This window comes from Lactuca serriola, chromosome 8 (genome assembly GCF_051521515.1).
Source record: "Lactuca serriola cultivar US96UC23 chromosome 8, Lser_US96UC23_V15, whole genome shotgun sequence".
NCBI classification, from domain to species: Eukaryota; Viridiplantae; Streptophyta; class Magnoliopsida; order Asterales; family Asteraceae; genus Lactuca; species Lactuca serriola.
The window spans coordinates 70,932,091-71,076,269 of record NC_136415.1 but is presented as its reverse complement, the minus strand read 5'-3'; the positions used below and the strand labels follow the sequence as shown (position 1 = coordinate 71,076,269).

Sequence of the window (144,179 nt, the reverse complement as noted above, 5' to 3'; positions counted from 1 at the left end):
AAATGTTTCAAAGTTAAGATTTTTCAATCTGTGTAAGATTAAGGAAACTTAATGCAAGAAGGATGTTTCCAAGGAACTGATCTCCTTTGGAATGCTCTGTAATGTTTGTTGTCAAGTCTTTATGACTTTGTGCATAATCATTACAAGAGGACCAATGCATATAAGTTTAGAATCTAACAGATTTCAGTAAATGGCATGAATTTGGAATTCTTGCAATTGCGGTAAGGATTTGGGAGTGTGAAAAGAGAATCATTGAAGTAATGTTCAATTGATCTAGTTCACAAAGTAAAGATCATAGACAAACATAGTATGCATACTTGGTGTATGGCATGACTAGTGTTTAAGAAAACATAGTGTACATGCTTGGAGCATGGAACAACTATTGTTTTAAATTCAAGAATAAAGTTGATAGCTGAAACAGTATACAATGAATAATGTGTAATCATATGGTGATAAATAAAAGGTGTTTTATTTATGTTCAAAGAGTTGATACCATATTGGATTCAATTATTATTGTGTTTCATTTTGCATGTTTTGACTTCCCGAATAAACTGGGTTATTCTTCCGGAATGACTAAGTTATTCAAACCATCCACAGTCGGTCATATGTTGGAAGTAGATATGAATTAAGACTGTCATGGGTTGGCTTGTAGAGGTCTAAGGTGTTGGACAAAGGGCTACAACACTCATGAGTGCTCATAAGTTCTGAGTATTGGATTCAACCCGCGCTCATTGGAATCACTTCATGGATTTTATCACGAGTGATCATGAGACGATAATATCTTATATTCTTCAAACCTAGAGATATGAGTTGTTACTATGAGTTGATAGAACATTGATTGCACGTAAACGCATACGGTAACTCGGTGTTATAAAACGTGCCTTTGTGTATGATTCAACAAGTAGTAGAACAAGCCATATGAGTCGAAGTTTATCCGTTCCTTTTACCTTCGGGATAAAAGCGATATCTGTGGGCCCCTCGATGATTTGATGATGACAAATGGAAGTGCTCGGCCGGGCCAGGACTGATTTGATTTGTTCAATTAGTTGGTCGTCATAAATCGGAAATCGGGAAACAACAAATGGACAGAGAGAATGATGATAATCCATGTCTCAGTCCATATGATATCTAGAATGGAGGAATATATGATCCCTTATCTAATGGACAAGTCACTGACAAAGGTCAGAGCTCATCTACAAGGTCAGAGTTCGACAGAAGCTTTTGAGAGCTACGATTGCCAGTTGGTTCCTGAAGTCATACGCAATAATAGTTTTAGACTTATCCAAGTGGGAGACTGTTGGATTAATGTCTAAGTCCATAACTATATTTTGTAAGACTTGACCCGACCCGGCATGGTCCATTTGGGTTGCATACCATCATGCACTTGGATAGACTATAATGAGAGAAATAAGACACTTATGGTTATTAATATATTATAAGTTCTAGTATATTAATAATAAGAATAATAAGATTATTTAATTAGTATTGATCAAGAATTAATCTAGGATTAATTAAGTGATCAAAAGAAGACTAATTAAATATATGGGTTGATTGTGTAAATCATCCATACTTGTATAGTGGGCTAATGCTCCATGGATAATCAAGTTGGGCTAAAACCCATAGGATGGTCCATGGATGCTCCATGGTGTATTTGTACCCATGGATCATGGAAATGAAAGGCCATTAGGGTTTACATGGTGTAACCCTAACTATATAAGCATCTTATTCTTGACCAAAATCGGTCACTAGAGTATGAAGTGAAAGGGCTAGCCGATTTCATGAGTTGTAGAATTCTCTCAAGCTATTCTAAGTGTTTTGGTGATTGTGATTCCATTTGAGGCTTCCATACTATTGGGGCTAGGCACTCAAGCTTCATGAAGACTTTCTACATCAGAGGTATGTATTTTATCTTGTTATACTCATTGTTTTGTATACTAGATTAGGATTATACCTTGGAAGTTCTTATTTGCATGTATAATAGAGAAAACATAGATCCAAGGTATTTAGGGTTGCATGTACACTTAGGAGTGTTAGAATGCTCAAAACCCAACACTACCAACTCTCCCCCACTTAGAGTCCTGATCCGTACCAGCTGATGTGCACAATCTATCACTGCCCCATTGGGGCTCATCCAATCCATGCCTATAATAACCTTGTTCCCCCGCAACGGTATGGGAACCAGTTCTACCAGGTACTGTTCCTCGAACAGCCTCAAAACACAATCTCGGTAGACCTCCAATGCTCGCACTGATCGGTCGTCTGCAATCTCGACCTCTAGAGGGCAGTCCAACATGCCTGAAGACTCAGGAAACATCTTGCTAAGCGCAAGAGAGACAAATGATCGGGTAGCACCCGAATCAAACAATACCTGAACTGGGATACCGTTCACATGGAACGATCCTAAACACATATACATAGGGCACATATCAATATCATAACATCATACAAATAAACCAGAGGGAAAGAATCATACCCGTCACCACATCAGGTGCAGCGCGTGCCTCCTCGGCTGTTAGCTGAAAAGCTCGGCTCCGAACCACTGGAGCCTCCGACTTGACCTTCCGGCCATCCATAACTCGTGTTGTCACTGACACTAGGGCCACTGCCGGCGCTGCTGCTGCTGGTGCTGTCTGTTGGGTTTTCAGCATTCTAACACTCTTATGGTGTACATGCAACCCTATAAACCTTGGATCTATGTATTCTCTATTATACATGCAAATAAGAACTTTCCAAGGCTTTAATCCTAACTAGCATATTATGAAGTTCTTATACTACAAAGTAATAGTTAGATGACATACCTTTTGATGTAGCTTGATATCTTCAAGCTTTAAGAGCTTAGCCCCAATAGTGTGGAAGCCTCAAATGGAATCACAAATCACCATAACACCTTGGAAGACTTTAGAGAATATGGATACTTGGTTCTCTTTAGTGAAATCAGCTAGCCCTTCTTAGTGTACCACACTAGTACCAATTTCACCAACCAAGGACATCTTTATATAGTATGGAGACTAGGGTTAAACCCATGCCCTTTCATTTCATATGATCCATGGGTTAAACACTCCATGGACTATCCATGAAAGCTTAGCCCAACCTAAATGAACTTGGCCCATTCCATATATATAAGAGTCCATATTTAATTAGTTCATTTTGATCACTTAATTAATTCTAAATTAAGTCTTGATCAATACTAATTAAATAATATGATTCCATATTAATATATTAGAACTTATAATATATTAATATAAATCATAAATATACTATTCTCAAAAGACTATCCATATAAATTGTGTCGGTGAAGTGCAACCCAAATGGACCATGCCGGGTCAGGTCAAGTACATACCAAATATAGTTATGGACTTAGACATTACTCCAACAGTCTCCCACTTGGATAAGTCTAAAACTATTATTGAGTATGACTTCAAAACCTAACTGGCAATCGTAGCTCTTAAAGCCGCTGTCAAACTCTGATCTTGTCAACGAACTTGTCCATTAGATAAGGGATCATATATTCCTCCATTCTAGATATCATATGGACTGAGACATGGATTATAATCATTCTCTCTGTCCATTTGTTGTTTCCCGATTTCCGATTCATGACGACTGACTGATTGAACAAATCAAATCAGTCATGGCTTCGCCAAGCACTCACATGTATCATCATTAAATCATCGAGGGGCCCACAGATATTGCTTTTATCCCGAAGGTAAAAGAAATGGATAAACTTTGACTCATATGGCTTGTTCTACTACTTGTTGAATCATACACAAAGGCACGTTTTGTAACACCCAGTTACCGAATGTGTTTTCGTGCAATCAATGTACAACCAACTCATAGTAACAACTCATATCTCTAGGTTTGAAGAATATAAGATATTATCGTCTCATGATCACTCGTGATAAAATCCATGAAGTGATTCCAATGAGCGCGGGTTGAATCCAATACTCAGAACTTATGAGCACTCATGAGTGTTTGTAGCCCTTTGTCCAACATCTTAGACCTCTACAATCCAACCCATGACAGTCTTGATTCATATCTACTTCCAACATATGACCGACTGTGGATGGTTTGAATAACTTAGTCATTCCGGAAGAATAACCTAGTTTATTCTGGAAGTCAAAACATGCAAAGTGAAACACAAGAATAAATGAATCAGATATGGTATCAAACCCTATGAATATAAATAAACACTTTTATTTATCACCATATTGATTACTCATTATTCATTGTTTCGGTTTTATCAACTTTATACTTGAATTAAAACACTAGTTGTACCATGCTTCAAGCATGTACACTATGTTTTATAAATATTAGCCATGCCACACACCAAGTATGCATACTATGTTTGTCTATGATCTTTACTTTGCGAAATAGACCAGTTGAACATAACTTCAATGATTCTCATTTCACAGTCCCAATTCCTTACTGCAAATGCAAGAATTCCAAATTCATACCATTTACTAAAATCTGTTAGATTCTAAACTTACATGCATTGATCCTCTTGTAATGATTATGCACAAATTCACAAAGACTTGGCAACAATCATTACAGAGTATTCCAACGGAGATCAACTCCTTGGAAACATCCTTCTTGCATTAAGTTTCCTAATCTTACAGATTGAATACTTTCTAACTTTGAACCATTTCCATATTCCATTTTGACTATCACTTCCGAACAAGAGTTGCCTCTTTTCAGACTATGTCAATATGGTCCTTCCAGAATTAACAATATACTTCCAGCTGTCCTTGAGCAACCAATCTTTGGTAAACCTTATATTGTCCTCGACAATTGCTTAATCATTTTAGTCATATCCAATTCTAGACCTTTTCCCTTCTTAATGCCCTAGGCATTTGGAAAATTTTAGAAAGGATAAGTATAGCACATGTAATCGATCCTATATCCGAAGCATATGGGACACGATCCATGATGTCTCACATAAAGACTAAACCAGTCTTTTGCTATAATATTTCCATTTCTATTTGCCAAGTTCTCATAATTCAGATTATGAAAAGGGATGTCGTAATCATAATCGAATTTTAGAACGCAAATAATGAACCCATATATAGAATTTCCTTATGTTGATCCATTCTAACATGAAATTCATATATATCCTTGACTAAATTTGATTAAAACCTCAATCTAAGCTTTTAGAATTGAAATGAAGTATAATTTCCTCTCCCTTAATTATAGCAAAACAACTTTTTCAACCCTTGCAGCCTCACGGATTGAAACTTTTGTTTTCTATAATTAACATTGCTAACTTGCAATACTTTCATAATTATCATGCTCCCACTAACATGATGATTATTAGCATAACACTTATGCTCCCACTAGCTTTGACATGTACCCAGAAATCTACTGGACTTCTAGAAATCAATACTTTATTGACTTTCTTACCAAAGTTCAGATTTCTGATACTAGATTGCCTTGATAAGACTTTATCAAAATCATACACCTCTCTTAGATAGCTCACAAGTGTGTCTAAACAATTTCAGAACTATGAAAAGGGATGCCATAATCATAGTCTAAATTGTTTTGACCTTTTTCCATTTCTCATAAGTTAATGTTAGTGTGCCGGTTAACCACGCACGCTCCACTAACGACTTTGAGAACTGCAAATATCACAATTGCTATCTACTTAAAATCTACTTAGTGAAAGAGTTTCCGTACCATCATTTTCATGAATCGAAGAGAAACCTTATGACACTTAGATTTTATGGTGTAAGTGTTCCTATCCATGTGAATTTGTCAAAACCATAATCACAGGACTAGGTTGGTGACAAATCCTAACTCATATGGATTGAACTTGTGCAATCTTAACTTCTTGCCACCTGGCAGCTTAAGGGCCTGCCATTGCTTCCAAGTTGTTTTGAAACCAATTGAGAACTCTAAGAACTCATATGCAAAGCCAACTTTAACTGGAATGGGCACTGAAATGTCAACACGATAGGTTATAAACCTCTAGTTGTGTGCTAGTGATGAAATACAGGTTTTTTTTTGTTCTTGATTACTTCTTGAAACCCTTTCAGGATCTTTTAGACTCCCACTGTCTCCTTGACCTATAAGACTTTCTTGTCAAATATTCAAGAGATAGTGTGGATTCTAATCAAGACAGACACTTCACATAATTTGCCTTAGTTGGTCTTCGTTTTATCCAAAACATTGCAACTTACCAATTTCAAATGTACAAGAGTAGAAAACTTTTACTCTTACATTTGACAAGTGTTTTAAACCTTCTTTAAGACATGTCACTCAAGTTACAATCTTGGAGTATGACTCTAAGAATTATTTTTTTGGAACGAAGTATGAATCATCTTCTTGATTTAACCACTTCAACATTTCATATCTCCTCTTCTTAGCTATAAGTAGGCACTCAGAGGATGAATTGTGATAAGGTCTCTAAATCAGTAAGATGATCATAAAAACTGATACTAAAGTACTCTCCCATCTTTTTAGATTTGAGAAAATTTTATCCTTCTGCCTAATTTGATTCTTCTTATTCGCTCCGCCTTACATTGGAACCTTTTCCAATGTCTCAGAATTACACTTAAGCTTGTAAGTATAACCATATTTACTGAGCTTTAGTAAATTATGACGAATAATCTTATCGATCTTTTGTGGTGGACTTGACCAGTGCACCAGAATGTGTACTCGATCCCTTAGTCCTTCACTTGACTCACACATCCATGTGAACAAGTAATTAGTCTTAATTTTCCAATACTTGAAAGTTCTCATTCATCATGCTATACAACTTGCATGATTCCAAGTTCCGGTCTAATTGAAACTTGGGTGATGAGAATCTTTCCTTATTTGGTAAATTTAGACATTACCATAAATGAAAGAATCAATTTCATATTTCCACACTTGCTATTAATGGAATCATATAAGCAACAATTTTTTCCTCAAATGCCATTGTAAGGATATTTTTAAAATAAATAAAATCATCATTTTTCCTTTTATTTTAAAAACTTTGCGGAAAAACTATCCTTACAATCCATATGAAAACTTGTTGTTATCTATTCCTAAGCAATATCTCATAACTCCTAAGAAGTAGCTCAAGAATCCAATCTTCAAACTATGCGATAGAAATCCATCTACGCGATCAGATTCAACATATTCTTTCTTTAAGTTTCTTTACTTTTCTTTGATTCTTAAAACATCACCATGTGACCCAGTCACATCATGTATCAAGAATTTCAGAATAGAAACTTAGCAGAGTTAGATAGTGGACTTTACCTAAAGTAGAGTCAAACTTATTGACTTTAACACCCTTAAGTAAATTGGCAGATTCACAACCAATGCCCCTTCCTTTGGCAATATAACCATATGGACCCTTTGGTAATGGTACACGTGACTATCACAGACTTAGCTTTTCTCTTTACCATTTGGTCAACCCAGTTGACTATGGCCGATCCTTTTCCACTGGGAAGAGAGAGCTTTACTGGATATCCAATGTCATCATTGTCAATGTCCATAAAGTTTTAGGAAGATGATCTTAGCAAATAGATAAGATCATTAAGGGTCTTGTCATAGTCTGTTTCATAGGAGTTCCAAAGAAACTCACTATGTGACTTAGAAAGTGATTGAACCACTAACATTCTTAAGACTTTGACACCCAACTCTCCCGGCATGTCAGTATGTGACTTCATCTCCAAGATGTGATCACACCTAGACTTTGCCTTTCCAATAGGGCTTGAGTGACCTTGAACTTGTGGGTTAGGGAGAATAATTGGAGGAGGTGTAGGAAGTGAAGTTCCAAGATATTTGGGAAGATCATAGATGTCTAAACTTGACATCTCTTGGGAGATATTCAAGATAGTTGATTTAAAGTCCTTAATATAACACCCAATATGAAATATTAAGGCTAGGACCCAACAAACTATTTTATAACTTGGAAGAGGGATGCCATAATCCAAGCTATAGAATATTTGAAGGTAGGTGAATGACGATTCACCGATTTCCACCATGAAAAACGAAATAATTAATTAGGTTTTAATTGGATTTGAAATTCCTAGATCTTTGAGATTCATTGAACTGTTCAATGACATGTTTCAATCTCGAGTGTGCCCTTTAGGTTTTGTGACTGGGATGCCGAGGATCACAAAACAAGGTGTGAAGTAACCATGCAAATTACTTGGTACCCTTAAGTGTTTACCCCTCAATCGATGTGCCGGTTAACCACACACGCTCCATCGATACTATGATAAACATTAAGTTACCCTTTACCTACCTTGTTAAATACGAGTTAGTGTGCCGGTTAACCACACACGCTCCACTAACCGACTTAAACAAAGTGCAAAGTGTAATTTCATGGATTAGCACCTTATTCACATTTTCCTAAGTAACTAAGATTGGGTATTTATAAATGGTTTAGTTACTTAGTATTTATCATTAATACTTTTAATGAAGGGAGAATTATAGTCCTGTCAAACCCGTTCGGCTAACGACCCTCCACCAGTCAAGCAAGCGGTGGGTGAGAGTGGACACCCATTAAGTTGCCATTTTATAGGCAACAACCTTATACCCACCTTATAGACCGACTTCGTGAATGAGACGTACTAGCGGTAAGACTGACTTTACTCTTATACATACATATATATATATATATATATATATATATATATATATATATATATATATATATTATTAACTTATAATATTATAAAGTATAAATGTTGAATTTTAACTTTTAAAATTCTAAGGGCTAACTTGGAATTAAAGTATTCATAAGTGAAAACTTTTCAAATTCCAAAACTTGAGGGCAAGTTTTGTAACTTTCAAAACTTTTCTATTCCATAACTTATGTGTTTAAAGTAGTTTTAATTAAAAAACTCTTCAAGTTCCATAACTTGAGGACAAGTTATGGAAGACTTTAAACTAATAAAAGAATTAAATTTTCTTTATTTTATAACTTATGGAATTAATTAAGGTTATACTTTTTTTTTATTTATTATTTAATGAAGAGACTCTTGGTTCTCCATAACTTGAGGACAAGTTATGGAGTCATAAAACCATTTAATAAGGAAAGACTCTTCATTTTTTTTGTAACCTAAGGCATTTTTTATTAGTTTTTAAGATTCATAAATGTGACTTTTCATATAACTTGAGGACAAGTTACAAAAACACATTTTATGAACAACTTTTAGATTAATTTGGATTAAAAACTATTAACACATATTTTTCATTAATCTAAAAAATAACTCATAAAACAAGGTAACATAAAAAAAACTTTTGGATTCCATAACTTATGGAGTTTAATGTTTCTTTTATGATGAAACTTTTCATGTTCCATAACTTAAGAACAAGTTATGGAATTCTTTAAAACATTAAGACCAAGTTTTGTAACTCCATAAAAAACTTTGAATCAATTTTTTTTTTAAAACCTTTTCATATCCATAACTTATGGAGGTTCCAAAAAACTCTTTAGATCAAACTTTTAAAACTAATAAAATAATCATATAATTTTATCTTTTACTAAATTTGACATAATCCAACTCACATAGAAAATGATTCAAGTTTTACAAATAATTAGTTTTTCATAAAAACAAGTAATTATCTTAAAATTTGACAAACGTCATGTTTTTTTTCCTTTTTTTTCAACTTTGAAAATAAAACATTTGCATTAATATAACAAAAAACAACCCATGGCTCTGATACCACTGTTGGGTTTTGAGCATTCTAACACTCCTATGGTGTACATGCAACCCTATAAACCTTGGATCTATGTTTTCTCTATTATACATGCAAATAAGAACTTTCCAAGGCTTTAATCCTAACTAGCATATTATGAAGTTCTTATACTACAAAGTACTAGTTAGATGACATACCTTTTGATGTAGCTTGATATCTTCAAGCTTTAAGAGCTTAGCCCCAATAGTGTGGAAGCCTCAAATGGAATCACAAATCACCGTAACACCTTGGAAGACTTTAGAGAATATGGATACTTGGTTCTCTCTAGTGAAATCAGCTAGCCCTTCTTAGTGTACCACACTAGTACCAATTTCACCAACCAAGGACATCTTTATATAGTATGGAGACTAGGGTTAAACCCATGACCTTTCATTTCATATGATCCATGGGTTAAACACTCCATGGACTATCCATGAAAGGTTAACCCAACCTAAATGAACTTGGCCCATTCCATATATATAAGAGTCCATATTTAATTAGTTCATTTTGATCACTTAATTAATTCTAAATTAAGTCTTGATCAATACTAATTAAATAATATGATTCCAGATTAATATATTAGAACTTATAATATATTAATATTAATCATAAATATACTATTCTCAAAAGACTATCCATATAAATTGTGTCGGTGAAGTGCAACCCAAATGGACCATGCCGGGTCGGGTCAAGTACATACCAAATATAGTTATGGACTTAGACATTAATCCAACACTGTCAACCTAGGACAATTGGCCTTTTTATGGCCCCTCTGATTGCAATGGAAGCAAATCAGGTCTGATGTCTGAATTGCAGAAGCAGGGGCAGTACAATCTCGGCCAAAATGCCCAACCATGTCGCACTTATAGCAGCCTAAACCCGTCCCAGTGTGACAAACTCCCTCATGTGCTCGACCGCATTTCCCACAGCGGTCCCGCCCCGTCTGGCCTTTCGGCCTACCATCGGGTCCCTTGGGCTTCTTCCCTAAAGCCCCCATCGTCTGCCCCTCAGCGGCCTTCCTCTTCCGTATGTCCTCAAAATCAATCTCTCTCTAGCCCTGACAATCATGGACTCCAGGGTAGGGCAAGCAGAGAAACTAAGATGCTCCCGAATATCAGCCCATAGCATGTCATGGTATCGGGTCCTCTTCATATCCTCATCCCCCCATACTGGGGTACCAACAAGGCCCTCTCCCGGAACTTGGCGGTGATCTCCGCCATAGTCTCCGTAGTCTGTCTCATATCCAAAAACTCTTTGGCCAACTGCTGAAGCTCCATAGCTGGTGCAAACTCAGCCCTGAATCGGGTCACGAAATCTGACCATGTCATAGCATCAATGGCTTGGGCTCCCAACTTATCGCCAATCAACTCCCACCAATCCCTGGCTCTATCCCTCAAACAACCTGCAGCGAAACGGACCTTCGACCCTTCCGGGCAGAAGCTCGTCAGCTGCACAAACTTGATGTCTGTGATCCATCTCCTAGCAGCAATGGGGTCCTTCACCCCATGAAAATCCGGTGCACCACTCCCACGGAAGTCCTTAAAGGACAGCGTACGGGTACCCACCTGGCTAGACGCCAGATCACTCCTGAATGCCCGGAGGCGATCCTCCATCAACTCGATAATCCCTTCCTTGATCGACCCGAAAATGACCGGGGTCGCCTCAAGGATACCTCTCGTAATCTCAGACGCGATGAACTCGCGCAACCCATCATCAACATGCTCGGGTCCCGGTCCCGAACTCGATCCCGAACCAGGTCCTGATCCCCCTGCTCCATGATGTGTGACCACCATTCTGAAAAATAATAATGCAATTGTCAGGGTCATATATACCCCCGAAGGGTCTCACACACTTTCCAAGTTTCCCGGTTCCATCTCAGCCCTCCTTGAATCGAGTACGGATCCTCTGCTTTCGGTAGTACGAGCCCATACTACCTTCCACATCTATCCATACTTTCTCCAAGGATTGCCTCGACTTCACCAGGTCCCTTTCACCGATGCTCTTTCCACTAATCACATCCTAGGCTTCCCTAGGTCACTCCCAGACCTACTCCCCGCCATCAGCTGCATTAGGAGTCCTTACCACGTCCCCCTAACTAGCTTGCGGATACCATTACATATTCGTTCACTAGTTAGTCGAAATTGGCCAGAACCCCTATAGCACAAAGGAAGCAGCATTCGTGCATTGAGTAACCAAACCAGGCATAACCTACACGGGCCATCCTACTGACTAAACAATCCTAGCATACAGCTCATACAACAGGCATATAAGGCATCCTTCCTAGATCCTTAGCCCTAGCTAGCATGCAATTCTCAAGATCATATATCAGGCGCACAAGGCATCCTCCTAGATCCTTAGTCCTATTCTAGCATGCAATTTTCTGAATCAAAACCATACAACATAACATAACAAGTATCGGTATCTTGGGGAAAACTTACTTGAGTCCGGCCGGTCGCACGCATCACACACTTCGTCTTTCTTAAAACTTCCCATTTTAGATTCTAGAAAACCATTTTCCTAAAAAAAATCTTTTAGTCCCTCGTTTTGAGTCCAGACACCCCCAAGGGTGTGTCTGAATCCCTCAAATCAGGGCTATGATACCAACTTGTAACATCCCAAATTTCGAGGCCAAATTTTTTTTCATTTTTAGAATTTAGCATGTAATAAAGCGTGTTACTAAAACATCGTCAAGTTACATTAATTATAAAACATAAGATCATGTCTCAAAAAGATATCATCGGAAACAAAAAAATCAGAGTACGATCCCAGAAAATCCAGTGCGGAAATCATGTGTGTGATGCGCCGCTACGCCGCCGACTCTTTCCCCTTTGACGAAGTGGTACCTGAAACCACAATTAAAACTGTAAGCACGAAGCTTAGTGAGTTCCCCCATCATACCACATACCATACAATGTCATCGGTATCTTTCAACCGGTAATCATCATCGGTATCTTTCAATCGGTAATCATCATCGGTATCTTACAACCGGTATTCATCATCGGTGTCTTTCAACCGGTAATCATCATCGGTATCTTTCAACCGGTAACTAGGGTCTATTCCACCCCCTACTACTACTAGCATACAACAACAAGGTATAAGCATACAATCAGACATATCCGAGTATTGACCTACTCTTCCGTCCTAAAGACCACTGTCAGGGGAAAACTATCCCTATCATACACATATCATATCATACAGATATATCTCATAACCAAACACGTATCCATACCAAGATAATTATCACAAAGACAATCATCTTTTAAAATACTCCTACTTGGTGGTCGGCATTGTGGCCTTAGACCCACCCTTACTAGAAGGTAACTCACCTCAGAAGGTTGACTGCTGAAAAGCTGATTCGCAAATGTCTGATAGCTGCTCCGGTGATCCCCCGGCTATATTCCCATAAAACACTTAATCAGACATTGATACTAATCCCAGGGTAAAATGACTATTTTACCCCTGACCGATTCCAAACCAAATTCAACTCAAAGTCAACTTCCAGTTGACCCGACTCGCCGAGTTGGATTGCCAACTCGTCGAGTCCATATCCAGTCGATTGACCTTACTCCCGTCTCTACTTGTCGAGTTAGGCATTGACTCGACGAGTTCTCTTCCTAACTGAATACACAATGGTCCTTCATCCAACTCGCCGAGTTGTATGAACAACTCGTCGAGTCAATCTTCATCCGATGAACACATTCTGTCCTTGACTCGCCAAGTTGATGAACAACTCGTCGAGTTCTATGAAGATTGCCTTGGACCCGCTGAGTCAGGGCATTGACTCGCCGAGTCCCTCCATTGATGAGTCTGGCTTCTGACTCACTGAGTCCACCTATGGCTCACTGCTCTACTCGCCCACTCGAAAAGAGGAAAAATCGGGGACTCGTGAATCGACTCGCCGAGTTCAAAGAACAACTCGCCGAGTCGCATTCATGCAATCTCTCTACACTCGATTCTGCTTGAATCCAGTGCATTCCATTCATAGATCTGGGTTCCTAGGACTCGGTTAACACGTAAAGTTTCCAACTTTACGTGTATATAATCATCCATGGGGATTCTGAGGCTCGAAACACACAAAAATAGGTAGATCTAGGGCTTTCATGCAATATGGCCCCATAAAGGTAGTAGATCTAGGCTTCTAGAACTCGAACATAGCCAGATCTAGCGGTTATTCAGCCCATTATGATCCCTATACCACTAACAAGCTTGGAAATGGATCAAAGATAGCTTAATGGTGTTCTAATGGGGATTTGAGCAAAAAAACAGAATAGATCCGAATTGTACCTCAATGAACTCTAGATTAAGTCCTAGAGTCTTGCTCTTCACCTTCTCTTTTGGTCTTTCCTTCCTTCTCTTCTTCAAACTTCAAGGAACAAGCACAAGAACACTTCAAATCACAAGGAGAGGGTTAGGGTTCGATATATGATGCTCTGAGGGTGAAGGAGGCTAACTTGGGGCGGATAAAAGGGGTTTAAATAGGGTGCAAACCCTTGAAATTAGGGTTTCTTCCAGACTGATGGACTCGCCGAGTCGCCAACTTAAACATGCTCAAAATCCTGTCCCTACTCGATGAGTCTAGCCTACGACTCACTGAGTCCAAGGCTAAAAGGGTAAAATACTCAGATAAATCATACATACCAGGAACCAGGTGCTACAATTATTAATTAAAATATTTATCAGAGTTCATCCCAAAATCATTCAATGCGGAAAACATGGGTGTGTACACTACGATTAATCCAAACTATTCTTTTCTAAATCGATGATACATGAAACCAATAAACAAACTGTAAGCATGAAGCTTAGTGAGTTCCCCAGAGCATACCCCACACACTCCTCATAATCACATAATCCATATTAGCTATAAAAGCTAAATAAACCATATCAATCACGTATCCATATCAATCACATAGCCACGCATATCAACATATATGGATGTTGTGGGCTCGTACCTAGGGTCTTACTCCAGGATGCCATGGGCTCCCCACATGGTCTTACACCTAAGTGCCATGGGCTCTCTCATGGTCTTTGATAGGAAAGTCATGGGCTCTCCCATAGTCTTCAATGCAAATATCACAAAGACAAATAACATACCACATAATCACTAGCATACCATATATATATATATATATATATATATATATATATATATATATATATATATATATATATCAGTAGTGAATCTACAATAAACACTACAACATAGTAGGAAAGCCATGGGCTCTCCACATGGTCTTACATCCAGGTGTCATGGGCTCTCCCATGGTTTTCCATACAAGCATAACACATATACGACTAACATACTTCCTAGCACATAACCAACTAACATACCACATAATACAACTTCAGCTAGTGCCCCGCATATCATAAAATGGGCCAGCCTTGGTGCCTTAGACCCATTGGTATGGTGAGGAGACTCACCTGACACTGTTGAAGTCCCGCGGATAAAACTCTAGCTGTTGGATGACAAATTCCCAAACTGTCAATATCAAACAATACCCAATTAATAATTGGGTTCCAAGACCAAGGTCCAAATCACACTCCAAAGGCCCAATAGACAGGTAATGGGCCAAAGCCCAACATATGGCTCAATTTTCCAAATTGGGCCCAAACCTCTTCATGGACTTACTTTAAGGCCCAACCAATTATTCTAGTCCAAACAATTAGCATTCAGATGGCCCAATAGCTAATAATCCTCAAGGCCCAATTATGGCCCACTTATGACCCAATTTTCCAAATTGGGCCCAAGCCTCTCTAATAGGTCTTATCCTAAAGCCCAATAATTTCCTTAGTCCATACATATGTTCCCAATTGGCCCACAAAGGCCCACAACAGCATAGTCCAATAAATGGCCCTATAAGAATCCCAACCCAATTAGGGTTTTTCACATAAAATGACGATTAGGGTTAAGTGTTTCTTACTTAATCCATTAAGGACTTAATCCATTAAGTCCATAAATCTACTAGGCCAATCATATAGTGTGGTCGGGATTAATTCATAATCCCAAATCCAATGGTCCAAACGCGGGTCCCGACGAATCCAAAATACACGTTTCCAAAATCCAAAATCCAAAATACAAAGGGTTGGAAACCCTAATTAGGGTTTCCAACCCATCACAACTCTATTAGGTCCAAAAGCTAAGTCCTTAGGCCCATTAGGGTTTCAATAGGACAATTAGGGTTTTCTTAAGTCAGGCACCCACTACCACCTCAGGTAGTGGTGGTCAACGACGACACATGGCGGTTCACGGTGGTGGTTAGGGTTCTAGTCCCATCGAGTCCAAGCATCCCAAAAGTAATCTAAACACATGCAAAGCACACCGCCACCCAACACGCCGGCCGGTGGCGGCAGCCACCATCCTATGGTGGTGGTCTTGAGTTTTCTTTTCCTTATTACATTTCCAATTACAATATACAATGCTTTAACCCAAAAATAAAAACACACACTAATAGACAAACACACACAGCCACCCTTGTGGTGGCCGGCGGTGGTAGATGGTGGCAGCCACCACCTCACGATGGTGGTGGTGGTGGTGGCTTTTCTGGCCAAATAAACCCCACACACAACACATACTCGTAACAAAAATACACCCACGGAGATTAGAACCATACAACAACATCAAACACACACCCCCGATGGTGAGAATCGAATCTAATCGTTCTTCACGGCGGCCAGCGGTGGTATATGATAGGTATAACCAAAAACGGAGATAGAGGGTTGTTTACGGCGGGGAGCGGTGGCAATCCATCACCAAAAACAACAATCACAATAGCAGAAGAAGGAGAAGAATACAGCAGTTCACAGCTTCGTTGGCAATGGGGCAGTAGCGGCACAAGACGACGACATTGTCTGATCGGAAAATGAACGGAGAAGAGGTGGTGACATGGCAGGTTGAAATGTGGTGGTCGGCTTGGGCTCGCAACTCTTGGCTTCGACAACAAGGAGATCGACAGCGGCTGGAAGATCCCTTCATGGTGACGGCTAGTGAAGAATTAGGGTTAGGGTTTTCATAATACAACATATATGTGGGTTAAGTGAGGGTGACGGCTTATCCCGTGACCATATTCAAACTTTACACATTTAACAGGTCTAGCCCTTCCCTATAGGATCTTTCTCTTATTAAGCCCATAAGTTATAAAACAGTCCCCAACTTTCACGATTCATAACAATTCAAGTCCGGGAATTTACCAATCAGCCCCTAGGATTCGAACATCTATTCAATTTAAGTCCTATATTTTACCAAACACCCCCTAACTTCTGAAAATCTTTACAAAATAAATCCCGGAGTTAAACTTTAACCTTCGAAAGTTCAAAATATATTATGTGGCTCCCCGAAACCAACACCCCGCTAAATATTATTAATTTTAGGGTCGCTATAAAATAATATAAATTATAAATTTACATCTTGGGCTCCGGGTTTATTATTTATTTTAATTAATTTAAATGGAATGTTACAAGTGGTCTCACATTGGTGCATTCGACCCATAACTACAATGAGAAGACTCAGCTCTCAAACGATGATCAACTGCTACTGCTCTCTCTACTAATATACAATTTGTAACGACCGTAAAATTCATGCCATATTTAAACTTTTAAAACATTTCAAATGATTAAAGTTATTACAAAAAGGTTTCCAAAATAGTTTATATCAGAGTATCCCAGAAAGGCAAATCAAAATATGAGTAAGTGTACGGTCACACCTTCGCCTTCCCATGGCCATTCGTTGAACCTGAAACAATAAACTGAAATTGTAAGCCCGAAAGCTTAGTGAGTGTCACACCCCGAAAACCAAAGGCGGAAACATTTCTGGGGTTGACTCCACGTTGAGTATCAAATCCAATGCACATAGTAAGTAAAGTAAACAACCACTACATTACATACATAAAAGTTTACATTTGTTTCAAAAGTAAAGTTGTACAAGTGATACATAGTATATATGAACAAAATGAGACGAGTCTTCTACGCACTCTGTCTTCACCGAAAGGGATCATCGGGTACCTGTCTAATGCGGACCTGAGAATACAAGCGGTTTGAAAATCAGCATAACGCTGGTGATTTCATAAGCGGTTTTGTTTTGTGAAAATGTACAGGTTACTTTCCGTTTCTGAAAATGTTACACACCAAGAAAATCCCATATTTTCTTAAAAGTTGGTTATTGAATCCCAAAATGTAATGTAAAGATGTACACTGAAAACATGTTTACCCTTGTGAAATGTAAAGTTTAGTTATCTGGTTTGTTACACTTTTCTGATTATGTACAAATGTTCCCCAGGAAAATCCCATATTTTCCTAAATGTTGGTTATCAATTGTGAAAATTTTAGTTATTTGAAATGTTAAACGATTCTGATTATGTACAAGTGTTTCCCCAGGAAAATCCCATATTTTCCTAAATGTTGGTTATCAACTGTGAAAGATGTATTAGTTTTAACACATATATAAAACTAATATTTACAAAGTAAATTAATTACTTTATTCATTATTACTATTAAGTAAATCTCTGTTATCCTTATTGCGAGTTCCATAACCATACAATAGACTAGATATGGCAATAAGTAGTCCACATCACCTTATGACTTTCGTCACCCTTGAACCATTTCGGTTCGGCTGTAGCTAGCAGCCAGGTGTGGGGTAGTCAGCCACGTATAGATCTATACACTCAAGTCACGCTCCCTATCTAAGAGATTCTGGTTACAGATGCGGTCCTCCACTCGCGTATCTCTGTGGAGTGTTCACCGAGGACATGTCTCCAATTATATAGGATTAACAAATTTACTAGTAATAATACAATAATCCTCCACTCGCGTATCTCTGTGGAGTGTTACCGAGGATAAAACAGTGTACTAAACTTTATGTTAAAGGTTCAAATGTCATGCTTTTAACTGATATAATGTGAAAAACCATTTGTGAAAATATAAAATATAACATTTTATAACGTATTTCACAAATAATATGTTTACGTGTTCTACATGTTCAAACGGTTATCTGTTATGACTATCAGTGTTAAAAGCATATGTAATATGAAACACAACACATGTAAAACAAGTTTTGAGTACAAGTATCCCTTGTACTTTTCTTGTATTCCCCCCTGAAAACAGTGAAAAACAGTGAAAAAGGGTAGGGGTATGAACTCACCAGACGAGAAAACGCGACGATTTGAATGCTAAGCGTTGGTTCGGGGCTTGATTACACGTGAGGTTCCTATGTAATATGAAATGGTATACAAATGTATCTAATTAGACTTTAAAACACTAATTAGATATGATAATACACTCCAATGAGCGAAAACACTTCAAATCAAGTGTTTGGAGTGACCCGGGTGGCATTTATGGACATGTATGGCTTAGGAATGGAGTTTACTCTTCAAGAGTAAACTCTTAGAAGAGTTTACGGCCCTAAGACCATAATCACATGATTTCACGGCCGTGAACTCATGGTTGGTTGGTTTTATGGTGCCAAAAGGTCAAATAACACTTGGGAAATGTTGGGATGAATTTATCTAAGGCTTAGGAATGAATTAAATCATCAATAACACCATCAAAGGGAGTTTATGGCCCTAAACATGGAGTTTACGGCTGTAAGCTCCTATACCTCTCTTGAATTGATGATTTAATTACCTTAGACCAATCACATGTGATTCAAACAATTTTTACAAGCCTTAGGATGAATTTTGGGCACCATTTGACCTAGCTTTATGAGTTTATGGCCTTGGAACCTATTCTTGGGGGGTTATGGCCATAAACTCTCAAATGAGGGGATTTCATCATGTTTAAGGCCCCTAAATTGATTGTGGTTGATTCTAGAATTTATTCCAAGGCTAATGGTGTGTTTAAATGGCTTTTAAACACTTGGTTTTGAGTTTACTCTCCATGAATGATGAGTTTACGGCCTAAGCATGTTCTTGGGCAGTAAACTCATGTTTTCTCCAGAAAATTCATGTTTAGGGTGTTCTAAGTCCAAAATGGTAAGCCATATAGTCGTATCTAAGTCCCAAAATTGGTTTGGAGGGGTTTAAAGGCATAAAAACCCTCTTATTATGTGTTTACAGCCCAAGCATGCTCCTGGGCCGTACACTCATGTTTGAGGTCCAAAATCAAAGTTTAAATTCGGATTTGAAGGCTAAGGAGGTTGAATAACAAGTTAGGGAAGTTACCTCAAGGATTTGAAGCCTTAAATCAATGTTTTTGGACTTAGATCTTTGGTTGAGGAGAGAGGTTAGAGAGAGAGTAGTGAGAGAGAGAAAAAGATTCAAATGGAAGCTTGGATCACTTTAAATAGTGTCTAAGTTTTGGACACTGTGGAATTCTACCCGATATCGACGTTAGACGGGGCTTTTGGTCGCACCCGATCAAGTTTCTGTAACCCGATATGGTTGATTCTAAAAATATTCCAATTACTAGAATGGGGTGTTAAAATGAGTTCTAAATGTGTTTGGACACCCATTAAGTCATAATATCAAACTCAAATTAATGACTTAGTTAAATAGCGAAATCAGAAACGAAATTGGAAACGACGAATGGATTATCGAAATGGGTTACGAAAAGGATTACAAATAATGATATGAACTTCGGGTTGTTACAGTGAGTTACCCCTAAAATACCAATGCCATACAGATAACCATATCATATAAACATATAAGTACAGAACAGCCATGCATCACAAGTCTACAGTGTGACTGGTCCGCCCGCACCGGGCCTTCAATCCACCTGGTCCACTCTCTGAGTCTACAGTATGACTGGACCGCCCGCACCGGGCCTTCAGTCTATCTGGCCCACTCTCCAAGCCTCGGCACGTCTGGACCGCCCTCTCGGGGACTTCAACCTATCCGGACTGCTCGTCGAGCCTTCGGCCTGACTAGGTGCCCTCCTGGGCCTACAGTCTATCCGGTCCACCCTGGGTATGTTGGCCTACAACACAAAGCAGGTCCCGCCTCAACCCAAACCCCAATCAACAACCATATGCATATATAACAGATAATCACATAACAGTCCATAGACAACAAACCGATCTAACATATCATATAGCATAGCAATATCCTAACCAGGATACCGACCTAACCGGTCACTAACATAGCATCATCATATATACCAGGATACCGACCTAAACTAGGTCACTAACATAGCATTGTCTTATATACCAGGATACCGATCTAAACCAGGTTACTAACATAACAATATCCTAACTACCAGGATGCAGATCTAGCAGATCCACAAACATATCAAACAACACCAGGATACAAATCCGTTAAAGGGCCGACCTTGGTGCCTTAGACCCTGTTGATATAGTGAGGATAACTCACCTCGCAACGCTAATCTAATCTGAAGAAACGAACTCCCGAACTGCTATCTCACTGGAAATCCCGAACTATCATATAATAAATACCAAATCATTACACAACATAAAAAAACTTGGCAAAAAGGGTCCACTCAATCCATCATGTCCATTCCCTTTTATTGGGTCAAGGCCCAATTCCAAGTCCATAACCTTGATAGACCTTATGCAAGGCCAATTATTGGCCCAATTTACTAAATTGGGCCCAACTTCCTTATTGGGATTAACCCCATGATCCATTATCACTAAAACTGCCCCAACACAATCTACTCAGAAAGTCCAGCAAGGCCCAAACCTTACTAGCCCAAAAGTAGCCCAAACACAAGGCCCAAATCACCAAAAGTCCACAGAAAACGTATGTTGGGCGTACCCCAAGGCTATGCAGGGGGTATGTGAGTCTCGCCTTGATTGGAAAACGGGGCATTGACTTAGTACGATGGGCGTACAGAACCCTACGTTGGGCGCACACAGGGTTTCACCAAAACCTTAATAAGTGCTTAACGGCTTAAGCACTTAAGCCCAGACTCTAGATCCAGTGACCTAATGTGCCTAGGACTCATAAAGTCTCAAACTTTATCACTTTGGACGTCTAGAAAGCTCTTAATCCATTAAGACCCTTCTACATCATGCATGGAACATCTTAAGCCATTGGGACCTCATTTTTATCACTTGAGACCTCTTCAAGGTCCAGAAAGGATAGCTTATCTCGTCCAAAATGCATCATGCACCATATTGGAGTTTTTGGGACAAGAAATGGTTCCATAATACTAGAAAGGCTAGATCTATGACCTACAAGCATAAAGTTTGAAGCTTTTTACCTCCTGGAGCTTCTAGGGCACAACACCACCTCAGATCCACAAGCCAGTCTCCTTCTTCAACTATTTGTTGTAATGGCTTCACCTTCAAGATCTCAAATACCCACCAACTCACTCTCACACACAAGAACTAGGTTTTGGGGACGTTTCTGGAAGATGGAGGATGAGAAGGAGGAGAGAAAATGAGCCATAAGGATGTTTATATAGTCCCCAACCTGAGATATTAGGGTTTACATCCTTTATGAGTACGCCCAGCGTACACAAGTGTACGCCCAACGTACTGGGGTGTGCCCTAGTACGCTCACCATACCCTTATGTACACGCAATGTACTCCGCGTGGTCCCAAAATTACAATTTAGCCTTTAGGCTTTTCATGGCTTTACCCTTCCATCCCCAGGGACTTAAAATGACAAACTTGGGATGTTACACAAGTGTTATACCCTACCTAGATAGTCATACAAGATAAACCCTTTGTCCACCTTCCAAAAACTAAGAGTTAACCAGAAGTCAACTCAGGTCAAAGAGTCGACGGTCAAAGACAAAGTCAATTTTTGTTGACCTCCACGTCATGGCCCACTGGTATAAACTCGATCTAAATCCAAGTCAAAGAAGTAAAAATGCCATCATAACCCCTTCATGTCGTGGCCTTCCTTTGGCCATGTCATGGGCACAAAAGGACGAAACAATCGGCTGATCTCTAGTCGCCACGCCATGGGACCAGTCTGAATGGCTTATTATAGTTAAGCTGCTTTTAACTCATTTTCAAGGGCTTAAAAACCCATATTTACTTCTTCCCAATGCCTTAATGGATAAAGTTTCCAACTTTATCCATTAATACATTCCATTAGGACTAGATCTGTAAACCTAGGTTCTAAAGTTCATCTAGAAGTATAACTCAACCATTAAGTCCTTAATCAAAAAAGACACAAGCCCAAACTTTCTATAAGGATTTTCTGTTACCCCAAAAGCTTTAAAGTTGGTTGCTTTATGGACTTGCATGTTCAATGCATGTCTCCTCTATTTTAGGTCAAGAGTGATAAAAAGGCTTCAAACTCATGCATAGGATAACAAAGACCATGGAACATCAGATCTACAACATATGATCTCAAACGGACTTCTAGGATTTATAAAGTTTCCAACTTTATGGAATCCTTCCATTCCAACTAGGCAACACAAGAAGAAAATGGGACAAAATCTTAGATCTTTCATCATAGAAGCCTAAATCAAGGAGCTTGGACACTTACAAAGGCCCAAAGATGCCCAAAAGTGATCTTCACTCCAGCCAAGAAGCACCACAATCCTTTCCAATGCCTCTTCTTCCTTCAAAAGCAATCAAAATCGCCAAAATGGAATCACAACTCACAATGAGGAATTAGGGTTTTTGAAGCTTGAGGGTGATGGGGGTTGATAAGGAACCCTAGGTTTAAGGTAGTGATGTTTAAATACGAAAGAAACCCTAAAAGATCTTGGGTTTGGGCCAAAACAGCTGCCACGCCGTAGCGATCCAATAAAACATGTGTTCATTTATTCTATGTCACCTCGTTGTGCAGGGAGGCATCCTTGTACCACCTCATGACATAGAGTTTTTCCAAAACTCCACCCTTAGTCCTTGTTAAAAGAGAAAGCTAAACCAATTTGGAACACGGGTGTTATAATTCTAAGCTCCAACTCTTCAAATAATGTCATTTATATAGTTTTCTCTTAAAGGAATGGATGTTTAATGTTGGAAACTTTGCCCTAACACTTTTGTAGCAGCATTCAATCCATTAATTTCAAGTAGGGGGAATCAAGGAGTGATTCTCCACTAATAATATTCAAAACTCATCAAAAGCTTCAATCTCCACCGGCTTAACAATTTATGTTGATTCCTTTAGATTACTTGTTCAGAAAGGCGATTAACAACTTGTGTTTATTCCCTTAGATTGATTGGAGTTTTTTTTATCTATATGATGTGGAAGGGGAAGTTTTGTTTGACTTATTTAACATGACATTTTCTTTGACTTACTGTTAGAATACATAAAAGTTATATTCTACATTCTTTGACTTACTGTTAGAATACATAAAAGTTATATTCTTGTATCGATAGGCTTTTATCTACATAAAATGGTAGTGTGACTTACTTGATTTTTTTGTTTCATGGTGTTTGTAAGTTTTGTGTTGTCAAAGTGGTCAAAAGACATGACTTTTGGGATCACAAACTTCGTTAACGATTCTTGTAGCTTGTCGAGTCGGTCCCACAACTTGTTTAAGTATCTTGAATTAATTTTTTGCCAGGATTTCCAAGGAGGTGTTTCCATCAATTTTATAAAACTTACCATATCTTTTGCAAAACATCCTTTTCTTGTCATTCTACAATCTACACATATTTAAGTTTTTTATTTTGGATTTTGGGTATGCTTGAGAATATCAACAACTTCTTCATTTGTTCCAGTGCATGAGCCTCCTTCAATGGATGCTTGTGAGGATTAATTTTTTGATCAAAAAATATATAACAAAAATAATAATTGAGAATATTAGAATTCAAAATTAGTTGATATTATGATATTAGAAAGCATTTGAGCGGCGTGGCGAGTCCAATTCACCCAACGCCTATCATACATACTTATAAAGCTAGCATTTTTTCTTGAATCTCATTTATTTGAAACCCCCATTTTTTTCCCTTTCACCACATTCATTTGAAACTCCCATGACTTTTCAATTTCCTTATAATAATAATTATAATTTGGTACTTAAGTTAAATAAATATCAAATCTAAAGTGTATTCTGTAACGCCCGTAGATCAGGGCTAGTCAATTTAGAGACGATAGGCGTCAAAAATGAATTTTTGATTAAAGATTATTTAGAATGAATAATCTTAACTAAGTTATAGTATATGTTACAAGGTTTTCGTGCATATAAAGAACGCCGAAATCCGAGTTATAACGAAGAAGTTATGACATGTCGAAGTTTCGCGACAGAACCGGCATGACACAACGCGACGTAAAAAGTGAATTTATGTTACAGTGATATTTAGCCTTAGCAATCTAAATAAAAGTTGTAGAATACATTAAACCATGAGCGTGCATAAAAAGAACGCCCAAATCTGACTTCGTATGAGGAAGTTATGATTTTTCGAAGTTTCGACTTAGCGGTATGCAGCCCGAATGCTCGATTTGAGACCGAGCGGTTTTTAGCCAAAACAATCTAAATGAGAATTGAAGATCTCATTAATTTTAGTAGAACGATAAAAAGATAGGCAAAAACGGACGTCGGATGAAGAAGTTATGATTTTATAACGGAGTTTTCCTGTCCCGGCCTACTAAAAATAAATAATAAAAATAACGTCAAAATTAGCCGACGGAGTCTAAACGAAAGTTGTAGAGCGTAGTCTCACCTACGCGGGGATATAAAGAACGTTGAAAACGGAGTTCGTATGAGGAAGATATGAATTTTTGAAGTTTATTAAATATTTTCGATATTTAATTTAAATATATATTGGCCGATATTATCCATGGGGGGAGTCAGCGACCTTATCGTCGTTACGCCCAGCGTAATCTCAAGTTACGCCCAGCGTAATTCGACCTTCCAGCCCCTATAAAAGGGTGTCGAGGGCAGCCGAATAGTTTGCTCATTTCTTCCCTTTTTCTCGCGTTTTTGCATCGTTTTTCGTGCAAGAATTATCCCGAAGCTCCTGTATCATTCCCGAGCCCCGAAGCAAGTCCCGAGGCCCCGAAGATCCCGAGAAGTGAAATTCCCGAGCCGAAGCTCTGCCCACGAGGAGTCTGGTTTTTGTGAAGATCTTCTAGATCTGCCGAAGATTACTACTTCTACAAGCCGTAGTGCTGTCCGATCATCTTCTAATCAAGTGAGTGTGTAGTTACTTTCTTCTAAACACATAAATATTAAGTATTTGCTATGAAATACGTGCTATGTGTATAATATATCGTTGTTTATTTGAGATGGTTGTGGAGTGGATGAATTATATAAGTTTTAATGAGTTAAACTATATATGTATTTTGTGTCTAAAAATATGTTGGGTAGAACATGAGTAGATGAGGTTGTTGGTAAGTGATAAAATATGGGTTGGGCCATGAGATAAAAGAATAAAGAGATAAACTTGTTTTAGATCTGGATGTATGGATCAGATCAAAAGGTTAGTTTTAGATCCGAGAGTATGGATCAGATCAAGAGATTAGTTTTAGATCCGAGAGTAGGGATCAGATCAAGAAGTTAATTTTAGATCCGGGAGTACGAATTATTTATTTTTGAATTACGTGTTCATTCGATAAGGTATCATGTGTATAGTCCCTTTTAGGAACGTGATTTTAACACAAGAATTGATTAAAGTATGAAATATACATATGTATGTGAAGTGTTTGTTATTTTCTGAAATACGTGTTAGATATATTTGATGATATACAACGTACGAATCATATATGGTTCAATATGTGTTAAGATGTATATATATATATATATATATATATATATATATATATATATATATATATATATATATATATATATATGATATTATTACTTAAAACCTTGTGTTAAGTATACACTAGTTAGTCTTTTTCCTAAACGGAGATAGTATCGAGAATTGATTATAAGTATTGTAGGTTTGCCTAGTGATGGGTTAAGACTTAAATGGGATGTTTAGTTCAATTAAGTTTGGACATTGGGTAGTCTCTTATTAAGAGTACGTGCGTTGCGAGATTGATGATTGGTGGAGTACGTCCTACGTACAGAAGTACATTTTATGTACGAAGTCTTTTTCAAAGCTCTGTGTCTTGGGTGCTGCTTGTGCCAGGGTACTATTATGTTCTCGGGTACGATTCTTTCGCATACCAAAGTACTATAATGTGCCAGAAGTACTATCATGTACAAAGTCTTTTTGGCGATTTTGTGTGTCGGTTACGGGAGCGTACGGGAGTACTCTAATAGTATTTCCCCATACTTTTATTTTGAGAGAGCTTTGGAGTCAGCGTTTCTTTTATGAAGTGATCGACCGAGCTTCATATGTCAGCGTTTTCTTTCACGAAGTAATTAAGGGAATTTCGTAGACTGCCTAATAAAGCGTGTCGGTTATAGACCACTGATAGGTATGTCTGGTGTTATATTGTTGGATAGGGTGCGTCTGGGGGTGAAATACCTCATGTATTCAGGCCACTGCTAGGCAAAGTTCGATGTTGGGATAGGTAAAGTCTGGGGGTATAATACCTCATGATAGTCAGACCACGCCTAGGCATTGTTATCTAGATAACTACCCCTGACTTAAAATGTCTTGTGGTTCTTTCTTTTACGAACGAATGTTCGCGGTGAAACTCATTCTATTCCCCTCATTTGATGTCTTTATTGATCCTCGTTTGCTGCTAGGGAATTTCCGAAGCAGCTTCGTCAGTTGTTGTTCATATCGATTTCCTTAGGCTAGATCTCGTAAGATCATTGTATAGGGTCAGTATGTGGGGATCGATAGGATGGGATAGATTGCTTTAGAAATATGATTTATATGTGTTAATAATATTAGTGGTTTTGTAGGATCGAGATATACATTACAATCACGTGGTTTGAACTAAGAGCTTTCGTACTTTGTGTTCCTTAGGTGATTGAGTTCACCAGGGATATTTGAACTAGGTGTTCATTAGGTATTATTGAATGGAGTGTGTTCAATGGGTGTTCTTGAACTAGGTGTTTATTAATTATTTTAAACTGCGTGTTCACCAAAGGTAATCTAAGAACCATGGCAGCACTAGACTATGTGCCAATTCCTTAGGGCAATTCTTAGGAATGAATGGGAGAAGGGTATTCGGTTCTTAGGGTAAATCTTTACTAAATAAATGGAGATAATGGGGGTGGGTAATTGGATTAATTGTTTGATAATTAAATATAATAATTATATTATTGTGGGTTGAAAACCCTATATGCTCACCAGGCTCGCAAGCCTGACCCACTCAGTTTTCTTTGCATTACAGGTAATGGCACAAGAGTATAAGTTGGTAAACTTGATGAGAGATTTTGGATTATAGGCCAGTAGTTATGAATAACTGTTGTAAGGTCTATTTTGTTCTGTTTATGCTTTTGGTCTGTATTGAACATGACATCCTGAGATTTTGTTATATAATAAAAATATATTTCTTTAAGGAAATGCTTTGATAATTTTTATCATATTTTGTTTTGGGAACAAATTCCGCAACTGTTTTCTTTAAAAGATTACTCTGATTTTATAAAACAAAGCATAAGCAAATCGGTCTTTTCTGGCCATGAAAATGGGGATGTCACATATTTATATATAAACTAAATTTCAATATTAAAATAATATCTTTAATTCTACTTATAAAATTATGTTTTTTAACTTTTAACATATTATACTTAATTTATTAGTTTTAATATATTGTTGGATGTAAACCATTATCATTTTAAAGGTATAATTTTTGAATAATTTGTATAAAATAATTAAATTATTACTTAAAATATAACATTATAGGCTCAACTTAAATATAAATTTTATTGAACTTAAACAACCCAAAGATTATTTTATAAAATAGTTAAAAGTGATAAATTGTAGTGTCTTTCTAATAATAATTGTAAGTTGGTTAATAAGGTTAAATAAATATCAAACCTAAAGTGTAATCATAAATAGACTAAATTTCAATTTTAAAATAATATCTTTACTTCTATTTATAAAGTTATGTCTTTAAATTTTAACATATTATACTTAATTTATTATATTTAAAATTTTGTTGCATGTAAACCATTATCAGTTTAAAGCTACAATTTTTGAACAGTTTTGACAAAATACTTAAATTGTTAATTTAAATATAACATTACGGTGTCAACTCAAATATAAATTTCAGAAAAACAAATAATATTTTGTAAATAGTTAAAAGTGATAAATTATAGTGATAAATGCAAAAACTAAATTGTAATATCAGTTTAACTAAAATATTTCCTAAATATATTTATATAATCGTTAAAAATTTTCAAATAAGTAGCTTAAAATAACTTATAATAACAATAGTTAAAAATAACTCTATATAAATGATTATAATGTTACCTTTAAAATCAAAAAATAATGTTTGATGTTTTAAATAATTATAATGGTAGAAATTAAAACATTAAGCAAATAAAATTAAAAAAAATTAGTTAAAAATAACAACTATAAATAATATTAAACCATATATAATATTTAATTTTATTGACGTGTAACTCGCGAGTAGAAGTCATTCAAATGATTGAGATTATCACGTTATAATAGATTTATATATTATCATATAATTCAAAATAATCAATATATTATATCAAATTAATATACGAATTATTATATCAAATTTAACAACAACGTTAGTGTTATATATATATATATATATATATATATATATATATATATATATATATATATATTATATTTTAGTTTTATAAATGGAACTGAAATTTATATTTTAGTTGACATTGTAATGCGCAGAAACACCTATATAGTTGAAGTCTTTATAAATAAATATATATATATATATATATATATATATATATATATATATATATATATATATTTATATTTATAAAGACTTCAACTATATAGGTGTTTCTGCGCATTACAATGTCAACTAAAATATAAATTTCAGTTCCATTTATAAAACTAAAGAATATTTTGTAAATAGTTAAAAGTGATAAATTGTAGTGATAAAAGCAAAAACTAAATTGTAATTTCAATTTAACTAAAATATTTCTTAAATATATTTTTATAATCGTTAAAAGTTTCTAAATAAGTAGTTTAAAATAACTTACAATAACAATAGTTAAAAACAACTCTATATAAATGATTATATTGTTAGCTTTAAAATAAAAAAAACAATGTTTGATGTTTTAAATAATTATAATGATAGAAATTAAAACATTAAACAAATAAATTTTAAAAAATTAATTAACATTAAAAACAACTATATATAACATCAAATCATATATTATATTTACTTTTATTCATGTGTAACTCACGGGTAGAAGTCATTCAAACGATCGAGATTATGAGGTTATAATAAATGTATATATTATCATATAATTCAAAATAATCAATATATTATATCAATTTAGTATATACATCATATGTTTGTAAAGAATTCAATTATATAGATGTTTCTGCGCAACACGCGGGCATTCTCCTAGTTTTTACTAAACCTAGCATGGTGATGCATTCATGTGGTCATTCTAGCCAAAAAAAAAAAAAAAAAAAAAAAAAAAAAAAAAAAAAAAAAAACAGCTTTAAATGGTGGTATAGCCGTTTGGAATATTAAATAAAAAATCATTTTTAATCCTACCTATAACATGGATATACCGGTTAAACCAAATTTCTCAAATTGGATCCGGTCCTAAACCGACGATTTGGTTAGATCCGTTCCTTTGCACATATCCGGTTTTCCATCAAACTTTTTTTTTTAACTTTCGATTATTTTTAGAAACCGGTTTGGATATGCATCTCTGGGTGGTAGCACACCCACATAATGACACAACAATTTGTGTTGTAAGTTGTAGCTAATTTTAGTAATCTGTATATTGTATATCGATACTATATAATAATAATAGTATTTTTCCCAAACTATTCTATGGCCACTTGAATTTTCTTTCATTATTTATTTCCTTACGGATTAAAAAGAAAAAAGAAAGCCTCAAATTCTCAATGGTTCGCTACTTCCCATGTCGACCTTCCATAAAAAAAAACAAATATAATCTTTTTCTAATATTAAAATTATTAACACCAGCCTATATCTTTACAGAAAGTCAAAGAAGATAAAGTCAATATAATTGGATTAATGGAACCAAACAAACTTTGGAATAAATCATCCTTTTAATTTAATATTAGGAAACAAATAAAACGTTATGATTGAACCATGAGCCACTTGTTACATAATATACAACTGTTTTTGGATAAAGTTGCAATCTTTTATTGAAAAATAATGAATAAGTACAGTTATTTTCATCTAGTTATTTGAGTTGGGATATATCCAAATAATGACGCATCAAAACTTTTGAAACCCTTGGAATTATGGATAATCCCAAAATAATACTCGTATCTAAGAGAAATATCGTAACTTGGTATATACATAAAAATAGAAATATACTGTATTTTTAGTTATTTTACTATCAAAAAAACATATGATATAATAAATATTTTTATATAATAATACATAAACACAAATGATTTTTACAAACATTTTACCTTTTTAAGAGATTGTTTTGGTAAAATTTGGTCCGACTTAGATAGATTTTGATTTATTCGATTATATCTGATTCAATTAAACATTCACTTAACTAGATCTAATTTAATACTAGCAATTATGAAAAAAATCTTTTTTCATATAAAAAAAAAATTATATACAGAATTTAATGGGTGTTGTCATGCTGTATATAACAAGAAATAGTGTTGGGTCACTCAACAGTGGGAAACGAAATTCGGTTACTTTTTAAGTTTTTGTATAATATTTAAATTCTTATAAATTGGTTGATGCATCATTGAACCCAAAAAAGCAGCGAATCAAATATTTAAGGGAACCTCAATTTTCCATTTCCGATCTGAGAAATTGAATGAGTGGGAGCGAAGGAAGCTCTGGACATTCAGCCGGAGATGCGCCAGTGCCGGCGCCGGCGGTGGGGAAGAAGAGGGATAAGGCCAAAGTGAGCCGAACGTCGTTGATACTGTGGCACGCTCACCAGAACGATCCAGCTGCCGTGAGAAAGCTATTGGAGGAAGATCAGTCTTTGGTTCAAGCCAGGGATTATGATAATCGAACTCCGCTTCATGTTGCTTCGCTTCATGGATGGATCGAAGTTGCTAAATGCTTGATTGAGTACGGTGCCGACGTTAACGCGCAAGATCGCTGGAAAAACACGGTAAGAATGTACACACTGCAAACAAATTGAATACTATTTTTTCTACTCAATTGTAGTTTAAGATGCTTGTAATTGAGGAATTGTTGCAATTCAATTGAGATCGGTGAAATCTAAGAAACGAATTGTCAGGGTTCACTTGACTTGTTTCAGTTCCTACAATCCTTTATGCTTATATTTTAGAAGTGTAATTGAAAGTTCGTTGAACAACAGAACAAGTAAGGTTTTCGTTCATCACTGGGGAAAAATAAGCTTTCGAATCTGTGTCTATAATCTTTGGATAAAGGAAGTAAGGCACAATGAGTGATCAAGGTGTTGTTTGCAGCCTTGCAGGTACTCTTAGCTTTTGCACATTAGGAGATAGCTTATATCAGGAACACACATAGCTAAGCCAATATGTATATGAGTGTACATGTGTTACAAACAAACCAAGATTAGGAGAGTTATGCCTACTCGTAAATATGCAATACATTCAGCTTCTTTTCGATCTTTCTAATAGTTTCAGACAATTGATTACTGAGTTAATCTTGACTTATTCTAAGCTTTCAATACATTTGACCAACTTACATTACTTGATTCAAACTCATGACAGCCTCTAGCTGATGCAGAAGGAGCTAGAAAACATAACATGATTGAGTTACTAAAGTCTTATGGTGGCCTATCATATGTAAGTTCAACACTCATCACTCTATTTTGATTATACTTTATGATGCATGTCATGTTGCACACCTTTACATTTTCAGTAAAGAATGTACTTACCAAAAACTTAACATGTTATCTTGCACATGTTAAGGTGATCTTTATATGCTTTTATAGGGCTAAAGAATTTGACATCTTTTATACAGGGCCAAAATGGAAGCCATTTTGAACCAAGACCTGTCCCACCACCTCTCCCAAATAAGTGTGACTGGGAAATTGATCCTGTTGAGCTGGACTTCACAAACTCACACATGATAGGAAAGGTCTGCTATCTTTTTCTTTAATCTTTAAATATCTTTTATCATCTTAATGATTGACTTTAGTGATAATAACTAGTTCATCAAATTAGGGTTCCTTTGGTGAAATTGTGAGAGCAAGTTGGCGTGGAACACCAGTAGCTGTAAAACGTATACTTCCAAGTCTCTCAGATGACAAATTGGTGATGTGAGTCTCCTTATGTTTATAAGTAAGGATAAAATTTTACTCTTAGAATAGAAAAAGATAATATTTTATTATCTTGTGAATCCAGTCAGGACTTCAGGCATGAGGTCAATTTGCTGGTCAAACTTCGCCACCCTAATATAGTGCAATTTCTTGGAGCTGTTACTGCAAAGAAGCCATTAATGCTGATAACCGAGTATCTACGAGGGGTATATAAATATATTAAGACTAACATCACATAAAAAAATAAAAAGTAAAAAATAAAAAACATTTTATAAGGTTTCAAGGTCTGAAAATTGATATATGGATGCAGGGTGATCTTCACCAGTGCTTAAAGGAGAAGGGTGCACTAAGTCCAACAACAGCTATAAACTTTGCTTTAGACATTGCAAGGTACCTTTTTCTTTATTTATGACACACAAATTACAGGAAATATCAACACTTTCTTATTCTCACTATCAATATGAGCAATGTACTTTTCTTTTAGCTATAAATAGCAACATATTTATGGGCATTGTACTTTATTTGATACATATTGCTGTTATTATTAATAAATAAAATTACATGGCTATTATGGTAAATAAATGTAAGTATATTGCCTATATTGGTAAAAAGAGTAAAGTACTAAGTTTGAGTTTGTTAACTTTTTATGTCTACAGAGGAATGGCTTATCTTCATAATGAGCCTAATGTCATTGTTCATAGGGATCTAAAACCAAGGTTTGTTTACCTTATTACTTTTGCCAAATCAGCTTTCAACTAACTTTTTGTAACAAAAAGCTACTGTAAAAAAAACTTTCTCTAATGGTCAACCTTTTTAATAACTAAATGTTATGAAAAGTCCTCTCATATAATGTGTCATCTTTTTAAACATACATCACATTTTTTTAACAATGGTTGACATTAGTATTTAAATAAATAACCATAAAATATTATCTGTTTGATCTTTTGATATTTGTGTCCTTTTGCAAGTCAAAGAAAAAATCTTTATTTAATGACATAAGTTTCTTTAAAACATATTCATTTTTATTATTTTTGTACTTAAAATAATGATATGGGTTTTCTTGTTTTTGATTCAGGAATGTTCTTTTAGTGAACACCAATGCAGATCATCTAAAAGTTGGAGACTTTGGACTTAGCAAACTCATCAGGGTTCAAAATTCTCATGATATTTATAAAATGACTGGAGAAACTGGAAGCTGTATGCATCATATTTATTTATTTATATCCTATAGTTTTACTTTTCCCTTATAATATTTATTGGAATTTTCATTAATCGTTTTTTTTTCATTGTATAAAATATAGATCGTTACATGGCTCCTGAAGTCTTTAAGCACAGAAAATATGACAAAAAAGTCGATGTCTTCTCTTTTGCGATGATATTATTTGAGGTAATTTATTTTTTATTAGATAAAAAGTACAGTTTTGGTCCCTCAGTTTAGCTTTTTTTGCAGTTTTGGTCCCAAAAGTAGTCTTTTTTACTTCACGGACCAAAAATGTTACAAAAACCTCAGATAAGGGACCAAATTTGGAAAAGAAAACTTTTTGGGACCAAACTTGAAAAAAGAGCTATACTCGGGGACCAGAATTGCAAATAGTAGATTTTTTGACAACGATGTTTTGGGTTTTTTTTTATAGATGATTGAGGGTGAGCCACCATTATCAAATTTTGAAGCTTATGAAGCAGCAAAATATGTAGCAGAAGGAAACAGACCTGCATTTAGAGCAAAAGGTTACACCCCTGAATTGAAAGAGTAAGTCAGTTATAATTAATTTATAATAATATAATATTAGGGTAAATAAATTTAAACAGAATTTAATTGTAATTTGGTATGATGATATTCGGTAGGTTGATCGAGAATTGTTGGGCAGCAGATATGAACAAGAGACCTTCTTTTTTGGAAATTTTAAAGAAGCTTGAAAAAATTAAGGAAACAATACACCCAGATCATCATTGGCATCTTTTTAATTAGTAACAAATTTATCATCATCCATTTCTGAAAAAAAAATATATATATATATATATATATATCTAAATAGCCAGTTTTACTTACACCAAAGGTTTTCAGGTAAGTATTGAGGAACTTGACGAATTTTCAGACTTTTTTTTTGTTTACTTTTGAATAATGAAATCTTATTGTTTATACCACACAAAGGTGTTGTTGCTTGGAATGGAAATACATTTTAGTTGTTTGCATTTACTTTGCTACTTTTTGATTCTTGCCTTGTAAATGCTTTGTTTATTGTCCTTTTTCCTTGAAGATGATGTTGCAAATTATAGTGCATTTATTATTTTTTTTTAAGTTAAAAGGACAATTTGTTTGATAAAGTTATGTCTTAGTCATATTTAATAGTCCAATAAGTTGGGTAAGATGTACTAAAGATCAAAATTTGGCATTTGTGTCTATATATATATATATATATATATATATATATATATATATATATATATATATATATATATATATAATGTCATTTTGACACCTTAAACGTTTAGTTTTGTTTTTTTGGTGTTTTTGTGATCAATCATACAAATATCGTTAAATTCTGACACAAAAATTAATTTACCTTAATAAATAAGAATGATTTTGCCACATGTTCTTCTCTCATTCAATTTGCCACATGTCATTTTGTCATAATTTAGAGATATATTTATTTTCCACTTGTCATTTATTTCATTTTCCGTTTCTAATATATTATTAATTAGTTTCTATAAATTAAACTTACCATAATAATGATATTAATTTCAAATTTTAAATTTTAAATTTCAATTTTAATTTCAAATAAATTTACAGTTTAAACCTTTGTGTTTAACATTTTGTTATGATTAACCTGTTTAATATACGGGTCTGATAACTAAACAATAATTTTAATTTATTTATTTTTTGCATGTTTTTTTTCTCATAACTTTTATTTATTTCAAATTTCAAATTCAAATAAACTTTTCATTTAATCGTTTCTATTTAACATTTTGTTTTAATCAACCCGTATAATATACGGGTTCACCACTGGTAATGAAAATATATGTTATTAAAAAATCGGTTACAGAGGTTCCGCTTTTTTAGATCATAAACTGGTTTTAAACCAATCTGATTTGTCTTTGTTAGGGGAAAAACGAAATGATCCGCTTTCTTATCCTCTTTGTGCACCATAACCCCAATGGCCCAATCCAATTCCAACTTTGTAAGCTTTATATACATACCCAACATTTTATTAAAAATTATTATTTATTATTAGTTTTTATTCTATTTAAGATTACTAAAAATATGAATAAAAAATCATCTAAAAAGATAAACAATTTGTTTTGAATCACGAATTTTAAGATTGTATATTAAAATATGCTAATTCTGATGTAGCTTGGTTTCTTAAACAAAAACAAAATATTAATTTGGGATAATGAGTTATAAGGGTAAGTATGTTTTAAAAATATTCAAACAACATCATCAAAGTTTGATATGTTTAAAAAACACCATCTAACTAAGGGTTTTGTATAAAAAACAGCAACCAAGTATACATTTTGTTCAAATTTAGCTCAGTGATAACCGATATGTACAGGTTAAATAAAAAATTTTACCTGTAAAAAAAATAATTAAGGAAAACTAAGAAATGACATGACATTTTTTTATTTCTTACATGGATTAATGGGGAAAAAGTCCATGGGGTCAACGGAAGAAGGGATGAGTACTACTTTTTCTATCAAAAGGCTTCTAGCCCAACGGTATCCGGTGTTGTCCTCCCTTCTTGAGGTTGAGGGTTAAAGTCTCGTTGTGGACATAGGTGAATTTAAGGTGTAATTTAGGAGTATGTTAGATTTGACTTTAAAAAAAGTACTACTTTTTCTGCAGGGAGTTTCTGGTTTTCAAAGTATGCTCCCATGGGGGAACCGACAAATGCGACAATATATCTGAGACTCCGACTCTCGCTGGCCAGTTAGTCTTGGACCTCCAGTTGTTACCACTACCACCGTCCCCATACTTGGTGTAGTGATGTGAATAATATTGAAGTTGCTTTGCCAGATGCTTTGACGGAAATAAACATCAATGAAGTTTTACTCTGATGGCTTTCTTTCTCATTCGAATTTTTCATGTCTTTTGGTTCTCCGATTTCAATGTCCTCCCAATTCATGACCTGTAAGAGTTTTGATTTAGTTTGTAACCGACTTTAATTGAATTGGAAATCACATGCATCATTAGAGCAAACACTTCGATCAACAATCATGGATAGAACAATTTACAACCTAGAATGTTACATATGCTATTATTGATCACGAAACTTCAATCTGACACTTAACTTTCAATAATAGCTTGTTTATGATTAATAAAGGAACTGAATTAACAGAGGAAATGAGAGTTGGATTGGGAAAAATACAACATTACACATATGATCTGGTAGATGTTAGATACTTGGATTGGTGAGTCACTCATTGGTGTTTGTACCTTGAAAATGGGATAGTTCCATCTGCATCAAGTGGTTAATAGCATTTGAAGGCCGAATGACATGCTATATTATACTATACTAGAATAGTTGACTTAATAGGTTAAGTTATGTAAGGTTGGTTGGTAGTAGTTGTGTATGTATAGAGAGAATTTTCTTTTGGTATGTATGTAAGCCTTTTATTCCCAAACTTAAATACAACATTTACTTTTTTCAAATGTAAAAAGGTTGATGCTCTTGAAAGATAATTACCCTTATAAGTCATTTTTTCTGGTAATTTTAACTACATGTATCGATTATTCATTACACTCTCCAAAACATCAACATCCCTTTTCCCATTTGACTTTATTTTTAACCTTTAAAATTTATTAAACTTTGACTCGTTTCAGTAGATTTCCACATCATTTTATTGATATTCAAATATTGCATAGGCTTCAAATACTATTAACTGGAAATTAAATATAATACACAATACTCTCCATTAACAAGAACTAATTACATATTTTGAATGGTAAGATACCTAAAACATACAATAGTTTGACTAGTATGATATCCTAAAATACAATAATTGAAGTAATACGTAACAAATGATAAAAACTATATACAACAAAACAAGATTAAGTTTTATTTTTTGGTTATAAGAAATTAAAAACATGGTTAAACGTGTTTTTTGATGAATTGATTGTTTTTTCTTGAAATATTCAATTTTTTGTTGAATTAAATTTTATTTTCTTGAAATATTCATATAAAAATGTCGTTAACACATTATTGGAATTAACATTTATTAAAAAAAAAACTTTTTAATATCAAAAAAACAATCCATATAATTAAGTGGTATATAACAAGTCTATATTGTATTCGACAACAAACTACTAGATCTCATGCTTAAAAAAAAAAAAAAAAAAAAAAAAAAAAAAAAAAAAAAAAAAATCTACAACAACTATTAACCTTGATGCTATGGAACTAAATGAGCTTCTTCTTTTCAAAAAATGACTTCAAATGCCATACTTGCAAACCTGCAACTGACAAGCAGACGAACAGTGAAAGAAAACTCAATAACGCCATTCTTGAATTTGTCTTGTTGTTAAGCTCTTGCATATCATGTTCCCTGTAACAACCACACAATAAATCACATCCCATTAACCCTAAATAAGTGCAGCAATGGAAACACAAAGATTGTTGAATCACCTTTCTCGGAGATAAAACATCTCTTCATGAATGGAAGTCACGAAGTCTGCAAGCTTCTTTAGCTCCAACTCCATTGCCTATAAAAAGAACAAATTTACCAATTGAAATTTGATTTATCGCATTGATGATTTATTGTAAGCATTGTGGGAAGAATACTTACATCTACAGAACCTTTTTTGGCTACATTAGACCAATCTTTAGCAGCCAAGCCAGATCTCCAATCGAACTCGATAGGAATTTTAATGGTGGGATGATGATCGATGGCAAAAAAGCATGCCATGTAATCCCCTCCCTCAATGGCCTGAAATGCAAACTGTCCCGACTGTACATGATCGGCGTAGTGATAGGAGTTCCCGTACACCGAAGTCACCTGAGTTACGAAGTTCAATCAGATCGAGTTTAGCGTGTAACAAAATCACATCTTCATTCCAAAATTCGCGAAAATTTGAACACATAAACACGAAATCCCAAAACAGCAAAACCAAAATTGACATCTCCACTAGTAACTAAACGAAGTTCAGAACTCTGCAACATCAGAATTCTCTATAGAAGAAAAGCAAATGCATAATAAAACTCAAGTTATCGAATTGGGGACAAAAGATGTACATCGTTATTAACGATTTCTAGCTTAAGAAAGTGGAAATTTCTGATTCATTCATTGATTGTATTTGATTTACCCTGATAGTGAATTTGTGGGAGTCAGGTAATGGCTGTCCTTCGTTGGGATTAACTACGGAGTAGTGACCGACTGTCATAGAATTGCTTTTGATGTCTTCCGATATGCATTTTGTATGGCCTGATTCGATCTCGAAACGGATGGATTGTGCGACGATGGATAGAAACCCTAAGATTAGAACGCCAGAGAACATAAATTTTGGTAGCTCCATGGTTAAGCAGAGGTTTTGATTGGGGTTGTAGGTTTTAGCTAAATTCTAGGCGAGAAGGAGAAAGAGATGATGTGGTTTATGTTGGAAGCTTTGAAGAACCAAGACTCCGAATGAACCAAGAGTCCATGGCCTTTCAACATCAAACCTTTAGATTTGATTACCAAAATAATAATAAAACGGTTATATGTATCCTTATTAATCCACAAAATATTGTACAAGATAATCATAGTTCTTTTTAAACGTATTTGCCTCAATCTTTATTTAAACATTTTTTAATATATTATAATCAATTTCTATGTTTTCTAAGCATCATAATTTAAAAAAAAATAGTAGACGGACTATATTACCCCTAACTATTAAAACCCTTTTAACAAAAACAAAAACCGAGTTGACATCATTGTTACATTGTCTATCTAACGCTTTTGGAACTCATGTATATGCATGATACATTACACCTTACATACATTTACACACACATGTTGGACCACACATTCAATCCTAATTTAATCGTGTATGTATACATGCTTCAAAGATGCAAGGGTCGTACGTCGCTCTCATACTGTCATCATTGAATCAACATCAGTACATATTATTACGGAAATTTTCTACTTATAAATAAAAAATTTGGTTATCGATTTTGATTGCAAGTTCGGAATATTGATTACTCACTTAATTATTATGTTGATCAATGAATATGTACAAAGCTAGTGTTGTAATTTACACATGGACTGTTACTTTGTTGGTGACTTACACGGACCATTTTTGTAATAGTGAGGACCGTAATCATATATAAGAATTGTGTTGTAAGGTAGGCTCCATCGTATATCAAGATCACTCTAAGTAAAGAACCGTTATGTGGGTGATATGGAATTAAAGGAATACTATAATCAAGACATCTTTAAAATTTTCTTTCAATTTTGTTCATATAAAACATTTGTAATTGTTTGTAGTGTAGCTTTGAAGGATTTTAAAGACTTTAAAAAATCATGGTTGGGTGTTCTCAACCAACAAGTAAATTTTTTATTCTAATAATTAAAGGCATTATGTCATCGAGATTGTCTGTTGCTTGACCAAAGATGACTGCAAAGAGAGTCTTGAAGGCCATGTTTAGGCATAATGGTAACTTTCTAATCCTCTAACATGCAAAAGACCATGTAAAAAATAACAAATTTATTTTTTGTGTCTTACGTTTGACTCCATTTGTAGTTATGTTTATGATGGGCGCATATGATGTTTTTCAACATTAATTGAATTAATAGATTCTCGAATTTGGTTTAACTTCATCTGGAAGTTTAATGTTATTAAGGTCAGCTTCAAAGAGTACATTGTTAATATGGAATTGTTGCTAAAAGTTTGTTACTTTTATGGAACATTTTTTTGGATTCTATGGAAATCTCATCAAACAACTCTTCACAAAGTTTAGGGGCTCCTCAATTGAATCTCAAATGGTCCATGTGCAAATTACAACAATGGTAATGGATTCAGAGAAAAATATTATACATTGAAGTGAAAGTTTGCTTTTTAACATGGACCAAATTACAGTAATGGTCCCTAAAATACTTCTACAAACAACATCATTTAAACCCCGTCACATTTCGAAAAATGCAGTCAGATAACTCAATTGACCTTGATGATACTTCTACTTAGTTCAATTGCCAGCAACACTAGATAATTCAATTGAAAAACAATGGAAATATGGTGTTTCCAAAAGTAAAAAACATAAACAGTTGACCTGCCATTCAACATATTTATAATTAGATTAACATCAGCCTTGTTGTAACAACTTAAAGACATCATTTTCAAATGGAAGAAATTAGCTAAAACCAGAACAATCAATCTGTTGTCAAAATCTATGCAAATGTAACAAGGTTCTAAGAGCCAAACCATACAAATCATCACACTACAACACAAATTGTGCCCATGTCCGTTTACATGCTGAATTGAAACACGACTGGGGAAATTGAGGGAGGATCGTGTTAAAGGTTTATAAAATTGCAAAAGACCTTGTATATATGAAGTAATTGTTGCCTTGCAAATTGTTATCAAATATCAAACTATATAGAATATTACTGAAAATATGTGCTTTATTACTCCTACACTTTGAGGAAGACTTATCACTTCATAAACTTCGGTTTTCGGTTTATGTGAAACCAGGAACCCTAAATACCAAATTTGTATTCTAGAAACTAAAAAATCGAAATCAGAACCCTAAATACAAAATTTGCATTAAAGAAGAACGAATCGAAATCATGCCCTTGTACAACGATGAATCAAAGATGTAACAACGAGTTTGGTTGGTACCACCATGATCAGAATTTAAGGGTTAACTGGTTAATATTTAGGGGGTACTGGGGTAGATTTATCCCTTATATGTTTTAAAACTTGTACGCTTCTTTCCTGTAAGATGGTTTTGTTGCGGTTTTAGTCATTGTCATATCTAAAATGACCATAATACCATTGTGTATTTTTAATTAATTTTAATATTTGTATTATCATTTACAATTAAAAGAGAAAAAATAAACTACTCCCACCACCCCTTTACCTTTCACCCTCACCCTTTCCCTCGCCCTCGCCCTCGCCCGATTCACTTTTAAACCAAAAGAACCAACCACCAGTCTCCTTTTCTCCAAGGAAAAAAAAATCATTTTTAAAATAACAAACCATTCCATAGACCACACAAGTCAAATATCCAAAATCTAAGTATATTTTTTTCATAAAAAATATCAGAGTAATCCCAAAATCTCGTAGTGCGGAAAATCATTGGTGCATGCATTGTAATCAGGCTGGCTCATTTCCTCTGCTACTGGGTATGTTTCAACCCGAACATACAATAATGGGCCCAACCCTAAGGTCTCTTTCAACCCAAGCATACTATTATAGGCCAGCCCAGGGGTATGTTTCAACCTAAACATACAAACATGCAAGAGTCACAGAGACAACTAACATCCTACATAACACAATCCAGTGGGTCGACATTTGTGCCTTCGACCTACAAGCACAATGGGAAGACTCACCTCTCAGTTGATACACAACTGCTACTACTCTTACTGCCAGAAGTACCGATGTTACGCACCACCTATACAGTTATACCAGATAAGTGATGGGTTTTGGTCATAAGACATCCTATGTGCTCATACAAACCCTAATGCTTGGATCTAGGTTTCTCTATTGTACATACTTTGAATCCAAGACTATAAACCCTAATTCTAGCATATGGAAATCAATATTAACATATAATTAGGTTTAAGAACATACCTTGATTGTTATATAGCAATAACAATCCAATTCCTCCTTGAATTGACCTTGGAATGCTTAGAGTCACAAGTGTTACTCCTCTAATGGCTTACAAACACCAAGAGCAAATGGAGAAGGTATAAAGAGAGAGGAGGGAGGTTAGAATTCGTCCTTAGGACTTCTTGGGAAGGGTTGGCCGAATTCACAAGCCTTAGGGGGTTTATATAGGTGTAAAGATTAGGGTTTTAGTCCTTATCCTTATCTAGTTGCTTGTCCACCAAGCAACCATAAGATAAGTCCTAGAAATCCTTATCCTAGTCAAATTCTAAGGGATTTACACCTCAAATTCGTTCACCATATATATAAGATAATCCTTACCTTATTTTGTAACTATCACATAATTACAATTCAGCCCCTCTAGTTTAATTAATTACACTTGATCACAAAATTAATTCTTAATTAATTATTGACCAATATTAATTAAACAAATATGATTTCTCCTTTAATATATTATTCTTATAACATATTAATAAATCATAATAACCTCTCTCTCTATTTATTTCTCCAATCAAGTTGCTTTGGTGAAGGCAACCCAAAAGGATCATGCACCATCGGGTCAAGTACATACCAAAATAGTTATGGACTTAGACACTAATCCAACAATAAGCCCTTAACTCTTCTTCTAAAACTAGGAGCTCGACCAAAGGTCAACTAAAGTCAAAGTCAACGGCCAACGTTGACTTTGGTCAACCCTTATGTCATGGCCCTCATACATCGAGACAATCGGTTTTTCCCAGTCGCCACGCTGTGGTGACCTAAGGCCACGCCGTGGGCATTGAGTTTCCAACAACTTAATGGGTCAAGCTGTGTTCTTCGATTCCAAGAGCTCCAAAGCTCATATATGGTCTGAAACATGATCTAGAAGGATAAAGTTTATCCACTAAGACCACCCAAAAGCTCAAAATCTCAAACCATAGGTTCCAAAAAGGGTAAAAAAGACATAGATTCATCCATTAAGCACTTATTCCAAAAAGCCCTTAGCCCATTATCTCTAGAAGGGTTCCAAACACCAAAACGATCATAAAAGTTTAGTGATTTATAGAGATGCATGTCCAATGCATGTCTTGAAGTCATAATGAGTCAAAATAAGGGTTTTTGATAAAAATCTCATGCATGACTCAAAAACTCAACTATACTTTAGATCCAAACCGACAATCATACCAAATGTTCCGAGGATTCATAAAGTTGCAAACTTTGTGAGATCTCACCACTCCAACCAACAAGAACATGAAGATTAAGGGACAAAAACTCAAGATCTAGCAATCTAACATGATAAAAATAGAGTCTTTGACACTTACAAAGGTCCAGACGAGTGCTAGGGCGAAGAATGGAGACTTACTTGCTGAATGTTAACTCACTTCTTCTTTCTTCCATCAGCCAGCTGCCACGTCGTGGCTAAATACACAAACCATGATTTTAAGCTTTTAAATTACAAGGGTTGTGTACCATTTTGATAAAAAAAAAAAAAAACCCACAAAAATGGCCACTTAGGTAACCCAATATGACATCAACCACTTCAAATCCAATTCTAAACAACTAAGATTATTTTCTAACTCCTAATAAGCGTTTTTTAAAAAAATTTGGACACCACAAGGCCAACCAAGAAAACTAATGCTAATTATTAAAGTTATGAAGTTAGGCTGTGTTCAAGATTCCTATAGTTGGAACTTTAAAGTTACCTTGTATAAAGAATCATGAAAGCAAACATGTTTTGTGACTTTTGAATATAATTCAATCTTCTTTATGTTGGATGATGTTAATTGAAATTTCTTATAATATTTGGTTTTTTGAACATATCAATATTTGCAAATATGATGTCTATCCATTATTTTCAAAAAAAAAAAAAAATGAAAACATTAAAAAAAACAAGGTTAGTTTAGATGTTTACGACCAGATCGAGTCTGACAAATTATGATTTAGGCTTTTATATTTAACACGGCCATTAAAGTAATAATTTTCATCTGAAGCAAGTGTTTGTTAGTCTACGTTTGAAGTTTGAATGGTGGACAAATGTTGGCACAAATTGCCTTATTTTAATTTATAATTCACTCATCTCTGCAGGCCCTTTATTGACATTTGGTGTATCCAAAGCAAAGTCATTAGATGGAAGTTTTCTAATCCCATTATTTTATAGAAAATACAGAAAAAAACAATTCGTTTGTTTATTCTTATTTATTATACATAGAATACAAAATAGGCTTTTGTAGATAACTGGAATGAGTTAAGCTCTATTAAAAACTTCCGTCTGTATAAAAATCTATAGATAAAAGATAGAATAAATATGAAAGTATTAAATAACAAACAATCTTGTAGTTTCCTTTAATTAGAGGGTTCAAAATGTCCCAAACATAGAAAATACCCTAAAACTAGTTAGCTTTTTTTTTTTTTTTTTTTTTTTTCAAACTGCTAAAATCATTGGTTTTACGATTCGGCTACGGTGACATTTTTGGCCAAATGATAGTTTACACAAAATCAAAATTTTATATTATTTTTTAAAAGACTAAAGTTGATACTAAATCATTATTTATCAATTACCAATATCATCAAACAATAATAATTTTAATTAAAAATTACTAATTTAATTTAAAAATAAAAATAGTCTCTTTAGTTTGAAATATCAACTATTTAGAAAAATTATTGAAGTAAAGACGACATTATTTTTTTTCGTTAATTCATTTTGATAATGTGGGTTTGAGTTATAAATTTAAATTTCTTGTTTAGCAATTTTCTAAAGACTGCATTGAAAGAATATTTTTATTGTGAATTTAACTATGAAGTTTTTATCAAAATTAGGTTAACCCATTAATGCTTAGGTTCAAGAAATTAGTTAACCTTTCCATATATAATTTTAGTTCGGTTAGCCACCATTGAACACATCTTAACTTAATTGCTTCACATTTTACTCCTAATATTCATAAATACATATCAAAATAATACCTTTTTATTCTTTTGTAAATTATTTGTCACATGATGTATCTAAATATAAGATTTCAACGGCATTCTTTTGTTTGAGGAAAAAATAGTCCCACCATTTCTAGATTTGTATGACCTATCCAATTACCACTTTGTACCATTTCTCTCCTCTGTCACTTTCATCATATAATTCTCATTAGATTTCTCCCCTTTTCCCCAAGATTTCATCCCAACAAAACAACAAGCCCTTCTTCACATTTCTCTCATTTACTACACTACAGAAAATAAAAAATTTTGTGAAAAGATCTTGAAAGTATTTGACGACGATTGCTTAGGTGGTTGGAAGTCTCGTTTTCATTATTATAATCAATTGATTGTTCCCCATTCTCGTGATTTCCTCACCTCCTCTTTCTCGCAATTCTTTTTTGTTTTTGCCTTTCACACCATCATCAATAATAACCATTGTTTATCACTCCCTCTCTAGGGTTCTTAGAATTTATCCATTATACGCTAAAAGCTCAAATCTTCTTGTCAATTCGTCACAGCACCCATTTCGCAAATTTAGGTTTATTCAATTCTGTTTGGGTGTTTTTGATGTTACCTCATTGTCAATTTGTCATATCTAAATCTTGATAATTTTTTACGCAATTTCTTCAGCACCTAGTTCGTAGCAACGAAATTAGGTCATTCCGATTGGATTGGTTTCGAATCTTTTTCGTAATTTTCAGAGTATCCAACTCGAGGTTAGATTAAGGTCGTTTCTTTAGGATTCCAATTGATTCAATTTCGTTTCCAAAAGCGAGAGTCTTTACTTAGTAGAAAGTTCGCGAATCTCTTAGCAATGTTTTGAGAATGAAGAAGCGATGTGGTGTAAAGAAATGAAATGGATGTTAGATCTGAGAACAGTAGTGTACAGGTGGTGAGATGGGCGAAGTTACCAGGGCAAGTGATCCAAAGAACAAGATTACAAGTGTGGTTCATTAGGATTTGTTCCAGCATTTTGATCTGGACTTGTCTTGTTCAACTTGTCGCTGTTGGTGAGCTTTGGCATCCCAAATTGTTCACCAGATTTTTAAATGGCTTCGAAACCTTCCCAACACCACCACCAGCGCCACCACCTCTGCCACCTCCAAGTGAGTGAACTACACGCCTACACCCCTCTTTTGATTCAAATCTTTTTTCGGATGTAAAAAATGTTATATTGCAACTCATTTTCAATCAGACTTATTGTATGCAACATTGTTTAATTGTTTCCATTTTGGTAACTTGTTAATGATGTTGATTTTGCTTCACAGATTACTTACTTTATGCTATTAGAGTTTGCTTTAATTACCAATGATTATAAGGGTTTTATCTAATGATAATCATTTGCATTTGGATTCCACTCTTTTTCTGTTATCCAGGGAATTACATAAGCAACGGGTTTCTTAAAGTTTCATGTAACGGTGGCTTAAATCAAATGAGAGCTGCGGTTTGTGCTTCTTCTTTTCCTCTTTCATGTCTATTTTATTCTTAAACACAACTTATTCATTTTTAAAACTAGCTTATCAATTTCAGATATGTGACATGGTGACAGTTGCACGTCTTTTAAATCTCACTCTGGTTGTTCCAGAGCTGGATAAGACATCTTTCTGGGCTGATCCTAGGTAATTAATTCAAGGGGCATTTTAGTAAATTTGATGTTTTTGGAAACTATGACTTACAAGTTATGGTGTTTGATTGATTCAGTGATTTTGAGGACATTTTTGACGTGGGCCATTTCATTGAATCACTAAGAGATGAAGTCCGGATTGTTAAAAGGTTGCCAAAGAGGTTTAGCAGGAAATACGGATTCCAACCATTAGAAATGCCACCTGTCAGTTGGTCAAGTGAAAAGTATTACCTTGAACAGGTTGGTTTTTTTTAAAAAAAAAGGTCAAATGCAAGATATATGATATTGGTGAATAATATTTTATATATCCTTGAAAAAATTACAGATTCTACCACTTTTTAGCAAGCATAAAGTCATACACTTCAATCGAACAGATACACGATTAGCAAACAATGGACTTCCTCAAGATCTTCAAAAACTCAGATGTCGTGTCAATTTCCAAGCCCTAAAGTTCACACCTTCAATCGAGGCTCTTGGGAATAAATTAGTGCAAATTCTTCAAGAACAAGGACCATTTATGGCATTACACTTAAGATATGAAATGGACATGTTGGCCTTTTCAGGTTGCACACATGGTTGCACCATTGAAGAAGCTGAAGAACTCAAACGGCTTAGGTAATGGAATCATGGAAACAATGGAATGGAATGGTTCATTCCATTTTCCCAATGGAATGGAATGAACCACTCCATTATGCATTGTATGTGAACATAATATAAAGAATTCATATGAAAAAATATATATGTCAAGTGTCAACCAAATGTTATCAAAGAATGTAATGACTCATTCCATTCCATTGCTTATTCCATTCCATTCAATCAAATGGTTAGATTTTGGTTGTGATTTATGTTTTTAGGTATGCGTTTCCATGGTGGAGAGAGAAGGAGATAGTGTCTGAAGAGAGGAGATCACAAGGTCTTTGTCCTCTTACACCTGAAGAGGCAACTTTGATTCTACAAGCACTTGGTTTTGAGCAAAACACACAAATATACATTGCATCGGGTGAAATTTATGGAAGTGAAAAAAGACTCGAAATGCTAAGGGCTACATTTCCACGGATTGTAAGTTTCTTGAGGGCAAATTTGTAAAAAGTGATCTCTGAGCCTATATATATTGTAACAATTTGATTTTAGTTATTTGGAAATTGGAACTAAATCTTCCATAACATTTTTAGGTCAAAAAAGAAACTTTATTAGATCGAGAAGAGTTGAGGCAATTCCAAAATCATTCATCTCAAATGGCAGCTCTTGATTTCATGGTGTCAGTTGCTAGTAACATTTATGTTCCATCTTATGATGGAAACATGGCAAAGCTTGTTGAAGGTCATAGAAGGTAATTAATAAGCTAACTCTTTTCAACATTTTCTTCCATTTATGTATGTATACAATATACATATACAAATCCAACTATATATACATAATGTAATCATGTGATGTGATGTAGGTACTTTGGATTCAAGAAAACTGTGAGATTAAACAGAAGAAGACTTGTGGAATTGATAGATTTACATCAAAATGGGACAATATCATGGAATGAGTTTTCAAATGCTGTGAAATCATCACATGAGGAAAGAATGGGACAACCAAATCATCGTGTGATGATTGCAGAAAAACCAAAAGAAGAAGACTATTTTTATGCGAATCCTGAAGAGTGCTTCTGTGAGATGACAAATTCTAGTCTTGAATTGAAGAAGCCATGATTGATTTTAAGGTCAAAAATGGGATTTGAGTTGAGTGCATAGATGCCACTTTGAATCGATGGAAATGGGAATTGTTCTTGAGAAAGATGTTTTTGAAATGAAATTTGTGGGAAATGAGAGAAAACAAGAAATGAAAGAGTTTGTTGATAGATAACAAGAGGGAAAAAAAGGAAGCACTACGCAAGTCGTCTTTCTAGGCATAAAGATTTGTTCTTTCATATTGTGCTTATTATTTCTTTTTTTCTTTTTCTTTTTTGTTCAAAATTTCTGGACTTTGGTATCTTATACGGTATTCATAGTTATAAGAATGTTCATTTGCTTCGATAATTCTACAAGATTCACAAGATTGAATTTTTTTTTTCCCTTAGTAAGTTGTGTGGTTGAAATTATTTATAATTAGAAATGGAAATAATAGATTAATAGGCGTAACATGCTTCTAACGATGTTGGTTGGGCCGTGGTTTAGGTGGGCCTCCGGTCCATCTTGAAGGTTTTGGTTCAACTTGTTGTTAGGGTTTCCATCATGATGTGTATTGTACATTTTACAAAAAAAAAAAAAGTACATCCAAAACATAAAGTACACTCCCAAAACTAGTTATAAAAACTTTGCTAAAATCATTAAACCAAAACATAAAACGCAATGAAAAAAAACGCAATATAAACAACCAAGAACACATTCAACACAAAAAATCTAATTTTCGGCCTAGCTAGAACAGAAACATTTAATCCTTTTGAGAAATGACTTTAATGGTAACATTGTTTTTACATGCATATGTAAAAATAATTATGTTAATACTCTGCTAATAGTAAAAACATTAAAAATCATCAAAAACATTATAAAACACATTTAGTCTATTATTATTATTATTATTTGACTATTTTCAAGTACACAACAATCAAAAACCAAATAGTATAATGATCTAACGTTCTGAAAGTGGATCTGATATAATTGTTGGGGATTTATGAATAAATATTATAGACAAAAATAACAACAAAAGAAAAAAAAAATATCTTAAAATTTTAATCTCCAGGAATCCATGGATCCGGTTAGAAAAGATAGATCAAGTAATCACAGCCATATGATGTTTAGAATGCTACGTCAATGTTTGAAGACTAGTTATCTAGAGTTGATAATTACTAACGTTGATCCACATAAAACAGTAATAAACATCTGCTAGACTCCTAATGGATAAACACCAACTTCATTCTTCCTTTCCTTGCCTTGAGATCAACATAAAGAGAGGAGAGACAAAGAGTAGGTAGCCCCTAATGAACACTAAAAGCCTTATTTTTTTATTGTTTGATGGGCTTTCTTAATGTCATCCTTACGATTTATTAAAATGCCCACAAACGTGTCAGACTTTAAGGATATAGAATAACAAAACTTAAATAATCTATTGAATCGTGTTTTAGTAACAATTTTTGAAATCTATAATTTGACACTTATTCATGGGGTTACACGATGCAGATTCATTGAATAATTCAAGAGATCAAATCAGATTTCAACATCAATCTGATTTACAAACACATAATACCTTGTTTGTTATGTGTTTTTGAGAAAGAGAAATACGAAGTAATTGATTTTCAAGTATAAAGGTTGTAACCTTTGCATGAAACATCCATTTTCCTTATATACAAGGAAGATGACGCTTAGAAGGTAGTTACCATTCATTTTAGCACCAAAATGGTGGTTATCGGACAAAACCAACCTTTACCACCGCTAAGAGTTCTGCCCATTGGACCTCACAAGGGGCACTTGCCTTTGGACCTCGCAAGGGTTACCTGTAACATCCGGATTTTCAAGTATCATAATTTAAGTATTTGTTTTTGAGTTAAGAAGAGGGACTCGACGAGTTGACGCCTAAACTCGTCGAGTAGGAACACGACTGATGACTCAGATTAATGAATGGACTCGACGAGCCGACAAGTCGACTCGATGAATCCGCGTTGTGGACAGAAACCCTAAATCTTTGGGCCTGCGCCCTATTTAAGGGTCCTCATGGCCTTCATTTGTGGCCACACACCCTTGAGAAACCCTAAATGAACCAGAGAGCATAGAGAGTGAGGGAAGGAGTTAATTTCATCACCATTTGTGCATTCTTGCAAGAAGGAAGGAATGGATTCAAACTAGGCTAATTGGGGAGCTCATATCTACTATCACCTCATCAAAGGTTGCTGTTTGAGGTATGAATCCATGCCTATTTTCGTGTATATAGTGGATCTCATGAATCTAGGGTTTCCTTGCCCCCTTTCTAGTTGAGTTATGGAGTATGTTGTGTCCCTTTGTGTCATAAACATTAGATCTGGACCTTGAGAGGTTCACAGAGTCCCAACAACCTAGCTTTGTGCAGTCATATAAGAGTATTAAGCCTAAGACACCATTATAAGGGTTACTTTATCAAATAGAGCTAGATGTGTGGTGCATGGACATAAAGATTGAACCTTTAAGTGACTTTTGGGTGCTAGAAGGCCAGATCTATAAGTTAGAGAAACAGATTTGACCTCAGAAGGTCAATTGAGTATTGCCATGGAGGAAACTCACCGAGTTCATGAGAGGACTCAACAAGTCGGATCGGGTTGCCCCGAGATTCATGATCAGTGGTAACCCGTCGAGTGAAAGGTTAACTCGAAGAGTCGAGCGAGGCCTTAAAGGATTAAGAGGATACACATGGACTCGCCGAGTCACCCGAGTGCACTTGACGAGTTTGGTCAAAGTTGGACCATTGACTGGAGTTGACTTCCGTTAACCTTAGGGTTTTGGTCAAACTGATTCAAGAGAGGTCAGGGAGGGGTAGAATGGTCTTCTACCCATTCTTGAGAGATGAGAACATAGAGTATTGATAAGAGATATTATCATTTTGATAGGAGGAGGCTAGATCGGGGTTATCAAGAACGAGAGTATACTAGACATCATACGAGGTGAGTCTTCTCACTAAACTTTACCTAGAGTGGTAATTATGTGTGACCGGAAGGTCTTATGTGCTATGACGAGTATGTGATATATGTTTCTATGTGATATGTATATGTTATGTATGTTATGAGTAGTATAGCATGGACCGGAAGGTCAGCAGAGTATGGACCGGAAGGTTAGCAGTGGATGGACCGGAAGGTTAATAAGGTATGGACCGGAAGGTCGACAGAGTAGGACCGGAAGGTCTACTTAGATTGTGGGGCCGAAAGGCCCCTGAGACACATTGATCGGAAGGATCCATCGAAAAACTCATCTTTGCCCGAGGCTCGCCGGAGAAGACGACCGGAGAGTCGTCGGAGATAAGAAATTGCCGGAAACCTTCAATAGCCGGTTTCAATGGTTTCTGTGAACACCTACAACAAGTTCAATGGTAAATGAGATACAAAAAAAAAAAAAAAAAAAAAAAAAAAAAAAAAAAAAAAAAAAAAAGAGGAAAGTGACCAGTTAAGTACAAAGACAACAATTAATTACCCTAATAAGTCATTTCCTCTTAATAGCATAATGAACAATAAAAGCCTTATTTTATTGTTGTTAGATGAGTTTCTTAATGTCTTCCTTACGAATTATTAAAAAGCCCACAAACGTGTTAGACTTTAAGGATATAGAATAACAAAACTTGAACAATCTCTTAAATCGTGTTTTTGTAATAACTTTTCCAAAATCTGTAATTTGACAATTATTCATGGGATTACACGAATGCAGATTTATGGAATAATTCAAGAGATCAAATCATATTTCAAGATCAACCTGATTTACAAACACATAATACCTTTACCAAGTAATTGATTTTCAAGTATAAAGATTGTAACCTTTGCATGGAACATCCATTTTCCTTATATACAAGGAAGATGACGGTTAGAAGGTAGTTACCATTCATATTGGCACCAAAACGGTGGTTATAAGACAAAACCAACTTTTACCACCACTAAGAGCTTCATCCTTTTGACCTCGCATGGGCGTTACCCCTAAACCCTGCTAAGGGCGCTGCCCCCAGACCTCCGTATTCCAAAGTTACATTTATCACTTAGAGTGTGCACCCCACACCTCCAGTATTGGTGAGTAACTAGAGCTCAACATGTCTCGATATTAACAATAACTATAATAATATATGTTGATAACACTAAAATCATCAACAAAATACCATTCCAACTAATTCTAAATTTCCATTTAATTCTAAATTAATATGACTTTTTATTAATCAAATTATCATTATTTAATTAACAATAAAAAAACATTTGTTTACGTATAAACCACACTTGATTAATAAATCACAAATACTATTTGTTTTTATTTGCCAAGGTTGATAAATAATAAAATTTATATTCTATAAATATCATTATTTATTTATTTCCATTTATAATCTTTAGTGTGGCCCTATGCATTAACTACAACATGAGTATAGTACATTACACTACACTAATATATGTTAATACTATCTATGTAATTAGCCTTTAGGGAAATCTCCGGAAAAGTCTCAAAGTTTTGGGTCAGTTTACACAGTCTATCCCAAATTAATTTTTATTTATGAAAAAAAGACAAAAAACCGCATAATTTATTTGAAAAAAGACAAAATACCGGATAGTTTATTCGAATCGACCTAATTTTACCAGTACAACTATTTCACTCAGTCACCTTGCTTAGGTGGCCTCATTTATATGACCTGGAACTCGATCTTCGTTATTCACCTGTTCCCCTTTATTTCTAACCCTAGACAAAGTGAAAAAGGGTTAAATAAAAACTCTTTGGATTCAAGCAGTCAATCGTTTGAAGGAAGTGAAGTTACTGGCACCAAAGTAGCAAACGACAATCTTCAAACGGTAAGAAATTGCAAACACATCTACGTAATCTCTCATTTTCTTGCATCCTGTGATTGATTAATCTAAATTAATTTTTGTTTAGTGGTGATAATGGAGAGAGTTGAAGACTTCGACACGATAGACGTGGAACTTGATGAGCTATTCATAAAGAAACAAATACCTAGATGCAAAGACGAGTTCTTGAACACTCTCTGTGAAGAAGGCCTAGAAGATTGTTCCATCCTCGACGTTCAAATCGATGAAAGCAATGGAGATGATGTTGTGTAGCACCTGGTTCTTGGTACGTATTCTTTGTAATTAACTCTTTAAATATTGCATTTTTGGCCTTGGACTCGGCGAGTTGAAGGACCAACTCGCCGAGTAGAAACGGGATAAGACGCGGGGTCTAAGCTGTGGACTCGGTGAGTAGACCCTGTCTGGGCAAAAACCCTAACCCGGGTGTTTGCACCCTATTTAAATGCTCTAACTTGGCCTCCTTTGTCCCTAACACTTTCAGAGAGCTGTAGAGCGAAACCCTAGCCCCTATATTGTTCTTGTGAGTGATTTTGGCTTTGTGAAGGAAGTTTAGAGCTTAGAAGAAGAAGGAGGAGGTTGAAGAGTGCAAGGAGGGGAGGTAGATTTGGAATCTACACTGTGAGAAGCTTCCATTCAGGTAGAAAAGTTCCTACCTTGATCACTAGTTAATTAGATCCCCTTTTTGTACCAAATTGGTGGTTTTCAAGCCCTAAAGCCTCAAACTCCATGTGTTTATGCTCTATGTTCTAAAAAGACTTTAGATCTGGACCTTATGGACATCTTAGAAGTGTAAAGTCTCTATGGTTGAAGTGATTGAGGTCCCTATTGAGTGCATGACCTTGTAAAGAGCTTGGAATTGCCTTTTGGAGCTCATAGGGCCACGCATGCACGTAAATTTTGCAACTTTACATGATAAGCATGCCCTAGAAGCTTAGATCTATGGTTTGGAACCGTTGCATGTCTCAGATTTGGTCTGTATGGGAGGAGAGTTGAAGGGACTCGGCGAGTTCCAAAGTGGACTCAGCGAGTTCTATGAAGATGGTCTTAGACTCGACGAGTTGGGTGAACAACTCGGCGAGTCCTTTGAAGATTGCCTGGAACTCGACGAGTTGTTCTTCAAACTCAACGAGTCATATGAACTGTTACCGAGTTAAGACGAGTTTAAGTGTAGAAGGTCCAACCCTTCGTAGCTGCATGCGGAATTAGCAATTTAACATGTAGCAATTGTCCTAGAAACCCAAATCCTCAATATGGATGCTCTGGTGAGGATTTGGAAGTGAGTAGGAGATCTGCTCGTGGGACTCAACGAGTTGTTCTCGGACTCGACGAGTCGGATCGCGAGTCGATCTAATCGTCCCAAGTAGTAAGTTAAGGGTGACTCCGTGAGTGGAATAGGGACTTGATGAGTTAGTGCTGGGATAGTAGGAGAGGGACTCGGCGAGTCTGTGCCATGACTCGGCGAGTCCAGTCAACTAGAAGTTGACTTTGACCAAGGAGTTGACCTTGGACCAGGGGAGGTCAGTCATTTGACCTAAGGTTATTTAGGAGTGACTAATCTATGTTTATGGATTTATAGTCGGAGGATTACCCGTGCAGCAGTCAGTCGTCTAGCAAGCAGACTTTCAGCAGCTACTTTTCGAGGTGAGTTACCTTCTAGTAGCGGTGGGTCTACGGCCACAATGCCGGCCCACCAGTAGAAGTTATATGTTAGATGATTGTCTTTGTGATATTCATCTAGGTTTTCTACTACTTGATATGTTTATGTGCTAGCATGTTATGATGTTATGTGATAGTGGTAGTAGTAGGGGTGAAATGGTCCCCGGTTGTCGGTCGATAGGATCTTAGGGGTAGTTTAGTACCCTGCCATGCTAGCCAGATTATGATACGTGTGATATGATATTATGTGGTAGTAGTAGGGGTGAAATAGTCCCCAGTATCCGGTCGAAAGGGCCGAAGGGGATGCCAACACCCAGATATGCTAGGCAGTATCCGGTCGAAAGGATCGAAGGGGAGGCCAGCACCCAGATATGCTAGGCAGTGTCCGGTCGAAAGGACCGAAGGGGAGGCCTACACCCAGATATGCTAGGTAGTATCCGGTCAAAAGGACCGAAGGGGTAGGTCGGGCACCCATATATGCCTGACAGTATTTGTATGTTATGTGATTATATGGTATGTGGTACAATGGGGGAACTCACTAAGCTTCGTGCTTAAAGTTTACAGTTTTGTTTTCAGGTACCTCTTCTTCGAAGGGGAAGGAGTTGGCGCGGTAGCGGCACATCATACACGCACATTGTTTTCCGCACCATGAGTTATTCTGGGATTTGTACTCTGACATTATGGTTGTTTTTATGTTTTGGTTTTCAGACACGAAATATGTTTATGAAATGATAGGATCAAACGATGTTTATTCACAAATGTTTTCCAAAGTATTGATTTAAAAATGAAATTTTTGGATGTGAAAATTGGGTCGTTACATGTTGGATTAGTGTCTAAGTCCATAATTATTTTGGTATGTACTTGACCCGATTGTGAGCATGGTCCTTTTGGGTTACCTTCACCAAAGCAACTTGATTTGTGGAAAAAGAGATTACTTATGATTTATTAATATATTATATGAATAATATACTAAAAGAGAAATCATATTGTTTAATTAATATTAGTCAAGAATTAATAAGAATTAATTTTGTGGCTAAAAGACATTAATTAAATAAAGGGGGCTAGAACTGTCAATTGTGTGATAGTTGGATATTGGGCTAATGGACTGCATAGATGTTGGAGTGGACGAAATCTATGGGGAAACCCATGAGAATTCGTCCAAGGCCTCTAAGGAGGGAGTCCATGGGCTGCTTAGGGCCTAAGCAGTCAGATTAGGGTTTCCTAGTTCAAAACCCTAATAGCCTCACTATATAAAGACCCCTAGGGCACCCAAAAACGTGGCTAAGCATTCCTTGGAGTTTCTTGGACATTTTTGGTGCCTCCTTCTCCTCTCCTAAGTCATCCTCTTGCTCTTGGTGTTTGTGAGCCATTAGAGGTGTGACACTTGTGACACTAAGCTTTCAGAAGCCAATTACAAGAAGGAATAGATTGTTATTGCTACATAACAATCAAAGCTAAGATCTAAACCTTATATTATGATAATATTGGTTATTGTATGCTAGATCTAGGGTTTATGGCTTTGGATGATTATTGCATGTTCATTAGACAAACTAGATCCAAAGTTTTAGGGTTTGCATGTACACCATAGGAATGATGTAGTGCTCAAAACCCATCAGAAGAGTCCCTTGATTTAAACCTTAAAGATGAGACAGATGATGAAGAAGGTGCTTCACAAAAAGGGTTAAGTGAAAAAGAGGATGAAGATGGTGCAGATTTCCAATGCAGTATACACGATCCAAAGGTGAAATGGAGCAAAATGAGGCCAGTTTTAGGAGAGAGGTATAAATCACCACAACAACCATAACTCTGTTTAACCAACTACTCCATAAAACATGGTTATCAGATTTGGTTCGAAAAATGTGAGTGTTAGGCTTGTAGTTGTGTGTACAGATGACAAGTAAAAGTTCAATGTCCCTTTCTGGTTAGGGCTTCCTGGATGTGCACTGAAAGATCATTTCAAATTAAGAAATTAGTTGGTAAGCATAAGTGTATTAGGACCTTTAATAATGCAAAACTTATGGATCCAACATGGATAGCTAGACAATTCCTGAAAGAGTTGATTAGGAAACCAAATTTGAAGTGTAAGGAAATGCAAATCATTATCCAAAACAAATTTCATTGCAAAATTTCTACATGTCCTTCCAAAAAATCTTCAAATCCATCATGGTTGAATCCATTTCCATGGTGGTAAAAATCGAACAACATGTCTTTGTACCATTGTTTTGGTAATGGAGGGTCTACCCAAGCAAAGTATTTGCAATCCATTTCAGGGTCCTGCATTACACAAAATGAGTCTAATTTCAACAGAAATGAGGTAGGAATCGTGAAAGAAAGAAAAATACAAAGCCTAAATTGGGGCATCCGATAAACCTTCATCCAAAATTTTTTTTATCATTCCATGAAGTCCATTTGCCAACAGGATCTTCACAGAAGCATCTTGACCTTAAGCCTCTCCTTGATGATCGATTTCCTTGCCTGCTTCCAACAGAAGACAAAGACGCCATTTTTTTCTTTCACGGGAGGTTCTATGGCTTGAAGGAGCATAACATGTGCTTAAATACAACATATTCAGCCACATAAGCAAATCATTTAATGACATGGCATTCACCTAAACAATGTGACCGACTAAAATAGTTGTACCGGTGAAAATGGGTCGATTCAAATAAATTATCCGATATTTTGTTTTTTTTATAAATAAAAATTAATTCGGGACTAGACCGTAAACTAGTCAAAAACTTTAGGACTTTTGCAGAGATTTCTCTAACATTTAATTGTGTTTTAACAATATTCATGTAATTAATATATAATCATGTTTTCAAATGAACATGGGAACCAACATAACTTAAAATATTCAGTCATAACGATAGTTTTTAAACAAATAAAGACAGTTTAACTGCAAATCATGTATAAAAAATATTTTGGTAACTAAATGCTTATACGGAAAATAATATATTACCCTTTCAAGTCGTTAACCTATTTTTATAGAAGAAATATAAAATGAAAATGAAATATTTCTTATGTGTAATTTACTTAGTGTAAAACTGTTTTACATATTAACAATTTCGTTTTATTTAGGTGTTTATTTATGCATTACCAAACACATTCTTGAATACCTCTCATTTGATTAATCTACTTTTTGATGATTTTTATCATCATACCAAATTCAAAGTAAACAGGAAGTATATGATTAAATTAGGGGAAGTGATTAGAGATTAGAATTTTGGTTGCTTTTACATTTGCTTTATATGATCGTTAATACGATCTGTATTTAAATTTGCTTTAATAATGATACTTACTATAATCATAGAAACTATTAAGTTCGAAATCATGCACGTGTATATCTATATATTCATTGAATTAAATGTTTTATCATTTATGTAATGATGAACTCAATTTACGATCATAAAGAATGATCAAATACATCAAAATCTAAAGAATCTAAGAACAAAAATCTCTATTTTCGTCTTCTTTTTGGTATTTTGATTTTATTACCTTTCATTAGTGCCTCATCAACGAGAACAGATAACCAATTTTCCCTCCCACTTTCCTTCATAATTACCGGGTATTTTTCTTCAAGATTTTCGACGTTTTCAGTAGTTTTTTGCTCTTCTTGATTCTCGACATTTTCAGTCAATTCTTGTTCTTCATTCGGATTTCCAGAGCATTTCTCAGCATTTTCAGTAGATGTAGATTCTTGCTCTTCATTTCTGCCATGAGTACAAGAACTAGAGCCTTCTTCTATCACCTTCTTCAACTTTTCTGAATAGGATATGTAAGCAGTTCGATACCCATCAAACATTTCTTGAACCCTAGACCTTTCAACTTCACTTCCAGCACCAAGGAGTTGCTCCTCAAAAAGATCCATAATTGTTAAGATGGATTCATGATTGATACCAAACTGAATTAGCCTCTGCGGATTCCAATCATCCGCCATTGTTGTCTCTTCGAGATTCTCCACGTTTTCTGTTGATTTGTGTTCTTCATTCGTTCCAACAGTCTCTTCCTCATTGTCTCCGTTTGGATTAATTTCGAGATTCTTCAAGTTTTCAATTAGTTCTTCGTTTTCATTCATCCTACGAAGCTCTTCGCGTTCTTCATCCCATCCATCAACTATTCCGGGATTCTTGAAATTTGCAGAAGATTCTTGCCCTTCATTTCTGCCATGACCTGATGAACTAGAGGCTTCTCCTTGATTCTTTATCATCCTTTCCAAATGACTTTAATGATGATTTCGATACTTGGAAACAGTAACAGATTCAAGAACAATTTAAATTCGCTGATAAGAACGTACAATTCGACCCCAAACAACTCTAGGTAGATAGATATCCCGAGATTTGATTAGATATCAAAGCAAAGTATCATCAATGAATCCCAACTGATCTTCATCTTCTATGTAATTTGTTTCTAGAGATCGAATTACTAATATATGCTCTGTTTTCAGAAGAAAAAGACTAAAGGAGAGATTACGGGTGCTCTCGTCTATAACTCTAGAACCCGTCAACGTATAAATTCTTATTTGAGATTTTGAGGAATTACACAAATGGTCCTTTGACTTCTTATCAACTATCGTATCTGATCCCCTGTTAATTTTTTTTTATTCACATAGGGTGTTCGTTAGATCGTTGGCCTTGCTATATCTTCTATTGGTGTAGTTTATCCTTATTTAAGTATTTATTTATTTTTTATATTTTCATTTTCAATTTGTTCATAAGTTCTATATATCCATTCGGGATGTCAAAAGCCCCCGCGGGACCCCAATACTCTACGAGACTAATTTTTAAAAAAATTCGGGAGCGGGGGCGAAATTAACCCCCGTTTATTTTCGGGACCGGGGTCGGGAGTAAGTATTTCCGTCCCGTCCTCCCGCGGGGCCCCGTTTATAAATTTATATAAAATATATATTTATTTAATGTAAAATAGAAATGAGTTATGGGAAACTAATTTTAATATTAAGGCTTCACAAATCAACATTGCCTTAAGCTTTATTCGGTCTTCCGTCTTCCTCTTCCAAAGACCCAAACAGTGAACGACGAATCGAATCAATCGACGATTGTTGAAATTGTCTTTTTGTAATATTGTTGGAATTGTCGTTTTGTAATATTGGATTCGTAATGTTGGATTTTTAATTTTTTTGCTTCTAAAATATTAAGTTTTAAGCTTTTAAAGTTATTAAAAATAATATTTTTTGCCTAAAACAAAGTAGTTTTTTAGCAAAAAAAAAATATCCAATTTTAAGCCTATAAACCAGGGGAACTGGGGTGGGACCGGGGGCGATGGAGGTAGCCGGGGTCGGGACCGGGGTCTGTGTAAACGGGGGATCCGGGAGCGGGACCGGGGGCGGGGGCAGAAACTGATTTCGGGGGCAGGGGCGGGGGCAGCTATTTCCGCTCCCGTTTGCCCCCCTTAACATCCCTAATACCCATGGACATGTGTTGAAGTGTTCAAAATTTCAATTCAAAGCGTTAAGCAAGTCACATTTGATTTAGATGTGTTGAAATATATTCCCTTATATTTATCTAGATAAAATACAGTATACAGTATACAGATTTTCTTTTATATATTCCCTTATGGACATGTGTTGAAGTGTTCAAAATTTCCGCTCCCGTTTGACCCCGTTGACATCCCTAATACTCGGGGGCTATGTATACTGTATTTTATCTAGATAAATATAAGGGAATATATAAAAAAATCTTTATATTTTGGTTTATTGATAAAAAAGTCATATTTGATTTATTATTAATTATTTTTTTGCTATTTATCCATTGAAACCGGTAAACGCTTGCAAAATAACTCTCGTAACCGGTTAGTCTTGGTTTTAGTGGTTAAATTGAAAAAAAAAAATCATGAATGACTTTTCCGACTTTCCGATAATAAGATTAAAGTTTAAGTACATTTTTGGAGATTTTTATTTTTATACATACTAAATTTATTTGAAGAAAACTTATATATATTTTATTAAAAAGCTCAAAATAAAGATGTTTTTATTAAAAAATACAATAATGATAATTTATATATCATTTTTGGATTTTTTTGTGAGTCACTTTAATAAATATCATTACTATAATCATAAAGATATCATCTATATCCTATATAATTTAATAGAACTTTTTTGATTTGTCGAAAGAAATGCATTTTTAGGCCAAATGATACTTCATTGTTGAACTTTTAGGTCTTGGGTGTAAAATGTTTATTATAAAACTACAACTTACCGAGAACATTTCACAATCGAATGACACCTCAAAAAAAAAAGTTTATCAAAGGCTGTTATTCACAAATAGAGGTCTATTATACACATTACGTATCCTAGAAACGACAAATTAACAAAAATCTGTTTTTGTGGTCATTAATGCCTTATATTTGTCAAAAAAATTAAATTTTAATCTTTTATTTGGTTTTTTACCCTATTAGTCATTCAATATTACCCTAAAAGTCATCATATTTACAGATCACCACCACCACACTTTGTCACCACAACCACCGTTTGCCACAACAACACATTCTTCACCACAAAACATCGGTAGCCCCCATCAACACCATCTCCGATCCACCTTATACATTCTTCATCTCCGACCCATCATCATCACTATCGTCCACTTACTATTATTTCTCTTTACAACCTGGAAAAAAAATAGAATGACAAAACTTACCTAAATATGAGACATTAATAAACACAAATTTGGACTTAAGACATACCCACACATTTCATATAAATATGAGGTCTTTTATGATAATAACCCTAATATAGAAGTTATAATAGTTATAAAAACAAATGTTAAATACAATTAATAGGACTTTTGTTGATTTGTCTTAAGGAGTGCATTTTTAAGCAATGTATATTATGGAGCTCTATTTATGAATTATATTTAGATGATATTTTTGTGATTGTAGTGAAGATATTTACTAAAGAAAATTACAAAAAATCCCAAAATTTGTGTTTTTTTTCTTAAAAAAATTATTTTTTAGTGAAAGGGATGTATATAGTATCTTTATTTTATGTTTTTTACTAAATAAATATAAGTTTTTTTGTTCAAAAAAAATTAGTATATATATAAAAAATCTTCAGAAAAACGCTTAAACTTTAATTTTATTAACGAAAAAGTCATCTATTATTATTATTATTATTATTATTATTATTATTATTATTATTATTATTTTCATTTTAGTCCTTAAAACCTAACTAGACACAAGGATTGTTTTGCAAATTTTTTCCGATTAGTAGTTAAAGTGCAAAATAAATAAATAAATAAATCATGAATGACTTTTTTTTTTTTGCCAATAGAGTCGAAATATAAAGACCTTTTTTTTCATATTTCCCTAAATATTATAACTCATTCTTTTTATTGATTTTAATTCATACGTGATTTAATAATGAAAAGCCATGCCATTAATAAGGTATCTAAAGCCCACGATACACCCAAAAACCATATTGGTCACTGGATAAGACACCATTGGAGTATGGATCTTCCGATTTCCATAAATTCTAACTTCATTTTGAAGGTTACTCCATGAATCATTTCATCCCAATACACCCGATGCTTAAGATTAGGGATGTCATTTCATCCCAATACACCCGATGCGTATCAATTTGGTTCGGTTATTGATAAAAACCGAACCATAATCATTACAATTGGTTAATGTATTTCGATAGTCATTGGGTAATAGTTAATATTGTTTTGGTTGATGGTTTTAGCCGATTAATGATTATAGTTAATGGTCCATTGTTACAAAAAAAATGAATGATTATGTATATAGTTGTATTGATATACGATTACTTATCCTATCTAATTTCAAATAATTACCATTTAAATTTACAATTCCTAATGCAACACATGCCATGTATTTAATATTATATTATAATAAAAACCTTTATTAATATTATTAGTTCAATTCGTTTTCGTTTTATAGTGGTTCGGTTTTAGATGAAAACAATAAATGAAGAATATATATTCAGTTAATCAAAATTAGAAACCGCACCACATTTTCTAGTAATGATTCAGTTAAAATGGTTTGATTATATCGGTTAATTCGATTTTGGTTCGGTTTTTCTGTTAATTTGTTCACCCCTACTTAAAATAACTCATGGAATTGTCCTATTGTACACATGAAAGTGTTGTTAGAAATTTGGAGTATAGAAAAGCTTGGAAATTCTGATAATCGTGTTGAATACTTTCAGATTAAAGTATTTGGGTAATACTCTCAATCTTCTTTAATTGGATAAGACTCAGAGAGACAAGAACAAAGAGTGTTTTGATGATATGATTTCGTATATACCAGAAAATGAGACCAAAAACCGATGTTATGATCTTTGTCTGAAAATTGTCATAAAACTATAAAAATTGACATAAAAACGGGTATCGACCCCAGCCAAGGGCTCTGCCCCTTGGACCCCGCCAGGGGCTGCCACCCCTTGGACCCCGCTCCTAGGGGCGCTGCCCTCGGACCCCCATTTATTCATCGGCTTCGCCTCTAAATGACATTGTACTTTGAAACCTGATCAAACTTAAACAAGTGTGTACTCCACACCTTCTTTACTTGTTTAATATTTATCAAAATCACTTTTAGTCAACAAATTAATCTCATTACACTTAAATAACATTGATGATGAAACATCCCAAAAATACAAGCCAAAAATTTTGTTTTTAAACTCATTTGACAAACATAATCTCATCGTCATAAAATAAAATCATCAAACATCTATCTCACATCTCATAAAACCTGTCAACAAGTAACTGTCTCATAAAATATCAGAGTAAGCTCCCGTGCTAATCAACTATGGTGTGTGCCATGCCATCAGTTCTGTAATGCCCCGATTCTGGTATGTTATTTAATATTATTATTTCTTCGAGTTTCAAGAGGGACTCGACGAGTCAGTAGCCCGACTCGTCGAGTAGAGACGGGATTTTGAGCAGGTTTAAGTTGGCGACTCGGCGAGTCCATCAGTCTGAATGAAACCCTAAATCATCGGGTTTTGCACCCTATTTAAACCATGTTATGAGCCCCAACCTCGTCTCCTTCACCCTTAGAGCATCATTCAGCAAACTCTAACCATTCCTTAAGCATTTTGAGCATTTCTTGTGTGAATCTTGGAGTTTTGAAGAGAAGAATGAAGCTAGATCCAAGGGAGTAGAAGGAGATCCAAGATCTTGTGTCTATTGCAGAGTTTATTGAGGTAATAATCGGATTTCCTCTGTTTCTATGATTGATTCTCCTTTATTAAATCACATTTAGACCATTTTATCCATTTATTAGCTTGTTTATAGTAGAGAGATCACATTGGGGTGATTGGCCTTCGGGTCTAACCATGTTTCAGTCCCAAAGACGTAGATCTAACACCTTTATAGATCCATTTTGCTTGAAAGCCCTAGATCTACTCCTTTAAGTGTCTTTTGAGCCTTTAAATCCCTTTTCATGCATATGTACACGTAAAGTTGGAAACTTTACGTGGTAACCAAGCTTTATGAACCCAAATCTATAAGTTGTATGTATTGGATTTGAGCAGAATCATCGGAGTAGTATTGCATGTAATCGACTCGGCGAGTTGTTCTTCAGACTCGGCGAGTCGAGTCGCGAGTCCCCAATTTCTTCCCCTTTTATGTGTTATGCCGAGTGGAACCAGTGATTTATAGGTGGACTCAGTGATTCGGAGATCGGACTCATTCATGGAGGTACTCGGCGAGTCAATGCCCTGACTCGGCGAGTCCAAGGCAATCTTCATACCTCAAGAACAGACTCGACGAGTTGTTCATACAACTCGGCGAGTCACAGCCAGAGTGTTCATGTGTTGAAGGAGAACTCGACGAGTTGTTCATACAACTCGGCGAGTCGGATGCAGATTGACTGAGTGTTAGTATCGAAGAGGAACTCGTCAAGTCTATGCCAAACTCGACAAGTAGTAGCGAGCAGAAGCGAGAAAGTGAGAACTCGATGAGTTGGTAGCCCAACTCGACGAGTCAGGCCAACTGTATGTTGACTTTGACCAAGAGGTTGACCTTGACCAGGGGTAAAATAGTCATTCTACCCTCAGTATAGCTATCAGTAATTGATTGAGTGTACTTACGGAAATTGTAGCCGGGGAGATACCGGAGCAGCAGCAAACAGTTTCCCGAGCAGTACATTCAGTAGCCAGATTATGAGGTGAGTTCCCTGTCACACCCCCGAACCAGACGGCGAAAACGTTCGGGAGCTGTCGTGACTCAATTGAATACCATAACATTGAATATATATGAAACGTAACAACATTCGTCACCATGCATTAATATAGTACAACCAGTAAAGTTTACATGAAGTACATTGTTTAAACATTACATTCCCAAAAATAAATTGTTCGATTCGTTAATAAGTAAACTGCAAGCCATCACTGAGTACATTTCCCTTTGATTCACTGGTTCCCTGAGAATACAAGTATTTTGAAAAACGTCAACATGTGAAATGCTGGTGAGTTCATAAGCGGTATTTGTAAAACAATGTTTCGTGTCGTTTGAAAACCACCAGAAAATCCGATATTTTCTGAAAAGGAAGGCTTTTGAAAACGTTTGTGAAGATCCATAGGTATGCTTGTTTGTTTCTATACTTGCAAAAATTGTTCATAAAACTTGTATATATTTTGAATCCGGATGTATTGAAAAACCCTAGGAAAACCCGATGTTTTCCTAATTCTTTGAATTCCAGGAAGTTAAAATGAAACCATTGTAACGCGTGAAGTTATCAGTTCCAGGCGACGTCAGATTATTTTTGAGCATGATTAATTGCTATAAACATGCGTTACACAAACGACTAGTTTATAACTATACTAACGATCCCGTAGGCGTCGTCCGTACTAATCACGTTATCCGACCGCCCTGACTATGTGTAATCCCACATCCGAAGAGAAAGAGGGCACGAAGACCCCGATGACTCCATTAATCGGTTGGGGATAAAAAAAAAAAAAAAAAAAGGTACGAGGGGTCCCTGACCCGCCTCGCATGAAATGTCGACTTTACTAGCAATACCAAAGGACCCTTGGGGACCAATAGTATACAAGCCATTGAAAGTCCTTTTACGCTGTGTTAGATCGGTAAAACCCAACACCTCGTAAGGTAGAAGTCTTCGGGCCTTAAGATCAGGTCATTGGGCTAGCTAGGCCCAACAAACAAGATTTTACACTTTTGGGGCCCAAAGATGGTGCGTAGACGTCTGTGCACACTCGCATGTATATTGAATTCCCAAATGTTACTTGTATGAATCGAGGTATCGTCGCGTTAGTAGTTTCGGATTTTTATTGGTTCGAGACCGAACCAATTCGTTTAACGACTTTTTGGTATTGTTGTATATTGTATTTCGTCGATAGTCGCGGTGACATTATTTGATCAAATTGCGTGTATTGAATTAGCCTTGAAAGTTTTCTGTTTTCAGCCCCTCATTGTTTGTAAAATTTACCTTTTCAACCCTTTTAATTAAATACTTTCCGGTTTGGTCCTTAAATCAATTTTCTTGACATTTTAACACCAAAAATTATTGAAATTAATATTTTTCAGCATATTTTTCATAGAAAACAGTTTAAGTCCCTGAAAATGCAGTTTTCTCGGTTATAACCCCTCTTTTTCGCAATTTTGACAATTTTGGCCCAAATAGTAAAATTTTTGCAACTTTGGTCCTTTTTAAATTTAAAAAGCATTTTAAACCTTTGAAAAGGACTTGGAATACTAATAGTCCACTGTTTTACAGAAAAACACAGTTTTGGCCCTCCAAAACAGAAAATCTCGCATAATGGGCCTTATTGGGCCGAAAATGTCATTTTTAGCCCATTAAGCTTGAAATTTATGTTTTTAATCCTCCAAATGAGTATATTTCCAGAAAATGTTTTATTGAAACTGTTTTGACACACCTCATCCATCAGAATTCGTGATATGTCAATTTGGGCCCTTTAACTTTATATTTTTCACATTTTATGTCCAAAAATTGTGTTTTTAGCCCAAAGAAAATGTTACTAAGCCATTTAGCTATTTTTCTTGGAACACTTTGTATGTAGAAATATAATTGATGCTAGTATCATTTAACATAAGGTATATCTCGGTTTTGAGGGGTTTTATGGCTAGATCCAACATTATAACACACAAAAACACACATATAAGCATGAAAATCATACAAGGCATACAAAACACATATAGATCTACACTTTCACTTGTATCCCCCCCCCCCCACAAAACTCATAAAAACAGAAAATAGGGGTATGAAGCTCACCTTGTTTGAAGCTTTCGGTTCTTGAAGAAAAGATGGAAGAAAACTTGGTGATTTTTGGCTTTAGCACCCTTTTCTTGAAGATGTCGGGTTTGGTATGCTTCTAGGACACAAGTTTATGATTTCATGAGAGTTAAGAAGAGATTTTTGGAGATAAGAAGGAGTCCAAAGCATAGATCCAAGCATTAACTTACCTATATAATGATTTTGATGATGGATTCTCCTTGTGAAGCTTCTTGATTCACGAAATTTTTGAAGGGGGAGGGAGGATTGTTCTTCAAGACTTAGAGAGTTTGGAAGAGATTTTTGTGGTGTGTGTGTGTGTGTTTCGGCCGAGAGTGAGGGAGAGGAGAGAAGAGAAGTGATCTTTGATGAGATAGGTGCTTGGAAGTATGAGTTCCATGCATGGATATCCTTTGGTTAATAGTGAGGTGGCATCCAAAGTCAACACTTCTCCATCTCTTCTTGGATTTGGGCCTTGGGCCGAGAATCTTGAAGGAAAAAGGAAAAAAATTTGGGCTTTTTCCTTTAAGCCCAAAATTAGAGTTAGTTAGGGTATGTTTTAAACCTAAAAGGATGTGGTAGGATTTTTACATTTTTGTTGGACTAGTTTAGGTTATTCATGGATCAAAGCTTTTAATTCATTTCATTCTAGGCCCAACATGGCCCAAAATGTTGAAATAAATTAATATGGGTCCAATTAGAGCCCAATTAGGGTTCTAAGCCCATGATAGTCAAATTGGAAGCTTATTGGTCCATTTGGATCCAATAAGGGAGTTCTAGTCCAAGGTGGACCTAAACAAGAACTTCTAGGGTTTCCAATTGTTTGATGACTATTTGTAGTACTTGTATGATGTAGTTGATTGAAGTTTTTGATGTCATAATCATAGGTGTCAAACATGTTCTTAAGTTTTTGATTCACATTAACTTGAGTGTATAGATTACATGACACAAAATTTCTAGTTGTGACATCATCCCCCCGTTAGAGGGAATTTCGTCCCGAAATTCTGTTTGAAAGCTAGATTTGAGAATGCTAGAATAAGTGAGGGTACTTTTGCTTCATTTGATCTTCGCGTTCCCACGTGAATTCTGGCCCACGCTTCGCGTTCCACCGTACTTTCACGATCGGGATGCGACTCTGCTTAGTACGCTTCACCTCCCTATCCATGATTTCGATTGGTTCTTCGACGAACAGGAGATTCTCATTGATTTCGATTTTGTCAAGAGGAATGAAAAGGGTTTCATCCGATAGGTACTTCTTCAGGTTAGAGACTTGAAACACGGGGTGTACACCGTTTAGCTCCGCGGGTAGTTGCAGTCTGTAGGCTACTGGACCTATTCGGGCGACGATTTCGAAAGGTCCAATGTATCGCGGGTTCAGCTTTCCCCGTTTTCCGAAACGTATAACCCCTTTCCAGGGTGAGACTTTCAACAGTACTCAGTCACCGACCTGGAATTCTAAGGGCTTTCGTCGTTTGTCGGCGTAGCTCTTTTGTCGGTCACGCGATGCTTGTAATCGAGCTCTGATCTGGACAATCTTTTCTGTGGTTTCGCGAATGATCCCCGGTCCCGTTAGTGCCCTGTCCGACGTATGTGTTCTTGCTAGCTGGGTGTCACCTACTTCAGCCCAACATAACGGGGATCTACATTTACGCCCGTACAGTGCTTCGAAAGGAGCCACCTTGATGCTCGAATGGTAACTATTGTTATATGAGAACTCGATCAATGGTAGGTGGATATCCCAAGACTTCCCAAAGTCTATCACACATGCACGAAGCATGTCTTCAAGCGTTTGAATGGTTCGCTCACTTTGACCGTCCGTTTGTGGGTGATACGCGGTGCTCATGTCGAGATGAGTTCCCATTGCCTTGTGGAGTGATTGCCAAAAGCGCGATGTGAACCTACTGTCCCTATCTGAGATAATAGACTTTGGCACTCCATGGAGTCTCACGATTTCTCGTAGGTACAACCGCGTCAGCCTCTCCATCTTGTAGGATTCTTTGATTGGCAGGAAATGGGCAGATTACGTCAGTCGATCGATTATTACCCATATGGTGTCCAGACCGTCCGACGTCTTGGGTAGCTTGGTCACGAAATCCATAGAAATCCCCTCCCATTTCCACTCAGGGATTGCCGGTTGCTGTAACAATCCTGAAGGTTTCTGGTATTCCACCTTTACTTTGGCGCACGTAAGGCACTTACTAACATAGGTCGCGATTTCCGCCTTCATGTTAGGCCACCAATAGTGTTGTTTAATGTCCAAATACATCTTGTCCGAACCGGGGTGAATGGAGTATCGTGTCTTGTGGGCTTCCTTCATAACGGCCTCCCTAAATCCTCCGATTTTTGGGACCCAAATACGGTTCATGAAGTAGTATACCCCATTCTCCCTTGCTTCTAGGTTCTTCTCCATACCGCGCAATGCCTCGCTAGCTCTATTTTCCGTTTTCATAGCCTCCGACTGGACTGATGCAATTTGGGTGGCCAGATGAGATTGAATGGTTATCGAGAGAGTTTTCGTACGGCAATTTGAGTACTCCTTCCGACTTAATGCATCAGCTACCACGTTGGCCTTGCCTGGGTGGTACTTGATCTCACATTCGTAGCCGTTTAGTAATTCCACCCATCTTCGTTGTCTCATGTTCAGCTCCTTCTGGTTCAAGATGTGCTGGAGGCTCTTGTGGTCCGTGAAGATGGTGCACTTTGTACCGTACAGGTAGTGCCTCCAAATTTTCAGAGCGAAGACCACGGCTCCCAGTTCTAGGTCATGGGTCGTGTAATTTACTTCGTGCGTCTTTAGTTGGCCGGACGCATATGCTATCACTCTTCCACGTTGCATGAGAACGCAACCTAAGCCCTGATTCGACGCGTCGCAGTAGACTACGAAATCTTCCGTTCCTTCAGGCAGAGATAGTACGGGAGCGCTACAGAGAGCTTGCTTCAAGGTTCGAAACGCAATATCTTGTCGGTCTGTCCATTTGAATAGTACGCCCTTTTGCGTAAGCGAGGTAAGCGGCTTGGCGATCTTAGAGAAGTTTTGAATGAATCTCCTATAGTAGCCTGCTAGGCCTAAGAACTGACGAATTTCTGTGGGCGTGGTCGGAGTTGCCCATCCTTCCACAGCTTTGACCTTAGAGGGATCCACATGAATTCCGTCTTGGCTAACTACGTGGCTTAGGAAATTCACACTCCGGAGCCAGAACTCACACTTGGAGAGTTTGGCGTACAGCTTTTCCGATCGCAGAGTGTCTAGGACTTGTCGGAGATGTTGGCCATGCTCCTCTTTGCTTCGAGAATAGACGAGGATGTCATCGATAAACACAATGACGCAGTTGTCAAGGAACGGTCGACAGATTCGATTCATTAGGTCCATAAATGCGGCAGGTGCATTTGTTAGACCGAAGGGCATTACGACGAATTCATAATGTCCGTAGCGGGTTCGGAAAGCAGTTTTAGGAATATCCTCTTCTCGGACTTTGAGTTGGTGGTATCCGGACCGTAGATCTATTTTAGAAAAATAACTAGCTCCTTGGAGCTGGTCGAATAGATCATCGATTCGTGGGAGTGGGTAGCGGTTTTTAACAGTGAGTTTATTTAACTCTCTGTAATCGATGCACATTCTGAAAGATCTGTCCTTCTTTTTGACAAAGAGCACCAGAGCTCCCCATGGCGAGTAGCTAGGTCGGATAAATCCCTTGTCCAGAAGCTCACTGAGTTGGCTGGACAATTCCTGCATTTCAGCAGGAGCCAACCGATAGGGTGATTTAGCGAGAGGAGTTGCTCCTGGAACGAGGTCGATTCGGAACTCAACCTGTCTCTCTGGGGGTACTCCTGGAAGATCTTCAGGGAACACGTCTGGAAATTCTCTCGCTACCGGAATATCTTGGATGTTAGTTTCTTCTTTGGTCTTGTCCACTATGTGAGCCAAGAACACCAAGTTGTTCTTTCGCAGATGTTTTTGTGCCTTGATGAACGAGATGAGACGAAGATTCGTGTTGGGTTTGTCTCCGTAAATTACTAGGGCTTCGTGATTTGGGAGACGAAGGCGGACGGCCTTCTCATGGCACATAATCTCAGCATGGTGGGGGCTTAACCAATCCATGCCGATTATCACATCGAAACTCCTAATTGACACTGGCATTAGGTCTATTCGAAAGAGGTGTTGGTTAAGGGTTAGGGTACATCCGATGTAGATCTCCTTAGCGAATTTGGTTTTCCCATTGGCCATTTCCACCGCATAGGTTTCATTTAGCTTCTGGGTTTGTTGTTTTAATAAATGTTTAAACTTCTCGCTTACGAAACTTCGTTCCGCTCCGGTGTCAAATAAGATGCATGCATAAGTGTGGTTTAGGAGAAACGTACCGGTCACGACTGCGGGGTCCTGAACTGCCTCACCCTGATCCATAGTCAGCATCCTTCCTGCTCCTCTGTTTCCTGAGTTGTTGTTAGGGCAATCTTGGCGGAAATGCCCCGTCCTTCCACACCCGAAGCAGGTGTGGCTAGGCCCTGCATTGTTGCCGCCGGCATTGGTGTTATTGTTATTGTGGTGGTTGTTGTTGTTGTTGTTGTTGTTGTTTCCCTGATTTTGATTTTGGGGAGGGTAAGCCCTGCAGAACCTTGCAGTGTGTCCCCTTCGGTTGCAACTGGTGCAATGGAATTCCCTGCATTCGCCGTGATGGTGGAAACCGCACTTATTGCATTTGGGAAGATTACCAGAATAGGATCTTGAAGCATTTGGAGCAGCTGAGGCTGGAGCATGTGGTGTGGCTGGAACCGGTATGGTGGCAGCGTTAACTGCCACTGTCTGCTGCTTTTTAGAGGCCTCGGGGCCCTGACTCCCCTTTCTCTTGTTGTTCCTCCCTTTCTTGCCATCACCCTCCCTTTTCTTCTCAGCCTCCACTGGCTTCTCGCCCTTCTTGTTGTTATGATCATACAACCTCTTCACCAATCTCTTCGCACTGTCAAACGTTTCAGGGTTCGCAGCTATCACATTCCCTTGAATGGGGGATGTCAGTCCCCAGATGAATCGTTCAATCTTCTTTCCTTCTAATGTGATCATACCCGGGCACAGCAGAGATAGTTCGCTAAATCTCGATATGTAGGCATCGATGTTCGCATTCTGCACAGTGAGATTCCATAGCTCTTACTCCATCTTCTGTATTTCGCCTCGGGGGCAGTACTCAGCCATTAACATTTCTTTCATTTCAGTCCATGGCATAGAGTTGGCTACAAGGAGCGTCATAGCTTCTACGTGTCCGTTCCACCAGGTGAGCGCTTGATCGACAAGAGTGCAGGCCGCGAACTTCACCTTCATCTGCTCGGGGCAATCGCATATCTCGAATACTGACTCTACCTTCTCGATCCATCGCTTCAGAGTGATCACCCCTCCAGTGCCGTTGAAAGTTCGTGGTTTAGCGTTTGTGAAGTCCTTGTAGGTGCATGTTTTGGTGGGTCCTTGATTCGTCCCGTTGTTCGAACTTCCGGACCCTTGCCCGTTGCCTCCTCCGTTGTTCCCTCGGTGAAGTTGTGCCATAGCTGCTGTGACCGCAGCAAACACGGCTGCCTGGAAAGCAGTGGTGTCAACTTCGGGCGGGGTTGGTTCGGGATTTCTGCGAGTAACTCGGCGAGGCATCTTTCTGTCATGAAACGGAAAGATGTTGAGTGTATGTGGTTTCTGTGGGGTTGTGATCCTACTAACTAGGTGTATGGTACGAACTTAGACATTGCTACCATCGGACATACAATCATAACACCTCAATGCATAACAATTTGTAATATCATGGTAAAACACACAATAGTTCATTAATATTATCCGCATTTAATACAAGAAAATTTGCTCGTAAGAGCATACATAAGTGACACTAATTCGACAGCATAACGGCTCCATGAGTAGTGTAGTCACTTAAACATAGATCCGGAGTACATAGCATAGTTCCTAATGACCTATTATGATAAGTCTATCCCTAACCGTGATGAGCTGCGTCTGGAGGTGGTGCCGAAGATGTGGATGCTCCCTGAAGACGAGCCACCAAGTGCTCTGCGTCCTGAAGTCGAGACTCCCACCTTACCTGCCTCATGTGAAACTCCCGAAGGACGTCACGCGTCTCCTGTTCCGCACGCTCGACTCTAGTCCACAACTGGCGTACTTGATCAGCAGTGCCCTGAGCAAGGTCACCGGTGTCCCGTAATCGTCTCACCATGACCGGTAGGGCTCAGTCGGCCAGTCCTCCGTCCCTCAGGTCAAAGAACTCACGTGACATGCCAAACGGGGGTCGCTATCCCTGATGTCTGCTCCATCTCCAAAGATCCATGCCCCAAGGAGGGGTAGGACCAGTAGGGCCCACACGATACGCAGGCACCCTGATCGGGTAAGGGGGGTCGATGACCTCGGACTCCGCGTCCGAATCACCCCCTTCGCTGTCATCGAGCTCCTCTTCGAAATGCTCTTCGTCTTCTTCGGGCTCAGCAGGATCACCCTCGACTTCTGCCTCCGGTTCCCCGTCAGACTCCTCTTCGAGGTCTTCCTCAGGTTCCTCTTCAGGCTCTTCCTCAGGCTCCTCCTCCTCTAGCCACCCGTTGTTTCCCTGATTAGGGAAATAGGGGTCTCCAGGGTGATGAAAACCAGCCATGCTGTCTGCGCGGGTAGGTAAATATGCTAACATTATTCCTAGGATGCTATGACTATTGTACGGACTAAGCAAGCGTTCTCTTTTTAGTGATAAAGGGTATAGTTTTAGGTTCCCTAGCTATCCCGATCTCATCAAGACGGGTGTTAGTTTTACTTTGAAGAGAATGTAGTTGATCAGGCTACATTCACTCCTTGGTATCACTAAGAACAGTCCCGAATTAACCGAGATACCAGCATTATTGTGTTTGATTCGGCGTTATGTTCTTATTCCTAATGCAAGCAAACGTGTTTTATTTACTTGTTTTGTTCAGAGTTATGTTAGTCCCTCTTTTTGGTTTATAGTTGCATATCAATGTGTGGCTCGACATGCTAGTTCACTATAAACAAAGTTCTGATACCAACCTGTCACACCCCCGAACCAGACGGCGGAAACGTTCGGGAGCTGTCGTGACTCAATTGAATACCATAACATTGAATATATATGAAACGTAACAACATTCGTCACCATGCATTAATATAGTACAACCAGTAAAGTTTACATGAAGTACATTGTTTAAACATTACATTCCCAAAAATAAATTGTTCGATTCGTTAATAAGTAAACTGCAAGCCATCACTGAGTACATTTCCCTTTGATTCACTGGTTCCCTGAGAATACAAGTATTTTGAAAAACGTCAACATGTGAAATGCTGGTGAGTTCATAAGCGGTATTTGTAAAACAATGTTTCGTGTCGTTTGAAAACCACCAGAAAATCCGATATTTTCTGAAAAGGAAGGCTTTTGAAAACGTTTGTGAAGATCCATAGGTATGCTTGTTTGTTTCTATACTTGCAAAAATTGTTCATAAAACTTGTATATATTTTGAATCCGGATGTATTGAAAAACCCTAGGAAAACCCGATGTTTTCCTAATTCTTTGAATTCCAGGAAGTTAAAATGAAACCATTGTAACGCGTGAAGTTATCAGTTCCAGGCGACGTCAGATTATTTTTGAGCATGATTAATTGCTATAAACATGCGTTACACAAACGACTAGTTTATAACTATACTAACGATCCCGTAGGCGTCGTCCGTACTAATCATGTTATCCGACCGCCCTGACTATGTGTAATCCCACATCCGAAGAGAAAGAGGGCACGAAGACCCCGATGACTCCATTAATCGGTTGGGGATAAAAAAAAAAAAAAAAAAGGTACGAGGGGTCCCTGACCCGCCTCGCATGAAATGTCGACTTTACTAGCAATACCAAAGGACCCTTGGGGACCAATAGTATACAAGCCATTGAAAGTCCTTTTACGCTGTGTTAGATCGGTAAAACCCAACACCTCGTAAGGTAGAAGTCTTCGGGCCTTAAGATCAGGTCATTGGGCTAGCTAGGCCCAACAAACAAGATTTTACACTTTTGGGGCCCAAAGATGGTGCGTAGACGTCTGTGCACACTCGCATGTATATTGAATTCCCAAATGTTACTTGTATGAATCGAGGTATCGTCGCGTTAGTAGTTTCGGATTTTTATTGGTTCGAGACCGAACCAATTCGTTTAACGACTTTTTGGTATTGTTGTATATTGTATTTCGTCGATAGTCGCGGTGCCATTATTTGATCAAATTGCGTGTATTGAATTAGCCTTGAAAGTTTTCTGTTTTCAGCCCCTCATTGTTTGTAAAATTTACCTTTTCAACCCTTTTAATTAAATACTTTCCGGTTTGGTCCTTAAATCAATTTTCTTGACATTTTAACACCAAAAATTATTGAAATTAATATTTTTCAGCATATTTTTCATAGAAAACAGTTTAAGTCCCTGAAAATGCAGTTTTCTCGGTTATAACCCCTCTTTTTTCGCAATTTTGACAATTTTGGCCCAAATAGTAAAATTTTTGCAACTTTGGTCCTTTTTAAATTTAAAAAACATTTTAAACCTTTGAAAAGGACTTGGAATACTAATAGTCCACTGTTTTACAGAAAAACACAGTTTTGGCCCTCCAAAACAGAAAATCTCGCATAATGGGCCTTATTGGGCCGAAAATGTCATTTTTAGCCCATTAAGCTTGAAATTTATGTTTTTAATCCTCCAAATGAGTATATTTCCAGAAAATGTTTTATTGAAACTGTTTTGACACACCTCATCCATCAGAATTCGTGATATGTCAATTTGGGCCCTTTAACTTTATATTTTTCACATTTTATGTCCAAAAATTGTGTTTTTAGCCCAAAGAAAATGTTACTAAGCCATTTAGCTATTTTTCTTGGAACACTTTGTATGTAGAAATATAATTGATGCTAGTATCATTTAACATAAGGTATATCTCGGTTTTGAGGGGTTTTATGGCTAGATCCAACATTATAACACACAAAAACACACATATAAGCATGAAAATCATACAAGGCATACAAAACACATATAGATCTACACTTTCACTTGTATCCCCCCCCCCCCACAAAACTCATAAAAACAGAAAATAGGGGGTATGAAGCTCACCTTGTTTGAAGCTTTCGGTTCTTGAAGAAAAGATGGAAGAAAACTTGGTGATTTTTGGCTTTAGCACCCTTTTCTTGAAGATGTCGGGTTTGGTATGCTTCTAGGACACAAGTTTATGATTTCATGAGAGTTAAGAAGAGATTTTTGGAGATAAGAAGGAGTCCAAAGCATAGATCCAAGCATTAACTTACCTATATAATGATTTTGATGATGGATTCTCCTTGTGAAGCTTCTTGATTCACGAAATTTTTGAAGGGGGAGGGAGGATTGTTCTTCAAGACTTAGAGAGTTTGGAAGAGATTTTTGTGGGGTGTGTGTGTGTTTCGGCCGAGAGTGAGGGAGAGGAGAGAAGAGAAGTGATCTTTGATGAGATAGGTGCTTGGAAGTATGAGTTCCATGCATGGATATCCTTTGGTTAATAGTGAGGTGGCATCCAAAGTCAACACTTCTCCATCTCTTCTTGGATTTGGGCCTTGGGCCGAGAATCTTGAAGGAAAAAAGGAAAAAAATTTGGGCTTTTTCCTTTAAGCCCAAAATTAGAGTTAGTTAGGGTATGTTTTAAACCTAAAAGGATGTGGTAGGATTTTTACATTTTTGTTGGACTAGTTTAGGTTATTCATGGATCAAAGCTTTTAATTCATTTCATTCTAGGCCCAACATGGCCCAAAATGTTGAAATAAATTAATGTGGGTCCAATTAGAGCCCAATTAGGGTTCTAAGCCCATGATAGTCAAATTGGAAGCTTATTGGTCGATTTGGATCCAATAAGGGAGTTCTAGTCCAAGGTGGACCTAAACAAGAACTTCTAGGGTTTCCAATTGTTTGATGACTATTTGTAGTACTTGTATGATGTAGTTGATTGAAGTTTTTGATGTCATAATCATAGGTGTCAAACATGTTCTTAAGTTTTTGATTCACATTAACTTGAGTGTATAGATTACATGACACAAAATTTCTAGTTGTGACATTCCCTTCCAGTAAGAACGGGTCTACGGCCATAATGCCGGCCTGTTTAGTTAGCAGTAGTTTCCGGACTTCGGTCCGATGCAGTAGTTAGCGTGTTTGATGCCTTTGTGGCTCAGACAAAATTTATGTGTTATGTGTTCCGGGCTACGGCCTGATGCAGTATGCAGTATATGTGTTATGCTAGTTGATATGTGTTTATGTTATGCTATGTTCAGTAAGTTCCGGACTTCGGTCCAATGCAGTTAGTTTCGGACTTCGGTCTGATGCAGGGGACAAGGTCCCAGTCAGTTCCGGACTTCAGGTCCGATGCAGTTTCCGGATTTCAGTCCAATGCAGAGGGCGAGGCCCTGGTCAGTATCCGAACTCCGGTGCGATGCAGTTTCCGGACTTCGGTCCGATGCAGTGGGCAAGTCCCAGTATGTGATTTATATGTATTGTATGGTATGTGGTAGTTTGGGGGAGCTCACTAAGCTTCGTGCTTACAGTTTCAGTTTTGGTTTCAGGTACTTCCGCAGGTAATGGGAAGAGCTCAGGATGATGGCATCGCACACGCCACAGCTTTAGTTTTTGTCCTGGGAGTTTGTTTGATACTTATTTCGATTTGATACAGTTGTACCACGACATTTGTTATGGTTTGAGATATTTGACGTTTGGTTTTTATGATATGACGTTCAGTATATGATTTTTATTATTATTATAGCAAAAAAATTTGGGTCGTATTTTGGGATGTTACAAGTTCGAGCCCTTCCCTTTGCTAGCTGAAGTACCTGAAACCAAAATTGAAACTATAAGCACGAAGCTTAATGAGCTCCTCCAAACTAACACATACCATACTAAGCACATATAACAACTACTGGGCCCCACCCACTGCATCGGGCCCCGCCTGGAATCGGACTGAAGTCCGGAATAACTTGGGCCCCGCCCACTACATCAGGCCCCGCCCGACATCGGACTTAGTCTGGAATAACTTGGGCCCCGCCTAGCATTAGACCAAAGTCCGAAATAAACTAAATCATAATATAAACTCAAACATATAATATACTCACATAAACTGCATCGGGCTTGCCCGACATTGTACCGGAGTCCGAAACACATAACACATAACATACACATGCATGAATCACAAAGACATCAAGCATACTAACTACTTCTCGGGACCACCCGGCATCGGGCCGAAGTTTGAAATAAACTAAACACATAAACTGTACATATAAACTGCATCGGGCAAACCCCGGCATACTGTAACTACATAAACGGGCCGACCTTGGTGCCTTAGACCTGTTCCTACTGAAGGGAAACTCACTTTGTATGTCTGACTGTTGAAACTCTGGGTGAGAAATCTCTGCCTGTTGCTCCGGCGACTCTCTGGCTATAATTTTCATAAAGATACTTAGTCAAAAACTGATAACTAATCTTAGGGTAAAATGACCATTTTACCCCTGGCTAAAGTCAACATCCTGGTCAAAGTTAACTTCCAGATGACTCGACTCGTCGAGTTGGCATGCCAACTCGCTGAGTCCCTATTCTTTCATCTGTCCCCAACCCGACTCTACTCGTCGAGTCTAGCAAGAACTCGACGAGTTCTCCTTCAATCATATCATCAAGACAATCTTTAACTGACTCGTCGAGTTCCTCCTTGAACTCATCGAGTTCATCTTCATCATATGAGTGTGTCTAGTCTGTGACTCGCCGAGTTATATGAACAACTCGTCGAGTCCATTTTCATGGGTTGGGAGATTGCGTTGGACTCGCCGAGTGCGTTCATCCACTCACCGAGTCCCAAGGTTTCCAGGTCCATAACTATGTCTAATTCTTTGAGTCCTTCTTCTGGACTCATCCAGATCCCTTCTAAACTTAATTGGATCGCTTCGAATCAGAAAAGGTTGGGGTACCAAACCCCGACTCGCCGAGTCCTAAGAACGACTCGTCGAGTCGACTAATGTCCAAGTCTATAAATCAATTTCTGATGTGTAAATCTCATCCAAAAGGTAGATCTGGGATCCTAAAGTCAATATAACACGTAAAGTTATGAACTTTACGTGCATGCATGGGACATTTGTGCTCAAAGGGCCAAAAATGGGGTTTATTACATGCATGGGGTTCTCATGGCCATAAAGATGGCACCTTTATGCCATGAGGACCCTTCAAGGTTCCAAATCTGAAGGTGTATCAACTTAGGACGTCAAAGTCTCTTGAATCAAGCTTCTTGGCCCAAAACTCCATAAAATAACCATAAGGAGATCTAAGAACCCACAAGTCAAGTGTGAAGCTTTATTACCAGAAAGTGAAGAGAATACGATGTTGTTCCTGGATCTGTAACCTTCTCTTGAAGCCTTCTTTCTTCTTCTTCTTTACACAAACTCCAAATTACACAAGATTACTCAAATTGGCACTAAATAGCTCAAAAATGCTCACAGCTGCTTAGGGTTTCGAGGACAGGGCTTGGGGGCGATGGAGGCTGGGGTGGAAGCCTCATAAGTTGTTTAAATAGGGTGAAAACCCTTCAATTTAGGGTTTCACTCAGACAGCTCCTACTCGCCGAGTCAGCCTTCCGACTCGAGTAGGCCACTTAATCCCCCGACCCGGAGTCGATCCTACTCTACGAGTTGAGCCCCCAACTCGTCAAGTCCAAGAGTAAAAATATGAAGTTTGACTTAATTTTAAATGCGTACTTGAGACCAGGTGTTACAGATGATAACAAATCACCAACAAGTGTACTACATATCGACACATTTTAATCCATTTGATTCACTTAATACTCAAGAAATGATAATTATTCCAATTATCCAAATTCTACATCCTTAAACACTTAAGGATTAAATGCTAAAAAACAATTTAATTCAAACATCATATAACCAGTGCTTTAAAAACCGGTTCAAACCGGGAAGTGGGTAAATGAACGATCCAACTATCACAAGTTTTATGCCAATTTCTAGACCGGATTAAACCGGACAGTTTCCTCAAAAACCGGGTTGAATCCGTGTGATACAACCGATAAAAAACCATTTTAACCAGTTTATTGGACTTGGAATTGGATTTCATTTAGCCCCTTAAAAAGAGTCCATTTCCAAAGCAAATTGAATAGCTAGATCAACGTAAAACTTATGGTTATGTGTTTTTTAATGTACTTTGAATGATCTACCACTTGTTATGTCTATTTTTAGTTCTGAACTTATGGATGTCAAATTCTTGTTTTTTTATATGCATGCAGGAAAATAAACAATATAGAAAAATTATGAAAATCAGGTTGAACCGATGGTCGAACCAAGAACCGATCAATAGACCCGTTCAACTAAAAAACTGATTTTTAAAACATTGTATATAGGATAAACTTTTATCCCTCTAAACTTACCAAAGGGTACTATTTAACACATGGTTCAATAATTTAATATCCTAAATGAACCTCTTTGATGACATCTTAATACTTCTACTCCTAAAAACATTATATATCACACTCCTAATCTTAAAAACACTGAAATCAACACCCCATGAGCATATCATATGAAAACCATGATGCTAACTCTAGGATATCAAAGACACTTACCGTACCGAAAACCAAAATATTAAATGAATTTTAACAAACAACCAACCTCGATATAGCGAACAATTTCAACTAAGTCAACCTACTTAGCATGCTTAGCATAAACCAAACTATGCTCTAGCATAGAAAACATTAAATTATGACTTTGAAATAGATTATCACAATTGTAAAGAGTTGAACCATGTTGCCAAGGATTGCAAAGCAAAAAAAGGTCAAAGATAAAGCTCATTACTTTTAGCAAGCACATAGGAAGGAAGAAGTAGAAGATACATTCATGGTTAGATTACGAGAGAAGTCCATGTGCGGTCAGGTGATGAAGATAGGATTGATAAAAAAAAATGTGAAAGTTATGTTTGTTAAACCATAAACATATATATCTTGTGACATATTGTTTGATAGAACCGCATGATACATACGAGTACCTCCACATCATTATTTTACTAACATTTGTACTTGTAATCCTTGAAACCGTGTATGTCAGTACGAGGACTTGAGGGTAGGTCACATATATGTGATGCCTGCTTTTATACTACGATATATTTTGCAAGTTTATGTGGTTATTACTTATTAGTGTAATCAATGATGTTATATGTAATGGTTATTTGGGGTCTTAATTTATAAAATCTTATTTTTTAAAGAAAATTACAAGTTAACACATTTCTATCTCACTCCCTTCATCCATGTAAGCGTCACGTCATTTCCCCACCCCTCTCTGATCTTGGAAATGGTTACCTCTCATTTCCCTATATATTTATACAAGAGTTTCAAGCATGTATAAATAATTACGGGTGATGATCGTGTTACGTTGGGGTTGATAGGTTGGCAGATCATATAAGCTCAACCCATATAAGTATTCATGTTGTTTTGTTCAACCTTAACCCATATTAGCCATAAACATGTCAACCCGCATAAACTGTTTAATTATATGGGTCCATAGGCTCGTTGGTCAAATTCAGGTTCGTTGATCAAAATCAAGTTCGTGGGTCACAAAAAAACTCCACCGAAACCCGTTTATCTTCGTATTGGGTTCGTGTCGTGCCCCAAGTCGTGTAGAAAATTAACAACCATATAAATAAGATATCAATATTATACTTTATTTATAAGGAGTTAAAATTATAAATTTTATTATATATTTTATATTTTTTAATATATACATAATTTAAAATTATATTATAAAGACTGGAAAAAAAAGTAAGGAAAGAGAATAAGTTGGTGTCCCACAGTGGTAGTCACACCCTAAACACACCTGCATGAGTGGTGTTACCGTACCTACCGTGATGCCACCATGGCATATCTGCATGGTGCGGTGCTCGTCCTTTATTTTGTATAGATTTGTTTCTATTAAACATTATTTTTATCATTATTAAGCTATTTGATTTTATTCATATCTCTGTTAAATATACCAAATACATACCTGAATGCCTCATTTGGTTTATAAAAGCTAACTGAAATGATAATGGAATGGTAATCATACATTTTGTTATAATATTCATATCAAACTTGTAATTTTGACCACTTTTACAATTTCCCTCCAACGAAAAATACGTTATCCAGAAAAACCATAGATCACATGATGTTCAGTTAATTTGCATTAAGAATTATACTTATCATCATTACATAAAAGTATCAAGTTTAAATGATGAACTTGAACATTTGTTTAGTGAATTACCAATCGAACAGATCCAACTCTCAAATTTTACTCTTAATGTCAAAGAATTGAAATCAAATGTGATCATAAAGAATGATCAAATACATGAAAATCTAAAGAATCTAAGAACAAAAATCTCTATCTTCGTCTTTTATATGGTGTTTTGATTTTCTTGCCTTCCTTTAGTGCGTTGTCAATGATAAAGGGAACCTGATTTTCCCACGCTCTTGCATTCACATTTACTGGGTTTTGTTGGACATTTTCAGGCATTCTTTGTTCTTCGTGATTCTGTGCATTTGCGTTCAGTTCTTGTTCTTCATCAGGGTTTCCAGCGCGATTCTCAACATTTTCAGACGATTCTTGCTCTTGATTTCTGCCATGATTAGAAGAACTAGCGGCATTTTCAGTCCCACTTTCCTCCATAATTACAGAAGCACCTGCTTCTTCCCTCTGTTTTTCCTTCATTTTTTCAGGGTTTTCTTCAAGAGTTTTCACATCTTCAGTCGTTCTTTGTTCTTCGTCATTCTTGGCTTTTTCGTTAGATTCTTGCTCTGCATTTTCGCCATGACTTGAAGAACCAGAGGCTTCGTCTTTCATCTTCTTCAATTTTTCCAAACGGCATGTGTAAACAGATCGATATCTAGCAACATTTTCAAGAACAGTAGACTCTTCAACTTCACTACCAACATCAAAAAGTTTCTCCCCAAATTGCTTCAGAAGAGATATGGCGGATTCTAGCTTCTCCGGACTCCAATCACGTGCCAATATTGTTATATCTTGTATCTCCACGTTTTCTGTTGATACTTGTTCTTCAATCGTTCCAACAGTCTTTTGCTCATCTTCTTCGTTTGGATTGATTTCCAGATTCTTGAGGTTTTCATTTGAATCTTGTTCTACATTTACGCCACGAACCTCTTCATCTTCTTCATCTTTCACGTCAAATGCTTGCATTCCTTCGCTCTTGAGATCCTCGATATTTGCAGGAGATTCTTGCCCTTCATTTTTGACATGACCAGAAGAACTAGACGCTTCTTCTTGCTTATTTCCTTTTCGATTCGTGGAAAAGACTTCAGCAACTGTCGACAATCCAAGTTCATGGATGGGATCGTACAATTCTCGCCCAATCAACGCTTCCATTGATATCCCGAGAACTGATTCGACTCTAAAGTGAAAAGATGTCAATGAATTCCAATCAATCTCCATCTTCGTCTGTAATTTGAATCAAGAAATCGAAATAGTAATATACGCTCTGTTTTCAGAAGAAAAAAAGGAGGGTACAGGTGCTCTAGTCTGCAACTCTATGACCCACTGAAGTATATATAGAGGTTACTTGAGGTGTTGAGTGGATTAGACAAATGGCCCTTCGATTTCTGATTAACTGTCATTTCTGGTCCCTTGTTAACTTATTTTCCATCGGAGTAAGTAGAATGTACATCTAATATTTTGAAAATGATCTAGAAAATTCCTGTTAAGTATTAATCAAATGATGCTATCAACGGTCGTGTGTACGTACGTATCTGGGTTCAGTTTAGATGGCTGATAGCGCAAGGATCATCTGAAAATCTAATATAACTAAAAATACAAAAAGAAAAAATCTTTTGAAAAACCAAGATTATATTACGACGAATCAAATTAAGGAGGTACATTTGAGATTTCGGTACGACAGTTTGGACTATTGCATACATCAACATGATAATGATAATTATATAACATGTTACAGGTATTGTGGTAATTATTTTTATTTGTATATATATAGTTTCTTTTTAATGATTACAAACACTCTCTAATTTACTCTTAAATTAAACCACTGTCACATATCGAACAAGACTTGAACCCTCAACCACTTGAGTTGAGGGAATATAAATATACCGATATCAATGGTCTATAAATCATGATCAAATTTTACGTTTATTGATTTTGATGTTTATGTTGGTTTATATTTGTTTATATTCATATATGTTTCAAACATAATGCTTGTCTATCTTCTAAGGATGCGTATGGGACAGTTTGGTTTGGTTATTAGTTAAAACCGAGTCATAACAATTATGATTTGTTAATAAATTTTGATAGTCATTGGGTATGGTTAATATTGGTTATGGTTAATGGGTTTTTTCGGTTAACGATTTTGGTTAATGGTTAATAACCATAATGTTCAAACTAATATAAATGGAGAAAGTATATTGACATAAAAAATGAATATATATATATATATATATATATATATATATATATATATATATATATATATATATATATAGAGAGAGAGAGAGAGAGAGAGGTAGATTCAAATGTTTCTCATATCTATTGTATGTTAGATTGCACCAATAACAATTTAGTAAACATTAAATGTATATTAAATGATATTCATATTTATAATTCTTTTTTATGGAAACTAATTAAATTTTTCATTAATGTCAACAGTAATATTCTTTCAGAATGAATTCGTATCTAGAAGAATAAAAGCGCATTCAAGTAGAACGAGAGTATATTCTACTAGAATACACTTTTATTCTTCATATTCCATACAACTTTATTGTATTATAAGTGAGTGAGTTCTGAAAGAATGTTATTGCTAACATAAAATTTGATACGAATTCATTCTAAAGAAAATGTTATTACTGACATTAATGACGAATTTAATTAGTTTCCGTAAAAAAAAATTATAATTATGGATATCATTTAATATTCATACAATTATGGAAATCATTTAATATCTATCTTTATTTAATTAAATAATTATTTAATTTTACTAAATTCCTATTTGTGCATTCTAGCACACAATAAATGTAAGAAACAAATTAACCTAGCCCTATATATATATATATATATATATATATATATATATATATATATATAATAGTCTTCGGCGCCAATATTTGTAACTTAGCTTATAGTAATAGAATAAAATATGTATCTTTGATACTCAGAGTGAGATAACACATAGTCACATTCAAAATAAAAAAAACATTAAATAAAAATATAAAACATTAAAAATTTGACATTAATAATAGAGCCAAACATTCATATTATGTGTTATCTGAATTAAAAAAACAATCACTTGTATACATTCAATGTGATTAAGTCAAAAAAAATAGTAAATAAAAAAAGCTTAAAAAAATTCAAAAAAATACAATCAATATATCACAGAGTCAAGAAAAACCAAAAACTTAACTTACCTAGAAGTCTTGATTATAAAGTCAAAAAATCATTCGAATAGGACTATAAAGTCAAAACAATCCTTGATTATGACTAATTGTGTGAGAAGCCTTCGATTAAGATTATGAGTGTAAAGATTAAACTAATTGTGAATAATGTTTACAAATTATAGAATTTGCCGATTAGGAATTACAATGCATGATTGAAAGATTATGTGTGTCTTTATGATCAGCCTTTGCCTTTGATGGTTTGATTGCTCGTTCGACTCCTGATAAGTGACGATTAATGGATTATAAATGAGTCTTAAATAAGTTTGACAATATTATTTTATATATAATCTATAATTTTTATATATTAAAATATAAAGTTAGTGGTTTGGTTAATAATGGTTCGGTTAACCTATAAAATCATAACCGAACCGTTAGTTATTGGTTAACAAATATTAGAAACCGAACCAACGGTTTTTAAAAAGGTTCGGTTACTATGGATCGGTTATATCGATTAATTTGGTTTTTGTTCGGTTTTTCGGTTATCATGCTCACCCCTACTATCTTCATTAGAGCTTGTTTATATTTATTGTTTTTTTATCTTTATGTTTGTTTATTTATGTTTGTTTAACATCTTAATGAACCAACAAAAATAACGTAATTTGATAAACAAACAAAAACTTGTTCGTTTAGTAGTTTGTATTTATTTGTTTGTTCGGTTAAATGCAAATGCATGAACATGAAAAACATTTGTTCGTGCTTTTTGTGGATAATTAGGCTAAACAGCACGGTGGACGAAGGATTTGGTAGTAGGTGTTGCCGGTGATACTTTTTTATGTAGTGGCATAATAATAGAAAAACAAAAAAATTTACATTGCATCCGAAAAAACGGAGGATGTCGGTGCCACTATGGGCAACGTAGTGGAATCGCCCCTGCTAAACAGGCCCCTAATTCGTTTTAATCTTGATTGGAAGCATAGGTGGAGACCATCTTATACCCTACTTGTGATGTTTTCCTTGAAAAGGTTGATCATTTATTAATCATGTGCCCCTTGCTTCTTTCGATTTGGTTCTTTATTGCTCGTTGGTGGTATTCGGACCTTTCGCCATTGTAGTACAGTTTTGACTAGGTAAATTGGCATAACAAACTCTCTTTATATTTGACTCAAATGAATCGTTTAGGGTTGACATAGTGGTAGTGGCTAGGGAGTCGGTAAGGCCCATACCGGTGGCTACACCAGCCCATCTCCCCCATTATCGCCAAAATCAAACCCACATCGGTTCCTCTACACCACTTTCTCTATCAAAAGATTCATGTAGATTTGTTACAACACCAATCAAATTCATGTATCACTAAAAAGCTCATGTAAAAGTCATTGATATTAAATGATGATTGATGGCCTTAAAACTCTATAATCACATATTTCTAAGAAATTTTTTAGATCATACAAATTGATAACAATTTCTTGATCAAGCTAGATTTGTCATATCATGAAAATCTCACCAAGACGAATGCCAAAAAAGACAACATAGTGACATAAAACTTGATCAAATCATGTTTTCAAGGTCGGCAAGTAGCCTAGCCCCTTTATATGTTTTTATATGTATAAATATATGTTTTTGTCTCTGATATCTACTGTTTTTATATGCTTAATGCTAGGGTGTAAACGAGACGAGACAACTCACGAAATACTAGAGCCCAACTAAAAAAATACTCGAAATCGAATCAACTTTAATCGAGTCGAGTTCGAGCTTGAGCTACTCGAGTACCTTATCGAGCCTAGCTCGAGTAGTAAAATACCCTACTCATAAAGTTCACGAGCTTAATCGAGTATTTATAAAATTACATTTTTACCTTTTATATATTTTTAAATTACTAAAACATTCTAAAAATTTTAGCTTTGAGGCGTCAGTTAAATCATTAAGGAGTAAGGACTTAAATTGCATTTCAAAACTTTTGAGAATGTCTCTTTTTGGTATTGTGGATATACGTAAAATACAATTACATATTGTTGATGCTATATTGATATTAGATGATTTATTGTGATTTTTTTTGGACAATGTAAAAGCAAGTGAAATGCTTTTAACTTTTGATAATTTTGACTTTTTTTTTTTAATTTTAGTCGAGCCGAAACGAGCTCGCTAGCTGAGGATAGTAGCGAGTATTTCACGGTCAAATCTGAACTAAAGCTCAGAGCGAGTTCGAGTCAAGCTTCAAGCTCAAGTATTTTAGGTGAGTCGAGCTTCGAGCTTGGCACTACTCGGCTCGACTCGTTTACACCCTTACTTCGTGCTCCTTTGCTTGCATTCCGATTATATTTGTTTATGACTTACTAATGCACTTTGTCTTACTCAACCTTGTTTGTCTCATTTCCAGGAACTCCTACATATGTCGCATGGTGTAGGTCATTTATGTGAGGCAGTTGTGCTTCTTATAATGGAAGCAAGATTGTCGACATCTACCTTCCCTAACCCTATTATTATGGGATTCGCTTGATGTATTTGTCATGTCTTAAATTATGTGTTAATGTTATTTTTTTACTAGTTTAAACCAATAATTGATTCATTTACCTACGGGTTAATCACTAAATTGACCAAACTAGATGGGTTCTACGACAAGATAACACACAACGAACTTCATTTTTTCAGGAAAGGAAATCAACCTTTGCAGAATGATTGGCATTTCACCCAAAAGAAAAAAAAAAGTATTTCTTGATTGTTCTACAGATTTTTCCAATAGAGACAATGAGACCATTGATAAAGCAATTTCAAGAAGAAAAAAAAAAGTTCACTAGAGTCTAATTTGTAAAATGGCAGGTTTATCATTTCGTGATAGGGCGTACTCATTTTGGTTGTTTTTAGTGATTAACCGTTTAAGTTTTAATCATCATGTATTAAAATGATGTTTTGAAAAAGTATATACAGGCATTCTGTAAAAGAAAAAAAAAAAAAAGAAGAAGAAGATAATCTTAAGCCCTTCTAAGTTTTGACAAAATGTATTTACATTTTGGATATGGCGAATCCATATAAGACAGTAAGACATTGATAATAGAGTCAACGATACATAAAATTATAGGATCAGAAAATTAAATAAAACTTGAACAAGTAGTAGATATAAATCATTAAATGAGGCTTTAGTTATATATTTTGAAACATCTATTGTACAACAATACAAAAATGCTAAAATGTATTTTTATAACTTTGATTTCGTGCAATTGTCAAAGTCTTTAGAACAAAACCAATTATAATAAGGTTTCTTAAAATATGTAAATGTAACTCCATAATCTTTTTCCCGAGTATGAAAGTGAAAGAAATCACATGAAAGTAAAATGATGTGTTTGTCTATAATCTATAAATTGAGTTATTGACCAAAATAAATTTATAAATATACAAATATACCATATACAATATGAATGGGAATATGCATGATCAACAACACAAATCATGGAGATTTAGAGTGTTCTGTCTCATCCGCAAACAATGCTGTGAACTCTTTGGTTACTTTATACATGACAAATAAATAAATGAATCCTATAAAAAGCAAGATATTTTTAAAAGATTTTTAGGCAACAATAATCACATAATATGATCCTAAAATAGGTTGGGAAGTGCTCTATCTTGATTTTGTGCATGAATTTCAAGATTCACAAAGTAATTAATCCCCCTTAAAAGATTTTCTAAGCAAGTATTGCTCAAACGGTCAAACCCAACATATCAAATACAATAATCAACATTGATTTAAAAAGGTAATTGCTAAATGCAAACCAATTTCACATTTTCATATCAAGCATTAAAATCTAAGATTCTATGTATAACATAATCAATTTGGGGTAATCAAAATTCATGGTAGAATTCACAAAAAGGTTAAACAGGATAGCCATTCAATCATTTGGCTCTACAGTATAAATTGGATTATAGTATCTTTATTTCTGAATTTAACAAAATCATGTAAACGATTCTCAGTTATTTCTCTCAATTACCTCAAAATTTCGGTTCAAAATCATTGACTTTCCTGTTTTTGTTGCTGATCCTCTGATTTTGAATCTACTGCAACCTTTTCTTCTTTTTCCTGATCTAATTGATTGTGTACTTCTTGCTCAGCGTCCTTTTCTGCTTGCAAAATCACGCCGTAGTAATCCGGATGAGCCTCCATACATTTCTTCAAAGCTGATGTAGCATCAAAACACTTGTTCACGATATCTTCATCGTTCTTTTCGCCTTCTTCAACGCATTTTTCCCAGTTGATGAATGTTTCTCTACACTCGCCCCCTTTCATGAACAAGCAAAATCCACATTCTCCTTCTTCTTCTTCTTCCCCCTCTTGATTTCCTTTTTCTATGTCTACTGGGGATGGATCTGTGGATTCTGGATTTAGGTTTTTGTTTTCGTTTTCTTTTTCGTTTCCTTGTATTTTAGGTGCTTCAGCGATGGGTTCTGGTTCTGGGTTTAGGGGTTTATCAGATGAGGAGGTAGACATGGTGGCTGTGGCGGCGGCGCGGTGGATTTAGGGTTTTGTTCGGCGGAATTGACGGAGATGAGGAAGAAGATGCTGGAAAACAACTTCCCGAGATCAAGATTCTTCAAACTTTTCAACTTAAATCTTTTCGTGGCTCTCTCCGTTGGAATTTTTGGGATCTTTATGGCCCTTTTTTTTAAAGAATTTCTTGAAACCAAACAAGTGTGGCTTGAAAGTCACGAAACATGACTTGGGATTATTTTGACCACTAACAAAATTGGCACTCTATTTTTTTTTTTTAAAATAATTTCTTATAAATAAAGTTTAATGTTTGTCCAATGATAACTAAATTTCAGTTTTGTCTATATTTATTAAGCTTTCTTTATACCATTTTAAGTTTAGTAACATGTCTGATTCAAAAACCAGTTTCGGTTAAAACCAAATCCGAAAACCATTTACATCATTAAGTTATCATGGTTGATCACTTTCTCATCACTTACTTAGGAAATAGTCATCACTACACATGATATTTATTATGTTTGTACTTTATGCTTAATATCTTGTATATTTAAGAGAGAGGGGGAGAAGGAAGAATATGAGAGAGATAGATAGACATAGAAGAGAATGGTCAAGCATTGTTCTCATCACAACCACTCCCTATTACTCTACCATGACGTTTTCTCATCACAACACTAAGAAATGGTCACCACTCAACATGACATTTATTTTGCTTGTACTTTATGCTTAATATCTTGTACATTCAAGAGAGGGGGTAGAGGGAAGAAGACGAGAGAGATAGACAAATAAGAGAGTAGTCAAGTGTGCTTCTCACCACAACCAACCACAATCATGTCCATAACGGCCCATCATGCCACCATCACAACCCACTCCGATAAGCCTTAATGGTTGTCTTCACTCTTCATATATGGAAATATGGAATCTAGACATAGATGATGGATCATGATTCTTGTGGTTTACTTAGAGGCTAGAGCTATGCAATCCCTAGCCCAAGATCAGTTCGTAAAAGCCAGGTCCTAAGGGTAGAGGTGCACAAATGAGCATGTTTTTTTAACGTCCATGAAAAACCAAACCGGTTTGTCCATAACCGGTTTCAATTTAACCTACCCCACAATTTTGTATCGATTTTCCTCATATGCATGGACCATTTTTCTATTAACTTTTTCTCTTAGTGTTAGGGTCATATCAGAATGAAAGTCACAATCTACTGCCCAATTGATGCAAGTATGTGTTTACTTGAAGGATTACTTTGATGACATTGATAGGATACAAAATCGTGTTTCGCTTGAAGGGCCACTTTTACCATCCGTTGAAGAGTTCATTCATGAAGAAGAAGTCGCACAAGGCATATTGAATCTAATGACTGAAGTAGAGGAGGGTGAACGGAAGAAGGAGAAGACGCCTAGTTGTTCGATTTCATGAAGATTACCACTTTGAAGACTATAATTTTTATTATTTTCAATTCGACATTTATGTTTTTATGTAATCTTTAGCTCAAGCTATGCTACTTTTCATATGTTTCTAAGTTCAAACTATGTTGGTTTATATATTGCAAATATTTTCTAGGTTTATGATGGTTTGTGTATTGCGACTTGTAAAGTATTTCCTTAAGGATTGCTATAAAGGCTATTATTCCTATTATTTCAATATTAACACATATGTTTTTATGTTATTCTTAGCTCAAAATAAGCTTACCTTTGATGTATTCTAAGTTCAAACATTGTTAGTATCATGTATCAATAGTAGAATCTAGGTATAATTACTTGGGTAAAAAATAAGTTTTTTATAAGTTAAACTTAAAATAGGATTCTAAAAAATCGATTTAAATGAAACCGATGCCTTAAAAAAAAAAACAAAACAAAACAAACAATTAGGTTAAAACCGAAACCGATACGAATAAAAACAGGTTAAAAACTAGAAAGATTTTTTCAAAAAAAGATTTCGATTAAAATCAAAGTATGTGCACCTCTATTAGGGGTGAAAAACAGAAAATTCAGCCCGAAAAAACCCATAGGTATCCTTGGGCCGGGGTGCTGGGCATGGTTCAAAAAAAGAACCTGAAATGTTTTATTATTGAACTACACAAAAAGAGAAAAAAGACTTAGAATCCGTTGGAAGATATTATAGCAAGCGAAAAATGTGTATTTGTTCATGCCTTTAAGAAATTGCATCTCAACACATAAATATGTTACGACTGATAACACTTTGTGGTATAAAACTATGTGCATTCGCATGTATTTTATATGTAAGGGACTGAGGATTAATTATAATGTATTTGCTTATTAAGCTCCACATATCAGGAGTTGCAGGAGATGCATTTTGGATTTTGCAAGCTTATGGATCAGTTTTTTATACCTAATATCAAACATATGAAGCTTCACTCGTTTGAAGTTCCAGTTTTCAAATATTTAACATGTTACTTATGCTTCTGTTGGTGTAGTAAGTGAGAAATAAACAAATACAGTTTAAAGAACAAGAATCAAGAGATGCAAAAAGAATACAACAGTACATGAATCTGATGAATTTCAAATCTACCATAGAAGCTACCTTGAAAAAGAAACTGATCATTGACCAATGCCAGTTGTACAAAAGCGCAAATAGGAAAGAAACATGTCTCTTATGACATCTGATTCTATGTCTATTATGAGTTTTCAAACAAGATTGAAAATGATTATGAATCTGTGATCAACTGGTGGAATCATTTTGTCCGTTTGTGTCTCTAAGCCCACTGCAACAAAAGAAATGAGGCAATTTCACCCGCCCACAAACCCTGCAACACAAAAGAGCAAAATAAGAAAAGAAACCCAAAATTACATAATGCTAGATAGCAAACTAATAGTGCAATAAGTGAAAATGTTAAGAAATATTAAGAACAAGATGTCTTTGATAAGATGCAAATCCATCAAAACTTTTCTATCATAATATTCAGAGTCAAAATCAGAGGCCTTACTTGCAACGTATTATCACTGGAATAGGCTTGAGAGCCCTTGGTCCATTTCTTATTCCACGTTTATGAGGAGATGTCTGCATTATAAACAATACTTAAAGAAGCACACAGGAAAAAAAATCTAGGGCCCACTTTGTTACAAAGAACAAAGCATGTTGTCCTGTGTTTGGTGTGCATTGGATTAAGGATGAGAGTGAGTCAATTGCACAAATATTGCTAACTTTTGTCGAGAAAAAAAATGTGGGATAGAGAGTAGAGACTCACTCTAAATCTCTCATTTATGCAAAAGACGTGAATGCCCTTCTCATTTTATCAAAGATAGTCCTAGAAAGGTTATCAAGAGAAATTGCACCAAAAAATGCTAACAAAATGGAAAATATATCAAGTTTTGATGTTTTGGCAATTTGCTTCAAACTCTGTATCTAATTTGCATAACCAAGCTTCCCAACTTAGCAATATGGCTCATCTCCATGCTCCAATTGAGATCATACAATCATGTCCTAAAATTAGGGTTCAAGTGAAAGTGAAATGAATCCCTAATTGATTTCGTTCGAATCCAATACTTCCACTACTATATTGCAACAAATTACAAAACCCTAAACCCTAAAGCAACAATGCTCAATACCAAGAACCCAAATCTCTAAGATATTCAACTTAACGGCAATCCAATCTAAGATGCAAAATGTAAAGCAGATATGCAATAGAAGTATACGATTTTAGAGAAAATGATGGGGCTTATAAAATATTAGTTATGTTAGAATCGATAAATTTACCTTCTTCTTAGGGACGGCCATGAGCTCCATAGATCCGCTGCCAACATAGAAACCGGACCCGATTTCATTATTGAAGGTGTCTATGCTTTTTTCGAATTCAGGCAAAACCATCGGTGGTACTACGGCTGATCGACTTATCGCACTGCCCAGAGGCGGCGGCTGCGCGATGGCGTGAGTCCACCTTGTGAAGGCCAAGATACAACGATTCTTGCTCTCACGGGCGATGCTTTTCGCCATTGACATCCTCAACAACGCCATCGTTGTTCTACAGTACTACTGTTTACGGTGTGTCTGCGGGTGTTAAGAGAGGGGGTGACGCAATGAAGAAAGAGGTTTACGAGAAGAGTATCTGTATGTGATACGACATCGTTCGTAAGCTTTGATAAAAATTCGTAACGACCAAAATCCTCTCTAATAAATTAAGGTTTTTTTTGCCACATGTCAAATTCACATTCATTTTGCCACATGTCATTTTGTGGTTGTTTTGAACTAATTTTTATTCCACATGTAATTTTGTGGTTTTCCTATTTTATTAATTCCATGTGGTATTCAAATTTAATAATAAATGCATATCAATTGTATTAATAGACTTTCCTTATAATTTTATATTTCTTATAAATTCAAAATTTTCAAATGTTTATATATATATCTAATTATTTTAAATACACCCATGTAATATATGGGTCTCACACCTAGTATCCCTACGAAAAACAATTGTTGAAATCGTCTTATATGGTTCGCTTGCTAAAATTGTCTATGTTTAGTGACTTTAGTCTCTCTAACTTTTTTTTTCATTGGACCATCTTATAGTATTACTTCATTGCGTTTTCAGTCCCTAACACATGTAGAAAGACAATATTGCCCTTGTTTGTTTCTTTTTTAAATTTATTTTTATTTATGCATTACTAATTTAATTAAAAAAAAATACTTGATAAAAGATTTGGTCCCAACTAGGGATGAACATTTGGATCGGGGAATCGGCCGGAACCGGATAGAACCGATTGGACCGAGAGTGGGACGATATTTTGTGGATTTTTGGAATCGGGAACCGGTAGAACCGACAAAAACTGGAACCGTATATTGCTATTTCTCGAGGACCGGTTCCAACATTGAGGACATGACAAGAACCGGTAGAACCGACGGTCCGGTTTGGTTCCTATTTCCAACAATTTCGGTTCCAGTTCAGGCCGGTTCCGATGCTCATCACTACTCCCATCTTCACCCTTCTCTCTCTTTTGGTCCCACATTCACCCTTCCCTCCCTCACTCACTCACTCACTCACTTTCTCTCTCTCTCAAATTAAATGACAGTCTTGTTAATCCCCACCTCCCAACCATTCAGGCCTGATCGTCTTCTCTGGAACCCTCCACCGGTGACTGTGTTCCATGTAATCAAATCCATAAATCAGAATCAAAGAGTGGGTGAGGAAACAAAAAGATCGAAATTTAGGGTTGTACATCCACAATAGAATATAACATAGATTTGCAAATTTGGCTCCCTCACTACCTCAATAACTTGAAATCAAAGCCACAGGTAACCACTATTCACCACCACACCAATTGAGTTTGTTTTTTGAATTTCGAAAACAAATCAACAAAAAAAACCCCAATCTATACCTAATATGTTGGCAGTGACGAAGGATGGGGATAGGCGGAGAAGTGAGTCGGTGGTTAGGGTCACATGCGAAAGAAGAATTTGAGGGAATATTAGAGGAAGCAGAATATAGATGACGAAACACATGTCACCGCCCCAATGAGGAGGTTAGGTTAACCAACAGTATGAGATGTGAGTTATAGAGAGAGTAGGTGGGTTCTAGGTTAGAAGGAAGTCGTGGTGCAGGCATGTTGGGAACTACTACATAGATGGTGCTCGTAATAGGTGAATGGCGGCGGAGGAGGCGGTGATTGGGCATGTCATAATCCGCAACGAGGGAGGCATCGTTGGATTTTCCACCACTGAGTTGAATCAGATGGAGATAGAGCCACCTTCATCTCCAACTCCATGAACGAAGGTGATTGTGGCGAAGTGGGGAGGCGTTGGATGTCACCGAAGTTTTGTGTGTAGGGGTTTCCGGTGAGAGGGACAATCGAGAGAACTGAGGGTGAGGGTTAGAGCTGGCAAAAATCGACCCAACCTACCAACCAAACCCAACCCAACCCAAAATTAGCAGGTTGGGTTAAGATTTTCAACCCATTTAAGTTAAATGGGTCAAGCCATCTAACCCATTTAATTAAATAGGTTGGGTTAAGATTTTCAACCCATTTAATTAAAAAATTATAAATCGTCAACAAGTTTTCGAAGTCAACTTTCTTCTCGGCTGGTGGTTGCTCTTTTTGGTAGAAGCATCGGCCTATCTGCTTATATTTTTTTTTCTTTTTGATTCTTATATTCGTCATATGGCAACCACTCATTCTTTGGTTTTCTCCAATCTTCATCATATTTATCTCCACTCGAATAGAAAACTTGAGCTCTTTTATACCCATTATCATCTAAGTTGCAATTCTTAGTCAAGTGTGGACCATTACACCTTTCACATCCAACTCTTTATAACATGTATTGTCTGGTCCATTTTTTTCATTCTCCTGTCCATTGTATCAAGCATGGCCATTACAGCAACCATGTCTGCAGAATTTCCACCCCCGCTTCCTTTAACTCCCTCATTTCTTGGATTGTGGTACTCACGAGAATGCTTTGAAAATTCTTCAACTAACTCCTTAACTTCCCCCGGATTTTTCTTAGTAAGTGGTCATTGAGAATCAAGGAGTTGCCTTGTCATGACATTAACGTCATCATAAAATATTGACACTTCTTGTTGTATATTGAGTTCATTTTGGGGACAATTTCTCAACAATCCCTTATAGAGCTCCCATGCCTCATAAAGTGACTCACCCGAATTTTTGCTCAAAATTTGCTATTGCCTTTTTGAGTTTAGCTATCTTGAAGGTGGGCAAAAATGGTCTAAAAACTATTCGTTCATTTGGGCCCAGGTAGTGATTGCACCAGGTGGTAGTGCCTTTAGCCAGTCTTTTGCAGCTCCTTTAAAAGTCGCTGGTAGCATCCTTAGCAAGACTGTCTCTCTTGGAACATTTGGGATATTGAAATAATCTGCTATGCCATTTACTTAATCCAAATGCTTGTAAGCATCCTCATGATCCTTTTTAAAAAATGGTACATCCTTAAGTGCAGCAAGGATGTGTCCTTTCAGTTCGAAGGGGGTAGTTGCAGGAATTGCATGTTGTATTAGGCCAGGACCGGTATCATCTCTAATTCGCTTTTTATAAGCTCCCATGGAAATATCCGCAATATCAACCATTTTGTTATCAGATTCGTCTTCGGATTCACTTCTATGTAATGCAAATTCAGGCTCAGATTCGTACTCGGACTCCTTTGGGTTTGGATCTTGCTCAAAGCGTTCTATCTTGCTTTTTTCCTTTGATGATGTACTCGACTCTCCTACTTTCTTTCCAAAGACTGATTTGAGGTCTTTGAAAGATGATTTTTTTGGTGTTTCGTTCACTCCTGCGTTCTTATCCGTCTTCTTGTGAAGGGCTGACTCTGGATCTTCAAGTGGTGGCACCAAAGGTGTATTAGAGCCTCTGGTCATGAATTTATGCAAAATAAACAAAAATAAAAACGTAAATCCGAACTAAAATAGAAAAACAAAGAAAACTATAAATTTACTGGATTCACGTCGTGAGCCAATAAAGCTCACGTCGTAAGTTCAGTACTGGAAGAAAATAAACAAAACTGAAAAATAACTTTTTGCAGGTTTTACCCCACAAAAAGGATTGATTAATTTAAAGCAAATAAATCAACAATTAAATAAGTCGTTCCCCGGCAACGGCGCCAAAAACTTGATACGTGCAATTAGCTACACCTAATTTTAAATTTATAACCTAACCACTTAACTAACTAAAATGCACCTAGGCAGTGTACCTAGTCAAATTATAGAATAGTTTGAGTAAGTCGGGTGTCGATTACAGGGAACGTTTTTAACTAATTAATCTAGCTATTATTAAATTAACCTAATTTATAATGAAGAAATGGGTTTTATCTAATTTTGCAAGTTTAGAAGAACTTAATTCTTTAACACAAATTCAATCAATGAACAAAACCTCATCATGCTAGGTTCAAACATGCTAGGTTCAATCAATCAAACACAAGTCATAACCAACAAATAAATCAAAACTAAAGTATTAAAACCATGAGTTTCAGCTTCATCTAGTTAACAGAAGCAACTAGATTTAGCTAGACATCATAGCAAATAAACAAGTACAAGTCATATTTAAAATTATGCTAAATGTATTAAATTATAAAGCTAATAATGAACTCTTCCTCCTTCCTTGGTGTTGAAAGCCAATTCCAGACCTCTTCTCCCTCTGAATTTCGTCTCCAGGAACTCTCCAAGTTAACCAAAAGTCCCCCAAGTCGTAATGATCAAGAGAATATATAGTTATCATGAAATTTGCTCTCACGTTGTGAATAAGTACGCTCACGACGTAAATACAGTAGATATCCATGTTCTACAAGGATTCCTCCTCTGCGATGTTTATCTTCTGGAACATTCGTACTCACATCGTGAATCTAAAAGCCTCACGTTGTGAATGTAGTTGATTACGTAGTTTTCCTTCTCTTTTACTCTCCAAGCCTCCAAAGTTCCATGCTTTGTCATTTTTAGTCCCTTTTCTTTAAGAATGCTTCTATTTGGCTGCAAAGTACAATTAAAGCTTATAAGTATTATTATTCAATGCAAATAACCAAAATATGTATAAAAATATAAGTAAATATTGCCTAAAAACATGTATAAATATGGCAATATCAGTATGCATTAGAGACTGCCGCCCATATGTAACGACCCAAATTTTTAAAAGAAAGTTTTCGTTTTTAATTAGTTAAACACATTTGCAATAACCATTAAATCCGAAAACAACTTTTTCAAATCCACATTCATTACAACTTTATTTAAAGAAAACATCAGAGTGCCCCATAACATATCAGTGAGAGAGAGATAGAGTGCACGCCGCGCCATCACACACTGCCCTTCCCTTGGGCTCAGATGTACCTGAAACAAATCCACAAATGGTAAGCTGAAAGCTTAGTGAGTTTCCCAGAGCATACCCACATACAAACCACATATAACATATCATAATAGTTAAAACATCTATACGTATCACTAGTCGCCACTGGAACCCCCGCGTGGTCTTGGCCAATTGTCATGGGAACCCACACGTTGTCTACACAAGTCATGCAATAACATACGAGCTAATAAATCAACATTCTAAAAATCCATGGAAACCCTCCAAGGACTTATACTAGATGTCGTGGGAACCTCTACACCTCTACATGGTCTTAATTATGTTGCCTCGGGAACCTCCCTGGGTCTTTCATACAAATGTCCTAACGACATATCACATAACAACCATCAATCCATACAATAATAAATGGGCTGACCTTGGTGCCTTAGACCCATTGGTATGGTGAGAAGACTCACCTTTATCTGCTGAATGCGAAAGTTGTTCTCCTAACAGTTTGTAACCTCTCGTGTTGAATAACAATAATAATCAATGTTAGGACTTCACTTAATCAAAGGGAAACCCAAACACCAAATCCTTCCATAAGGCCCAATTATCCTTTCTTTGTTAATGGGCCCAAAGTCCATGTCCAAAATCATTAATGGGCCTCTTGGCCCAATAAAGCCCAATCAATATATCCATGGCCCATAACAGATAAAATGGCTCATAATTCCCAGAATGCATCCAAGTCCAATAACCAAATGAGGCCCAACCGATCAAGGGTCTAAAACAAATCCTAGCCCATCTGTGATGCGTACGCTCAACGTGTGACATCCCCAAAATCACGGCCAAAAAAGACCGGTTTCATTTATGCTTTTTAAAATAATTTCAGAGTAAATCCTTTTGATTTAAAAGTGTTGCGAAATTTGTTCCCAAAACAAAACATGATAAAATAATATTTATCAAAGCATTTCATCAAGAGATGCATTTTCATTATATAATCAAAACTCGGGATGTCATGTTCCGATACAGACCATAAAGCATAAACGATAACATTACAAGTCATTCAACAAATATATACATATACAGACTTGTAAACAAAACAACTTGATGATCCATCCATTTTACGCCCTTGCGCCACTTCCTGTAATACAAATAAAACTGAGTGGGTCAGGCTTGGGAGCCTGGTGAGTATATAGGGTTTTCAACCCACAATAAATAAATTATATTTAATTTCACCAACCAATCACTATCCCGATTACCCATTCCCGTTATCCTCACTTTACGTCCCTAAAATAACATCTATCTCAAGGGACCTAATCTAGGATTTTCATCGGGACGGACATTACTGCTAAGGGGTTTCCTCAACAATAGATATCCTAAAGGCAACCATGAGGGGGATAGAGTACACCGGTGAACACATCGTTCACAACACCTACAGGTTATGAACCTGCTAGCGTTCCACTGGACTGTCTAGAAAGAGTCTGTGGTCGTTATCCATACTCCGCTAAATAACTAGATCAACAACAACAACATCGAGGCCTCTCATCTGTTTATTACACACCAACTATCTACCCATGTTCTACCCAACATATTAGTAGATAAAAATATATATTTTTATACATAGTTTAAAACTTGTATATCATTTTCATTCAATACATATTCCACATAACAGATGAGGCACACCCACATAACACGTATTTCATAGGAAATAAATTAGATATATGAGATAGAAAAGAATGAATATACATTCACACATATAACAACAAAATTATACATATAAACAACAATATACTTAATACACTCAAACCATACTTGTATTATTATCGTGTTTATGAAAGGTAGTATACACTCACTTGATCAGAAGATGATCGGACAACACTACGACTTGCAGAAGTAGTATTCTTCAGCAGATCTGGAAGATCTTCACAAAAATCGAACTTCTCGCGGGCAGAGCTTCGGCTCGGGAACCGCACTTCTCGGGATCTCGGGAATGATACCGGGGCTTCGGGGTATTTTTGGCACGCAAATCGATGCAAAACGGGAGAGAGAAGAGAGAAAAATAGCAAAGGAGTCGGCTGCCCTCACATCCTATTTATAGGAGGCTGGAGCCTCGGAGTACGCGGGGCGTACTACGTTACGCGGGGCGTACTGCCTCAGAATCGTCATTGCTTACGTATCCGAAGAACTCGAGTGCGAGGCGTGTCATGCTTCGTTGTACGCGGGGCGTACGCTAGTACGCTGGGCGTACTTCGGATGAGTCCGATGACTCCTCTTCGGATAATGCCGAATTTAATAATTAAATTTAATTATTAATTATTTAATAAACTTCGAAAATTCATATCTTCTTCATACGAACTCCGTTTTCGACGTTCTTTATACCCACGCGTAGGTGAGACTACGCTCTACAACTTTTGTTTAGACTCCGTCGGCTAATTTTGACTTTATTTTTATTATTTATTTTTAGTAGGCCGGGACAGAAAAACTTCGTTATAAATTCATAACTTCTTCGTTTGACGCCAATTCTCGCCTAACTTTTCATCGCTTCGATATCAACAACGAGATCTTCGATTCTCGTTTAGATTGTTTCGGCTAAAAACTGCTTGATCTCAAATCGAGTATTTCATGCTGCATACCGCTAAGTCGAAACTTCAGAAAATCGTAACTTCCTCATACGAAGTCAGATTTGGGCGTTCTTTATATATTCGGAAACCTCGTTTCCACTACTACAACATTATCCAAAGATATCAAGTTTATTTTACCCTTTAATTTTGACGCTTATTTTTATTCTTAATTAATCAAACCACATAATTAAGCAATTAAGCACAAAACACATAATACTCAAATAATATACTTCTATTATTTCAAAACGGGTTACAAAGGTTAACCTAGACTATTATATCAACATTAATGACAAGCCCAGAAACACAGGCGTTACACAACGTACCGTCCTGGTACGCGCAATGTATTGGGTTTTGGGACTTACGCGTAACATACACTGGGTTATGCCCAACGTACTAACAGATTAAGCACTTTCTCCATTAAGTGCTTAATACTCGATTCCTTTACGTCCAAAAGTCATATCTAAGCTTGTTAAGACGATCTAAGGCATAAAGTTGGCAACTTTATGCCTTTGCATGTCTCATATGAACCCAACACTCCCATTAAGACCTTTTCAAGGTCCTTAACCCATGCATGAGATCAAAATACCCACCAAGACTCCATTTTTATGTTGCAAAAGGACCAAAGGACCTCAGATCTGTCATTTCCATCCTATGGAGTTGCATAACTCACAAATGAAGGTCCAAAATCAATAAAATGGACAAAACTAGAAAACTCTAGTTAGATCTAGTGATTTAAGTGGAAAGATCCAAGCTTTTTACCTCCAGTAACTCCTATAGGTTGTCTATGTGCAGATTCTAGAAGCCAAATGACACTCCAAGCTTCCTTGACCACTTCTTCTTCTTGGATGAACACTAAAAGGACCACAAATACACACTGAAGGCTCAAAATGCACTCACAAATGATATTAGGGATTACAGGAACGTTTGAAGGTGAAAAGGGCTTGTGAGGGTGAGGCTCAAGTGAGTTAAGGGCGTTTATATGGGTCACAAGTCCGTAAATTAGGGTTTAGACCCTCAACACGTACACCCAGAGTACTTCTGGTACGCCCAACGTACGTGCGGCTCCTCCGCGATCAGCCATGCGTAGTATGCTAAGCGTACTCATAAGTACGCCCAACGTACTTAAGGGTCCAATTATGTCAAAATTGTAATTTCTTTAAGGTTTTCAGGTCATACTTGGTTCGGGGTGTTACAACTCTCCCCCACTTGAACTAGACTTCATCCTCGAAGTCCGTAGCTGTAAATAGATAGGGGTAATGCTCCCGCATCTCCTCCTCCGGTTCCCAAGTCCATTCGGAGCCTTTTCGGTGCTGCCATTACACCTTTACCAATTTCACCTACTTGTTCCGAAGACCCTTTGTCTTCCTATCTAAAATGGCGACTGGCCTCTTGACATAGTTCAAGCCCTCATCCACCTGAATATCGTCCAATGAAATAACCGCGGACTCGTTAGATCCAAGCGATACGTGGAAGGTGTTGTAAATCTGGCTAAGCTCCTCTGGCAGATCCAAGCGATATGCCACCTTGCCTACTCGGACTGTGATCCTAAACAGACCTATGAATCGAGGCCCCATCTTGCCCCTCTTCCGAAACCTAATAATCCCCTTCTAGGGAGACGCCTTTAGCAATACAAAATCCCCCACCTGAAACTCGAGATTCGATCGCCGACGACCATAACTTTTCTGGCGGCTTTGTGCGACTCACAACCGGTCACACACCTACTGAATCAGTCTGGTAGTCTTGAGTACTACCTCTATGCTCCCCATGACCCAGTGTCCAACCTCATCCCAACACATCGGGGTCCTGCATCTCCGACCATATAACATCTCGAATGGAGCTCGATTAATACTAGCATGATAACTGTTATTGTACAAAAACTCCGCCAATGGGAGGTACGTGTCCCAACTACCTCTAAAATCCAACACGCAGGCCCAGAGCATCTCCTCCAGTGTCTGGTTCGTCCTCTCGCTCTGGCCATCAGTCTGGGGGTGATACGCCGTACTAAAATGTAGTTGAGTACTCAGTTCCTCATGGAACTTCTTCAAGAACCTGGATGTAAACCGGACATCCGTGTCAGTGACTACCGACACTGGCACCCCATGCCTAGCCACAACCTATCGTACATAAATATCTGACAACTTCTCCGTAGATATACCCTCGGAAATTAGAATGAAGTGGGCACTCTTTGTCAGTCCATCTACGATCACCCAAATGGCATCCACGCCCCTAGCCGTCCTTGGTAACTTCGTGATGAAGTCCATAGTGATCTCTTCCCACTTCCACATAGGAATGGGGTGTGGCTGAACCTTACCATGAGGCTGCTGATGCTCGGCCTTGACCTTCCTACAGGTCAAGCATCACTCCATAAACCAGACGATCTCCCGCTTCATGCAGGGCCACCAATAACTCAGCCTCAAGTCCCTATACTTTTTCGTAGCCCCTGGATGCATAGAGAACTTGGACTTGTGCGTCTCCTCTAATATCCTCTGCCTCACTCCTCCAGTCACCGGTACCCACACCTCGCCACACTGCGTCAAAAGGCCACGACTATCCTTAACAAACAAAGGGTACTGTCCTTAAATTTTCTCTACCTTCCAATTCTCTTTCTTCACCCCTCGACCTGGGCCTCTTTGATCATAACCAACAAAGGAGAAATCACCTTCATCCTCATACAAATGTTCCCAATTAGGGACCCTGCCGTCTTGCGGCTCAACGCATCGGCCACCACGTTGGCCTTCCCTGGATGGTATAGGATCTCACAATCATAATCCTTCAGCACATCCAACCACCTCCTCTGTCGCATGTTGAGGTTCTGTTGATCCATCAAATACCTCAAACTATTGTGATTGGTATCGATGGTGCATCGCAATCTATATAAATAGTGCCTCCAAATCTTGAGGGCAAACACCGCTGCCCTTAGCTCCAGGTCATGAGTAGGGTAAATCACCTCATGAGGCTTCAATTGTCTTAAGGCATAATCAATCACGTGCCTCTCTGCATCAGTACCACGCCTAACCCTAAAATCGACGCGTCACAGTACACCACCAAATCGTCAAACCCATTGGGTAATACTAGAATCGGAGCCTCACATAACCTCCATCTCAGGGTCTCAAAAAGCCATTTGCTGATCTGTAGCCCACTAAAAGGTCACATTCTTCTTAGTCAAGCGGGTCAATGGCACAAACGGCTGAACGTGTCATGGTGCAAAGAACTTGTAGAATTGTCAGAGTTGCCATCAAGTATAGTTGTTGTTATAGCAGGTTGGTGTTCGTTACTTAAAAGCTTTGGAGACATCTCAAACTATAAATGGTTGTGGCAAGTCTCAGTTCTGGGGTATACCAAACTTGGTGCACTTTGTGGTGACATCTTACTAAACTCCATGCTCTAGGTTTGGTTTTTCATTTTTCTTTCTTTATATATAAAAACCCCCAAAACATAAGAAGAATATAGGTGAATCATAATAAAATGTGTTTTGATATAACAAGAGATGATGATATTAATGGCCGAGATATGTTCCAACCTACACATGTGGGTATATCAATTGGTAATTATAATAAGCAACACTTATGAGACTTTAAGCTTCTAATTATTACAATTTTTGTATACTTAGAATTCTCAATATTGTTTTATTTTTAATAAAACTTTATTATTAATTTTCATTTTTAATTTCGTATACTTTTTCAAATTTTTTTTTGTTTCAAAAACTTAATTATCTTATTTGGCATATATCAATTTTAATTTACTTCAATTGTCGTGCTTGTCTTATTTTATAATTAATTTAACATTTCATTATACAATATAATTTTTTTCATTAATTTAAAAATAAAAATTGACTAATATATATTGAAAAATAATTTTACATATTTATTTGATTTAACAATTATAATTTTACATAAATAAAAAACATAAATCTCGAAATTAATAATCCATTTAAAATAATTGATTAATAGTTATAAGTTTTTACCATAAAAATTAAATTATTTTACGAAACCGTGGTTTCTACGAGTTATAACCCAATAATACAAATAAATAGACAAAGCTAAATAGTATCTAAGAAATGGCTAGGGCACTAAAACATTAAGCAACATGAAAAAATATCCAAAACAACTGAGTAATTATAGCATCATTTTATTGAACATCATTTGATATGGACATATCAACCTCAGGAGAGCAATTATAGCAATGAATTTTTGACCACCAATTGTCTTGAAATTTATGAGCATTAAAATGTAACGGCCCGGAATCTCAGGTATTATTAAATTATGTTTTTGGGGTGATTTAAGAGGGGACTCGGCGAGTTGGAGCCTAGACTCGCCGAGTAGGATCGCAGACTTGGTCGCGGGATCGCGACTGGACTCGACGAGTCCAGATATGGACTCGGCGAGTCGACGCTGTTTAGCAAAAACCCTAACCGTTCAGGTTTGGGTCGTATATAACGCATTATATGCCGTCATTGTTCGTCTTTTAGTCGATTGAGAAGAACCCTAAGCGGCTGTGAGCATCTAGAGCAAGATTGAAGGCCATTGGTGACTTGAAGAAGTTGTGGTGCAAGGAGGAGAAGAGTTTGGCTAAAGGAACTGCAAGGGATTCGAGTTCTGAGGTTTGGGGACACAGAGGGTGCGTTATTCAGGTAACATTCGGATCATTTCTGTTATTTTGATGTGTGCATGGATCTAGGGTTTATGGAACCCATTTGGTGATTAGATGGATTATTACCTTGTTACCCAAACGACTATAACCTTGTATTAGGACCTTTAGAGGTCCAGAAGGTCCCATGCTTGTGTATTCGGGACAAAACTTATCTCAGGAAGCAGTTTGTTCGACTGCATGGCATGGACTCGCCGAGTCCGATGAACAGACTCGGCGAGTAGCTTGGAGATTGACTGGAACTCATCGAGCTGTTCTTCAGACTCGACGAGTGGAGTCGGGGTGGCCCCGCGATTCTTCCACGAGGATCTCGTCGAGTCAAGGAGGATACTCGACGAGTAGATAGGGAATCTCAGAGAGTTGGAGGATGTCTAGACTCGCCGAGTCGCCATGGCACTCGCCGAGTCCGGTCGAGTTGACCGTTGACCGTTGACCAGAGTTGACCTAAGTCTGACTTCTTAGGGATAGTCACACTTAGAAGATATAAGTGTTAATGAGGGATATGTGATGTTATAGGGGGGGTTGTAGCTCGTCGGATTGTGCACGAGTGATTTCAGGATTTGCTAGCTTTCAGCATTCACGAGGTGAGTCTTCTCACTATACTGTACCCGCAAGGGTTTGACTGTGTGACCGGAAGGTCGGATATGATATGTGATATGTATGCTATATGTGGTAAGTTATTTGTTATATGTGCTATGTATGTTATGGGCCGGAAGGCGAATATATTATGGGCCGGAAGGCAATATGTTATGGGCCGGAAGGCGATATGTTGTGTGATGGACCGAAAGGTCGGCGTGGGTAGGACCGGAAGGTTTACCCAGCAGGGACGGAAGTCCCCTGAGACACATGGACCGGAAGGTCAGGGCCTGGAAAGGCGTATGTGCGTAAGTTGTATATTGGGGAACTCACTAAGCATTTATGCTTATAGTTGTTGTGCATGTATTTCAGGTACTAGCGAGGACCGTGGGAAGGCGCCGGCGTGATCGATACACACTGAAGAATGCTTTTATGATCTTGGGATTTTGATTATTTGTATTTGACAGAATACTTAAACTATTTATGCCTTGTTTTGAATGGAAATAAATATATTTTTAAAATGAAAAATTTGTTTGAAAATTTGCGTTGTTACATAAAATAGCAGGATAAGCACCAAAAATGCAACTATAATAATGAACTTTTGAAACTCCATTCAATTGAACACCAATTAAGTGGTTTGTGTTAGCCGTTTCATTGCGAAAACTGTTGTTGAGATTTTGCTAGCTTGTTGGATCCAGGTGAGTTTTCTTACTATACTACGTAGGACACTAGATGTTGATGTATGCTAGATTGTCTTTGTGACTTTTGCATGAAAGACTAAAGTGGTACCATAACACCTGTATGAAACACTATGGTTGTACCATCACACATGTATGAAAGACTATGGTGGTACTATATCACTTATATGAAAGACTATGGTGATACCATAACAGTTGTATGAAACACTTTGGTGAGATCGTAGCAGGAAGGACTACAATGGTACTATAGTAATGAAAATGAGTGTAAAACTATGATGGTATCATAACATTTACATGAGGATGTGGTATTTTTGGGAACTTACTAAGCTTTGTGCTTATTGGTTTAAGTTTAAAATGTTTCAGGTTGTTAAGACGACAATGGGAAGGACACGACTTGATTGCATTGCATCTACAAATATATTTTAGCAACTTCTGCACAATTTATGTTATTATCTTTATGAATCTTATTTGATTATGGTTTGGAACAAGTAGTTATTTATTTATCTTAATAATGAATTTGGAATGATTTCCTTTAAATTAAAATGAAAAATTTGGTTTGAAAGAGGCCGATGTGGTTGATTTGAAGTCGATGATTGGTGGGAGTATGATCTTTAACCGGAAAAGGCAAATGAAGGGGTGGGGGTTATTTATTTATAAGTACAATTACATTAAAAAAAGGAAAATGAAATTGGAAAAAAGAATAGTAATAATTTTAGATAAAATTTTTAATAAAATAAAACCATAAGGATCAAACCTGTAAGTTTTAGAAACTATAACAATCATATTCGTTAAAAAAATTTAACAAGGATTAAAATTGTTACATTTGATAAACCAATTGTGGAGATGTGATTAACCAATAAATCGCTTATATAATTTTGTTTAAAATAATCTAAGAAATAATATATACTTTTTAGTGAAATTAAATTAATTATTTCACGGTCTTTCATTTTCTTTCTCTTTCATTTTTTAAGGTGGATTAGGAAACAAATCTCCTTTTAATTAGTCTATAAACATGGTACACCAGGCCTGGCTTGTGAGGGTAGGCAATCTGGGCAACGGCCAGGGCCCAAATATAGTTAGGGCCCAATTTCGATTTATTTTATATAGATGTATAAGAAATATTTATTTTATAATGTTATTGGTAGTGTAGTTGAGTAATATTTGGCCGCTTAACAAATTCAATCAAAATGCTCCGTGTTCGATTCTTCTTATGTTCCACCTTTTAACATACCTTGAAAGATTCTTTACATTTAATATTCTCTCTTTTTTAAATGTACAATACCTGATATTTACATGTTTTTTTAGTTTTTGATGGATCCGTGTTCGACTCCTGTAGCTTGTGAAGTACATCATCTAACTCAATCTAGTAATAAATTAACAATGATATTAATACTAAAAAAATTTCAATATTCTATTTAAGTTTAATTATATACCCATTTTCTACTTTAGCCACGGCCCAAAATATCTTTGGGAATGCCGGGTACCCATACCACATTGGAACCCACTTGCACAAAATATAATCACGTCTCATCACCATATATATTGTCGGCGAAGGTTTTGGATGCTTAGGTTTCACAATCCAATTTCAACTTCTATCAATGGGATCCAGTAGAAAGCTTCAAGGGGAGATCGATCGAGTTCTAAAGAAAGTTCAGGAAGGTGTTGATGTTTTCGACAGCACTTGAACAAGGTATGCGTAATTGTTTTTAAATTTATTTGAATTATTGACGTTTCTGGTTTTTATGTAATCTGAATGCTGAAGGTTTCATGCCCGCATGTTCAAATCTCATATTTTAGGTTTACTATACTGACAATGCCTATGAGAAGGATAAGTTTGAGGCCGATTTGAAGAAGGAGATTAAGAAACTTCAAAGGTACAGGGACCAGATTAAGATATGGTTACAGTCTAGCGAGATCAAGGATAAGGTCATTCTTGTTCCCCTTTGTATTACTTTGTTATTGCACTTGACTCACGATGGACATTATCCTGATTACCCTGCCGTCTAGTCGCCTTATGAAACAAATTCTGCTCATCCACGGTGGAGAACCATCTAACATTTTAATTCCCTACCTTCTTTGTACTGTTGATGAAAGATTTCGTTAACAACATATGATATCTTTAAAGTACATGGGTGTGGTGCTTATGCGTTACATCATTAGACTAGCATCACTTACCAACTATCTAATATTTTTTGACAACTTGTTGTATGTTGGTTACCTTGACAAGTATATGTATATAAAAGATATGATGGGTTGACATTGTGTTCCTCACTAAGAGCATGGTTTTGAAGTAAAAATAAGTTGCTTGATGTGTTCATGCAAATGATGTTTTTTTGTTGCCATTGTCGATGATAAATAACTTTAGCTTCATCAGGGTTTATATGTGTTGTCTAATGCATTGACAGTGCATCAACATTTGTGCATGAGTAAAACATTAGATGTGTTGTAGTTTCATTCTTAATTTCTGATATTGTTGCCATTGTCTCAAATTTAATCTAGTTTTAGTTTCTATGCTAAAAATCAGATGTTTATTTCTTGTTTCCTCTACTTCCTTCTTTGTAGGTTAGTGCCTCTTATGAGCAGGTTCTGAAGGATGCTCGCAAGCTTATTGAGCGAGGAATGGAACGCTATAGGATTTGTGAAAAGGAGTCAAAGAGAAAAGCTTTCTCTAAGGAAGGTCTGGGAAAGCAGCCTAAAACGGTAGCTATTGCATCTCTTTTTGCATATTATACTGAAACTGGGAATATATAGAAATCACCTTTTGACATTGTAAACATGATCTTTTGTAGGCTCAAAATGATAAAGACAAGTCAGAGACTAGAGAGTGGTTGAACGATACGGTATGATACTATACTACTGATTTGAAGGCCTCTCTTTGTTTTATTGCTCGAGTGCTGGCTTTGATTCTTGCTTATAAATGATTAGGTGTTTGGATTTGATTTTGGTATATAAATGGTTAGGTGTCTGAGTTGGAATTTCAAATCGATAGCTTTGAGGCTAAGATGGAGGAGCTATTCGTAAAGAAAGGAAAAGCAAGACTTCCGAGACTGGTAATATGATGAATAATAATAGATTCAGTGTTTTAAATTTCACCTCATAATAGACACCATTTCTTTAAAATTTACTGGATACGTTTTGTTTCATAGACTCATTTAGGATCATCAATTGCTAGGCACAAGGCTCATATAATGAAGCTAGAGTTGATATTGAGGTTGCTAGATAATGATGAATTGAGTCCTGAGCAAGTCGACGACGATAAAGACTTCATTGATGACTATGTGGAACGAAATCAGGTTACAATTTGTTTTTCCCTTTCACATTCTCTCAATAGTTCCTTTGAGGTTCTTGATTCTTTGTCACCTTCTCAAAAACTTAAGATCAAGGAATTTTCAATTTTGTGATTTGGAAAAAGCATCTAAAACTACCACAAATCATGTTTACTACAGGAGGATTTTGATGAGTTTGGTGATGTTGATATACTATATACCACCTTATCTCTGGACAAAATAGAGGTGCTCGAAGATCTAGTTACCATTAGGCTACCTGGCCTCGTTAAGGTACATAATATTTGTTGTTGACAACGAATTAATATTTCATTTCATCATTTGGGAATTTTTTGCCCTCATATATCAGTTAGACAGTTACAATACAATTATCTTGTCATAACATCGGAGGAGGGGTCAACCGTTATTCCTTCCTTTTGTCAATAAAAGAGGCTAAAATGTTTGTGTCTTGCATTGAAATATATAAGACAAGGTGGAAAGCCTTAGACTATTTAGGGACATATTTACATAAAGCTACCTTGAGAAATACAAAGATAATGGTGGCTACCCTATAAAATACAATAATATAATAACAGACTAATACACCCTTTTAGTCGGAACATATAAGGATTTCTGATGTTGAGACTGGACTTGCAATCTTCAAATAGAATCCACGGTAGGCCTTTGGTAAATATGTCAACAATTTGAAATCTAGAAGGTACATGAAAAATGCAAACATCACCTCGAGCCACTTTTTCCCTGACAAAATGAATATCGATCTCGATGTGCTAGTTCTTTGATGTTGCACCGGATTAGTGGAAATATATATTGTGCTAATGTTGTCACAATATACAAGAGTGGCTTTATGGGGTTGGTGGTGCAATTTACACAACATATGCCACATTTGCAACCCCATTGTATTCAGCTTCGACACTAGCAAGACACAGATACCACATTTGCAACCCCATTGTATTCAGCTTCGACACTTGATCTTGATCGTGAAATTGTGGGTTGCCTTTTGAAAGAACATGAAAGTAAATTATTACCCATGAATATACAATAGACGGATGTCGATTTGCGGGTGTCTGGGCATCCCACCTAGTTAGTTAGCATCAGTATGGGATAGAAGAGAAGTAGTAAAAGTCAGTGCAAGTAACAAATCGTGAGTCCGTGATCAATGGTCCCGTTAATGTAACATTGTATGCGTTTTAGGGTTGTAAAATGGGTGGTGCTTGGAGCATACATGTGCATGCAAACTTGTTGGACAACGTATCTTATGTCAAGTCGCGTAAAAGTTAAGTATTGTTGTGCCCCAACAAGCTGTCGATAGTAGGGATTTGATAGTTTTTTTGGGCAAGGGAGAAATAGAAACAGAGGAGTGGAGGCTAAGTGGAGGGTTGTTGTTGGATAGACGAGTCATACTGTAACATTCCAAAATTGAAGGCCAAAAATTTCATCTTTTTTTAAATAAGTTATTATAAAACCAACAGTATAATAAAACATCTATAACATCATGTCATGTCAAAGCCAAAGTAGAAATAATCAAAACACGTTATCATAAACAATATCAGAGTGTAATCCCAAAGATCTCATGTGCGGAAAACCATAGTGTGATGCGCTGCGATCGAGCCGACTCCTTTTCTTTGAAAACGAAGTACCTGAAACCAAAACTGAAAACCGTAAGCATGAAGTTTAGTGAGTTCCCAAAATACCACATACCATACATATCAACATACTGCCTAGCATATCTAGGTGCTGGCTTACCATTTCGGTCTCTTTCAACCGGATACTGTCTAACATATAAACACATACTCGCATACCATCATACATAACCATGAACCATACATATCTCGTAATTAGTAAAGATGCTATGTGCCAAACATAGTCTTGTCATTATGCCACGGGCCGCCACGTGGTCTTTTTTGCCAAGCTGGGGGCCACCCCCTTGGTCTCACAGACAAGTGCCAGGAGCCATCTCCTGGTTTTCCATGCAAGTATCACAAAGACAACTGACATACATACTACTCTACTTAGTTAATCAGCATATAGTGTGTCAGGAACCACTTCCCGGTCTTTCATACATAATAGCATACAGTGTGCCAGGAGCCACCTCCTGGTCTTTTATACATATTGCCTAGTGCTAACCCCCGAGTCTTCCTACCATACATAATAACATATTGTGTGCCAGGAGCCGCCTCCTGGTCTTTCATGAATAATGCCTAGGGCTAACCTCTGGGTCTTCCTATCATACATAAACTAAATGGGCTAACATTGGTGCCTTAGACCCATACAAACAGTGAGGAGACTCATCTCACACTGCTGAAGTCCCGCGGATAAAGTTGTGGTTGCTGGCTGACAGATTCCCGAATCCGTCAACATCAAAATAACACCTAATTAATAATTGGGTTCTAACACATAATCATAAGTCCATGTTAGGGCAAAAGAATACTTTACCCCTATCTTGGCTTGATTTAAGCCCAAGGCCCAATCCAAAAGCCCAAAAGTCAACTATGAGTCAAAGCCCAACACATGGCCCGATTTTCCAAATTGGGCCCAAACCTTTATAAGGTCTTACCATAAGGCCCAACCATTTAGTCCAGTCCAACATTCTAATGGCCCAATACCACATAATCATAAAGGCCCAAACTATGGCCCATTTATGACCTAATTTCCAAATTGGTTTAACTCCTCATATGAGCCTTACCTTAAAGCCCATTAATTATACTAGTCCATTTGCTTGATCTTGGATGGCCCATTAATAACCCAATCATCAAGGCCCAATAGAAAGACCCAATAATAAACCCAAGTGAAATTAGGATTTCTCATAAAATGATGATTAAGGCTAAGTGTTTCTCACTTAACCCATTAAGGACATAATTCATTAAGTCCATCATTCTTCTAATTAAATCATATGGTGTGATTGGGCTTAATACACGATAAGTCCAAAGCCCATAAATCTACTATTAGGGTTTTCTAAACCCTAATTAGGGTTTCCAACCCCATCTTCGCCCAATAGGCCCAATAGCTAGGTCTTTTGATCAATTAGGGTTCATTAGGCTCATTAGTCACATGTTTGGGCTTTTAGGTCAATTAGGGTTTTATTGGGCCCATTAGGTATTCATTCGGCCCACTAAGGTTTATTAGGCCCATTAAGGTTTATTAGGCCCATGTCCAAACATCCAAACGAGTCACAATCTAAACAAAGCACACTGCCACCCGACACGGCGGCCAGTGGAGACGATCCAACTGTCGAATCGCTGACTTAACCATAACTAAACCACTTGGGAAATCCGAAATCCAACCCTTGGATTTCCATATCCTCACTACTGTACCCGAGCTGGTGGGTACTACTGCTTCTCCCGCGTCCAAACAACACGCTCATGCTATCTACTAACCTGACGAATGCTACGGCTACATCCACATACTTACAACTTCCTAATAACCTGGCTGCTAGTGAATGCTACGGCTACCCCTGCAGACTTACAACACTACTACTATCTGATTGATAGTGAATGCTACGACTATCCCCGCAGACTTACAACACTCTACTACTATCTGACTGCTAATGAGTGCTACGGCTACCCCCGTAGACTTACAAGACTCTACTACTATCTGAATGCTGAGCAGGACTCCACACTCCTTCCCAATCTCCCTGTAACACGTGCCTGCTTCCTTTTTCCGAGTTGCCTATCCAAACCAATCTCCTGCTCTCGAGTGACCCCGACTACTCCATCAACCGTATGAACAGCAGCTGGCTGTCCCTGGAACTTAGCGGTCCCTGAAACCTCATTAATTACCCAGTCATGTAAGGGTCTCTCCTGGAGACAGGGTGCCCCACTCACTCCTGACTCCTGATGGAATAAGCCAGAAATGGAATCCCCCTCTCTGATGGATCCCCGAACTCCATAAGAATCGGGCTCTAGACGAGCCCCAAACTGTCCTGATACTATCCCGGCCCTAAAGGCCTCAAGATGACCGTCCATAAGCTCCACGATGGCCTCTCTAACCGAACCAAAAATCACTGGAGTCTGATCAATGATGTTGCGCACAATCTATGCGGAAATGAAATCCCTCATCTGATCATCAAGTTGCCCGACTCTAGAACCTGAGTCAGATCCCTCCCTGGTACCTGAACTGCTAACTGGTATCGCACGCAATGTCACCATGCTGCAAACATAACACATTACTGATCAATATACACACCGCTGCTGAGGGATCTCTCACACACTCTACAAGTTGCCTGATCTTGTCTCAGCCCCTCTTGATTCAAGTACGGATCCTCTGCTTTCAGTAGTACGGGCCCATACTACCTTCCACATATATTCGTACTTTCTTCAAAAATTACCTCAACTCCACCAAGTCACTCTCCTGCTACTGATCTCTGCTACTACCTTCCTAGGCTTGCCCTAGGGAACCTCAGACTCCACCCAAACCAGTCCTTAGCTGCTGAAGGCCTCCTTGTAATGCCAATTAGCCACCACCTGAATACCATCACATGCAATGAGTCTCGGATAATCCTTCGAGTAAAAGACTCGTCCCTACAACGGTTAGACTCAGACGAGAGCTGCACAATAGGGTCAAATCCGACACTCTGAGATTATTCAACCCTGACCACATGTGACGTGACGTATTCACCTAATGACTAACTCCCATCACTCAGAGTCCCACAAAGCACAAAACAAGCAGCATTCGGATAAAGGAAACATACTCATGCAAAACTATTCTCATAACAAGAAACTATACTAGCATACAATGCTAAGCTCATACTATCAGACATAACCTACACAGGCTATTCTACTACTGTCTACTCAATACTAGCATGCAATTCTCATCAAGCTGAAACACATAAAGCAGGCACATAAGACATCCTCCTAGATCCTTAGTCCTATACTAGCATGCTGTTTTACTGAAACTGAACTGATCTGAAACTGAAACTGAAACTGAAACTGGTAACATAACTTGTATGGGTAATTTGGGAATACTTACTTGAGCTCGGTTGATTGCACGCATCACACACCTTGTTCTTTTCAAAGTTCTTTTCTCTTTTCAAACTTCTTTTATAAAATGATTTTACTTTTGAAAATTTTCATACAAAGTCCTTAGTTTGAGTTCAGACACATCCGAGAGTGCCCGAATCCCTCAAACCAAGGCTCTGATACCAAATTGTAACATCCCAAAAATACAGGTCAAAAATTTCATTTTAATTATGTTATTACATAAAACCATCAGTATAAAAACATTGATAATAACGTCTCATGTCAAAACCCAAGTGTCAGTAATCAGAAACATAATATCATAAAACCATATCAGAGCGTAAATCCCAAGGATCTTGTGTGCAGAAAACATAGTGTGATGCGCTATGATCGAGTCGACTCCTTTCCTTTGAAAACGAAGTACCTGAAACCAAAACTGAAAACCGTAAGCACAAAGCTTAGTGAGTTCCCCCATCATACCACATACCATACAATCACAAAGCATACATACTGTCGGGCAGTTCTGGGGTGCCTGACCTACCCGGTACGGCCATTCTGGGGTGCCGACCTACCCGTGTCAAGCCATTCTGGGGTGCGGACCTACCCATGTCAAGCCATTCTGGGGTGCTGACCTATCTGTCGGTCCTAACAACCGACCCTCGGGGACTATTTCACCCCCTACTGCTATTATCACATATATCATAACATAAACATACTATCAGACATATCTGGGGTGTCCGAACTACCCTTCGGTCCTAGCAACCGAACTTGGGGACTATTCCCCTCCTACTACCACTATCACATATAACATATCATGCCAGCATACAAACATATCATCACATATTGTCAGACATATCTGGGGTGCCTGACCTATCCTCCGGTCCTAACAACCGAACTCTATTACTATCACATATAACATATCATGCCAGCATATAACATATCAGGTAGTAGCAAACCTAGATGATATCACAAAGACAATCATCTAACATACAACTCCTACTGGTGGACCGACATTGTGGCCGTAGACCCACCGCTACTGGAAGGTACCTCACCTGCACTGCTGAAGTTCTTGCTGATACCTTTCTGACCGCTATCTGACAACTCCCGCACTGCTACTCCAATGACTCCCCGATCTACTAATACCAAATATAACACTTAGTCCCAAACTGCCCTTCAACAGTCAACTAAGTCAACTCTGGTCAAAGTCAAAGTCCTGGCCAAAGTCAACCTTCCAGGTTGACCCTACTCGCCGAGTTCATACGCTCAGGATCTTTTCCTTCGCGACTCGACTCGCTGAGTCATCCCCTGACTCGCCGAGTCTACCGATTTCCGAGTCCTGACCTGTGCAACTCACTGAGTCTCCACTCAACTCACTGATTCGAGTCTTAACTCGAAGGGTTTGGGGTTTCCCGACTTGACTCGCCGAGTCCAAGAACAGACTCGCCGAGTCCAAGGTAATCTTCAACAGACTCGCCGAGATGTTCTTCCAACTCGCCGAGTTCATGCTCATGTTCATACAACTCATCGAGTACACCCATGTGACTCGCCGAGTCTCTTTAGTTCTTAATCCATACAATGGTTTTTCGAGCCATGCAGGGGCTCAAATCCATAGATCCATTCTTCTAGAGCCTAACCCCCACGTAAAGTGGCAAACTTTACGGATAACCAAGGAGTTATCAGCTTAGAACACTCTAGGGCTAGGGTTTGTAACAAAGGGGCTTCACCAACAACTTATTGGCCTAAACTTTATGACTCTCTGGGTTATTACCAAACTATATTTGAGGTAGCAACCTCAGATCTACTCCAAACTCGAAATAGATCTCATCCATACTCCAAAATGCCCAAAACTCAAACATAAGATAGATCTAGATGCACATAAGCCCAAACAACAGACTATTACCTCAAATGAAAGCCCCAACTAAAGTAAATCCCGGATCTACACCACTCCTTTGCAGCAAAGCCCTTGATCTTCAAGCCCTCTCCAAGACTCTCTCCTCCAAGGCTCTATTCTCTCACATAATGAAGGCTCACTCAATTCTAAGATTTTTGGAACTCAAAAGGGGAGTAAAGAGGCTGAGGGTGGGTTATAATGTGCTTTATATAGGGCACAACCTCTGGGATTAGGGTTTTTCTCGCCCAGACTCGCTGAGTCCACTCGCTGATTCCATAAATCTCTACAATATAAATCCAGAATTTACATTTTATCCTTGCTTCCAAATTCCTTTCATATTGAGTCCTAATTGTTACCAAGCAGTCGCTGTCTTCAATATTACTTACAAATCAAGTTCGGATTTTACACTTTGATCCCCCCTTCTAAAATTATGACAGTTAACTCCTCGAGACCCACACCTTGCTATATAATTATTAATTTTAGGGCTACTATTAATTCATTAATTTGTCTATTTATTTATTAAATAAACGGGGTGTTACACATACAACAAGTTTGCATGGTACGTGATAGTTGGGTAGAAGTGGTAGGTGTGTTGGAGTGTAGAGGTTATGGGGAAGGATGAGTACAACGACTATATACGAAGTGTAGTGGGGGAAGGGGTGGAGGAGTAGGGAGAGATGGCGTTGGTGAAGAAATGGGTGAGGCCGATGATGATGTACCTGCAGTGGTACTTGGTACTTGGGGAGGTGAGTTCGGTGGTGGTGCTAGCAATAGTAGTATGCCAACGGATAAGGTGAGGAGTGTTATCTGTGAAAATAGAGTAATTGGGTGGAGATGGAATGGTGTTAGTTAATAATTCTGACTTGGTCTTTTGTTTGACCAAAAGTTAGTGGAGAATAAATGGTATTTGTTTACCAAGTCTTTAGGAGAAAGTAGACCTAGTTCTGTTTTATTTTCAGTAGCTTTAGGACTATGTTTTGCACAGGTAGTTTGGATGCAAGCAGTACGGGTGCATTCGACGATGCATATATAGGTGATTGTGTCCGAGTAGTAGTAGGGTAAGGGCAAGGAAGGGTTTGTGGAGGTGGCCACTAGAATTACCCATAAGGAGCAACCCACAGTTGTGGTGAGGGAGATAATGAGTGTTGTCTATTCCATGGTGAATGTGGTTGTTGCGAGCCACGACCACTGTCATATTGTCCACCGCCTCGTTTTTCTCGATCGCGGCCTCTATTTCCTCGACTGTGGCCATGCCTACGATTTGTTTGAAAATTAGATGAGTGGTAAGAGGGCCTAAAGGATTGAGTGTGAGCAGTGAGTGCGGAGGAGTTCGCAACAGCCGCTTTGGTTGCATTATTTTTCTGGAAGAGGCTTTGTTTGTTGTATCATCGTAACAATGCCTTCGTATGCTTTTGTGAGACCTGCAATCAATTGTAAAACAAGGTGTTGGTTTGAAACAGGTGAACCAACATTAGATAATTGATCAGATAGCATCTTCAAGGCTTTGCAGTAGGCCGAACAATTTGGAAAATTGGAAAGCTTTGTTGTAACAGTTTGTGTTCAAGGTAGAGAGCACATTCATTTTGATTGTCTTGAAAAATGCTTTCAAGAGCTTTCTATGCATGGGTAGCCAAGGAATTTGGTTTGAGAATCGTGTGAAGGAGATTGTTTGAAATAGTGCTGTGTAAATCCACTGTAGAACTATGGCATCAAGACGCTGTCACAGTTCTATCGATGGGTTTGGGTGCATCTTTTCCGCCGGCTGCAACAGGAGTAGGAGAGTTGGTCATGGGTTGAAGGAGATCGAGAACTTGGAAGGCACAATATTATATTTTAAATAATTCTACCCAAGAAGTATATTAGCCACTCTCCATCTCCAAGGTAAGGGGTATAAAGTTTCTGATTTTAGTGGTCATTAGATCTGGATGAAGTTTTTTTTGCCATTGGAGAAAAGGAGAGAATCGCCGGTCGGGGGGGGGGGGGGGGGGAGAGAGAGAGAGAGAGAGAGATGTCTTGCATTGAATCAGATCCAAACATATATAATCAATACTAGGGGTGGCAAATCGGGCCATCATGTCGTGTTTTGTCTGACACGACACAATAAAGTTTTATGTAACACGACACGATCTTGGGTTTTTTTTAACTAACACGAAAACAAACCGATTAAAAAACGAAAAACACACACGACACGACAAATATAACATGAAATAACAATTAATGTATTTAATTAATATGTATTCATGCATAACACGACAAACACGACAAAAAATGTTAAATTGTGTCAATTTCGTGTCAAATTTTGAACATGAACACGACACGAACATGAATTCGAATTTCAGTTTCGTCTCAATTTCGTTTCGTGTCGTGTATTTTTGTCGTGCCATGTCATCAATTGCCATCCCTAATCAATACGAGGTGGAAAGCCCTAGAATATTTAGGAACATATTTTCACAAAGCTACCTTGACAAATACAAAGTTAATGTCTGCTATCCTATAAAATACAATAATATAATAACAAACTAATAGTCATCATATTTTGTTAAATAACAATGTACTGTCATGTTTGTATCAATTTAGGCAATGTGCTATGCTTTTCAAGTAAAGGATTCTTACTTGATAATCATTCACACTATACATCCATTATGCAGGAAGACCTTGTTGATACAAGTTTAAATCCTATTGAAGACCCCATTATACTTCGAGATTTGTCGCAGTTGAAGATTCCTCTACGAAATTTAGTTATGGAAACCAACAACTTCAATGAAGAATATATCATCGCGAAGGGTGGATTTGGGATGGTGTATAAAGCCAAAAATGAACATGGCACAATTGCAGTAAAGAAGTTGGATCCGAGGTCTTATCAAGGAGGCCATGAATTCATGATGGAGATTGCATTGCTTTCGGCTTATACACATAACAACCTTGTATCTCTTGTTGGATTTTGCGACGAAGGTGGCGAGAAAATCCTTGTTTATAAGTATGAAAGTAATGGGAGTCTTGACCAACATTTACATAAGAAGGATCTAACCTGGATCCAACGTCTTCGAATTTGCTTAGATGTTGCCCAAGGGTTAAAGTACCTCCATGATGATATTGGAAAGGAACATAGGATTATCCATCGTGACATGAAGAGTGCAAACATCCTATTGGATGAGAATTTCAGAGCTAAGATTTCGGATTTTGGGTTGTCCAAAATAGCTCTTGCAAATGTGCCATGTACGGTTCTTATCTCTAAAGTATGTGGCACGCCGGGATATGTTGATCCAGAGTACTATAAACATGGCATTCTCACACAAAAATCCGATGTTTACTCTTTTGGAGTAGTGATGTTTGAAGTCTTGTGTGGAAAGCTAGTGGGTGTTTCAAAGCATCTTGATGAGCCTTTTTCAGGGGAATTACCCCAAAATCATTATGAAAAAGGAACATTAGATGAGATCATTGATTCCGATCTACGAAATCAGATGAACCCGGCTTCCTTGAGTACGTTTTCAGCCATTGCACATCAATGCTTGAAGTGTCCCGGAAAAGAACGCCCAAGAATGAATGTGGTCGTTAAAGAACTAGAGAAAGCTTTGGTTTACCAACAACTATTTGTTTCCCTGGAATAAGGTAAGCTTTATTACCTTTTGTCTTTCATAACGCTTATTTATTGTCAACATCAAATCAAATTTTGTATCCATCATTTTTCACATCAGAATACAAAATTCTGTAATCTTTATTTCTGTTGACTTGTTTTTATAGGCATCAATTAAAGATCGGATGGTATGTGTTTGTAGAGGGTCGGTAAGCAATCGTATGGGGGAAACTACTTTTGCTCTCTGTTTTCACCTGTGTGCTCATGTGGAGTGGGGTATAGTCCGCTGCTACATGCCTTCATATTTTGGCTTGCTAATTAATGCTATTGCATGGGTGGAAATTGAAGACAAATGATAGGATACAGCCACGTGGTTATCTCGGTCTTTTTGCAATGCTTGCCCAGACAGCCATGAACATCTTATGTTGGACAAGTCATGTGGATATTTGTCCACCCCGAGGGGAAGATGGAGGCCAAGATTGGTATGATGCGGGATCTACGAAGAACATGGACTTACATTTTTGGTCCCTGTAATTTTCAATTTTCATAAATTACACTTCTGGCCTGGTCCTCGTAGTATAAATTTTTGGCCCCTGTAATTTTCAATTTTCATAAATACACTTCTGGTCCTCGTAGTATAAATTTGCAGAACTACACTTTTGGTCTAAGAAATAAGCAAATAACACTTTTGGTTCCTATAGTTTTAATTTTTCCATAATTACATTTTGGGTCCTTGAAGTTTTAGTTTACATGAATTGCATTTCTGGTCTTTGAAGTTTTAATTTTCTGAAATTACTCTTTTGGTCCAGTGTAGTTTTTAATATTGCCCATATAGTTTGCAATGTTTTGCACCTTTAGGTCCAGGTTGTTATTTATTTATTATTATTTTTACAAATTAAATTACAGTTTGGATCCTTATGGCTTCTATAATTACTTATTATTTGTTTTCATAAATACGTGATCTCTCTTAAATTACACAAGTAATCTTGCATGTAAAAGGCTCCATAACTCAACATAAAACCCTTAAAGTGGCCTCTTTGAATAATATGGACAACCTCCTATAGTTAATCTGAAAAAAAAAATAAAAAAATTGACTGGTTGAACCAAAAAACAAACTATGTTGGGTTTTTATGAAAACTAGTTTTAAAAACTAATTAAGTTAAAAAAAACAAATATACATATACCCGTATTTTTTGATATAAAATGTTGCTTGAAGAAGAATCACTATTTGTATCATTTAACACAATTCTTTTATGAGGAAAATGATGTTAATGTTGATGATCTTAAAAATATAGTTTAGGTTATTCACTTATTTGACAAATTAGCATAAATAATGAAATAATGAAATGACAAAACTGCAAATTTGGTCCTTGTGGTTTTCAAAAACCTTTGGATGGGGTCCAAAAAGTTTCCAGCTTGCATGGAAGGTCCAAAATCAAGGTTTTTCTGGGTTTTTGGTCCAAAAAAATTTAAAAAGACGATTATGCCCTTTTATTTTCTTTTTTGTATTTTTTATAATTATTCTAATGTTATTTTAATTAAAAAAAAAGAAAAAAGAAAAAAAAAAGTATCCCCACCCCTCTCTCTCTCTTTCTCTCTCTCTCTCTCTCTCTCTCTCTCTCTCTCTCTCTCTCTCTCTCTCTCTCTCTTCGTCTTCTCAAAAATCTCATGGAATTCATCTCTGATAACCCCAAATTGATGAACAAAACCCAAAATCAAGTAATAGAAAGAAATTGAAACCCAAACACAAAGACACACACATTTTAGCGCAAAGCACCTACATTGATTGGAAACAATCTCATCACAGTGAGTCTCTTGTCTCGATCGGACGAAGCAAACAAGAGGGGGAAGGCAATCACCTTCAAATTAGAGTGGTGGCTGGACAGAGAGGGTCGACGGAAGCAGCATTCGGAGGTGGCGATGGTTCACAACAGTGGCGACAACGAGGTGGAGGTCGGTGACGGGTGGCAAGCGATAGCAGCTCCACTGCCTCATTCCCTTTGCGTCTGGCAACAACAATCGAGATGGAAGAAGAATGGGGAAAAACATAACAAACACAGCAACAACAAATTTCTTGGAGTCTAATTCTGAAACTCACAAGAACATATATACACACAGATTTCTTGATTTCTTATAAAATTCGGACCTCCGATTTTACTCTGTAACTCAACTAAATCAAGACCTTCATCCATGTTCAAAAACCATTACAAAACTGCAACTAAATCAAGACCAAGACCCATAAATTCCATGAAATCAAACCCAATGAACTTAAATCACCACATCCAACCCTTGACCTTCAACATCGAATCAATAAATCAAAGTTATCCACCCAGAAATCGAACCATTGGACGTCTACGGTTGCAACGTGGGTAAGGGGTGAGGCTGTGAACTTCTCAAGTTCAGTAGTATCCATGGATTCGCTCTAGAAACTCATTGCGAAGGAGAGAGAAAAGGGGCGAGTGAAAGAGTATGTGATGGAGAGGGAGAGAAAGAAGAAAGAAAGAAAGAGTTCAGGCAGATCATGTAAGGAAGAAGTCAAGTAGATGGAGGCATGTGGGATGTAGTCGATGGACAATGAGAGAAAAGGCCGAGAGGGTTAGGAAAATACAGTAACGGGTTTTTTTGACTTTCTTGAGAGAGAGAGAGAGAGAGAGAGAGAGAGAGAGAGAGAGAGAGAGAGAGGAGGGTTTTGGTGAGATTTTATTTTTTATTTTTTATTTTTAATTAGTTAAATACCAAAATAAATAAAGAAAATATAAAAAAGAAATGAAAAGGGCAAAATCGACTTTTCAAGTGTATCAGGGACCAAAAACCCAGAAAAACTTTGATTTTGGACTTTCCATGCAAGTTGGAAACTTTTTGGACCCTATCCAAAGTTTTTTGAATACCACAGGGACCAAATTTGTAGTTTTGTCTAATGAAATTTAAGGTTTAGTGGCGAAAATGTAAAATATATATAAGTATGGCGACTAAATGTTGAAACTCCAAAACGCGAGTATATATTTAAAGAAACTATAACTTCCTTCTGATTATCTTTGCTCCCTCGTTGACCGATCTACAGAATTGAGAGAGAAGTGTCAAATTGTGGAGAAAGGTATCAACCTACTCAAAATCTCAAATCGATCCAATTAACTTGAAAGCATAAATTAGATTTCCTATGAAAGTTGAAGTATAAGCTTGCCAAGTTAAGTCGATTGCAACGAAAAAGCTTAGAAAGGGAGCCTGCTAGAGTTTGCTGTTGCTGCGAATTTTAGGTACGTTCCTCAAACTGGTAAATTGATAAAGTATAAGTTATCAATAAAGAAATTGAAGTGTCAATGAATTGGTATACGAGTTATTGAGTAAAATTTCTCATCGAGTTAAAGAAAATGTCGTTGTCGAATCACAGACACGTATTTTGACCCACGTCAGAATTATGAAGTTTTTGAATAAGAATAGTTATATAGTTATATGATTATAGTAACTTTTTTGTAAGTTAAGGTTTTTTTGTATGCTATAAACGAATCTAGAGAAGAGTCGAGTTGTGGAGGAAAGCTCAAATCGATTCCACTTAAGAAAAGAAATTAATAAAAAATTATATGGAAAGTTAAAGTATATGCTTGCAAATATTAGTTGATTGCAAAGTAAAAAGGTTAAAAAGGGATCGAGTCTACTAAAGTTTGGTTTTGCTAGGAAATTTCATCTGCATCTGAATGTAGTATTAAGAGCAAAAGACTAGTTTGTATGATGTGATTGAGTGAAAACTAACATATATAGATCACCTAAATCAGTTCATGCCTATCTTTTGAATTATAACTTGTATTATACTTTCAAACCAGCTTTTATGACAAAAATAAAAAAATAAATAAATGCAGCCGAGGACCAGTTATGAGATTTTCTACATTATAACCTGTTTGTGCAATTATGAGTTCTGACGAGGTTTTTCTACATGATAACAGGTTGCAACGGAGACTCGCATCTCCCTATATATTTTATTTCATTAGGGTGCTAAAACCACATACATTCTATCTCAACAAATCAACATGTCGATGGCATCTTCATCATCTTCTCCTTCCGATGTGACCTTTTCTTCTGAGGTGTGGAAGTACCATGTTTTTCTTAGTTTTAGAGGAGAAGATACCCGTAAGACTTTTGTTGATCATCTCTACACAGCTCTTGAACAACAAGGGATCTACACTTACAAGGACGATGAAACACTTCCTCGGGGTGAATCAATCGGCCCATCCCTTGAGAAGGCTATTGAAGAATCACAAATTGCTGTCATCATATTCTCTAAAAACTATGCAGATTCTTCATGGTGCTTAGATGAACTTGTACATATAATGAAATGCAAGGATGCGAGAAACCAAATTGTGATGCCCGTATTTTACAATGTTGATCCAGCAGAAGTTCGAAAACAAAAACGAAAATACAGAGAAGCATTCGCCAAACATGCGTTGGAGAACAACAAGAAGGTTGAATCTTGGAAAAAAGCACTTGTGGATGCAAGTAACATTTCTGGATGGGAACCAGAGCATATTGCGAACGGGTAATGTTTTTTTTCTTCTTTCTTTATGCACTTTTTATGCTTAATATATTGGGCTCTGTTACAAGACATATATACTTATACCTTATACGTGGCTTATAAAGGATAACGCCAAATTCTCGATGGTAGAATATAAGTGTTAGAGTACAACTAGTCATGTACAACGATGCAAATAATTATAGTTTTGGTATGCAATAATCCAATAACAGTATCTATATTTTAGAAAGGAATCAACAAGTTTGATCCGAAGAAGTTTTGTTAGCTACTTTGAAAACACAACTGGTAATACATAGTGATGATAATAAATTGGCTGTCACTAGTACTGGAGACTAACTTTTGCTAAGAACTTGCAAGGTAGACATTGTCTAGGGTAGTAGTTTATGATAAGTCTATTCGTCAATGTGAGCATGTGTTAATGATACTTTTATATTCAATTTGCAGGCATGAGTCCAAATGCATCAAAACAATTGTTGACACAATTTCACGTAGGTTGCATCCCATAACTTCAAGTGTGGATGACAACCTGGTTGGAGTAGAGGCCCGCATGCAACGATTGATATCACAAATTGGTTTTGGTGGTAAGAGAATGATTGGAATATGGGGGGTTGGGGGTGGCGGTAAGACTACACTTGCCTCTTCAATCTATGATGAAATCTCTAGCATGTTTGATGGTTGTTGCTTTCTAAAAAATATCCGGGAGGAATCAAGTAATAAAGACGGTTTGGAAAATCTGCAAGCAGAAATTCTTTCTGGGATTTTGAAACAAGAGAAACTAGAGGTAAGGAGAGTTGAAGAAGGAAGGCGCATGTTAAAGGATAGGTTACAATATAGAAAAGTCTTGATTGTTCTTGATGATGTTGACAACCTTGACCAACTAGAAGAGTTAGCTGGATCACGTGATTGGTTCGGTGAAGGAAGCCGAATCATAACCACAACTAGAGATGAGCATGTATTAACCGGAGACAAAGTAGATGTGATACACAATATTAGCTTGTTAAACAATGATGAGGCTATGAAGCTCTTTTACAAGCATGCACCCCGGGGTCACAGGCGTATAGAAGATTATGAGAGGCTTTCAAAAGATGTGGTTTCTTATTCTGGCGGGCTCCCATTAGCACTTAGAGTTCTGGGTCGTTTTCTATGTGATAAAGAGATGAATGAGTGGAGGAGTGCCTTGGCTAGATTGAAAGAAATTCCAGATGCTAATATTTTGGAAAAGCTAAAAATCAGCTTTGATGGACTTACGCCCCTGGAGAGAGAGTTGTTCCTAGACATTGCATGTTTCTTCAGGCGGCGGTTGAAAGATGAAGAGAGTCTGATGATACTTGATGTTTGTGGTTATCATCCTGTTATAGGCATAAAGGTGTTGGTCCAAAAGGCTCTCATAGTTATTTCAGAAGATGGAAGGTTTGATATGCATGATTTGGTACAAGAAATGGCACATTACATTGTTAGAAGGAAACACCCCAAGAATCCTGAAAAACATAGTAGAGTTTGGAAGAAGGAAGACATTCTAAAAATATGTGCTATGGATGTAATGACGGTAATGGTTAAGCATGATTTTCATGGTATAAATATGTATGAAGAAACACTTCTAACTCGACCTCACACCATTTTGTTCCTCTATCCCAGAACCTTGACAAGATTGAGGCTATATATGGTCGGTGGTGTAGGAGTGACGAATCACAACGTGTTCTCCAGGTCGCTACAAACATGAAGAAACTTCGGTGGATTTATTTGGCTAATAGAATGACATGTGTAATGGATGAAAGAAAAGTTAATGGGGGTACACTTCCATTAATCATAGTGCCAGAACATTTTCCACCAAGGGAGCTTTGTTGTCTAACATTCAACTGGCTCAATGCAAAACAACTTTGGGAGGGTAACAAGGTACTTCTTATTGTTTAATGGATGAAAGAATAATAATAGTTGCCTCTCTCTCTCTCTCTCTCTCTCTCTCTCTCTCTCAATAGAAGCACATGTGTACCACTTTAAGAAACGTTTCCAGGAGGAGCCATATAGTGCTCTGATACCACTTTGCTATACCCTTACTTTGAATTGCAACAACACCACAGGAAGAACACAAATTAGAAAGTAATAATTAAAAAAAAAATCAATTGGATAACTCTGAGTTTCCATTCAAGTACTTCAAGAGGCTAGTCTCTCCTACAAGAAATCTCACACAAAATTGATAGATGATTCCTTACATTCCATCCCACTACTTATTGGCATCTTTCAGGAATGGAAAATAAAAGTAAAATACCAGGAATTCCCCTAAACAATTTTCTATCTGTCTCCCCTGCATTTCACATTTTTCCCCTTCTCTTGTACATGAATTTGAGTGGTGATTTAGCATTGTGTGTGTGTGTGCCGATTTTCCATGAACTGTTGGAAATTTTTTGACTTTTGTGCACTTGTATATAACAGTGTCTACCAAACTTGAGATTTATCAAACTTCAGAACCTGAAGAACCTAATCATGACACCAGATTTTGATGGGCTTCCAAATCTTCAATCATTCATGGTTAATGGATCTCCGCTTTTAGAAGATATTCATCCATCATTTGGACGTTTGGAAAAGCTTGTTTGCGTGGAGATAAGTTGTTGTAAAAATCTTAAGATGGTTCCACCCATTGCCCGGTCAATGAAAATCGAGACCCTTGTACTCTCAAGGTGCAGGGATCTTTCAAAGATCCAACAAAGCATGAAGAATTTTCTACTTCACAAGATGAACCACATAGGATGCTTAAGAAAGCTGGATCTCAGCGAGTCCAATTTGGCAGATGGAGACATCGGATCGGTTGCTGTTTGGGAGTTACCCAGCTTGCATGAACTCTATCTACAAGGAAATAGTTTTGTACGGTTGAATTTTAGTCTCTTGCGAGTTCCTCAGCTCCAATATCTCAACATATCAGAATGCTATAACCTTGTAGAATTGTCAGAGCTGCCACAAAGTATAGCTATTGTTATAGCGGATTATTGTGACTCACTTGAAAGCTTTGGAGATATTTCAAACTGTAAATGGTTATGGAAAGTCTCACTTCTGGGGAGAAACAAATTTGTTGGCGACATATTGCGGGGGGAGAACAAACTTGGTGGTGACATATTACTAGACTCCATGCTCCAGGTGTAGCTTTTGAGTTTCATTCTTTATGTATATAAAGGCAAGCATAAGAAGAATAAGTTTAGCCATAATCTAATATGTTTTATATATGGCAGGGAAACGCTAAAGATCACTTTATAAGTTTCAACCTTTCACACTCTGATATCTGGAGGGGGTTCGTACCTTGGCTCAACTGGGAGAAGAAGTTTACAATGCGGCTTCCACATGATTGGTATGATTACTTTTGTGGGATTTTGATGTTCGTTAAATCTGAAGAGCACGATGTGTGTGTTAATATAACTATCAAGCAAGGCATAGACGAAGATTTTCATTCTTTATTTGGTCAGGAGTCAAATGAAACAGAGATTTCTTTTTATGGGACGGTATGTGTAGGATATGTCTCTTTTAGTTCATTGAAAAAGACTGAATGCTTGAATTCAACATACAATATGCTTTCATTTTCTGTACACTGTAAGGATAAGGAGGATGAGCGTAGGTTTAGAGCTGTACTCGTTCCTAGGAAAAATAGAGATGATCTGATGCAAACAACAGATAACTCAGAATTTTGGGACGATGGAAAGACATTTAGGGTCCAACATGATTCAGAGTCCTCTATCAAGATTTTATGGACACCTCACAACAACATGCATTTTGGTATGAACTTGTTTAATCGACACATATATCCAAGAGTCCCTCAAATCCTTAGTGATTTTCTTTATTGATCACTGTTGTTGATTCTTTTAAAAAAAAGATTATATATAAACTGATTAGATCGAAAATTGCATGGTTAAATGCTTGTGTTTCTCATACAAGAAACAAGACATCTGATTCTAGTACATTTCTACTAGCCACATTGTTGGTTGATATTCCATATCTGCATCATCTAATGCTATTCATGGAAAGTAATTACAAATTGCCTTGATGAAAGACGCCATATAATATGTATTATATATTAATACAATAATTGATGGTATTCTAATTAAATTGATTCTAAGGCCATTATGAGTATAGAATGCAACTCTTGAAGGTCACTATGAGTATAATTTGTGTTGAAAAATACACTTAAAAAATCCCTCGCTGCTGATGTCCTAGATTCTTCCTCTTCTTCTTGGTTTCTACTACAACCGCTATTTTGCTTGCAAGCATTCTGTAAGTTGTCTGTTTTTAACAACTTGATTGTTTGATTGCCGGTTTCATAATCATAACTAATAAAACTGTGGTTCTATATACGACTGATCATACACATTAACAGTTGATTGTTGCTATAGTTTATTTTCCCGTTTTGTCATAACCTTACAGCCAGTTAATAATATAATTAGGGGATTGATGAATGATACAAAACTCTACAAACTCATTAATGGGTTACAGGGTTAGAATCATAATCAACATTGTATATATATTACTAGTATTTACGAAAGAAAATACATACCATGTGGTGCATTTTTGGGACATTGACGTTAATTCAACATCGGTATTTGCAAAAGGGTTGTTTCTATAAATGTTTTGGTATCTTTAAGCTAGAGGATGTGGTTAAATCTCACATTTTACATTTTCTGTACCACCTCAGGGCTGTAAACGAACCGAACGTTCGGTGAACTATTCGTGAACCGTTCGGCGGGTAGTTCGTTTATGTTCGGTTATTTAATAAATGAATAAACATGAACACAAATTCTAATTCGTTTAGATAAACGAACGAACAAGAACAACGGTCTTGTACGTTCATTTATGTTTGTGAACGTTCGTTTCTGTTGTTCGTATAAGTTTATTTATGTTCATATATGTTTAATTGTTTTGTAACACTCAGTTTTGAATCGTTACATTGTTCGGGGCCGTGGCCCGATCATCATAAGGTTTTGGGCCTTGTGGAAGAAAGGATTTGGCCCCTTTTGGATGTGGGTAGTATAGTCTAAGTGATCCGAGTGTTTGTTTGGGTTTCGGAGCCCAAGGGTATAATCGTAATTTGATATCTCGGTCCTTTATAAATTTTGGATTTTTGTTCGAAAGGTCTTAAGGTTGGTATGAGTTGATAGAACTGTAGGGCTTCTCGTTACCTTTCTATGGATATAAGGATCGTCGGAAACAGACTTATAACGAAAAAGTTATAGCATTCGGAAGTTTGGTGGTTTTAGGGCTTAGCCGGGTACACGGGGAATACACAGTTGTATGCGTAACGTACTAGTGAAAAGGGCAGTACGCGGGGCGTAATTCGGCGTACGCTGGGCGTACTAATCAGGTTGGTCGCGAGTACTCTATGGAGTATGTTGGGCGTACCATATATACGTTGGGCGTACTCCAATCAGACCCAAAACCCTATTTTAGGGTCTTGGACCCTATTTAAGCTCCTTATCTCATAGCCTAACCCTAATATCTTCAGCCTCCATCCCTATAAACCCTATAAATCGACCCTTAGCCCCCATTTGAGTGATTATATAGCTTCAAAGTGTTTTATGTGTGTTTTGGTGCTTGAGGAGGAAGAAGGAACTTCTTGAAGAGTCATTGCTTGACTTGGAGCTCTTGGATCCAAGCTTTGTGCACCTAGATCTAACTTTTGGAAGCATAAAGTCTCGACCTTAACAACTCTTTCTTGTAGATCTAGCTAGGTGGCAATTGGTTATGATTTTGGTCCCTTTGTGGTGGTTCTTGTGAGTAGAAGTTACTCCAGAACCTTTGCCTTTGTTGGGGTTATAGAGTCATAAAGTTTGGATATTGATGAATATAAAACTCCCATGCATGTTTTGGTAGTCTTTTGGTGAAGCCTGGGACTTAGGGTTTTGTTTTGGGTTCCATTAAGTCATGCTAAGTCATAAAGTCAGGAACTTTATGACCTAGGAAGTCCCTTTGATTCAGATCTGGAAGTTTGGACTAAGGTCGTAAGGTATTAAGAAGTTCTTAAGACATTTTGGTGTGATTTTGACATTTGGAGTTCATCTTTGGTGTTGGGCTTCATTAAGCCATGCAAAGGCTTAAAGCCTTCGACTTTATGGATCAAGTCACTTATATTTAGCTATTTTGAGGTTTTGACGTCTTGTCTTAAGGGATTAAGAAGTTTTCTGAGTTGGATGTGGGCAGGGACAGTACGCGGGGTGTACCTCCTCATACTCGGGGCGTACTGGGTGTCTTGGGTGTACGCTTAGCGTACCCACCGAGTACGCGGGGAATACTCAGTCAGATGAGATTTTGCTTTTTGGGCCTCAAGTTTGGGCTTTCTTTTGGGCTTGGGTGTTTGAGTTATTAAAAGGCCATCTGAGTACAAGTTTTTTGGACTAGGAAGAATGGTTGGGCTTTAGGTAAGACCCATGTAAGGATTTTGGGCCCAATTTGGAAAATTGGGCCATATTTTGGCATTGGTTGATTATTTGGCCATTGGGCCTTAGTCTTAGACCAAACTAGGTTAAGGATAAAATGGTATTTTTACCCCAAGTATGGGTTTATGGTTATGGATTGGAACCCAATTGTTAATTGGGTGTTGTTTTGATATTGTAGTTCAGGGTTCGGTTAGCCAATAGCCAGAGATTTATTTGCGGGATCCAGTTGTGCGAGGTGAGTCCTTTTACTATATCCAGTGTTGCAGAAATCGGCCTTGGCGGCCGATTAATCGGCGATTTATCGCTTGGCGGCCTCGAACCGATTACGATTAAGGTGCTTCGCGGAAATTGGTCAAAATCGGTCAAACTCGGGCTTGGCGGTCCTTGACGGCTTTAGCGGTCCTCGGCGGTCATAGGCGGGAAATATTTTTTAGGAAATATTAATTTTCTAAATAATTTAGGGTCCCCGATTAATCCTAGCAGAGTCTGATTAATCGCTTATCGCAAGTCGACCGCCTAGTTACCGCCGAGCGATTTTTACAACCTTGACTATATCCATGGGTCGAAGGCACCAATGTCGGCCCATTACTTGTTATGTGGAATGCTAGTTGTCTCTGTGATACTTGCATGGAAGACCATGGGGTGGGGGCATGACATTTAAGGTAAAGACCATGGGGGGAACCCATGGCAACTATATGTATGTTGCATGATATTACATGGTTGTATGTTATGTGGTATTTTTGGGGAACTCACTAAGCTTTATGCTTACAATTCTCCGTTTATGTTTCATGTACTCCGGTTTTAAATGTAAAGGCTCAAGATGATTGTAGAGCACACACTATATGTTTCCGCCTTCTGTGAATTACTTTGATTTTATGATGTTTTGTTAAAACCTGTTTACCTTGGTTTTATGGGAAAGATATGTATTAACGATTTATTAATCTAAAAAGAAAACACAAAAATTTTATGTCATAATTTTTGGGACGTTACATGTTTTTTTTATTACATTACTATATTATATGTTCGTTTAGTTTCATATATGTTCAATTGTGTTTGTTTATCTTTGTTCGTTTATGTTCGTTTAGCATGTTCACAAACATAAACAAACGAACATGAACAATACCATTTGTTAAACGAACGAACATGAACAAGCCCTTGTTCGTGTTTGTTCATGTAACATCCGAATCCAGGTATTTCCTTTTTGATTCCTTGATATTATTAAAGTTGGCACAAAGAGACCCTCTGTACGCTAGGCGTACGTGAATGTACGATTAGCATACATGGGCACGTTTGATTGGGCAGCTGAGCCTCGTACGTAGGGCGTATGTGGCCTAAAGACTAAAACCTTAATCTTCGGACTTGAGCCGTATTTAAGCTCACTTATGGCTTTTGGACCTCACTCCTTACAGCCTCCACAACCTCTCCCTAAAAACCCTAAGTTTCCATTAGATGTGATCTTTGAGCTTGAAGTGATGAAAGTAACCCTTTTTGGCGTGTTTGCAAAAAGAAGAAGGTGGTGAACAAGTCTTGGACGTGGTTGAGCTTCTTGATCCTACATCTACATCACATTAAGAAGCTTTTGGAGGTAAAAAGTTCATACCTTGCTAACCCTTTTGCTAGTTTGAGTTTTAAGGTTTGGTAACGAGTTCATATTTGCTCCATAGGTCCTCTTTTGTGAGTATGAGGAACTCCAGAGGTTATAAATGTTAGATCTAAGTCCCTTTGGCACGTGAGAAGCATAAAAATGCTATCTTGATGGTTGTTATGGCACCATGCATGGGTTTAAGTTCTTAAAGTGAGTCTTAATGGACTAAATGGGATGTTGGGCTCCCATAATGCATGCAAAGGCATAAAGTTGGCAACTTTAAGCCCTAGGACCCTTAAAATGACTAAGATCTGGAAGTTGACAAAGTGGTTGCATGGATTAAGCACTTAATGGCTAAATATGCTTAGCAGCTTCGTACGTTGGGCGTATTGATATGTACGATGCGCGTAATGCTTGAAGACCAAGTACAATAATCATACTGATGGTGTACACTGTGCGCACGTCTATTGGGCTGATGGGTGTGTTTGGACTTTTGGGACTCTTGGGCCTTATCTAGTTTTGGGCCTTAGCCCGTTTAGGATAGGTGGACCCGTTTTTCTTTTGTGGGCCTTAAGTGTCATGGAATGGGCTTTTGAACTTGCTAATGAACCTTAGGCGGCATGGTTGGGACTTTTGGGCCTTATGTCCAGTTAGTACTTTTAGGCCAAGGATAGTGGGGCCCATTAAAGGAGAAAGGCTTTTGGGCCTTATTTGAAGAGTTTGGACTTAGGGATTTTGGGCCCATGATTGGGTTTGTGTCATAATTCTAATTAGGGTAATTTATATATATAACAGTATGAGATTTCAGGATCGGTAGCCGAGCAGTTATTATTTATCAGCAGACTAAGGCGAGTCTCCTCACTATATCATTGGGTCGAGGCACCAATGTCGACCCATTACTTGACATGTGGATTGACATTTGTTTATGTATTTAATTATTTGAAGGCCACAGGGGTAGTCCGTGACACTTGTATGGAAGACCATAGGGGTAGCCCATGACACTTGGATATCATACCCAGGGGTAGCCCATGACATTCCAGGAAAAGACCATAGGGGTAGCCCATGACAATCATATTTATGTTGCATGGTATTCTGTGATTGTATGTTATGTGATATTTGGGAACTCACTAAGCTTTTGCTTATAGTTTATTTGGTGGTTTCAGGTACTTCTTGTACTAAAGGGAAGGGCCCGGCTTGATGGTGCAATATTCACTCTCTAGCGTTTGTCGCACTGATTGATATTGATACTCTGATAATTTGACATGTTATGATGTAATGCATTTTGGAAACAAATTATTATTGTAATTCCTACTTTTTAAAATGAAATTTTTTATCTAGTTTTTGGGCTGTTACAGTTCGGTTCATTTACAACCATAACCTTAGCGCCACTTCATTTTTCCCACTCCCCTTCTCTTTTCAAAACCCAAGAAATGGTCACATTTCACTTCACAATAGTTTTTACTATAACATCCTGTTTCTGATCGTTTGTGATTAGGGTTTGTGGGCTGCAAACCAGGCATGAGGGAGTCTTGGGGTTGTGACGAGTTGCTAGGAGTTTAGGGCATCTCGTCACCTATCCGAGGGTATGAGGTTCGTGGGAATCGGGATTACGTCGAGGAAGCGATGACAGCTTGATGATTTGGCAAGATAAGTCCTTTAGTTGAAATTGATGGCAGCGGAGTACACTGCGCATACGTGTGTGTACGCTTAGCGTAATCATGCGCGTGTCATTCAAGCTGAGCCACCTAGTACGCTGGGCGTACCAGAGGGTACGCTGGGCGTACTAGTCATAGAAGAAAACCCTAATTAAGAGGAGTGTCCCTATATAAAGAATGAGATGGCCTCATTCTTGGCCACCATCCTCATTTAATAACCCCCCCCCCCCCTAAACCCTAATCTTCGTTCTTGAGCTTGTGTGTGACCATTGTGAGCTTATAAGTGTTATTGTGGAATTTTTGGAGTGAAGAAGGAGCATGAAAGAGAATAGAGTTGGAGTCCAGGCTTTGGATCTGAGCTTTTCTGTGGCTGGAGCATCACCTGGAGGTATAAAGCTCAAAGCTTTCCCATCCTTTTGTTTTGTGCATGATATGGTCAATTTTAGGGTTTTTGGTCCCAAATCTTGAGGCTTTATGAGTTGTTGCACTCCAGAGCTCAATATCTGTACTTTTAAGTGTTTCTAGTGATGAGGATCCATAAAAATGAGGTCTTGAACGTGTGAATCAACCCATGCATGAGATTTGAGCATTTTGAGTTAAGAGAATAAGAGTTTTATGTGTTTGTGACCTTATCAGCCATGCAAAGGCTTAAAGTCACTAACTTTATGGAGTAAGAGATGATAGGGACTCCAGATCTGAGAAATGAGTTAAGGTCTTAACGGGTTAAGACCAAGAGAATGGACTAAAGCAAAGTTGGGCAAACGCCCAACATAAGTTCCAGTACACCCCACATATTGGGTTGGAGTCCCCGATGAATTTCATGCACGCGTGAGTACGCTGAGCATACCAAGAGAGGTACGCCCCATGTAACTTCACTGTGGGCTTTTGGGCTGGATCTTATCATGGGTCGTGAGGGTTGGGCCTGAATCTTTGGGCTTGTGAATTAGAGACTATAAACAGAGAAATATTATAATTTTGCCTTGGGCCCTTATGTTGGGCTTGCCATTTAGTTTTGAGAGTGGGCCTCGGGTGAGCCCATTTATTATTGGGCCTTAGTGGGCGCAATGGGTTTTAGGCTTTCAATGGGCTGGTTAGTGGTCTTCCTTTAGACCTAATGAGTGAGAGTCCGGACTTAGTTTCTAAATGGGTTAATTGTGGTTTTGGCTCAGAGTTAGAGGTCGGTGCGTAGCAGCAGCGTTATAGGGGTTGTTCATCATCCGAGGTGAGTCTTCTCACTATACTTTACCTAGAGTGGTACTATGTGTGACTGGAGGGTCTTATGTGTTTACCTTAAGTATTATATTATCCTGCTTTATGTTGTATGCTACGCATTATGTCTTTGTGATTTATGCTATGCGGAGTTTTACAGACCGGACCAGAGGGTCCAACTAACCGTGGGACTGGAGGGTCCCACTGAGACACATTGACTGGAGGGTCTTATAGTGATATAGCCTTGAGTGGCTGATGAGCTGTGTGTGTGGTATTTGGGGGAGCTCACTAAGCTTCGTGCTTACCGTGTTATGTGTTATGTGGTTCAGGTTTTCTCAAAATCGTAGGAAGGCACCGACTCGATTGTACACACCAGAGAAGGAGTTATGATTAGAGGATCCTAGATTATTATTATTAAAAAATATAGAGTGGTGCTTTGTAAATGAATTCAATTGAATTTTCGTGAAACGTGACATGAGAATTATGTGATTTTTAAAAGAAAACTTTGTTTGAAAATTTACGGTGTTACATTTACAAATCGTTGATGCATCTTATATGAATAAAGATTATGCCTCTCATTTGAGGGTAAACCTGTCAATTTACTAATTTTAGTTGATGTTACTTATATTGAAAAAGATTTGGCCTTTCATTCTAATGATTTTGGTTGGGCTCTTTGTGGAGACTGGTCTCTTATGCCAACCATGAAGGGTAAAACATAAATTTTAATTAAAAATTTCAACTAACTCTACTTTAATTAGCTAACATTACTTTAATGGGTATTGAAATGAAAAAAGAACCAACTTAGAGTCTACAAGCAACATGAACGAGCTCAACTTCATCCTTATCATCATTATTTGTACTCATTTTTTTTGTATATATAATTGCTTATCTTCATCTTTAATTCCAAAAATGTCATCCCCCTTCCCTCTATCAAATGGAACCATTGTCAACAAAAACATTATTTCCTTTTAGGCAACATTCATTACCTCCCTACAACCAGTACATCCAGACACTTTATTATTGCTTTCATTTCCATTTTGGTTTCCATTTGTTTTTTTCTCTGCTTAACAACCACATGTTCAGACAAATCATTGTATTCTACTTGGGATTTGATAATTTCATCTTATTTACTTCTTTTGATAGTTTATTTTAGCATATTTCATTCATAATTTAGCTATCTTCATGCATATTTTTCTTTTTGTTATTTTATGACGTTTTCGGGTACTTTCTAGTTTCATGAGCATAATTGCAGATTTTAAGGAGAGTAGCGGAGCAGGATCTTTGGGAGGAAAATCGACTTGGAGGACAACAAGGATTATGGGCTTGATAACTAGTGGAGATGATGCATGGAGTGGGCTTGTAATCATGGAGCATTGAAGAAGACAGGCTTGTGCTTAAAAGAAAAGTGGAGGAACATTTGTGCATTTAGAATTAAAATGATCTGGTTTTTGGTCTGTTACAAGTTGGTATCAGAGCCTTGGTTTGAGGGATTCAGTCATACCCTCAGGTGTGTCAGGACTCAAACTGAGGAAATAGTAATATTTTCAAAAGAAAAAGAATCAGGTTTGTCTGAAAACGGTTTTATTAAGTAAAAGGGAGAGTGCAATGCGTACAATCGGCCGAGCTCAAGTAAGTGTTTCCCAAAATTAAACCATGCTTATAAATTGCAACTAGTATGTTAATATGTGAAGTGCGTGCTAGAGTATGGCTAAGGATACCTTTAGGAATTATGTGATAAAATTGTTTGATTTGTGTGATGCCTTGTAGCTTAGGAAAATTCGATGCTATATATTTCTTGGAATCAATGTTGACTCTATTATTTGCTAAGTGTATGCTTTCAAAATTATATATTCTTAGGATTTCATAGCCCTAGAATGATGGATTCTGCCTCATTTCCTGTTCCTTGTTTGGTTGTTGACTTAGGGCAAAAACTTTATTTAACAGTCTATGTGATTCTATTTATGTATAACTTGCATGCATAAGGCAACCTGCAATATTGATTGAGGTTCATGGTTCTGTGAGGATTGAGAAAACCTAGAAGAGTCTAGGATATGCTTATGCTTATGTGTTATATAGGTCATGTTTCGAATATGATTGGGTGAATTAGAGGTATCAGGTATGACCTTGGGGAAGGTATATGTAGTTGTGGAAGGTAGTATTTGTTGGATTAATTTCTAAGTCCATAACTATATTTGGTATGTACTTGACCCGACCCGGCATAGTCCATTTGGGTTGCACTTCACCGACACAATTTTTATGGATAGTCTTTGAGAATAGTATATTTATGATTTATACTAATATATTATAAGTTCTAATATATTAATATATAATCATATTATTTAATTAGTATTGATCAAGAATTAATTTATAATTAATTAAGTGATCAAAGTGAACTAATTAAATATGGACTCTTATATATATATGGAATGGGCCAAATTCATTTAGGTTGGGCTAAGCTTTCATGGATAGTCCATGGAGTGTTTAACCCATGGATCATATGAAATGAAAGGTCATGGGTTTAACCCTAGTCTCCATACTATATAAAGATGTCATTGGTTGATGAAATTGGAACTAGTGTGGATACACTAAGAGGGCTAGCCGATTTCACTAGAGAGAACCAAGTATCCATATTCTCTAAAGTCTTCCAAGGTGTTTTGGTGATTTGTGATTCCACTTGAGGCTTCCAAACTATTGGGGCTAAGCTCTTAAAGCTTGAAGACATCAAGCTACATTAAAATGTATGTCATCTAACTAGTACTTTGTAGTATAAGAGCTTCATAATATGCTAGTTAGGATTAAAGCCTTGGAAAGTTCTTATTTGCATGTATAATAGAGAAAACATAGATCCAAGGTTTATAGGGTTGCATGCACACCATAGGAGTGTGTAAGTCCCTAAACTGCCCGTGTATCAGTCAGATCCGTTTGATGGTGCGGAATCCCAATCAAACGGATGATGTTAGATCAAAAATAGAAGAGAAGAAGAAGAAGAATTAATATGAATCTTGTATGTATTGATATGAATTATAATCCGGATACAAAAGATTCACACACACAAATGATCCTTATTCTCTCTGGCCGTAAATTCCTTCTAGTTCATCAATCATCAATCTTTACTCCTCACCCTAACACCTCTATTTATACATGTTGGATATGGGCCGGAAACATATGGGCCGTAAATGAGTTTACGGCCGTAAGGTGTTTACGGCCGTAAACTCGGCCGTAAACTAGACCGAAAACTCCACAATTATTACACAAAAATACAATGCCCAGAAAAGTAAAGTATAAACCATATTTTTGACCCAACAATCTCCCCCTTGGTTTATAACTTTCTTTTCTTAATGACCCAACAAGCTCCCCTTAAAAAGTAGCTGGCTCTTCTTGTCAATCTTCAATGGGAGCTTGGCTTCAACTTTAACCTTCAATTTCTTCACAGCATCAGGATGAACATATGAATCTTCAAAGAATGACTTCATCTTGAGCACTTGAGGTTTTCTTCAGAATTTGGCATTGAACGCACATTGGGTGAGGAGGCTTGACGTACTGATTCTTGAAAGATGGCGCATTCAGCTTGAGAATCTTCAGAGAGAAAATCAGAGAGAACAAATCTTCTAGATCACTTCAGCAGGTACAACAATAGCAGCAGACTGATTGAGGAGGCTTCAATGCAATCCGTCACATATTCTTCAATTTCAGCTTCACCTTGCTTTTGGGGTTGAAGGATTGAATGTTGAAAGAATAATCTTCATTTCTTGCTCCTTCGAATGAGAATTCTTCGATGCTCACGGACGAGGCTTTGGCTCAGAAATCTTCAACACAAACTCCATGAGTCTTATCTATACCTAAAATCACTATTCAAGACAAAAACAAAACTAAAAGAAAACTTAGCACACAAAAAAATAGAAACAAAAATATTTTTGGATTTTTGATTTTTCTGAACAAGAAATAAAACAGAAATAACACTATTTTTGGATTTTTAAATTTTTTTTTATTTTTCTTTGTTTTTTTTTCATTATTTTTAATTTTTTAAATTTTCCCTTAATATTTAAATTAGAAGAAACTATGACAAAATTTAACAAAAATAAAAATGATATTTAACTTTAAGAGTGATTTGGGATCAAAGTTTTTAGACAGCCTTTATCCACTTGTCAGTACCTTTCATATTCACATCTTTGTCTGGTCGATCGTTAGTATTGTGGTCCACTTAAACACGAAAAATTATGACAAATTTTAGGACATACTATTTGTTACAAGACAAGGTGAACTTAAGTTCCTAAAAATTATATTTGATCCTAATTCCTTAGATACTATATCTTAAGGACCATTCATCTGACGACGACCAGGGATATTGCTGTCCACCTAAATTGAGCAGCGAGATCTACAGACAATCTGTATGAGTTCAATTTTTAGGTGTACTGGAACGTGTTTCCCGCTTCCTGATATGCCCCAGCCATCAAGAACTTCCAGAGTACTCCTTACACCGGGTGAGCAGACAACCATTCAGAGAGAGAAGAGATACACAATTCTATTGCTAACTACTTCAGAGGGGTTGAGAAGAAGAAGGTTGCATATGCTGTGTACCAGGTCGGATTAGAAGTCGCGCAAAGGAGACAACATATGGCTAACAGATGAGAAGTATTTCACACATACATTTCACACACACACACATATATATATATATATATATATATATATATATATATATATATATATATCCTGCAGAGAAATAGAGTTGCATATGTTGTGTACCAGGTCGGATTAGAGGTCACGCAAAGGAGACAACATATGACTAACAGAAAGAAAGAAAGATAATGATATTCTACAGACCTAATTTATCGGAATTTACCAGTCGCCCCATCCAACCGGAATTAAGGACAGAATCCGCACATCGAGGAAAAGTTAAGCCACGGTTCCAAGTACGGGTTCAATTAATGTGACGAGTAGATTCCCATATATATCTCCCTGCTCAACCTATCCGAGCGTCGTATTGTCAGGCTGAACGTATCTAACTAGGTCAAGATTTGTCAAGTCTATAAATTTCCTAAGTTCAACTCTGCCTAGTCATGTCCATTCAAAATTTTTCGTGCCTACCGACGCATCAAGTCAAAGCATAGACCCTTCAACTTCGGGTACGTTACGCAGACTCAGGTTGCCTGTTATCACTTGATAATATCACTTCCCAGAACATCTCCCTCAAGCAGATTTCATAACCAACATTTTCTTTTTCTGATTTTCTAATGTTTTTGGATTTTTTGGATTTTTTTTTTTAAATTTTCTAATTTTTGTTTTGTTTTTATTTCTCCCCCTAAATTTGTGCATAGGAGAGAAACGAAAGTAAATGCGCAAATTTAAACTATCCTAAAACAAAAATTAGTCTTTAAAGTGAATCAGCTTCAGAAAAACTCAGGAGTATAGAGAAGAAAACGCAAACCGTAAGTCACCGATTGAATTTGCATCCAAAAGGTCTGAGAACAGCACACGTAATCTCAGAACAGATCCGAAAATTCTTCATGTCGTTAAGCACTAACCCCATGTGATCCCTTCTTTTCTTCCTTTCCTGCAAAAGGACACATACTCTCAAACAAAGGTCTGAATGTTGTACAGTTGAGAGATGTCCCCAATCATATGCCAGGAGCATCCATTACCAACAAACCGAAGTCTGATGATATGCCTCCATAGCTGCTCCGACACAAAGCGGGATCAGTTGGTCTTTGGAACTCAGTCCATTTTGAAACTGGGTCGACCTTTGTCATCCTTGCACGATACTCTCTCCCATGACATGTCCTGCTTATCACAAACAGAAGATGTAGAAACGTTAGAAGCATTAGGAGATTTGGGAGTTTGAGCCTTCGGAACCCATTTGTAGTTGGGTTTAACCCATTTCTTTTTCGATCCGATGGGTGCCTCGGCACTTGATTTGGCACTTGAAGCCGATCTTCGAGATGACTTTGACCTAGCCGGTCTTGGTTTTGTTGGGGCATCTCTTGGATTGGACTTCTTGGTCGGCATTCCCTCTTTGCCCTTGGGATTCGAATTCTTGGCCTTGGGAGTTGAATTCTTGGCCTTCTTGGCATTCCAGTCATCAATGTCTGAGCGTGACCTTGAGGGGTTTCTTTTGGAGTATCTCCCTCTTGGCGTGTTCTGCCATCCTTGTGCGTAGTAGGGAACATACGCGCGATTAGGACAATTTTTGGCAATGTGTCCAGGTGTTCCACAGTGAAAACATGTCCTTTTCTTCACTGGGGAGTTGTCTCTTCCTGCCCCTGGTGGCATATCCTTGCCTTGTCTCTTACTTTTCCCACACGCACAGTTGCAACAGGCACTCTGTTTAGCTTGAAATGGTGGCCTATATTTACCAATGGGAGGTTGATTAGAAGCAACAGATTCAGAGTTCAGGGGGTCGTTTGTTTGTTTAGAAGAACTCTCCTTGTTCTCATCCTCTGCTACTTTACCTGCACATGTAACAGAAGCATCAATATTTTCAACATTAATAACTCCTCCTGACACAAATCCAGCTGGTTTTCCGTATTTAAGATGTGCCTCCCTGTCAATTTCTTCTTGTTTCATAGGGATGGATGTGTAGTTATGATTGTAAGGAGGAGGTACACTATCATACCCTAGACCCTTGTGTTGATTCCTTTTAAACTGCATGCTTTGGTCTATCATATTTGCAACCACCTCACTTGAGAAATCATATTTTCTAACATCAAGTTTGGTAGTTTCAAACTTTCCTTTCAAAGATTCAACTTCAGCCACTAGCTCAGCATTTTGTTTGACTACATAATCATAGTTTTCACATTTGTTACTGTAGTCTTCCTGAAGTTTCCTAAAGTCCTTGGTTTTAGCTTCTAATTCAGCCTTCAGGGGTTTCTGTCCTTTCCTGAGTTGATATCCTTCATATCTCAAGTCCTCAACTTCTCTTTTAAATACATCAATTTGTTCTCGAAGAAATTTAATCGTATCTTCACATGACTGAGAAGATGAAACTTCACATGAATGAGAACATGACACTTCATTGACCGGAAGGTTTACAGAACTCTTTAAAGCGTCAAGCTCTTCAATTACTTCAACAATACTAAGACGATTGAGATCTTTTGTCTTCTTGATGATAGCCACGTTCATATCCCACGATTTCGGAAGTGAATTTAACAACTTTTTGTTTATCTCGGACTTAGTCAAGAAGATCCCGGCTATATTCATCTCAGTAGTAAGTGTAGTAAATCGCTGCAACTGAGCTTCCAAGGTTTCTCCAGGGATAAAATCGAAAAAGTTGAAATTTTGTCTTAACATATCCTGACGACTTTCTTTCATGTTTTCAAACCCCTTGTAGACTTTAAAATCAATTAATTAAAAAACAACTAGAAGCAAACGTCAAATTTAAAATGCCGCTTTTTTTTTTTTTTTT

At 37.0% G+C, this 144,179-nt stretch overlaps 7 protein-coding genes, 1 long non-coding RNA gene and 1 other non-coding gene across 10 annotated transcripts; 6 read left to right on the top strand and 3 right to left on the bottom strand.

The window, feature by feature from the left end:
- The first annotated feature begins 31,229 nt into the window (after positions 1-31,229).
- Positions 31,230-34,998, top strand: LOC145069248 (serine/threonine-protein kinase VIK-like). Of its 2 annotated transcripts, XM_079016191.1 has the most exons (12): positions 31,527-31,665; positions 31,876-31,995; positions 32,255-32,329; positions 32,508-32,624; positions 32,711-32,805; positions 32,891-33,011; positions 33,116-33,195; positions 33,462-33,521; positions 33,881-34,002; positions 34,107-34,192; positions 34,440-34,555; positions 34,651-34,998. In XM_079016191.1, the coding sequence occupies exons 3-12, from the start codon at positions 32,291-32,293 to the stop codon at positions 34,772-34,774; spliced, it is 960 nt and encodes a 319-aa protein (XP_078872317.1). In that variant the 5' UTR covers positions 31,527-31,665; positions 31,876-31,995; positions 32,255-32,290; the 3' UTR covers positions 34,775-34,998. The 2 variants fall into 2 exon arrangements, with proteins under 2 accessions (XP_078872316.1, XP_078872317.1); XM_079016190.1 differs by lacking the exon at positions 31,876-31,995 and having other exon boundaries at positions 31,230-31,665.
- Positions 34,999-35,553: 555 nt separating this feature from the next.
- LOC145069036 (uncharacterized) lies at positions 35,554-37,000 on the top strand. The gene is made up of 2 exons (XR_013689239.1): positions 35,554-36,578; positions 36,647-37,000. It is a non-coding gene; the product is annotated as an uncharacterized LOC145069036 (long non-coding RNA).
- Positions 37,001-38,131: 1,131 nt separating this feature from the next.
- LOC145065509 (transmembrane emp24 domain-containing protein p24delta9-like) lies at positions 38,132-39,479 on the bottom strand. The gene is made up of 4 exons (XM_079012506.1): positions 39,101-39,479; positions 38,584-38,793; positions 38,424-38,500; positions 38,132-38,343 (listed from the first exon to the last, which is right to left on the bottom strand). Exons 1-4 carry the CDS (start codon positions 39,308-39,310, stop codon positions 38,199-38,201), a joined length of 642 nt encoding a protein of 213 aa, XP_078868632.1. The 5' UTR covers positions 39,311-39,479; the 3' UTR covers positions 38,132-38,198.
- A 6,220-nt stretch (positions 39,480-45,699) lies between these two features.
- Positions 45,700-49,192, top strand: LOC145065508 (rhamnogalacturonan I rhamnosyltransferase 1-like). Its single transcript, XM_079012505.1, has 8 exons — positions 45,700-46,650; positions 46,921-46,988; positions 47,075-47,163; positions 47,246-47,408; positions 47,494-47,783; positions 48,023-48,227; positions 48,341-48,498; positions 48,610-49,192. The coding sequence occupies exons 1-8, from the start codon at positions 46,401-46,403 to the stop codon at positions 48,863-48,865; spliced, it is 1,479 nt and encodes a 492-aa protein (XP_078868631.1). The 5' UTR covers positions 45,700-46,400; the 3' UTR covers positions 48,866-49,192.
- A 40,506-nt stretch (positions 49,193-89,698) lies between these two features.
- On the bottom strand, positions 89,699-90,625 carry LOC145070635 (uncharacterized). The gene has a single exon (XM_079017592.1). The coding sequence runs from the start codon at positions 90,419-90,421 to the stop codon at positions 89,945-89,947; it is 477 nt and encodes a 158-aa protein (XP_078873718.1). The 5' UTR covers positions 90,422-90,625; the 3' UTR covers positions 89,699-89,944.
- Positions 90,626-92,882: 2,257 nt separating this feature from the next.
- Positions 92,883-94,485, bottom strand: LOC145070949 (uncharacterized). The gene is made up of 3 exons (XM_079017898.1): positions 94,139-94,485; positions 93,369-93,442; positions 92,883-93,188 (listed from the first exon to the last, which is right to left on the bottom strand). The coding sequence occupies exons 1-3, from the start codon at positions 94,394-94,396 to the stop codon at positions 93,104-93,106; spliced, it is 417 nt and encodes a 138-aa protein (XP_078874024.1). The 5' UTR covers positions 94,397-94,485; the 3' UTR covers positions 92,883-93,103.
- A 2,475-nt stretch (positions 94,486-96,960) lies between these two features.
- On the top strand, positions 96,961-97,068 carry LOC145071577 (small nucleolar RNA R71). The gene has a single exon (XR_013690583.1). It is a non-coding gene; the product is annotated as a small nucleolar RNA R71 (small nucleolar RNA).
- A 12,299-nt stretch (positions 97,069-109,367) lies between these two features.
- LOC145067009 (putative serine/threonine-protein kinase PBL28) lies at positions 109,368-122,096 on the top strand (the record flags this gene model as incomplete). The annotated part of the gene is made up of 9 exons (XM_079014238.1): positions 109,368-109,385; positions 109,493-109,621; positions 110,258-110,395; positions 110,485-110,535; positions 110,656-110,745; positions 110,842-110,988; positions 111,142-111,252; positions 120,471-121,431; positions 121,564-122,096. Coding segments are annotated over 8 exons (1,644 nt in total), but the record flags the coding sequence as incomplete, so codon positions are not given.
- Positions 122,097-124,444: 2,348 nt separating this feature from the next.
- On the top strand, positions 124,445-129,896 carry LOC145068888 (TMV resistance protein N-like). Its single transcript, XM_079015854.1, has 6 exons — positions 124,445-124,650; positions 125,335-125,924; positions 126,363-127,464; positions 127,554-127,811; positions 128,349-129,047; positions 129,140-129,896. The coding sequence occupies exons 2-6, from the start codon at positions 125,419-125,421 to the stop codon at positions 129,743-129,745; spliced, it is 3,171 nt and encodes a 1,056-aa protein (XP_078871980.1). The 5' UTR covers positions 124,445-124,650; positions 125,335-125,418; the 3' UTR covers positions 129,746-129,896.
- Positions 129,897-144,179: the final 14,283 nt, after the last annotated feature.

Coding starts and splice junctions, on each gene's coding strand:
- LOC145070635 (XM_079017592.1), bottom strand. CDS start 90,421: ATGTCTACCTCCTCATCTGATAAACCCCTAAACCCAGAACCAGAACCC.
- LOC145068888 (XM_079015854.1), top strand. CDS start 125,419: ATGTCGATGGCATCTTCATCATCTTCTCCTTCCGATGTGACCTTTTCT. Junction 127,465..127,553: donor GTGCTATGGATGTAATGACG/GTAATGGTTAAG, acceptor CCTCTATCCCAG/AACCTTGACAAGATTGAGGC. Junction 127,812..128,348: donor AACTTTGGGAGGGTAACAAG/GTACTTCTTATT, acceptor TGTATATAACAG/TGTCTACCAAACTTGAGATT.
- LOC145065508 (XM_079012505.1), top strand. CDS start 46,401: ATGGATGTTAGATCTGAGAACAGTAGTGTACAGGTGGTGAGATGGGCG. Junction 46,989..47,074: donor TAAATCAAATGAGAGCTGCG/GTTTGTGCTTCT, acceptor TATCAATTTCAG/ATATGTGACATGGTGACAGT. Junction 47,409..47,493: donor AAAAGTATTACCTTGAACAG/GTTGGTTTTTTT, acceptor AAAAAATTACAG/ATTCTACCACTTTTTAGCAA.
- LOC145070949 (XM_079017898.1), bottom strand. CDS start 94,396: ATGGCGTTGTTGAGGATGTCAATGGCGAAAAGCATCGCCCGTGAGAGC. Junction 93,443..94,138: donor TGGCCGTCCCTAAGAAGAAG/GTAAATTTATCG, acceptor TTTATAATGCAG/ACATCTCCTCATAAACGTGG. Junction 93,189..93,368: donor CCAGTGATAATACGTTGCAA/GTAAGGCCTCTG, acceptor TTTGTGTTGCAG/GGTTTGTGGGCGGGTGAAAT.
- LOC145065509 (XM_079012506.1), bottom strand. CDS start 39,310: ATGGAGCTACCAAAATTTATGTTCTCTGGCGTTCTAATCTTAGGGTTT. Junction 38,794..39,100: donor CCCACAAATTCACTATCAGG/GTAAATCAAATA, acceptor TTCGTAACTCAG/GTGACTTCGGTGTACGGGAA. Junction 38,344..38,423: donor ATGTTTTATCTCCGAGAAAG/GTGATTCAACAA, acceptor TGGTTGTTACAG/GGAACATGATATGCAAGAGC.
- LOC145069248 (XM_079016190.1), top strand. CDS start 31,360: ATGAGTGGGAGCGAAGGAAGCTCTGGACATTCAGCCGGAGATGCGCCA. Junction 32,806..32,890: donor TCAGATGACAAATTGGTGAT/GTGAGTCTCCTT, acceptor TTGTGAATCCAG/TCAGGACTTCAGGCATGAGG. Junction 33,522..33,880: donor CATAGGGATCTAAAACCAAG/GTTTGTTTACCT, acceptor TTTTTGATTCAG/GAATGTTCTTTTAGTGAACA.